Here is a 144,179-nt window from a genome sequence, read left to right as displayed (position 1 = left end):
GAACAGATCAACAAGATTATTCGCAATGTGGATTATTATTATTATTATTATTATTATTATTGTTATTATTATTATTATTATTATTATTACGGTACTATAACTTTACCATATTATTAATTTTGTGATAAATTATTGTATTTATAATTTTGTAATTTTATTTTCTAGTTTTAAAACTACAGTCCATTCACACTGAATATAAACTATTTGTAATTTGAACAGATCAACAAGATTATTCGCAATGTGGATTATTATTATTATCATTATTATTATTATTATTATTATTATTATTATTATTATTATTATTATTATTAACAACATATTAAATTTATCTTTAGTAATATATTAATATGCGTGGTAATCCTAATTATCCAAATCATTTCATAGTTTTCAGTAGGATATTAACAATATGAAATCAGATAATTTTAACATTATAAAAATTCATAAATCTGTAACAGTGTAAGCAACAATGTCAGTACTGGTTCGAGGGAAAATATCTTGAGTGAGCTTGGCTCAAACATAAAGTATTCTGTTTGTTATAGACAGTTGAAGGTGGAATAAGCTTCTTGTCACAGTGTGGTGCACCATTAGCCATACAACTAGTGTATCGGCTTCTTGTGCTGGCAACCTGGGTCTGAATCCCCATAAGTGGAATTAGTGGTGAATAAAGATGGTGCTTGGTGAGAGGCATTGTGGGGTAATACTGTCATGCATTTAACACTAGAATAATTTGTTACCTTTTTTTTGAGACCACCCTGTATGTTGTTTGAAGTTAAAATCGTGATGTAATTCTTTCTTCCAGAAGGGAAGATAAAAGTATGTGTTCACATGCTTATTTTTTCTCTTGGTGCAATAGCCCATGAAGGACCAAGGCTGACTGCTGGGCTCACGTTCACATGTCTCAGAAGAGGTGAACAATCATCCAACCAATTACGGGGGTAACTTGTTCAGACGATGATTCCCTCCATCCGTTATAGCCGATTTTGCTACCTATCGTAGTTTCCCAAATTTATCACAATACTGGGTGGGCTCCGGTCCCATATAGTGGTCGAAATTTCATGAGAAAAGTCCTTCACCATGAGGACTCGAACCAATGCGCATTCTGTAACGAACGCAGGCACGATGCCTTAGACCACAACACTATGGCACGAGTTGTTTGCATGCTTATTATTAATTTGATGAAACTTGGTGATATGAAGATTTGGGTTTGTGATTATAGCAGTGGTATTCAATCTGTGGTATGCGGGATTGTCTCAAAGGGTACGTAAAAATGCCAACATTTATTTCATTGTACTTGTTGGTAGTTATTGCAGTTTACATGTTTTCTTTTACAATATCAATTCTTGTTTTTCCTTGCTTCAATTACAATTGCATAATTCATTACTTGTTATTATTGTATCGATAACTGCTGTATAATAATAATAATAATAATAATTTATTTATTTTGCACACATCAATCATAGTCTTGTGTTATTTATTTTATAATTGCAATGCAGTTTAGAGATGCGAAGGTAAAAAAAAAATGTTATTTTGGAGGTTTGCTAGCAAAAAAGATTGAATACCACTGGTTTATAGTAGGGTCATTTGCAGAATTTGTATAACAAATGATGTCCATCAATTCTTACCCTTCCCATTATTGCATTTATAACGATAGAGTTATAAATTCCTAACAGTGAGTAGTTTCAATACTAATGTAGTAAACGTCACAAGGATTATTTCCTTCATGTGAGATATTTCACGAGAATAAAATGAAATGCCGTGTCCGTACTAGTTAAGATTTTAAAATGGAGCATGATTATGTCCAGATAAAGGTTTGTTTAATAATGTAATTGAGAAAAAAATCAAGGAAATATTTGATATTATCAAAACTTATTCATTTATGTCTGAGTTTATACTGTATTTCCTTAAATATTATTGCATAATTACTCTAGTCCAGTAAGTCAGGTCTGTTACACCATTCTGTTCCTATGGATACACAGTTGAAAAAGAAATCGCACAGATGTCAGACAAGCCAAGATGATGCACAAAGAGTCATTTTGATTGTACTGCTATGTTCACCCATTTTGATTTGGCGAGATTGTGTCATACTCTTGCTTTATGTTTTAGTCTAAGCATGCATTTTTACTCTGTTAGATCTGTTTGTGTTGTGTTTTCCACAAATAACAACATATAAAGTTAAGATCAAGAGGACATAATAGTGCACGTGTGCAGTAGTTAAGTTGATATTTTGAAGATTTTTAAGCAAAAACATTTTAGGTTATGTTTGTTTTGTCATGTCTGTTACCTGTCGGATCTGTTACTCCGTCATGTCTGTTACATCATTCAAAACAGTGCTGTAAAGCACGGTGAGTGTACAGTGGCTGATTACTGTGGCAGACACATTGCACTACATTAATACATGCAGAATGTGCACTAAATAGTACTTCAATTTTGACGTTCTCAATCGTCCATTTGTTATACAAATTTTGCAAATGACCCTTTATGAAGTGTCTTACTCCACACTTCTCAGAATAATTATAAAGAATACAATTAATAATATTTTGCCATGATGCTATGCTGCTTTAAAATGACTAAGATCAATGCTAGCTACATTAGAGCTCTGTTTTCCTTAACCTTACACTTCCTTTCACATTACAATAGTCCTTAACTCTTAATACTCATACCTCTTTTGCAACTACTCAATAAATGATAGTATGAACTGTTGTAGATACTTACTTTCATTCCATCTCTGTGTCGTTGGATATTACACGCACATAAAGGGGATGGGGCAACTTGCCCTGCAACCTGTTTGCGGATCCCCTCAGAGATCATGGGTATTTTTTTTAATATATGAAAGATTAAAAAAGTGTTGTATATAACTATATATAAATATATATTATTAATTAGCTATACATAATTTTTTGGAAGTTGCAAAAAAAAGTTTTGTGTGGCATATGTGATAGTAAGACAAAAGTGCAAAAAGGGAAAACGAATAATTGATTTTATCAATCAGATGTTTAAATTAAATGTGTAGGTTAATACCAAAAGCAAGTTGCACTTGTGTCAGATAAGATACAATAAACATGAAAATCAAATATTAATATATGTTGCTCATATTTTTCTCCTGTTTGTCCTCTACCAGTAGTTCTTAACTTCGTGCTCTTTGAATGATACACACTTGGGTCGAAATATGCAGTGATGAATTCAAAGAGGAAATTATAGTTCCGTCGCTCTAATTTCCGGCAGCCAATCGCGTTGAAGGTCAGCTACATTTAAACGTGTGCGTCTTGTGATTCGCTTATGAAGACTATATTCATTTCTTAAGGCTCGATAAATAGGCCTACTTAATATAATCGCCCGCCATTTTGGCTCTTTCGTTGGCGTTCGCAGAAAGCACACGAAGACGTTATTTGCCGCTCAATTATTTGCTGAATTACAGTGCATTTGATTTATTATCATAGCAGCTATGACATGATAATGTTTAACGTTGTGGCAAATAGATTCCTCGGGAACAAAAGAACAAAAATGGCGAACGATACTACCTACCTAGACTTTATAGAGCTTTCACTTCCTAAGACGTAAGCAAAGAGGTGGAGTCACACTGGAAATATTATAACATGCGAAGGTCATTTTTCAACACTTAGCAACCAATTAGCCTATTCTTGTGTCTTGTGTTTATTTCAGAACTGTCGCATATCACAGAACATCTCGAAAATGACAGTCATTCCCATTACAGGCCATGGAGGGGGAGACGGGAGGTGAAGGCTCCCACTTCTACATATAGTTGGCATCAATGGCAGTAAGGATGTCAGTCCTACGTGCCTGTCACCTTAACCCCCAAGGCAATAACCCTGGTACTTATTTTTATTAGAGCAGGAACGCCCAAAAATCGCTAATTATTTAATTTATAGTTTTCATTTTTTGCAAAAACAAGGGCGGGCCTCATAAAAAGCCATAGCAGGCCGTAGTTTGGGCAGCCCTATGTTAGAGGCCCAGTAAATGTCTAGGCCATTGTGCGGCCAGAAGAATTATATCAACGGAGAAAATCCATGACTACATTGAGAATGGAATCCACAACCTTCTGGTCTGTAGTATTATGTCTTAACTGCAAAGCTACTGTACACTCCTGAAAATGACAATGCTGGGATAAGAATGGAGGTACCTACAGTACAGTTCTTTATTCTCATTACTTTAACCAATTTTAATGCTTTTGGTGTTGCCGTTGCAGTTTAATAGAGTGAGTCTTTAAATTTTAACTGAATTTATTAAAGCCATATTTTAAATGCTTCAGTAGCAATGTTGGTTGTTATAAAGATTGTAAATAGTAGCTTACTGAATATCAATTGCAATGTAGATTGCAGAGCATACTTCTTAATAAATTTATTTCTAATTGAAAATAGTAAATTGTGCGCACACACATTCTTCTTAAGTTCAATTCTTTTTAAGTTCAATACATTATTTATTAATATACATATTTTACGTTATAACCTATAAATATTTTTCTCTGTAATCCCCCAGAAAGAGGAAAATATCTGGATTCAACACTGACATATATTTCATTAAAAAATCTAATACGTAATGTTGTTTCAAGATAATTTTTAATTTGTTATATTATGAATGTTTTAATACTCCTAGTTGAGAACTACTGAGAAATACTGCTCCATATTTCCTGACTTTTGACACAATTTTCTCTTGAAGATTTAAAGATCCGAGATTTTATGTTAAATTAAGAAATTCTCATCGAAAGACAGTGTCGTGTATACCAGTAACTAATTGTTGAGTCCAATGTGAGACAGAGATCACAAGCATTGAAACTAAAATTAAACTGGAAACTGGAACTGTTTTTTGGTGCAAAAAGTATCTACCAGTGGATGCAGATTACTTGTGAAGCTTTTCCTCATGCTAATAACTTAAGAAGTAAGATATTACTAGTATGCAGAACTACTTCGAACGCTTTGCTGAAATCGAAATATATTGAATCAAATTTGTCCTTACGTTTCAATTACTGGTACAATTTGATTTAGATAAGAGAACAGATTAGTTTTTTGCCTTGCTACTAATGGCTCCTCTAGACGTATTGACATCATAGCGTATTCCCAGACTACCAAGAAAGGATATTTAATTGATCCTACCATAAGGTGAAACGGGGAGTAGCCAGCCGGAGGATGTCAATCAAGAAAAGATCAACATTTATCTGCCAACAGTTGATTACTTCAAAGCAAAATACCAGCTTGAAGACACTGAGGTGATTGGTCTTCTTATTGGAGCTCGTGGTGTGATTCCCAAGTTCTTTGAAAGCTTCAGGAAGACTTTTGAACTACCACAAACACTTACTGCTGACATCATAACTTCAGTTTTGAAACGCTCTTGCCAAATTCTGAGTCATCATATTCACTCTGTTTAATTTTTTTTATTTATTCACTTTCTATTCATATATGTTTATTTTAATTTTCTTTCTACAAAATTTATGTAAACATTTAATATTGCAAAATTCATGTAGAAGAGTATACTGAGTCCTTCTGGGCTACCTCCAATGGGAGGCAGTTATTATTATTATTATTATTATTATTATTATTATTATTATTATTATTATTATTATTATTAGATTTAGATGTAGTAAATCATGTTGTATTGAATTTAGTTTGCTTTTTGCATAAAAATCCACTGCTGTGGAGTAACGATTAGGATGGCTGACCATGAAACAAGCAAACCCAGGTTCAAATCCTGGCTGAGACAAGTTACTTGGTTGGGGGTTTTTTCCAGGTTTTTTTCTCAACTCATTAACAGCAAATGCTGGCTAATTTCCAGTGCTGGACCTTGGATTCATTTCGCTTGCATTATCACCTTCATCTCAACCAGATGCTATATAACCATAGCAGTTGAAAAGGCATCGTAAAATAACCAATTTAAAAAAATCACGTAAAATGAAATGTGTTTAATTTTATAAACAGCTTTCCTAATGACGGGACTGCCTCATTGGACAAAGCATAATAAACATATTGAGTGAAAACAAAAAAAAAGACCATAAAAGAGAAAGGACAGGAACGAACAAAAGGGAAAAGTAAGTGCAGGAAAGATAATAGCATGCATAACAGGCCTAAACGTAGTAAACAAACAGATTAGATATTCGAGCAAAATTCTCCCTTTTTAAGAAACAAAGTACAGATGGTAAGTATTTTAAAATGGCAAGTGATCCTCTGATAGCGGCAAGGGAAACATCACGAATGAAGTCGTTGTTCAGCTGGAACTGCTTGCAGAAACTGGCAAAGAGGCGAGGTATTGTGCCCCTAGCGCCAACCATTCGATGGAGGTGAGGTGATATTTCTCCAAATAGAATGGAACTGTGGGCTCATAAATTCTGCATTTTTCTGCGTGGACGTCGTTCCTGTGCCTCGAACCTGACTGTCGGGTCGATAATGTAGGCGGATGTAGAGCCTGGTGGAATGGCAAGCATGTCAATTCGCCGACAGGATCCCTCTTGAGAGATGCCATGGACTTCTTCGTGCACAGTGAGACCTTTCTTCCTCAAGGCTTCGGCAATCATGGACCTGATTCTGTGATGTCTAGAGTTCCGCAGTGTCTCGCTGAAAGGACAGGCACCCAAAACGTGGCCAAGAGTTTCAATCTCACTGACGCAACGACGACAGTGGTTTCCGTCTCGGGACCTTCCTGGTATAGCATGCAGAAAGAAATTATTTACAATCGAGATAGGTTTATAATTTATAAAATAATTTCTTTTGCCAGTTTTAAATACAGGAATAACAGCTGCTTGTTTCTATAAATAAGAAAATTAATAATTTTTCAGATTCGAATTAAATATGTGATCTAACAAAAGAATAACGTTTTAGAGCATACGCTAATTATTATAAAATTTGCAATACCATCAGTGTCAATTGTTTTTGTTGGTTTTAATTTATTAATTGTCTTCCAAATCTCATCATGCGTTAAGTAGGGTATAGGTAGATAGTTTGTATTATTCGTAATATTGTTTCCATAATCAAGGTATGTTTTATCTGATCTGATCTGAAGTGATTAGCAAAAACCTTTACAGTTTCTTTTTAATTATGATCCGCCTGTGTACTGTGTGATGCAAATTAAGAGATGAGCATGGAACACATAAAAAGATGCACAACATTGCTACAAGAAAATGACGTCGTACGAAAATACCGGAGTGCAAGATAAATCTTTTAAATGGCTTGTCTTTTATTTTTAATACAAGAGTTCTGAAGATTATTCTACTGTCAAGATAGACTACAAGATATTTAGCTGAAGTCCTGAATGGTATGTATTGATTTTGGACATGAAGTAAGCTTATTAAGTGAGGGAAACTTTTGGTAAATGTTATTGCCTGTAATTTCTTTCTCATTTATTTTGAGTTTCTTTTTTGTAGACAACTGGGTAAGTGAATCCAGTGAATCTTGAAGTTGTTGAAAAAACAGATGTAATACTGTAACTTCTGGTGTATAGTAAGATAAAATCCATGACGCTACAGCCCATGAAGGGCCAAGACCGACCAGCTGGCTGCTGGCCTCACGTCCACATGCCGAAGCAGAGGTGGACGATCATCCAACTAGAATGGAGGTATCATGATTAGCACTATGACCCCCCAGCCGTTATAGCTGGTTTGAGAAACCGGATTTTCGCTACCTATCGTAGCTCTCCAAGTGCATCACAATGCTGGGTGGGCACCAGTCCCATACACTGGCCGAAATTTCATGAGAAAATTTCTTTCCCCATGAGGAGTCGAACCAGTGCGCATTCTGTAACGCAAGTCCTAGGTAGGATGCCTTAGACCATGGCGCGGGACGTATAGTAAGATATCATATGCATAAAATACTATATATACATCTTGAAAATGTTGGTAAGTTCCTGACGTATTGTATGAAGAAGTAGACTGAGAATATTTACACCCTGAGGAACTCCTGCCTTAATTCTTCGAAGTTTGGAAAAAAACAGACTTGAAATGTTGTACTTTGTAAGTAGTCTGCAAGGAAATGGACATATACAGATAAAATATTGTCTGATTAATTTGTGAAGAAATCCTAGATGTCATCTTATCAGACGCTCGTTTACTATCTAAAAATGTTGCTATTGTATGTTGAAAGCCTTCTTGGTTATTGGTTAGGCGCACTGACAGTGATAAGTACAGTTATGGTTTGTTGAGATACATTAGTGAAAATTAGATGCACTGTCAGTGAAAAGGTTAGGTGGGGTTTGTTGAGATACAATAATAATAATCTGTGGTGTTACAGCCCATGAAGGGCCCAGACCGAACAGCCAGATGCTGGTCTCACGCCCACATGCCGAAGCAGAGGTGGACGATCATCCAACCAGAAAAGCGGTATCGTGTGGTTAGCATAATGATCCCCCCAGCTGTTAAAGATGGCTTTTGCAACCAGATTTCGCTACCTATCGTAGTTCCCCAAGTGCATCACGATGCTGGGTGGGTACCGGTCCCATACACTGGCCGAAATTGCATGAGAAAATTTCTTCCCCCATGAGGACTCGAACCAGCGCACATTCCGTAATGCGAGTCCTAGGCAGAATGCCTTAGACCACTACCCCATGGTGCAAGACGTTGAGGAGATATATTAGCGTCAATTAGACGTTCTGTCAGTGATGAGGTTAGATGGGGTTTGTTGAGGAAATATATTAGTGTCAGTGATAAGGTAGGTGGAATTTGTTGAGGAGATATCGTTGGTTAACAAGCAAAACACATTAAGTAAAAAAACATTGCTTCTAAGAAAAAGACAATGTAATGTACACATTGTATGTGTATAAACTCAGAAATGAAAAATAAAATACACATAAAAATAAACAACTTACTAAAAACATAATATTTTGAGGATTCAGTTTTGTCAGGATCTTTTAAACACTTTTCTCAGAAGTAATATTTTTTACTTAATGTGTTTTGCTTGTAAACCGACGATATATTAATGTGAATTAGACGCACTGTCTTTTTCAACGATATTCCCTGAACCACATCATATTTCTCCTTTATTTTGCTGTGATGACGTGTTATATCATCTTCGAAAACATGTTTTTTTCTTTTAGTGCATTCAAAAAAACCGCCATTATATTCCATAAATCTTGCACTTGACTAGTTTAATGAATATAGTTGCGCATTTTACTAACATCATTTCGATTCTCTTTCGTTTTTTCACGGCTCGGTACGGCCCGGCCCGGCTGCGGTTATTAAGTCTATGCGCCCGGCCACTAGTGGCGAGAATAGTGGCGCTGGTCTACGGTCCGTATTGTTCATTAACTTGGGAGCACTGCTTCCGCGCGGGACCAGAGTATTGGGAGGATGTTACGTAGTGACAGGAGCCGGGATGTACGAGTGTTGCTTACGCGATAGGTACATTACTAATGTAAAGACGAAGCAACGGAAATTATATATCTACATTTTTCGCTTAATTTATCGTATTCTATAGATCTTTATATCACCATTGTAGCTTGGAGATGTACAACAAGTAAAAACTTACACAAAAATATAATCTATAAGAAGAATTAATCGTATGGACTACGTATATTTTATGCAGGTACATACTCCTAAATACGTAGTTTGTGCAGATAGCTTTACCGGTCATATTTGAAATTGACAATAGTATGTATCATTTGCAATATACGTACCTGTTATTAAATTTTTAGTGTTACAAATTGAAATTAAAAGCATGGCTTCAAGTAAACGAATTTTTTCCTAAGGTTGTCTCATTGGCCCACAGAGACGATATTGGGTATCGGGATCGGTAGGCCTATATTCCGATAGTAGCCTGATTAGGTAAACTATATTAAGATCTGCTTCAGGCTTCGTTAAAACTAAAATTTGAAGGTGCGCTTAGTTCCGGTAAAAGTATTGAGTCTGTGACTGTAGACAGTCCTGCTGTTTTTATACTTAATAGGCCTATTTAATTTTAAACAACACAGGCGTAAACCTACTCGCCAATATATTTGTCACTAACCACACAAATGTTACAGATTTGTAAAGTTAATATCCATGTTCTTGAATGAATTTTAATGTTAATCTCAATATGATATTCGTTGATTTTGGTAAGTATTTAGCTACTTCAGCTGTCAGGGCGTCTTTTCGATGAAATTTATTCAGAACTACTTGACTTGATTTGGGGAACATGTTCAAACTACTAAAATTGAGCGGAAAGCAATAATTTACATTTATCTAGTCTATTAGTACCGGTATTTACGACTTTGAGATATATAATATTGTGTAGACTTCGGTGTGCGGTATAGTTGACAAGGGGGTGACTGAAATTGATGTGTGATTTACCGTATTTGGCATAGCCTATATTATTGGTAATGTTTGATCGTAGGGATTCTGATGTACTGCCCTGCCGACGTATATTTCCGTAAATATTGCGGTTTGAAGGTTAGATTAGATTAGTTTAGGTTAGATGAGGGGGTAGTTAAGTGACATGAGGTCCTGACGTGATGCAGATGTATGTGATAAACTGACAAGGTTAAAGTTGGGGAATATGTTCAAACTACCTCAAGCACCTGCACTGACGAGACATAATAAAACCCCATTTGTTTCGGAAATGGCTGGTTTCCGGATCTACGTTTATTAGGATTTTTTGTTTTGTTTCATTGTTCTTCACTCACCCTTGCAGGCTGTACCTATAATTATTATAAAACATCCTGTATGTATATACGGTACCCTATATGCAGAGTGGATGGTAACCTCTGTGCCAAAATTTAAGAGGTGATTCTACATGTTGAATGTAACAACTTTTATTATACTTTTACTTCAGTAAAGCACCGTTAAGCAGGAAAAAAAATAGTCTTTGCCCAATGTTTGTAGGGCTCTATTGCGGTAATGGTCCAAGAGAAATGTCTGATTGCTATACAAGCAGACAGGTAAAAAAATAATCTGTACCGTTAATGTCCTGAATCTTTTTTTTTTTTAATTAAACCATTTAGTCCAGCTATAACGGCTGGGGGGATCATTGTGCTAACCACACGATACCCCCATTCTGGTTGGATGATCGTCCATTTCTGCTTTGGCATGTGGGCGTGAGGCCAGCAGTTGGCTGGTCAGTCTAGGTCCTTCACGGGCTGTAGTGCCACGGATTATTATTATTATTATTATTATTATAAACCATTTAGTCGTGAATTTAAATTGAATAATAGCGAAAATCGTTAAACTGAGTATAGCAGAGGGAGAGGGAAAGGTAAGGAGTGCAGCCGCGCTTGCTTAGAGTTATCACAGTAACCGTACTGTTTCCAAATGCTTCATAGAAACATACTTGTAACGATTTCTTCTAAAACGGTGAATGTTAGAGAAAAACTAATTTAGATTTTTCAAATCTCTCCACATGATCTATTACCAATTCCATTTTGATGCAGAGGTTACCATCCACCATGTATATATACATATATATATATATATATATATATATATATATATATATATATATATATAATATGAAGACCAGTGCCTGTTTAATTTTGTGTTTTAAGTGGGCAAAGGCTAATTTGGGTAAAAAAAAAAAGTGAATGAATGAAAGAAAGTGAGAATTCAGTGTTTAAGTGATTTGTGATATGCTGCAAGTTGCAGGTGTACACTGTGTTGCTTACATCTATTCAAATTTAATATTTTTCCGTATTAAATTGGGTTTATGATGCAACCGACATTACCTGCTCTTTTCCCTTCAGAATAATCTGATTCTCAAAATGGGGCTACAGATATCAGATCTGCACACTAATGTTAACATTAGTTTTCTGTTTACCTTCTGTGTTCACTGCTATGGAGTAACAGAATAACTGTGAAGCAAGCAGGCACAGTTCATATTCTGGGACAAGTTACCTGGTTGAGGTATTTCCCGAGATTTTTCCTCAACTCATTAAAAGAAAATGCTGGGTAACTTTCGTCGCTGGTCCCTGCACTCATTTTGCTGGCATTATCACCATCTCACTCAGATGCTAAAGTTGATAAAGCATTGTAAAATAAACGAATTGATTTATCTTCTGGATATACAGTCTGATTCGTTTGGGAAGACATAAAATAAAGTGATTATAAAATTTGTAATAGGATGCTGTAGAATTCATATCAGTTCCAATGTGATACTGAAGCATGGGAGTTTTGTATCATTGTTACCGCATAAAAAAACAAAAGTTACTTAGAAATGACCGAATAAACAAAATTCTTTTTGAATAGATAGGTATTTTCTGACGAAGCCATCTTCCATGTCGGTGGGCGAGTGAATACCCATAATACAATCATATGGGGACGTGAAAATCGCATGTCTCATATGAACTGAAACAGTCTAGTCCTAAAGTTAATGTTTGGTGCACGGTAAGTAGCTATAATTTGTATACGCCATTTATCTTCGCAGAGGAAACAATTCGATCAGGACCATATCTGGACATAATGAAAAAGTCTTTGAATCACAACTGCAACAGGAAAGCATGGGTATCGTGTTCGAACAGGATGGTGCACCACTTCATTGGGCAACAGACGTCCGTGATTATCCGGATGACACATTAGGTAACAATTGGTGTGGTCGAGGAGGCCAATTATGTGGCCTCCAAATTCCCCAGACCTGACACCACCCGATTTCTTTCTCTGAGGTTTCGTGAAGAATGATGTGTATGGATAGCGACCCAGGGATATTCATGATCTCGGAGCAAAGATTTTCTCAGCTTTTGAGAAAGTTACCCCTGAGATGTTAGACCACACATGAGAGGAATCAGCCTCAAGATGTGAACTGTGTCGTGTTCGCAATGGTGGGCATGTTGAGATCTAATTTGGACAAAACTTCCATTCTTCTAGAATGCATGTACAAATTATTTAACAATAAATAGCAACAGTTCTCATTTCATCACGTTTTTATTTTATACCTTCCAGAACATAGCATACAAATTCCAGGAAATCATTCCAAAAATGATCCTCCATACATTCTTAAGTTAGATTCTATGGAACTACTCTGCAGTACATATAAGGATCACCTTCAAATTTATACAGATGGATCTCTAAATCCTAATAATGGGACATCAGGAGCAGGGTATTATATTCCAAAATATCAAGAAAGTTATTTCATACCATGTTCATCCTCCTCCAGTCTTTACACTGAATTGCTAGCTATTGATGCTGCTCTTGAGTGTGTTACTCAAATTTCTGAAAAATCTATTTGCATACTTACCGACTCCAAGGGGGCTATATTTAATATAATTAAATATGTACCAAACCTATACGCACATAGAATTATTCCAATTCAGAAACAACTAAGTAAACTAAAAGAACTCCAAAAGGAAATAACATTTCAATGGATACCTAGTTATTGTGGTATACCTGGAAACGAGAAAGTCGATAATATTGCAAAACAGGCAACATATTTGCAACCAAGACCTATTCAAGTGATATCTCTATCCAGGGCTTTTGCTTCAGTAAAGTCTCATTTTATAAACCTATGGATCAACAATTGGCTCTCTGACAAAGGAAAAATTTTACAGTCCATACAAGAGAGACCAAATGTACAAAAACTTGCCCAGACATGTTCAAACATTTTTAACAAGAGCCAGAACAGGTTACATTGTCACACAGTTGTACCTACACCGATTTCACATTTCTGATAATCCTACTTGTCTGTGGTGTAATAATCATGGTGAAGATCTGGAACACATTCTTCTATACTGTCCATCCATAAACCACAAAAGAAGTAAATTAAAATCATCAGTACCAGTTGCAGAAGGCACAGCCCTGCAGTATATATTGACTACACCCCAACTCTGGCTACTAGCAGCAGGCATCTATAATGAACACCGATCAAAATACCCCTCATTTCTCGTGAAAAAAACTGAATAGACTATAGTGGACTTTATGTTGTCAGCAAACAGCTGGATACATTAAGAAGATTGATAAATTTTATGCCTTCCCAAACGGATGACCCTGTATTTTGAAACATTTGCCTGTTAATGAAATTAATGTTACGGTTATAGCTAGCTTAGCACTGGTGTTACGTAATTGAACGTTATTTATAATATTCTCTTGTCACTTTGCTTTTTAGTGCAGTGTACGCATCAAACAGCAGTGCCAGCAGCATCGTGAGGCTGGTCATTCCCTGCAGTCTCTTGGTCTTATAGGGCTCACAATGGGCCATTCGTGCCTATGTGCCTTAGAAGAAGTTGACATCCTTTCTGGGAAACAAAATGGCAGGAAACAGCAGTGCCATTGCATGGGTGAGTGTTAATCTCTGAAATTCAATGTGCATTTGTGTAAAACTGCTGTAACAGAATGTCTTGAAGTTTCATACAGGTTACTACCATAAAGAAAAAAGGCGAATGCTCAACTGGATGTAGGTAAAACCTAATTTGAGTATTCATTTTGTCCGGTTGTTAAAACACACTTGCTTGACATGGCTGTCCAAGATTTTTCACATCTCATAATCAAGACCGTAGATCAAATATGAACATTCTGTTTTAGACCTCCTTTATGATACTGAATTAATATTGGCAGCTAATAACGCTATTTCTTCGAATAATTCAATCAATCAACTCCTGTATCTCCTCATGAGGAGCATAGGGCATTCACAAAGTGCCTCCATCGGACCCTATTTGTAGCCAACTTCTTCACTTCGCTCCATGTTTTCCCCTCCCTAGGAATTTCCTCCAAAACTGTTCTCTTCCATGTATTTTCTGGCCTTCCTCTTGTTCTACTACCCTGGGGGTTCTAATCCGAAGCCATTCTTTCTACTGCTCCATCTTCTTTCCTGATTGTGTGCCCTATCCAATTCCACTTTCGTCTTTTGACTTCTATTATGATTTCTTTCTGATTTGTTATCTTCCATAGTTCTGAGTTTGTGATTATATCTGGCCATCTAATTTTTAAAATTCTTCGTAAACATCTATTAACAAATGTTTGCAGTTTATTTTGTATAATTTTACTTGTTTTCCATGTCTCACAGCCATATAATAAGACTGATTTCACATTACTGTTAAAGATTTTAATTTTTGTAGATCTAGATATAATATAAGATATCCATATTGGGTACAACTGGACAAATGCACTATTTGCATTTTTTATTTCGTTCTTTACATCCTCAAAAGCTCCACCATCCTTGTCAATTATACTACCCAAATATTTACATTCTTGAACAGTATCAATGTTATTATTATTTGTTATAACTTTATCTGTCTTTTTACTATTTAATCTCATTTCTTTAGTTTTCTTTACACTTATTTTCATATGAGCCCCTTTTATTATTTCTAATAAAATATTAACTTTATTCTGCATATCACCAAAACTATGGGAGAGCAAACAGATATCATCAGCGAAATCCAGATCTTCCAAGGTATCGTTTAATCCCCATCTTATACCTCTTCTAACATTGCCAACAGACCTTTCCATAATATCATTCATAACAATCAGAAATATGATCGGAGAGAGAATACAACCCTGTTTCACTCCGCATGTAGTTGTTATATTTTCTGACAGCATACCTTTATGTATGACATTACAAGTATAATTTTCATACATAAGTTTAATTAAGTTATATTTTGATGTACCGAAGTACATATGATATTTCCATGCAGATATTCTGCGTCATCACATGATGAAAGAGAGATGGAACGGAGAAAAATTCTCTCCGGCGCCAGGATTTGAACCCGGGTTTTCAGCTCTACGTGCTGATGCTTTATCCACTAAGCCACGCCGGATACAATCCCGACGCCGTTTAGAATCGTCTCAGATTAAGCTCCATCTCTTGGGTTCCCTCTAGTGGCCGCCCTCTGCACTAAGTCATAGATGTCTATGAATGCAGGACCGAAGTCCATACATGTGTTGAGGTGCACTCAGATGAGTGACTGATTGGCCGGGATCCGACGGTATGGGCGCCGTCTTAAATCACAAAGTGATTTATTACACATATCATATATATTTTGATGTACCGAAGTACATATGATATTTCCATGCAGATATTCTGCGTCATCACATGATGAAAGAGAGATGGAACGGAGTTAAGTTAGTCTACAAATGTTTTCTGGTATACCAAATTTTGTTATTGTTCTCCATATATTATAATCTCTATTAAGCGAGCCAAATGCTTTCTCAAAATCAATAAATAGTAAGTATAAGGTACTTTTCCATTCATTGCATTGTTCACAGATTATTCTTAAGGTATTAATTTGATCAACACATGATCTATTTGTGTGGAATCCTGCTTGTTCTTGCCTTATCAATTTATTTGCCCCTCGAATAATTAATGCTATAAAATGATATTTTGTATGTTTTTGCTATAAATATAAAAAATTAATGCTATAATTCCACATCCTCTACTCAAAATTCTTATAGTAGACGGTTATAGGTGGTAAGTTTGCTGGTAATTAAATTGACATCGTATAACTCTTACAAGAAATCAGTCTACCTTTACATGTAACCATAGGTGGAGAGAGAACCGTTTCCTTGGGGGGAGGGGGGGGCAAAGCAAAACCATAGAATCGCCATATAACTGGATTATGTGGGAAATCATTTACCTCCTCTCCCTGTTATAGCTTGACTCTGGTACAGTATGTTGGAATATGATCTTTTAATAAAGGTATTTTCGGGGGCATGTTTCTTACAGTGTTACATCTATATCCACGATGTTTCGGACCAAATTGTATAGGACTAGAACTGTAGATTTACTACAAATTATAATTAGGGCATAACTTAAAACAATCTCTTTTTCTCTCTCTCGTACAGACACACATATACATCAATAAAACTACGTAACAGTGCTAACAGAAACTTTTTCATATTAAGCCTTCCTGAAGATATCATATGAAATGTAAAATCTAATTATTTTATTTAATCTCGTCTTTAAGTTTATACATTATACTGGGATCACTTTTTTTTTTTTTTTTTTTTGCATTGTTGTGCAGTACGTTATTCATATTTATTACTAAAACAACTGTCTTTAGAGACAATTAATATTAGGTACCCTCCACAAAACTGGCTTTATTTATACACTGACGGATCCTTGATCTCCAGAGAACAAGGTGCCGGTGCAGGTGTTACGTGCTGTCTCTTCTCACTTTATAGATCTCTTGGATATGGAACAACAAGTTTTGATGGAGAAATCATTGCAATAAGTGAAAGTCTCAGGAATCTTCTATGCCACATCAATAAATTTAAGAATGCAGTTATATTGTCAGACTCCAAAGCAGCTATTCTATCAATAGTCTCTAAACACACACCTTCATCTCAAACAGCAGAAATAACTAAAATGCTCTCTCAATTAATAACACTCAATAAAAGAATTGTATTCCAGTGGATACCATCCCATTGTGGAATCCTGGGAAACGAGAATGCGGATGCTTTAGCAAAGAAGGGCAGCACTGCTACTTACAGACCTGTTACTAAATCTACATATTACTCTGTGAAAAGATTTATTAAATCTACATACTTAGACTTCAACAAACAAAATTTGATAACACAATCCCAAGGGAAAAAATGGAACTCTCTGCATCAAAATCCACAGTTAATTCCCGATTTACCACGAAAATCGTCTGTAGCTGCATTTAGATTGGCAACAGGCCATGATTGTTTGGCCAAACACCTGCATAGAATTGGAATATATCACTCCCCTAACTGCCCATTGTGCAACTCAAACCAAGAAATGGATTCGGAACACCTCAAAATCTGTGTTTCAGTGGTTGACCATGATAATATCTTTGAAAAGTATTGGAGTGCAAGAGGTCAAATGACTTTATTGTCAAACGCCTGGCATTAGAAAACAACAACATATTTCTTCTGAATTCAATATTTTCTAACGTTAATAAAAAAAAAAAACAAAAGAGTTCAGACAAGTTTGGGGTAGCAGTGCCCCCCCCCCCCCCCCATAGCTCTCCTATGCATGTAACACATTTGAATTTGGCATTTACAGTATTGACATATTTTTATTTCGAATTGTAAGTTTCAATTAATATTGACTTGTGACATATTTATGATCATATAGACACTGTTCTTCCAACATTATTATTTTTTATTCCAAGTAGTGTTTTGACTTCTAAATGCAGATTTATTAATAAATTTACACTGTGAGATATAATGTTGTGATGGAATTAATCAGAATCTCATTAGAATAATAAATAATACTAATACTAATACACTACTTACTTAGTAGGAACATTAAATTCAGACTTTTGAGATGGGCAGGGCATGTAGCACGTATGGGCAAATCCAGAAATGCTTTATAGTGTGTTAGTTGAGAGGCAGGAGGGAAAAATACCTTTGGGAAGACCGAGACATAGATGGGAGGATAATATTAAAATGGATTTGAAGGAGGTGGGATATGATGGTAGGGACTGGATTAATCTTGCTTGGGATAGGGACCAATGGCAGGCTTATGCGAGGGCGGTAATGAACCTCCAGGTTCTCTAAAAGCCATAAATAAGTAAGTAGAATATTATAATTCATTCAGGTTTGAAGAGGTTCTTTTTTCAAGGTTTAGAGATGTGTCAGCAATGTCTTCTGTCTATGGAAAATAAAGACTTCGTAAATTTGATCTGAAAGACACAGTTTATTTACAAAGTAGATTGATTACAGATACTAATAAACATAACTTTGTACAATAAATAGAAAATTAGCACATGCGATGATGAGCTTATGAACTCCACTAGAGTGTGAGCTAACCCACATGACCACTGTCTACAGTTTTCTTAAGATTATCACATCTGAAGGATGACAAATCATACTTACTTGTTATCCTCGGTAGCTAGTGGTTACCATGGTTGCCTCTAAATCAACTCCATGAGATTCCTGTGGGAACTATTGTACAACAGACCATGAACCTGCAAAAATCCCTGGAGTTGACATCAAAGCCAAGTGTTCAGTATGGCACTATACAAGCCAGCTGTCTCATCTTACTGACGCTTCTCACCTGTGGGTTAGCTCATTTTCTCAATTCTGTATGCTGCATCTACAACACAGGCCGAGACCATTTCAGACTGTTGCAACACATTCATTCGAATTGCTGTTATGATAGTTACATGTTGACTTGTGTTAGTAGGCCTAATAGTGCTGTGGTAGTTACTTTGTCATAAAAAAGGATACAATCTCATTTTTACTACTGGTGTAGTTCCTAAGATATAATCAGCACCATGCTCTGCAATATGAAAGAAGACAAATGGTAAGCTGTCAAGCTAGCTAGGAAGAGAACACAGTCGGTATAACTTAAAATGAGGGGGATTCAGTCTGGCATCGGGACTATAATCCGGTGTGGCTTAGTGGATAAAGCACCAGCTCATAAAGCTGGAAACCCGGGTTCGAGTCCCGGTGCCAGAAAGAATTTTTCTCTGTTCTGCCGATTTTTCACCATATGGAAACGCAGAATTACTGCACTGAAACTCCATATGTACTTGGGTAATCATAGTAATATCGCTGGAAAGAGATACAGTAGAACTTGGTTATAACGACATCCAAGGGACCTTAAAAATAATGAATTAAATACTATTATAGTCACAATCATACCATGGTATGAAAGAAAAATTTTCACAACCTCGAGAGGAAGTCGCAGGTTCGATTCCCGCTCGAGGTTGTGAAATTTTTCTTTCATACCATGGCATGATTGTGACTATAATAGTATTTAATTCATTAATATGTCACATCAACGGACGTGTATAAGTCATCCAAACATCGTAAGATGAAGATTACATTTATAAAGTTTCTTTCCACCCGTAAGCAGTGCTGACTAAGATCAGACGCTATGGACAGTACTCTATAACAGAGTCGCCAGTATGAAAGGATAATTCCAAGCCTTTGGCGTGAGACGAACTCGATAGCTCAGTGGTAGAGCGCCTGGCCGGAGAACAGGAAGTCGCAGGTTCGATTCCCGCTCGAGGTTGTGAAATTTTTCTTACATACCATGGCATGATTGTGACTATAATAGTATTTAATTCATTAATATGTCACATCAACGGACGTATATACGTCATCCAAACATCGTAAGATGAAGATTACATTTAAAAATTATGTTGTTATAAACGAGTGTCGTAGTAACCGAGATTCACATTATCAATCTAGTGAGATGGAAAATGAAAAATAACAAACTTAATTAGACTTCTTTTAGATTTATGTATTGGCTTTTAAGCCTACAATGAACATAATAAAATACACGTAGGTCTACAATTATAAATACAGTATTCTATATTAAAACAGTTTGTTCAATACTCAACAAACTACTTTACTTAGAAGTGAAGTAATCAGTCATTTTACTCTGTTGTCTTCTACTTGCCCAATACCCACTTTCTAGGGCTAAATTACGTTCTATGTTCATAATTTCAGTTGCAATTTCACTGCTCCCTTCCCTAGCTTCATAGAACATGTTCATAATTTTAATGACTTCTAAAGCATCACTCACTTCTTTTAGTGGCCATACTGCATTAAAATGCGTGCACTTAGTGAAAACTTCCTGTCGAAACTGATCTAATACCGCATGAATTCGGGCAGGTTACAATGGGGTGGGGAATCCGTCGGCATTCCAGAGGTCTATGATAGAAGGAGACTGTAAAGAATTTGTCAGGGTCAGATTTCAACAAAATATTTCTTAAAATACTTTGGTTCTTAGAAAATCTTATTCCAAACTGAGGTTGAAAATGACGTTATATGCGAGGTAGACGCATATGCGTTTGTCGTATTAAGCAAGGTAGGAAAGCATATGTCTTATGGGGAATTAGTTGGACCACAGAATATTTGACGTTATAGGCGAGGTGTCGCACAAAACGAGGTCGCTATAACCAAGTTCTACTGTATAAGGTGGGATAGCATTTGTCCTGGGAACATGAACAAACTCTGTTGCCTTAGAATGTAGGCTTTCATGGCCGGCATTGATAGGATGCGTATTTTCCGGCCGGAAAATACGCATCCTACCAAACTCTGTTGCATTTATCCTAATCAGTGTTGCCAGCCATTTTAAGCAAATTTCGAATTTCATATTTCTTTCACCTGCTGCATCAGCCTGGAACTTAATTATGAACAAAACAAATTCTTTAGCTTTATCTATACAGAATGACTCAGTAAAAGCGTGCAAAAATTAAACAGGAAATACGGGATACTCTATAGAACAAGTTGAGATAGGGGACCTGGGGTTTGTAAAGTCAGATTGAAAAGATGTGAGCTTAAACATGTCTATAGCATTGCTTACTGTTTTCCAAATTATCTACATTTATTACTTACATTTATTTACACTTATTATTTACATTTATTTACAATTATTATTTACATTTCAAAATTATTTTCTTATCAATTAGAAATATGAGCTAACAATGAATGGCATGAAAGGGTCTGTCATCGACTCCTATCATGTTTTGTAATGTGACAATGTAACTATGATAGACAGAACCACCTTGTGTACGATAGGTCAAAACATGATGGATTGCCTTCATGTATAATAAATGTAAATACTATAAATGTTGTCTGGTACAAAATGATACGTTGTTAACTCATATTTATAAATGATATAAAAATAATTTAATAATATAAATAATGTAGAAAACAATTAGTGATAACGAGAGTCATGTTTAAGTTCGTATCTCCTTAAGGTATACATCAACTCTAGAAATGTCAGATTTCTTCAAGATTTTTGTATATAATGGTTTTGCTTCTTTTGGAAGCTAATTTCTTCTAGTTTTCAAAAAAATGTACAACTTGTACCCATTATCTCAATAATTTCATAATTATTTGAACATTTATAATATAAGCGCACTATACTTTCTATACCTTACGCCATCTTCAGTGTCTGTTTTCTCCTATTTCACGTTTTCCGACATTTATTATCCTTCCGACAGACAAACAGTAGACTTTCAATTGGGCAAAAGACTTCATTGCGGTACCAAATTAAAGCTTAAACATGTGGCTATGTTGTAAACTAAAATTATTATTTTCGATCGATTATAATTATTTTATCCCAAAAATAAATTATATATCTATAATGTGGCATATCTTTTGAATGGTTCATCATCATCATCATCATCATCATCATCATCATCATCATCATCATTATCATCATCATCATCATCATCTTCCACAAGGATTAGGCCTTTCGACTTGTTCCGTCCTCTCAAAGAAATTGATCTCTCCATCTCTTCTTAGGTCTTCCTCTGTCTCTTGGTTTATACTCTAGAATCTTTTTAGGAATACGGTATTCTGGCATTCTTTGTACATGTTCATAGTATTTTTCTTGGTATTCTTTTATTTTATTGTTTAAGTTGAATATGTTCAGTTCGTCTCTTATCGTTTCATTATATTGTCTGTCTGTTCTTCTGTATCCAGCTACCGATCTCAAAAATCTCATTTCTGATACTTCTATTTTGTGTTTTTGGTTTTCTGTTGGAGTCCAGCATTTTGAGCCATACAGAAGAGATGGGACTGCCAAGACTTTATAAAACTTCAAGATGGTTTCTTTCCTTGTTTTGTTTAATAGGGTTATTTTAATTGTTTCACATATTTGATTAAAATTTTGTAATTTTTTTTGTTGATCTAGTTATCTTGTATTTCCAATTTCACAGCCCAGGTATTTAAAATCTCTTACTTCCTCTACTGTATTGTCATTAATTAAAATTTTACATCGTACCTGTCTTTTTCCTTGGAAAGCTATAATTTTTGTTTTTGTCGAAGATATTGTTAAATGTTATAGTTTGAGGCTGTGATTTGTAATTTATATATTAATTTCTGAAGACTATTTTCTGAAGCAGCTATTACTAATTGATCATCTGCAAATAAAAGAGTTGTTAAATCTGTTTCGTACAATTTCTTTGTAGATTATATTCAGTCTTGTGTGACTTGGTCAATATATAAATTAAACAGTGCGGGCAACAGTGGACACCCTTGTTTTACTCCTAAGTTTGTTAAAATGTTTTCTTTACTTCTTCTTGTGCCACTTATTTGTATTTTTGTTTCTGCGTAAAGGATCTGAATAGCTCTTACGAGATCTAGTGGAGAACCTTTGCCCTTTAGTATATCCCATAATAGGTTCCTTTGCATATTATCAAAGGCTTTTACATAATCTATAAATCCAATATACATTGGGAGATTATGTTCGTTTCTCTTTTCTATCAGCTGGGAAATTGTAAATACACAATCTATACACGAACGGGTATGGATGGTTCAGGATAAATAATTATAATAGACAACATTCTCCGTATGTAGGGGATCATTTTGGCAAAAGAAATTTTACACTAGGTCAATTTCTAATGGAGTTAGATCAGTCCAAAATTTTATGAATAAAAAAAATTCTTTGGGGCCCCCAATTCGATTTTCAAGTTTGAATTATATAAATTGCTGAGTTTGCTCCCAAGAATCATGTCACCGAAGTTTGAAAGACATTAAGAAAAAATGTAGATTTTTATTCTAAGAGTCGATGTATACCTTAATCTGGCTTCACAGATCCAAATTTCCCATCTCAAAATGTTTTGTAGAACATCTATTTTCTGTTTTAACATTTGCATGCTTTTACTAAATCACACTGTAGTGAATGTCACTAATTTATTAATTACAATGCAAGGCTAAACTCTGTATGTGTGGCATCTTTTTCGTTGGGAAGTTCGAAGGACATTTTTCATTGCAACGTGAAAAATAGATAGTGAAATCATATAACTATCCTGTGATGTGTGCGAAATATAAAATTTACCCACTCAAGGTTACTAGCATAATACTGAATATACTCAGATGAGTGGTTAATAAAAGTATAATACTAAACAACAATTATCTACAAGTTGGCAATAGAGAATGGAATTAAATATAAATTATATAAAAAAAAATGTCGTCCATTGATAATGAAAGCAGAAAAGTGTAGTTAAGGTAAGCGTTCACTACATCGTATCGCAATCCTAGTACGAATTGCATGCAACGGATATTTTAAGTGCAGTGCATTTCACTGTAACGGCTCCACCTCATCGCCTCATCGCATTCCTCTATCAGCTGTTAAAACATGACGTTGTACGATATTGACATTGCTGAAAGCAGAGGAGTTGAGGTTAGGTCTATTAATTATGACTGTTAGCGAATAAGAATTTGTAATTGCTTCATGTGTCTTAATTGAAGAGGAAGAAACGAAAGAAATATTGGTTACATAATATATATGTAAGAAATTACTTGATTACTGTAATGGGAACGCCTAAAATTATATAATTCTTCGCAATTTTCTTCAAGAGAAACAAGTTTTCCGTCTGCCATTTTGGCGCGACACTGAACATGGCACGATATAATAGTAACAGTTGACCAATTAAAATTGATTTATTAAAGAAGGCCATGATTGCACGCATCGGAAAAGTTGCTCATCCGAGAAACGTGGACGGATTTGCCGAGAGGCGATACGATGTGGTGAACGTGGTTACATAACAATTACAGCAAAGATAGTCTTTTTCCGATCCATGCGATTCGTCCGATACGATGTAGTGAACGCTTACCTTTAATGGTCAGACGAGTCGGTGAATAGCAATAATAATGTTTTACGTTTTGGGTGCAGTTTGATAGCGGTCATATGTTTTCTTTCATAGATGCAGGCACTGGTCTTCAAATATTACTAAATTTAAAACTCCATTACCACAGCACACACAATTAAATTTTAATACTTAATTATATTAAATTTTAATGCGAGCATATTATTGGCTGAATGACTAGTATATAGTTTGCATGCTGAAGCCCTGAGTTCAAATTCTAGTGAGTTGATCTGGAATTTGTAGTGGACAAAGTAATTAACATTGTGTGAGGGCCAGGGTGACCATATGGGTACATAATGTTGTCCTGGCCATCCCATCGTCTGAGCTGAAAATCTTTCTGTCCTGTTTTCCTTTGAAATATATTTCAAACTAGAATTTTTCTATGAAGATGACAATGCATTCTTAAATGGAGCGATTTACAAGCTTTTTACATGTTCAATTATATCTAGGTGGAATATTTGTGTAATGTTGCCAGGGCAACAAATATTTACAAAGTTATAGAGAAGCTCTAATTAGTATTACATCGAAATATATTGTACATATATATAGAACATGAATAAAACAAAATTAACTATACAAAATATGCAAGGAAGATACAAATAATTCTGAAAATACTGAAGCAAGAGACTTACAGAAACAAGAAAGTGAAATAAGGTATACCAAGTGTACAAAACCATGCTATGACATCCTAGTCAGCATGAATTATAATCTCTACATTTCCCAGGAACTAAATATTGATTAAGAGCTCATGAAACATTGTTATCTTATAATTTTCGTCTTTAATTCAAATCCTACATTCTTTGTTTTGCTCAACACACTTTTATATAATAATCCAAGTATTGACATCATATCTATAATGTATTACCACATTCTATCTCAAATCTGTCCTTAAAGTGAGATCAGAGGCCAAATTTTGAAAGGAAAAAATCTTTTGTCTCAAATATTTTGTCAGACTATTTTTTTTCTCGAAAAATTTCAAGGGAAAAATTGTTCTGGGGTCGGGCATCAAACTCAGGACTGTTGGCTATGCGCGCCAATGCTCTACCGACTGAACTACCCAGGAACTCTACCAGACCCTGGTTCCATTATTTCCTTTGGCTCAACTGCAGTATTTGTCCCGCTATGCTGCAACATCTGAAGGAGTGCCAACATATTTCTAGCGCTTTTTGCACTACCAACCTTAACTCATCTACCTCCACTGTAACGAAAATTGTTACTTATGCCAATCTTCCTCTCTATAAAAACCTAATGCAGGTCGAGCAGAGAGTACAAGACGAGCAAAGAGTGTAAAATACTGCTGTCTTATTACAAAGATTGTATTTGTAGTAGGAACGGTTCATCTATGGAACTGCCAACATAGGAACCTATTAAGGTCGAATTCGAGCCCCGAAAATATATAATTCATCATTATAGGTATTAAAAATTACAGGTAAAGTCCAAAAACATGTACACGCAATGCTCCAATTCTGCGAAATTACAGTCTGTAGTTTGGATTCAGTGACGGCATTATATCCTGGGTTGAGAAGATGTCAGAAACCCAACATTGAGTGCACACTTTCTATGTGACTTAAATTTGTGGTTTTCTGTTAACGAACAGTAACGTGTATTATACAAATCTGGCCTTCAGGTATAGCTCCCTGTAAAGCTGACTTGAACAATTTCAAGGGAAAAATTGTTCCGGGGCCAAGCATTAAACCTGGGACCTTTGACTGAATGAGCCAATTCCAGGCTCGATGTCTGGCCCCGGAACAATTTTTCCCATGAAATTATTCAAGTCAGCTTTACAGGGAACCAAATCTGAAAGCCAGATATGTATGGTACATTTTTTTCTTGTTTCGCAATATTGCATAAAAATAAATACCTCTGAAACTATCTGGTATAAAAGGTTAGCGTGTTTTGTAGCTGTTTGTTTCATATGTTGGCGATACTGTTTATGACTTTCATGGTAGACTTCGTTGTAAATTTTCAAATCATATTTAGTACCTATTTTGTGTTTTGGACTAAGTTTTTTTAATGTTTAACTTATTGCTCATTTTCTTGGAAGTTAAACATTCAGAAACGAAGACAGCTAGAAGCATGAAATTTCTGCAGCTTTCTACAATATTACATTGATTGCTGAACTCTAGTTTCAGGCCACTTAGATAAAAACTTCGTTGTGCATGAATATTAATGCAATTTTATTTTCTTAAAAAGTAGTCTGTTACAAAAAATTATAACTTTTTATTTTCTCAAAGTACACCTTCTAAACGAGAGTTGAGCACATTTAACACAATAGAGAAAAATCAGTAAAATTTTCATAGAGATATTTATAATACTTTCCGAGATAAAGGCACCATTAGTAATATAGGGCTCCTGATCTCACTTCAAAGCATGTTTTTTACTGATACTTTCTAAGAAAACAGTATCAAAATTTTGAAAAAAATTTAGTTTAGAGGAAAAAGTACGTCTCAAGAAACAACTCAGATTATAAAGTCAGAAACCAGAAGAACCATTAAAACTGCCACAACATTCATAAACTATGTCAACCCATTCAGAACCAAATGCTTAATACAAGGTGTATCTAAATTGGTGTCAAATATTTCGGGGACATGTTCCTAACACCAAAACATTACAAAAAGTTCATATGAACATTGGTCTCAAAATAGTTTATTTCAGAGTTACAAGACAAAATTTAATGTTACAAAAATTGCTCGGAATGGCTTCCTCCTGCTTCGATGTGTCCCCTAAACCTGCGTTACATGCTCTGGCGTACTCTGTTGAAAATTCCTAGAGTGTTTCATATTTCGTGAAATCCAGTTTGGATACACTCTCAGAATATCAACATTAAGTACAGGAATCGCATAAACCAGGGACTTTAAATGTCCCCAGACGAAGAAATCCATTGAATTCAAATCAGGCGATTGAGCAGGCCATGCAATGAATCCCTTTCGACCAATACATCTTTGGGGAAATCGAACATTAAAAAAATTACGAACTATCAGACTGAAATGAGCTGGAGCAGCATCATGTTAAAACACATTCGTTGGATGACGTCCAGAAGCACATCATCAATTAAATGATGCAAATCATTTCGTTCTGTTCACTTACAGAATACATTTTCTTCTGATTTCTTTGCTCTACAAAATACAAACAAACAAAAAACCATCAAACAATCAGCGGTCAATGAAGGGACAAATCCTTTAATAACTCCCTAACAAATGGTTTTCAGACCCATGTTCTTATTAACTTTTTTAATTGTTTTGATGTTAGGAACATGTCCCCGAAATATTTGACACCAATTTAGATACACCCTGTATAACCGTGTAAAACTCTTAATAGATAACAATTTCTTACATCCTGGTTGTCTTAAGTGGAACCGAAAATGCTCAAAACACTTGATACACATATAGGAGAGCACAGATCACAGGAGATACTTCGTTAAGTTAACCGACACTGGACTCACTGTTTTTCGAAATCTGAAAAATAGAATGCTAATTGCCAAAGTTAAGAAGAGACAATTACTTTCAGTTCACTGCTGTGTCCAGTCTCCAGAACTTTAGTTGAGGGCAGTAATCTTTTACAGTAATTAATGGAAACTTGTAGGGTAAGGTTACCAGATGTCCCTGTTTCCCAGGGACAGTCCCCGAATTTTTCCTTTTGTCCCAGGATCAAATTCGTCTCTGGATTTAGTAAATTTTACCCAGGTATCCCCGGATTTTCAGTGTTAATCATTAATATGGTTTAATGATCCTTGCATATTGCTGCGGATGGATTTTGCTACTTTTTCATAATACCATAATCAAAAGTGATGGTGAAGACGTAACTTCAGTTGAGTCTTCCATATTGTAATCCAGGTTAATAGCAAAACTGAATTCCAGGAAAAAAAGATAAATTTATTCTATTACCAGTATCAATTAAGCAACTTTCGTGATCTTTAGGAGAAGTGGTTCTTGATTGAAGAAATATGCGACTTCAGAGAAAATAACAAAGTGTAATGAAGAAAATGCTACTCTTTGCTCAAAATGGAGTGAAATTCGTTAATTTTACTCTGACTATTACACTTTTACTACGTCATATTACTTTTGACCAATAAAACAGTACGAAAGGACGTCTTTCAACCAATCATGGCTGCTTATAGCACAATTTTATCGCTTTCCTAGCATTTGTTTTTATCACTACCATAGCATTTGTTTCTTTGTTTGCCAACATTTTAAACTGAAAATTCTTTACGGAACTATTAAACATGCTTTGCAATCGTCATTTGTTTACAGCATAGACAGTCAACTGAAAATGGCGGCTCTGTTCAAATGTTTTCATGAAGCTAACATTAGTGAAATAGATTTTCAATACTTTATTGTATTAGAGTACTTTATTTCTTCTAATTTTTATATACTTTCTTCTAATCGTGTAACAGTCAAGTAAATTCCACTCGAGTTTTGATTTTCTCTAGATAAATTAAAATCTCTAGTGAGATTACTGTTAAAATTTTCCCATGTGCACAACTCCAGAAACTGAACTATCTCTTTGTCTTCCTGGAACACCATATCCATTCCAGTATACAGTGACATTCTTAACTTTTAGCGCCTAAATATCCGGTACGTTATTATAAATTCATGTATAGTAAAACTTCTTTTATACATTTCGCACTTAATGCATTTTACACACATTCATTTTTTTCTTAGATCCTGGCAAAATTTGTATAGTTTGTATGTTAATTTACTTGGAGTATATTGTATATTTTTCGTTTATTCGGTTTTTACACATACAATTGTATGGTTTTTACACATACAATTGTATTTTAAACCCATGTTTTTTTTTTTTTCGAAATCAGATGAACTGTGAAAATGGAAGAACCAGAAAATACAGAACGTGTTCATTAAGATGCAGACCCAGTGTTACAGATAGGTTGAAATGTGTTTAAAGTTTAAAAGAAAAGAAAAATGTAGACAAATTGCAAAGTTTCTCGAAGAAATATGAGCATGACTGATTAAAAACTGTTAGAGAACTGGATGAAGGCCTGTGAGCATGTGAAAGGTGTGAAAGGTTTTATTGGAAACTGTACATCTCAGACAGATTTGTGATATTCCTTGGAAGCAATGACGATAACAATACTAGTTTTTTCTCTTGCTTGTTAGAGTAGATTTCTGAAGCTCTGACGCTGATTAAATTTAATCATACCGACTGGTTATGTTTGATTAATCTGATAAAAAATTCGTTGATTAACTTTTCTGATTAATCAATTAAACAAACAGCCTTAAATCTTAAATATATCAGTCTGTTATTCATATTAAGTCTTTTATCGAATACAGCTTGGGATGGGTGCTGCATATATCACAATCTCTTTCTAAAAAAAATCGACTCAGAAATTAAGCATTTTACAATTAATTAGCGAGATACAAAGAATCGCTGTATAATTACAGATATTTAATAAAACTACACCTCATTTTTCCTGTGAAATAATAAAAATCTTGGCAAAACATATATTTGGTATAGTGATTGCTTGTAAACATTCCTTTGGCAAAACTTATTTTGACATTACGGTACTGTTTACAACAATTACATACTAAAATCACATGCAGTCTATTGAAGACGTATATGACAACTATAGATACTTTACAAACGCACTGAGGTGGCAACCCCACATTCAGTATTCCTAATCTGTACTGTAGTATTAACCGATTTCATCAGTTTAACATTTTTCTTTGTTCAGGCGCACTGCAATGCTAATATGGCTAGAGTATTAGTTTTTAATGGCAGACGCAGGTTCAAATCCCAGCACATGTAAGTGTAATGTATCGTGTTGTGACAGGCTTCCTTTGCCTTGTCTTTCATCCAGTATCATTCGTAAAAGTCATAAAGTCAGTATCGCGTGCTCTTTGATCTGATGATCAACGGCAGACACCATGTCTTGTATTATGAAAGAAGACATTTGATAGCTGTTAAACTAGTGAGTTAGAACTGTGAGTAAGGGTGGTAGTTGCTAAAACTAAACTGAATCCCATAGCATTACAGCCACACACAGGGTAAGGGCTGAGCTGAACACCTGTCATTAGTAGTCAACTGCGTAACTGCCAGACGGGATAGGAGTGCTATACAGGGTGTTTTTTTTAACTTTTTTTTTATTGGGTTATTTTACGACGCTGTATCAACATCTACGTTATTTAGCGTCTGAATGATATGACGGTGATAATGCCGGTGAAATGAGTCCGGGGTCCAGCACCGAAAGTTACCCAGCATTTGCTCGTATTGGGTTGAGGGAAAACCCCGGAAAAAACCTCAACCAGGTAACTTGACCCGACCGGGATTCGAACCCAGGCCACCTGGTTTCGCAGCCAGACGCGCTGACCATTACTCCACAGGTGTGGACTTTTTTTTTAACTTCCCAGCTGCTTATCTCGAAAACAACGCATCTGCGAGAAAGCAATTTTGAATAAACGTGAAATTTTAAAGGCATGTTGGGTCCGATAAGTATAATATAAGTATCAAATATGTGTAGGTTTATTACAGTCAAATTACTTATCAATAGTACACACGTTGAACCATTACAATATTACGTGAAATGGTATATAAAAGTTTTTAACAAACGTTTTCGCCATAACCATGGCATCTTCAGGTCATATTAAAAAAGAACACAATAACACATCATGAACACTTAAAAATATTCAGGTTAAAACAATCGTTGAAAGTTTGCCTTGGCATATGTTCTAACTGCCTACCACACCAGTTTTTAAACTTTTAACGATTGTTTTAACCTGAATATTTTTAAGTGTTCATCATGTGTTATTATGTTCTTTTTTAACATGACCTGAAGATACCATGGTTATGGCGAAAACGTTTGTCAAAAACTTTTATATACCATTTCATGTAATATTGTAATGGTTCAACGTGTGTACTGTTGATAAGTAATTTGACTGTAATAAACCTACACATATTTGATACTTAAACGTTTCTTGTTAAAAGGAGAAAAACAGTGGTAAAGTTATCATTGATTTAGTGGAGTTTATAAAGTTAATTTTAAGGTCTACTTGTATTTTTTAAATTTAAAATCCAAACTTCATTCATCAGATTATGATTTTACGCACTAAAAGCAAACAATTTCTGTCCGAAACAATTTGTGAATATCTGTACAAGGAATTCCTACGAAGATGAATTGGAAGCAATGGACCAATAACATGGCCAGCACTCTCTCCAGATATGACATCATTGGACTTCTTTTTATGGGAACACTTAAAATCAGAGATCTTCAATACACAGCTACAAAATGTAGAGAATCTGCAAAACAGGATTTTGGAGACATGCAGACATATTTGAATAATTGCGAGGGAAAAATTGTTCGGGGGCTTGGCATCAAACCCGGGACCTTTGGTTTAACGTATCAAATTCAAATCAACTTTACAGGGAGTTATACCTGAAAGCTTGATTTGCATAATACACGTCACTGTTCGTTAACAGGAAACCACAATTCAAGTCACACAGAGTTAGTGTGCACTCAACGTGGGTTGCTTGACGGTTGTCAGCCCACTTTGAGGTCTGTGGATATAGAGGGAAAAATTGGTGTCTGGTAGAGTCCCCAGGTAGCTCAGTTGGTAGAGCGTTGGTACGTTAAACCAAAGGTCCCGGGTTCGATGCCCGGCCCCGGAACAATTTTTCCCTCGAAATTATTCAAATCAACTTTACAGGGAGTTATACCTGAAAGCTTGATTTGCATGCAGACATATTTGTTCCCGAGTACTGTGTAATGTCACAAGAATGCACATGAAAAAGAATTTTGGAGGGTGTATTGCAGAAGAGGAGGAAGACTTTGAATATCTGTATTGAAATTTACCTTTTCAAAGAGTTTTTTTTTCTCGAAAAGCTAAAAATGTACACATGCTCTTTAAAATGTTTTTTGTTTTGTTAAAGACCTGAATGAAAAGCTATGATACTTCATGTTATATCGTCGCCTGTATGCAAGAACTAGGTAACTCGAAATTTGCGTTTTTTAGTTACCGCTTTTATAGCATAGCAAAAATCGCAGAAAATATAATCCAGGATCTAAGTAACTGATCGAACGATACCAGTGACATCTATTTTCCAAGATAACAAATAGGTAAAAGAAAACGAGACATATTCCTTGGTGTAAAAAATAAGTAAATAGGCGATGTCACAAAATATGAAAAATCAAGTTATCTAGTTCTTGCATTCAGGCGACGATATCTGAATCGGGATGAAGAGTGCAACAAATTTATAGCATGAAATATACGATTTCTCATTAAAGAAAAAACATAACTTTGTGTTACTATGAATTTCTGTAACTTTGTCAACTACTCCAATCCCATAATGTCAAAACAAAACTGTTTTTAGATACACTAAATACGCTAGTTATGGGAGTGACCCAAAGGTTGTGGTACATTCTATATATATACCGTTGTGGCTATGTGGAATGTGAATAGCATGTGAAGTTCCCAACCCAAAGCACCGTGGCTCGAATTGGGAAAATAGGACACTTTTTTCGTGTGATACAATTAGTTCAGCTAGTCTTACAATTCTAAAAATAGTTTCCTAATAAAGGGTAGCTCAGTTGGTAGAGCGTTGGTACGTTAAACCAAAGGTCCCGGGTTCCGTAAGAAACCCCAATTTCTACAGCTAACTTCTTGACCGCCACACCCTGTATTAATTTTAGAACCCATGTTTGTCTGCATGCTGAAGGGCAGAGGGGGTGTATTACGTCAACGCGACGAGGGCTCCTGATCTGAGAAAAATCATCAAAGAGCCAATTGGCTATTGCCGTTAAGATTAATCCCTAACAGTTAAAAATTCAGATGGTGTATAGTTTGCTTTGCAGTTGGCAATAAATCATTCCTTTTCGACCGCTGTACTTAGCAGTTTCTGTACTGAGTTTGTATAATTATGAAGGTTCTGTGTGGAAACATTTCTCCGTAACAGAATTTTGTTAATTGATTTCATTTAAAAAATACGTCCGTTTGTTTGCAAATATATATACACACACAGTTAAATGTCTGACAAAACCGGGTAAAAAATTTTAAACAAATACTGATTAAATTCCAGTAATACTTAGTTGTTCTATCTGAGCTACCACATAAAAATAATCCCGTACAATACACACTCACATGCACCTGCAGTTTCACAGCAGTCATATGTCTTCTTTATTAAATACAAGTTTTCTTACTAATCTATGAGTATTTTCATACACAGACATACATGAAATGAAGGTTTATTTAGGTTTTTAAATAAAACTGGATAAATTATTTCAGCATTTATGTATATCTCAGATTGGAAATCAACGCTGAATGTGGGGTAATACGCTATTTACATTAACCATCATCTTTGATCAGTTGGTGCCGAGTTTTCAGGAACTGATTAAGACTTTTAAGAGACAACTTTCTGAACATGCATGCTGTCTTAAGCTCTGTTTAAACAGGGCCTACTCTGGGAGGGAAATAAAGCTACATTTTCCCTGCATCACACTACGTTTTTGGCATATGAAAAGAACTTTACAACATACGTACGACTAATTAATATTGTAAGAAAAATTTTCTGACTGACCATTGTATCATCTACCTACAATTTCTATTTTAAGTTGCAGATAGCACTGCCAGTTAATCTCTGATAATATCTAAATGTACAAACAATATGAAAATTCCTAGTGGTACCTATTACAGATGTCTATAGTCTGTTCACTCTTGTTTTGGGTCCTTTATGCTCGACCGTGCTGAAATGTAGTAATTATACACCTGGTAGCAGTCCTTTAATGCATGTCATTAAAGTACACCTATTCATTAAAGTTCAGGTTTTCGATTATTCTCGGATATGCAATCGAAAGACAACGAGGGAAACGTCACGGAGGCTGGAAATCCAATACTGTCGCAGAAGGTTATGTTCTGTTACTATAATAATTAGCGTTAATTGTAAATAATAAAGGTAAAGGTATCCCCGTAACATGCCATGAAGGCACTTGGGGGGCATGGAGGTAGAGCCCCATGCTTTCCATGACCTCGGCACTGGAATGAGGTGGTGTGGTCGGCACCATGCTCTGACCGCCTTTTATCCCCGGGAAAAACCCAGTACTCAATTTTATAGGAGGCTGAGTGACCCTCAGGGCCGTTCTGAAAGTTTGGCAACGAGAAAAAATCCTGTCACCGCCTGGGATCGAACCCCAGACCTTCCAGTCCGTAGCCAGCTGCTCTACCAACTGAGCTACCCGGCCACCCAAAAAAGGGAGTTGACCAGAGGTTCGAACCTGTGATCCCTTACACCAAAGTCACTAATCTTACCACAACGCTACAGAGAGCTACAATTGTAAATAATATTCAAATAAATTCAATTTGTCATCTCGTTTTTCAATGTCGAATTCAATTTCAAGGTTATATCAAGATTAATTTTTATCTTACTCTCTAGATTATATCAAGGTCGCCAACATTCGTTTCCCGGAAAAAATCAATACTTTCGCGTCTGCGCACATCTCATAATTTATGAGGTAGGCTATTGCACTCACATAACAATAACATGAATACTTATGAATAATTTCAAGTTAGAAATATGGTCGAGCATAAAAAGTCGTATGAAACTTGCCTATAATGGTAATTAAGACGCTTGTATGAAAATTATGAAACTCTCGCTCGTTTCATAAACAATCATACTTGCGTCTTAATTACTACCATTATAGGCTCGTTGCATAATGTACTATCAAAAGATAGGCTTAACCATAATAATGTAACTGTGTATCTTTACTTATTTTTGGTCTGGTGTGTAGGCCTACAGGTCTGATATTTAACTGATGGATACAATTTTTGTTTGCATTCGGACCCACTCTAAGAGTGACGTTTTCGTGTAATCTGTTGATAATAACCAGACACACATACCCATATCAACAAGTAAGAAGGAACTATCCAAAGAGATAATAAATAGCCGGAAAATCTTGTTTAGACAGGACAGGGTTTTTTATGTGCCATAATACAAAGCCCCAATTTCAGTCCTCTTCTGCAGGAAGCCCAGTAAAGGATTTTTACAGTCATTAAAAATTCATAGTTTCTGGCCAAGTTCGAATTTATAAATCCCTGATCTAATGGAATGAGTGATGACCATATGGACACCAAACAAGCTAGCCCACAGACAAATGACTGTCTCCAATGGGAGGCGTTTGACTTAAATTATTTTCCTTCTTGCTTTTCATTACAAATGTATCTTTACTGTCTGGTCCTTTCGTAGTAACTATAAGTACTTAAATACATTTCAGTAAATGACTGAATTAGGATCTTTACATATTCCACCATTCCACTATGTTTAGCATGGCTATACAGGGTGATTCAGTAAAATCGTGCAGGAAATAGATGCTTTACAGAACATTTTGAGATAAGGAACTTGGAGTCTGCTAAGTCAGATTAAGGCAGTATGAGCTTAAATATGTCTATTGCTATTGTTTACTGTTTTCCATATTATCTATATATTTACTATTTGCATTTATCTACATGTATTATTTACATTTATTTACACTTATTATTTACATTTATTTGCACTTATTATTTACATTTTAAGATTACTTTCATATTTACAAAACTGAGTTAACGTACTGTACATTCTGTGTGATTAACTCTTGGAATGGTATGAAAGGGTCTGTCATTAACTCATATCATGTTTTATGATGTGATAATGTGAATATGATAGACAGAACCGCCTTGTCGACAATAAGGTCAACCAACAAAACTTGATGGATTGCCTATATACACGAATATTCTGCACCATCGAATAATCCGCGCATCCTGATTTTAGGAAAGAGAGAAAAACATTGGCTGTAGTTTGTGTTTTATTTACAAGAAATTAATTCTAAATAATGACTAGGGATCCAGTGTTTGAGGTGAAATGATACCAACCTTATTTCAAATAATGCACGTACCCCAGTTTTTCTTTGCATAGTATGTATGTATTTAATGCTCAACCAGATTGATTTAACATCATTTGGTTTCTGGCAGACCAGTACAAAGTCCCCATAGAGGATTTAAAATTTACAAGTTTTTTACAAACATTTAAATGTTCCCAATTCATAATAGAATTTTCCTCATTACAAATGACACACTGAGGTGATGGTAAAATACCCAGTTTATATAAATATTCCACCAGGCAGTCGTGTTCTGTGGCAATCCTTATGGCAGCTAAAGTCTCTTTACGGGGATCAGGAAGTATCTCTGCATAGTAAATGTAAATACTAAATGTTGGTGGCCATCATTTTGAGCACTTGTAATATATAAAATGGTACATTGTTAACTCAGATTTGTAAATGATACGAAAACAATTTTAAAATGTAAATAATAAGTGTAAATAAATGTATATGATATGAAAAACATTAAGTGATAGTGATAGACATATTTAAGCTCATATCTCCATAATCTGACTTTGCAGACCTCAAGTTCCCGATCTCAAAATGTTTTGTAGAGCCTCATCTATTTCCTCTTCAATTTATGTATGGTTTTATTGAATCATCGTGTATTTATTCATAGTTTGTTGCTGTTAATATTTTTTATTTCTTCTATGCATTTTCTATGTAACAACAACTCAAGTTGATACTATGTATAAATACTGTTTCATGTTTTAAATAAATGTTCTGTTTCTTTCTTCGCCAGTAAACCTGATATCTTGTTGCTCATAAATTCTAAATGAGATTCTACAATCTATTATAAGACCAGCCTCATGGTCTAGTGGTCAGAGCTTCTGGCTATAGTTCATGAGGTCCCGGGTTCGATTCCCGGTTAGAGCACAGGAATTTTTCCTTAAAGAGGATTATTCCTGTGTTCGTCCATGGTCTGGAATTTAGCTTAAGTTTAGATTTAAGACCTCTCCTGGCACCACATTATCATAATCATCCTATCACATCATCGGGGTAATGTAACTCCGCCTTCCAGGCGCCCCAACCTCAGAAGTGGGTTACAATTAAGCCACGGCCAGGAGAGAAGACCAGAAATGTCGAAAAGACAACCTGGTGGCATTGGATAAAAAAAAAACAATCTATTATAAGATGACCAGTACTTTTTAAATTTTTTTATAATGTTTCTTCACTAGAATTTGAAGAATCCTTTGGCTATTATTAGTTACGATTGCTTTGATTGCCGTACTGTTGCCTTAAAGTCAATCAGAATACGTATATTGTTAAAAGTACGAGGCCTAATAAACGTATCTTAATAATCATGGGAAGACGAAACCCATTTTCAGAAACCAGCATCCTTTTTGCAAAGTGCAGCATATGAAAACAGAATTAATCTTAAGAAAAACTCGGGCGCATGTTGAAAATTTTTTGGTGCTATGGCTTTTGTCTATCCTTGTTATTAGTACAGGTAATTCCCTCCCAGAGCACTCTGCCTGCAAATTCACCATCACTGCCACACTCATACAGTAGATAGCTTGACTATTAAGTGACAGTCCCTGCTGAGACAGGCTACGTATTGGACAGTACCAATATGTTGTGTCCTTGTCAGCTCAACTTCACTGAGGAGGGAGTGATGGGTTGCTTGCTTAGAACGACATACTTCTTCGCCCCTGTTAGGTTGGCACCAAACTTCTGCAGCAACACAATCTGGCCTGGCTGTAGCAATGCTGCCAACCTTTGTTCTAGCTCCAGGATCTTGGTGTTCTTTTCGTCAAGCTGAAACCAATGCATTTAGAGTAGAATGGTACGCCAAACCTCGTGAATGTGAATTGGATTAGCTCTGAACATTTCAGCATCAATGTGACCTTTGTGTCTATCTTTTTAAAAGTTGGATAAGGGTAATTTCTTGTGAGGCAGTCAAGAGAAAAACTGGATATTTATACAATTATTCATTTACATGCAAACATATTCAGAATAAAATTTAATTGAAGTAGGAGTGCATTTCAAAGTGTGTCATGGCTCGCTGTATGCCGTCATATGGCTAGTCGAGCCTAGAGAATTCAATCTTCCTACACTTCCGCAGAGGTGTATTACCTATGTGCCAGAGAAGTTGCCTAGAAAATACGGCATTCAATCTAAAGAGTACTTACCAATACGTACGGTAATCCTGGTATTGGCAGGAATGTAAACTGTTTGGAAACATGTACTGAGGTGAGTTTTTTTTTTCTTACTGTCGAGATATGGGGAGAGGGTTAAGACGATTACTTACGTATTTGTTGACACTAATTTCGACGGTCAACATGAACACGGAGCATTTGATTTGTATTGTGGAATGTTGCCGTACGCAACCGATGATAACAAATACCCTGCGTAGGACTTGCCCGCACAAAACACAGTTCCAAAGAGGTTATGGTATCACACAGACCGCCACCTGTTGCTACGACATTCAAGTTATACCGTACACGTTCTCAAGTTCAGATTGAACGCCTTGAATAATAGGCAACTTCTCTGACATAAAAGCTGAAACTTGCTTCAAATCGCTGACTCATCAACAGTGACATCATGACACACTTTGAAATGAACACCCAGGATATTCTTGGAGCAACAGTAAAAATATAAATGATACTCGGGAGGAAATTAAACACAGAATAAATGGGAAATGTCTGTTGTTATTCGGTTGAGAAGCTTTTATCATCAAGTCTGCTGTCCAAAAATCTGAAAGTTAGAATTTATAAAACAGTTATATTACCGGTTGTTCTTTATGGTTATGAAACTTGGACTCTCACTTTGAGAGAGGAACATAGGTTATAAGAGAATAAGGTGCTTAGGAAAATATTTGGGGCTAAGAGGGATGAAGTTCCTGGAGAATGGAGAAAGTTACACAACACAGAACTGCGCGTATTGTATTCTTCACCTGACATAATTAGGAACATTAAATCCAGACGTTTGAGATGGACAGGGCATGTAGCATGTATGGGCGAATCCAGAAATGCATATAGAGTGTTAGTTAGGAGGCCGGAGGGAAAAAGACCTTTGAGGAGGCCGAGACATAGATGTGAAGATAATATTAAAATGGATTTGAGGGAGGTGGGATATGATGATAGAGAATGAATTAATCTTGCTCAGGATAGGGACCAATGGTGGGTTTATGTGAGGGCGGCAATGAACCTCTGGGTTCCTTAAAAGCCAGTAAGTAAGTAAGGAGTGCACTATATTGTGCAACTGCCTATGTATACTCTGAAGTAACGCCTACCAGTAATGTATTTTAAAACATTTACATTCCCTGATTTACACATTTCTATAATAATAAAATATATATTTTGAAGTAAAATGTACAATGAAATTTCTTTTCTTCGTTTTTTTCTTGAGTCTCAGCAAAATTCCTATACTTTCCATGTTAATTTATTTGTTATATATTTTTTTCTCATACGTTTTCTACAATGGTAATGATAATGATGATAATCAGGGATAGACAAAACTCCAAACAATTTTTTTTTTTAAGCAGCCACCACACTTTACCCACACATTGAGAAAACCATTCGAACTAAGATAAAGATACATTTACTAAAATATATTAAACAATATGGCTGCAAAAGGGTATCTGTCGGATACAGGGGGGGAGAGCCATTAATCCTTCCCATTGAAGGCTTTAAGGAACCAACCTGGACAAATACCCAATGTCCCATCCCTACCTTCCCGTGGTGCAGCTGTTAGTGAGCATAATTTTACAAGCTGAACTAAAGGGAGGGGCTACTCATCCATTAGCACTGGTCAGCTTGATGAGTTAATGACTGAATTTGGTATAATTTTCCTCTATTCAATACCTAATTCCCTCTTTACCCTTTCCTATCCAGTCCTCTGACTGAACTCTACTTTCTTCGACCCCGACGGCATTAGAGCATTCGAGGCCTAGGGGTTCATTTCCCTTTCCTTCCTCCTCTTTCTACTTTTCTGTTCCTAGTGCTGACCTGCTATGGCACTAAAATCGTCCTCCAGTGGCTTAAGGAGGGAAAGCTGGTGATCAACAAGATCTCCCAGCTAGGTCCAATGGACCCGTCGACCAACAGCAGGTGTGGTCCTCCAGACATTCTGGGGGTTGTGTGTGAATGAAGTAGCCACCAAAACGCTAAAATATGGTGTTCACTTAAATCGGCTACAACTTGCCATTTACTGCCCATTGTGCAACAAAAACCAAGAAATGGATTCGGAACACCTCAAAATCTGTGCTTCAGTGGCTGGCCACGATAATATCTTTGAAAAATATTGGAGTGCAAGAGGTCAAATGACTTTATTGTCAAACGCCTGGCATTAGAAAACAACAACATATTAAACAATATTATAATTAATTAATAAAACACATTAGACACTCGAATTTCTTCCTATGACCACTTTTGTTAACATTATGTATTAGTCATAGTGACATAAAAGAAATCAATCTTAAAAATATTTTTAATTCAATAAAAAAACTCAGCCACCACATAAAAATTCTTAGGCACCATGTCTACCCATGATGATGATAAAAATATTTCTGGAATGTCTCTCCCTCTCTTAACCCTTAGGAGCTGTGCATCCATTATAGTTGTCAGCTAGTATTATTTAGTATTTATTTATTTAACCTGGTAGAGATAAGGCCATGAGGCCTTCTCTGCCCCTCTACCAGGGGATCACAACTATAATATGAAGAATAAAATTACAATTAATATTAAATTTACAATTACAATTACAATAAAAATTAAAGTACCTGATTAATGAAAGCTAGACAATTTATCATAGAAGTTAACAACAAAGAATATTTTTGTATTTACTGAATTACAAATGAAACCTAGAATAACAAAATTCTATAGTGATGAAATTACCATATATTGAGATATTTTGTGATAGTTTAAGAGAACGATTTACAAGAAACCATGTCTGAACGACTCTCAATTACTGACCAAGTGCCTAGTAAGTTTGCGTTTGAATTCAATTTTATTTCGACAGTCCCTGATGCTAGCAGGTAACGAATTCCAGAGTCTTGGCAGGGCTATTGACGTGATAGAATATGTTATAAATTGTATGTTATATATAAAATACGATGATATTCTTTAATTTTATATCTGCATTGCTTGGGAAAAGTGGCATAAGTCAGTTTCCACAAACATTTTTTTATTACTTTATTGACAACTTACGGAACATCTGCTCGCTTGGGAAAAGAGACATAAGTATTTCTCCCATTACAATAATTCATACAGAAGAAAATCAAATCGACATAAACCAGTGTGAAGACAGTTTTTTTCCTTCTCCTGTAAAATTAACAGTTTTGACTTGTGCCACTTTTCCCGAGCACTACAGATATAACATTAAGGATGTTGCACTTGATTAAAACAATAAAAGTTTTATATTTTTTCTTAAAAAAGGAGAAAAATCATTTCAACTCCAGTCAACTGAAACTCCGTCAGGTTCTATGCATACCATTACACCGATTGTTTTACATGGGCCCTCCCCATCCTTTACCACAGGCTCAATTGATTGCAGTGGCCGGGATGCGAACCTGCGATCTTAGGTACGATATGCTGGCCACACATATCTTGTGCGCCTCAAACCGCTCAGCTAATGAACCCAACTCGAATTTACCCGATTATGCAGGTATACGAACCCCTGGTTAAGAGTTAGACATTTGCGTGCAATAGTGGTATAAGTCTTCTGGCTTCTAAGGGTTAATAAGAACAGGCAGCTCAACTCACCTCTCTCGTTAGCTGACCGATTTCTGCCTTTAGCAGAGAAACCACGTCTGACTCCAAGTTGTCTGTCTGCACCCCAACCTCTGTGATCTGATTAATAATCGTTTTGTGGTTTTGAAAGTGCCTGTAAGCTGAATTTTTCATCGAACCTGTAAGGCAACAAGAAATTATTACTTTTGTTGTTAGATAACACAAATTAGTTTTAGGATACATCTGTGTTACTATGGCAACTTCAAGACTTTCCTAGTTCAGCATAGATGATGTTTTCTCCTAACTGTTCAGAATTCGGTAACCTGAGGTTAATTTCAATGGCCAAGTTCATGGCCATGATAATTTCAAAATTTCTCTGAATTTAGTACTTCACACATAATTTAAACTTCTTCTAAAATTAAGTGCAGGTTGAATATTACAAATATTTAGATTCTTGCACGTGCAGTCTTAAAGTGAATCATTAGGAATCTCTGTGTCAACTTTGTGAGCTTGTGTAATTATTTGTTGTGAAATTTTGGTTGAAAATGAGGAATACAACTAAAAAACCTACCAGTCGCAAAATTTGGTGTTATTTTATGGTATTACTGATCAAGATGGCTAACAATCCTTACTGTGCTTCTATCACTTACTCGCAAGTGACTTTCCCTCTGTCTTTATTCTCTTTGGTAACCTCTTCCTACTGGCAGCTTTCCTTGGACTAGATACTTTACGAACTGCAAGGGAATCATGTGACTTCCGTATGTGGATTTCAGACTCCTCCTTGGCTTCGAATACATCAGACTCCTCCACTTTGGCCTGCAACAGTCCTTCAGGTATTACGTTATTGTCTATGTAACACACAACACCGAAATTCGTTAACAGCCATTTTATTTTCTCAATAGGCACAGAGGAATTCATTAAATAACATTTAAAATGTAATTTCATTGCTTTATTTAACATTTTTCATTTGTTTCTTCCACAGTCATTTTTTTTATTTCTGTTGTATTTAACATCGAGTTTCATTATGCAATGAGCCTATAATGGTAGTAATTAAGACGGAGTATGTTTATGAAACGAGTGCAAGAGAGTTTCATAATTTTCATACGAGTGTCTTAATTACCATTATAGGCAAGTTTCATACGACTTTTTATGCTCGACCATATTTCTAACTTGAAATTATTCATAAGTATTCATGTTATTCTTATCTGACTGGGGAGCAGAACTGACCTTGTGCAATATTTCGTAAATTGTGAGATGTGCGCAGACGCGAAAGTATTGATTTTTTCCGAGAAACCAATGTCATTGACCTTGATATAATCTAGAGAGTAAAATAAACATGTCTTGATATAACCTCGAAATTGATTTAGACATTGAAAACGAGATGACAAATTGAATTTATTTGAATATTATTTACAATTAACGCTAATTATTATAGTAACAGAACATAACCTTCTGCGACAGTATTGGATTTCCAGCCTCCGTGACGTTTCGCTAGTTGTCTTTTGATTGCATATCCGAGAATAATCGATACTTGCGCTTTCATATTGCTACAGTGGTGTTTTCTGATTGGTGGAACACGTGAACTTTAATGAATAGGTGTACTTTAATGAGGTCCATTAAAGGGCTGCTTCCAGGTGTATAATTACTACATTTCGGCATGGTCGAGCATAAAATTCATTATGTGTTATTCCTATCCCACAGTTCTGTTGAAAGGACTGAACTTCGTTACCAGCTGTGAACCAAATAGACCTAGAAATACACAACTTCCCAAAATGAATACCGATACTTTTGTTCATACCTCGTGCATTAATTTCTTAATCTCTGCCTTTATCTGAGCTAGTTCATCTTCTCCATCTGTAGGCTGACCTTGTGACTTGGATTTTCTTCCTATGGGCTTTGCAGCTTTCTCTCGGGGCATCCGAACTCTTCCTTCCCTAATGCCAGGTCCTGTATTCAAACATCTAATTTAGCAATAACATTTGAGATGGAATAAACATGTAACATATTTATGTAACAGGCTATAGAAAACAACTGACAAATGTGTAACTTTACATCCAATCCAATATATATCCTATGTGTGGTTTATTTAGCTGTGTTTAAATCTGTTATTCAATATAGAATAGATTGGGGTGGAATTGCAAAGACTAGCCTGACTGCAATATCTTGTCTGCTCGCTTAGCCGACAACATTAATTCACTCTGAATTTCAAGAGCTAAAAAATTGATCAAATATACAGGGTGTCCTAAAATGATATTTAAACTTTGATGGCTAATAACTTGGAATTATGGACAAAGATTATATAATTCAGCACTGCAAAATTATTCAGGGCTAAATAATCTACATATTAAAAAGTTTAAAATAAAGTGAAATGATTATGTGAAGACGTTTTAATTTCTTACACATTAATTACCGTTAACACTATAGGATATGTTTATTGCCGTACTAATTAATATTATTACTGTTTGCTTTATCATAATAGGCATATATGAAGGTGTGAACTTTCTCTTGCTTATCATTTTTATATTTATTTAACCACTTTATTATTATTATTATTATTATTATTATTATTATTTTCTAATATTTGTTATTATCTAATTATTGTTTTATCTATAATATTGGCGCGAAAGTCTCAGGAATCTTCTATGCCATATCAATAAATTTAAGAATGCAGTTATATGTCAGACTCCAAAGCAGCTATTCTATCAATAGTCTCTAAACACACACCTTCATCTCAAACAGCAGCAATGCTCTCTCAATTAATATCACTCAATAAAAGAATTGTATTCCAATGGATACCATCCCATTGTGGAATCCTGGGAAACGAGAATGTGGATGCTTTAGCAAAGAAGAGCAGCACTACTACTTACAAACCTGTTACTAAATCTACGTATTACTCTGTGAAAAGATTTATTAAATCTACATAGGCTACTTAGACTTCAACAAACAAAATTTGATAACACAATCTCAAGGGAAAAAATGGAACTCTCTGCATCATAATCCAGAGTTAATTCCCGATTTACCACACAAATCGTCTGTAGCTGCATTTAGATTGGCAACAGGCCATGACTGTTTGGGCAAGCATCTGCATAGAATTGGAATATATCAGTCTCCTAACTGCCCATTGTGCAACTCAAACCAAGAAATGGATTCAGAACATCTCAAAATCTGTGCGTCAGTGGCTGGCCATGACAATATCTTTGAAAAATATTGGAGTGCAAGAGGTCAAATGACTTTATTGTCAAACGCCTGGCATTAGAAAACAACAACACTATAGGATATGTTTATTGCAATACTAATATCATTACTGTCTGCTTTATCATAATAGGCTTATCATTTTTATATCTATTTTAACCACTTTATTATTATTATGATTATTTTCTAATATTTGTTATTATCTAATTATTGATTTTGTCTGTATAATATTGGTGCACGTCCTGACTTTTACTCTATTGGACTGCATTTGAGTACGAGTATTTGCTCTTCAGGGTAACATAGTTTGCATCATAACATGTAAACTAAAAATTATGAACAAACTTTGAGAAAAAAATCATATGCAAACTGCTACAAGGGATAGTTAGTTGTATACATTACATACTCTCGGTCTTGGAGAATGTTAAAATCATAAATTCACTTAATTATATAATCTGTATACTATTTGAATTGGTCAAGGTTCTAGATGAAGCAAGTCATCTTTGAGAAGGGAACACAATCATATCTGGGTACACATAATTATTATTTTTTGCTTTCTCATTAGATGCAGTATCGATTTTGAGATAGAAATACAAGACTTTTGTACCCCTAACATCAAGAAAGCTGTCTGGGGCATGCCATGCCATTTATGTACAGCATTGGATGGTTTTTGTTCATACTCATTACTTAAGAGGCAATTTATCAGGGAATGTTGATCCTGAAATCTAACAAGTTTCAGTAAAACTTAAATTAATAGATCTTCATTTGAAACATGGGCACATAAAGATGTTCCAATCCAAAACATTTTTCTTCGTGAATATTTAATTACACAGAATAAACTGATGATAAAACAGGCTACTGTACTTTGTATATATAAGAAATGGCCAGCCTCATGGTCTAGTGGTCAGAGCTTCTGGCTATAGTTCATGAGGTTAGAGCACAGGAATTTTTCCTTAAAGGAGATTATTCCTGTGTTCGTCCATGGTCTGGAATTTAGGTTAAGTTTAGATTTAAGACCTCTCCTGGCACCACATTATCATAATCATCCTATCACTTCATCGGGGTAATGTATCTCCGCCTTCCAGGCGCCCCAACCTCAGAAGTGGGTTACAATTAAGCCACGGCCAGGAGAGAAGACCAGAAATGTCGAAAAGACAACCTGGTGGCATTGGATTAAAATATATATGAAATAGTGGTTGACTAAGGAAATTAATTATATAGAGAATTATCGTTGCAAAGTTATGGTAACACTAATGCAGTGGTACAAATAAAATCCATTCGGTTGTATGTCACCCATGTGCCGAATATGCAGACTACTCTACCTGGTGAATTTTTCTCGTTTACTTTTCTTCTCTTTGGTGGGTGTTGCTTTGGCGTTGTAGTACTTTTCACGGACTTTCTTCTACTTTGTTCCTCAGGTTCGTCAGGGTCATCAAAGTAAACCTGATGGCAGAACAAAAGTAACAATAGGAGAAGATTCATTAATCATACTGTCAGGAGGGAAATGTGGGGGGGGGGGGGGAGAGGGAAGTCAAACTTCTATTCTCTATACAGTATATAAAAATAGGGTTCGGGTGCCTAAAATAAGCAGTTGCTTCGCAATGAATACTCAAAGTTGTACAAAACAGGAAAGTTTTAAAATGTGTTAGGAAAATAGCGTGAATTAATATAGTTCCGTAACGATATATATATATATATTTTTTTTATTTTTCTCTTCACAGCCCTATGCACTTTTATGACAACCTTTTAAGAGTCGAAGAAATGTTTCAGTACATTCGTGTTTAAGGACTAAGAGTTCTTATTCTTTCACAGTACATTACAATAATTCCTCGTCACATACGAAACTCAGTCAGGATCCAATTCTTGAGTAAGGATTGCAGCTATTTTATAAAATTTTAGCACCAATTTGTAAAAGTTATTTTTATTGTACCACATATTGTTTGCAATAATCTCCTGGCTTAGTTGCCTCATGCCTTATTGGTGTCATGTATGAGGTTCAAACCTGTCTTCGGACAGATGACTAAAGAACAACGAAAAATGATTGAGGAGCTGGATACAATATGAGTGTTACCCTGTTAACGCTGTTATTGCATACAAAATATTATACATTATAAAATTCCCTAATTTCATTAATATATAACCCCTTAACATGTGATTAATTTTATTACGAAATGTAAAGATTTTATTCCTTACTTATTTACGGTTTTTAGAGAACTCAGAGGTTCATTGTTGCCCTCACATAAGCCGCCATTGGTCCCTATCCTGAGCAAGATTAATCCAGTCTCTATCATCATACCATCTCCCTCAAATCCATTTTAATATTATCCTCCTATCTACGTCTCGGCTTCCCCAAAGGTCTTTTTTTCCCTCTAGGCTCCCAACTAACACTCTATATGCATTTCTGGATTCGCCTATACGTGCAACATGCCCCGCTCATCTCAAATGTCTGGATTTAATATTCCTAATTATAGATTTTATTTCTAACAATTTTAAAATTCGTCTCATTTTTTGCAAAAGTGATTTTTTACATTAATGCTGTTCTTGCACCTGGCATCTTTTTCAAATGTGTTGCACATAAGTCATGCGCAAATTTTCGAAGTGATGTTTCCAAAACTTGCTGTTCCATCTTAAATTCCTAAGTACGCTACTGTACTATACCCAACACAATTTGGAATTGTTACGTTGTTGAATAGGTTTGTCATTAATAGCAATTTATGTATAGAAATGCAGCAGATAATTTCTAATGTTGGGTCAACAACACTGCCACAGTTTAAGGCTGGTTTTTGATTTTGCAGTTGCATATACATAATGGAGCAATTAGAAGAATATGATATAACTATAAATTTTAATTATAAGTACCTTCATGAATAGGAAGTTCTGACAGAGGCAGTGACTTTGTAGGATTCTGAAGTATAGATTGACAAATCGAACTGAAACCCTGACCGAGTTACTACATGAGCGCTGGCTGTCTTGGGGAGGAGCAAGTGAGAAAGCATGGGGGAAGGGAGAGAGCACTATGCACTATGCACTTGCAGGTCCACTCACAGTTTGTCAAACCTGCTAACAAAAGCATTAAAAGGTTGACTAGTTGCCTGCAATGCTAGCATAATGGAACCTTTCTAGCCGACAGTCGAGGCAAAAATGAAGAATCCGTTATTGTGGTAATACTGGAGAGTGGTTCTTCTATTGGTCGCGATGCCCAGACACACTCTCTCAGATATTTACGTGGTGATTGGTGACTGAATGACGAGGAGCGAGGGAGAGAGAAGAAAGAAAGAGAGAGATTCCAGAAGTTGGCGTGTTTTACGGGGTTTCACTTTAAGTTGTCAAACTATACCATTAAGTAACAGATAGGAGTTTTCTTTTTTATTCCTCAAAATTGCCCCTGCTTTAAGGATGCATCTTATACACAGGACAATACAATACAGTAAAATCCCTTGTAATCACACTCAAATAGCCGGCAAAACCAAAACAACAGCACTTTTGGCTGGGCAAAAAAAAAGTTTAAATCTGCCAGATTGCCACAGTCTGGGTCGTCAGTTTTGCCACATTAGGAAGTTCGCACAAACTTTCATTTTCAGTGAATATTCGAACCTAAAATTTGTGTATTACTTGTGTTGTATGATGTGTTTTAATGAAGTAAATTCACACAGATTTTATGTTTATTTAGTTATGTTCAGGCCGTCAGTGTTTATTTATTTATTTATTTTTTAAGTAGGTTATTTTACGATGCTTTATCAACATCTAAGGTCTGAATGAGATGAAGGTGATAATGCCGGTGAAATGAGCCTGGAGTCCAGCACCGAAAGTTACCCAGCATTTGCTCACATTGGGTTGAGGGAAAACCCTGGAAAAAACCTCAACCGGGTAACTTGCCCCGACTGGGAATCGAACCCGCCCGGGTTTTGCAGCCAGATGCGCTAGCCATTACTGCACAGGTGTGGACTCCATCAGTGTTGCCACATTAGGAAGTTCCCACGAACTTTCGTTTTCAGTGAATATTCTAACCTAAAATTAATGTATTGTGTTGTGTAATGTGTTTTAATGAGGAAAATCCACACAGTTTTTATGTTTATTCAGTTATGAGCAAGTGATAGAGATATAAACTTCATATGGCTGCAGTTCCAATATTTGGCACCATAAAATATGAATTTTTTTTATATACTGATATTCATTCAATTATCCGGCAAAATTTCGTATCCAGAACTAGCTTGGTCCCTTTTGTGCCGGTTAATAGTGATTCTACTGTAATTTTAAACCTGCTGTTTGATAGACATTCGTGCTGTGTACTGTAAATTGTTACCTCGTGACCCATTTTCCTAATCTCTTCCTCTATGAGAGTAAGTTCATCAATTTCCTCTATCCTGGTCTTCGTCCCTTTGCCCTCAGACTTGTAGTTCTTCTTAGGAACCACTGTTGTCTTGGCCACTTCCTCTTGTGTTACCACACTGATGTCTTTGAACTCAGCAGTGGTAGGTTTGTCTTCAGCTCCAGGATCTGCATTATATCACAATACATCATCACTAACTCCACCTTAACTGGAGAAGAGGGCGAAAATTATACAATAATCATTCCTGTTTTATGAGCACTTCACAAAATGAACGTTTGGAAACCAATCAGAAAGACTTTGAAATGCTTTCCTGCTTGTGCATAAACGTAATAGCAATGAGCAGCACTGAAACACAGCAGCCACCGTCTCCTACCTTGTAATGTCAATTCCTCAGAGTCCTTCCTTTTACGGAATCGCCTCTTGATATTATTCGGGAACTGGCTAGAAAATCCGAAGATAGTGGGAACTGCATTCCACTTAAGCAATTTCTTTCCATCTTGACGATTCTGTTCAAACTGGGAATCGTCAAAATGGGCCTGAAACAGATAGGGATGTTCCTATATTTACAGAACTTCCTGCCGGTATATAAAGTGTTTTTTTGCTATTTCTAATTTATATTATTTTAATGTACCGAAGTACATATGATATTTCCATGCAGATATTCTGCGTCATCATCTTTCATTGTATGATGACGCAGAATATGTGCATGGAAATATCATATGTACTTCGGTACATTAAAATAATTTATGCTCGACCATGCCGAAATGTAGTAATTATACACCTGGTAGCAGACCTTTAATGCATGTCATTAAAGTACACCTACTCATTAAAGGTCAGGTCTTTCAGCCAATGACGACTCAGGTTACAACTGTTCAGCCAATGACAGGTTAGCTTTCTACCGTTATAAAACCGCAAGTATCGATTATTCTCAGATATGCACTCGAAAGAGAATTAGCGAAAAGTCACGGAGGCTGGAAATCCAATACTGTCGCAGAAGGTTATGTACTGTTACTATAATAATTAGCGTTAATTGTAAATAATATTCAAATAAATTCAATTTGTCATCTCGTTTTTCAATGTCTAATTTAATTTCAATGTTACCTCTGTAGGTTCTTATGGCCTAGCAAGGTCAATGTGAACATATGTTCCTCGGAAAAAATCAATACTTTCGCGTCTGCGCACATCTCACAACATACGGGACATTGGCCAAGGTCAGATACAAAGAAAATTAATAATATCAAGTTAGAAATATGGTCGAGCATAAAAAGTCGTATGAAACTCGCTTACGCTCGTTTCATAAATATCCATACTCACTTCTTAATTACCTTCATTATAGGCTCGTTGCATAATGTACTAATATATTATATGCGTAAATCACTTCGTGATTTAAGACGGCGCTGATTCCGTCGGATCCCGGCCAACTAGTCACTCATAACGACTGCACGTCAGCACATGTGTGGACTTCAGTCCTGCGTTCATAGACATCTATGACGTAGCGCAGAGGGCGGCCACTAGAGGGAACCCAAGAGTTCGAACTTAAACTGAGACGATTCTGTCCAATGCCGGGGTCGGTATCCGGTGTGGCTTAGTGGATAAAGCATCAGCATGTAGAGCTGAAAACCCGGGTTCAAATCCTGGTGCCGGAGAGAATTTTTCTCTGTTCCATTATTCTTTCATCGTATTTCTAATTTAGCATTTTATGGAAGCTTTAATGATTGTTGAGTCTTCTGAAAGTACGTCACATACTTTGTACAAATTGTAATTTTAATCTAGCGCTGAGTTTGTTTCGATGATTTCAGAAGGAAAAATCAGCCATGACATTACCTTATTACTGGTAACATAAAATAAAAACAAAAAATCACCAGCCTTTGTTCAGCATATATGCAAGGCATAACAAAAGCTTGAACTAAATCAACCTAACCTAACCTGTCAAAGATTCGTGTATGCAAGGCATAGTGTGAAACTTTCATGTCACCAAAGTTACGTTGGTATTACAGAGGAGACAGCTGAAGATGTGGAAGCAAAATCATCGGAACAAACTCAGCGCTAGTTTAACCAGGCTTTCTTTTAAAATGCCTGTAGGCTATACAATGATGTCGTAACTAAACCAGCTGAATTATTATACCGTATCTTAAAAGGGGAACCAATGTCCAATTTCCGGCGATTCTGTGAGATTTGGTTTTCTCTGCCAATCCACTAGCTCTTATTATCGCCGCGGCCTCATGCTTAACATGTCGGCATCATACACTAACGTGCGGTGTGCTTTTAAAACATAATTTTGCCGACCGATTGTTGCTCTGTAGGTTTCACTCTAAGCGTCACGTTGTCACGTCTACTTCCTCGATAAGAATAAGCACTAGTTTGTTATATTGTTAAATGGCTGTTATTATTATTATTATTATTATTATTATTATTATTTCATATACGAGTACGTTGACATTCTTAACTCTTAATAATAACTCTTTAATAATAATTTTTAATCACATACCTTAATGTTCGTCCTCAGCACAAGACATTGCAACCTCGATTTTAGTCCACGTGGATTAGACAAGTAGGTGTCATTTAATAATGGAAGCAGCTTATTGGTTGCAATATTGAAATTGAGGCGAGTGATTGAAGCGGCGACATAAGAAATTGAAAACAATATTACAAGTAAATTTCAAAGACTTGCCTAATGTTATGCACGAGGCCGCTCAAAGACCTGCCGAATGTTAACCATGAGAGCGCGGCGATAATACCATCTAATAGTGATCAAGGTCTGTGAATATTAATAACTTTACTAACCTTTTTCATTTTCATTTTTGTTTTGTTAGCGATAAGCTGCTATAATTTAATGTGTAACACTTTTATTAAGCCGCCAATGCTTATCTACTACAATAATCATTTACATGAGTAAGATTTTTACATGGACGTTTTCGATACTATTGTCTCGCTATAAATGTCTCACACTCAATTACGAAAAGGAAGTTCTCAGAACACACACACCAATGGCTTGGTTTTCAGAGCTAATTTACAATTATAATGCATCTGAAGATGATACAAAAAAAAATAGTATCGAAAACGTTCATGTAAAAATCTTACTCATGTAAATGATTATTATAGTAGGTAAGCATTGGCGGCTTAATAAAAGTGTTACACATTAAATTTACTAACCTTACTTACTTATGGCTTTTAAGGAACCCAGAGGTTCATTGCCGCCCTCACATAAGCCCGTCATCAGTCCCTATCCTCAGGAAGATTAATCCAGTCTCTACCATCATATCACATCTCCCTCAAATCCATTTTAATATTATCCTCCCATCTACGTCTCGGCCTTACTAACATCACACAATACCGAATTATCAATAGGTTGCCATTTATCTTCCCTGCAATTCTGTACCCATTGTGCTCTTCTCTGCTTCTGTCTTGGAAAACGGAATACTCTAATCCCAATATTTATTCTTACAACTTTGTTCCACACAATATCTCATTTTTATTTAAAATACCAATATCTCACATTGGTTACGCACATATTATCAGAACGATGATGAGAATCAATAAGACAGCACAAAGGATTGGTATTATGACCCAGACCTGTTTGTAAGACCTTTAAATTATACCCTGCAACAACAATGTAGCCTATCAGATTAGTAGCTGACGTCTTGAGATTTTAATTTGTGATTCCATTTCTGTTTGTACGATAGGTCTAGAGTAGGCTAATTCTGTTAATAAAATCACTTTTCAATTGAAAGGTTGACGCGTTATAAATAATTAAGCTGCAAGCGCTGAATTTTACGGAACAAAACTGCGTCAAAAATAATTTGCGATACTAGCAAGAATGGTGTCAATAAAATTTAAAGGGTTTTAGAGGAAGTTGCTTCAGGCCCTACATTATATTTAAAAATATTTCTCCTTAGAGGCCTTTCACTGGATCTTTGAAACATGTTTAAATACTGCCGTGACTAGAAACGTGGATTGGTTTATATGTTAGTCGTAAAGATACTATTGTTTACATACGTAGTACTCGGAATACAATTTAAAATTGTGTCTTAGAATTACCGAGGTTTAACATTTCCAATTCTAACTTACGATTACCGGCATATTTCCCTCGTGAACTAAAATTATGCCTAGGCCAAAGCTCAAGAAACGTACTGTAATTATTTAAAAATAAATATAGCTTCAGAAATAAATCCCACAATATCTTATGTTCAACATATTACGTAGACCTTTCAACAGTATTCGTAGGATATTTGTAGTAATTATCTATAACAGAGTTGAAAAGCTGAAGTAATTACAATTAAATTGATGAATTATATCATTTTCATTGTTAATCTTAATGTGCCTCATAGTGCTGTAAATTCAAGTGACAAATATTGTCTTTGAAATACATTGTTGATGCCCTCTATTGCCTTTATGTATTGTATTCTCTGCAATATTCAATGCAACTAAGAAAACGCAAACAATATAAAATGCATTACAATAATGAATATTAATTTATAGCGCTACTGTCTTGCGCTTTCGTCGAATACCAACCTTGATATCTTGAATTTTTTTATTCTACATACTCCTCCTGCCGGTAGTGAAAAAAATTCAAGTGGCCATGTTGAATTATTTACTTGTACGTAATATTTTGTGGTCCGCATGGCTTGACGTTCCTGACATTTTTACACCAATCATTTATAAAATTACTTAAGTAATACGTAAATAACAATTACATTAATGTGTACCTCACATATCCTAGAGTAATCTGTAGGAAACCAGTCAGTTCTTCCACAATTAACCGCCCAACTTTTTCTTCTTTCTTCGTCTTTAGGAAACCGGAACAACCTTAGAGATCCATGACTATTATGCAGACAATTCATAACACAGCAACTCGGCATTGTTATGAAAGTTTTATTTATCTATCATTCATGTTACTGCCACATTGTTGACTATAGAGGTTATGTAAATAAAAGCACGTATACTTTATAATTATCGGTAGCTACTGTGTATTAACTATATAAAGCATATATTTGCACAACCATAACACAAACACTTAGCTGAACTTCTTCGCAATTAGTCACATTAGCCCACAGATTTAATAATTGTAAGATATTTCAGAAGAACTAAAAATAATGTAACAAAATGGCGAGCTTATGTTTATAATCGAAGGAAGAACAATCGACTCTACCGCCAATGTAGTGTCATCTGTCATAAATAACCTGAACTACTGAGCGTGACAATTTTAATGCATTCCCATATTGAACTGTTTACTTGAGCCTGCCACATCCGGAATGTTGGGTTAATCTGTATCAGGGGTGTACAAAGTTACGTTGTGTGGACGAGAAATATGTGTATTCCTTTCATTAAAGGACTGACCTCTTTAGCGTACCGTGAATTGATGACATGTATCTCCCAGCTTCTCTTTCCTTCTGAAGGAAACCATGCTTTGGATCTTTATGACTCTAAAAAAATCCATCGTGGAGACAGGTACCTTAGTCAACAGAGTAACTGGTAAACCTCTTTCCTCAGTTGCTCATATACTGCTTAATTGTCAGCTAGATTTTTCCTCACTGCATTTTCTTGAAAATAGAACGAGGAGAGAAGAGGGATAGACGGTCATGCCTTCCCCACACTGGGGAAATGACAAATCACATTTGGAATTTATTATTCATTTACCGGTATTCATAGTTTTCTGCCCAAGGACAGGTCTTTTACTGCAAATTCAGCATTCTCCAATTCTTTATATTTTCTGCCTTCCTCCTAGTTTCCTCATACGATCCATATACTGATATCTTAATGTCTATTATCAACAGGGTCTGGGTTTTGATGAACTAAAAATGTTTTTAAAATGACAGGAAAAACCCAGTAAAATGACCTGAAAATTAAAAAAAAAAAATGACACAAAAATCTGAAATACAGTATATTTACCGGTACTCATTTAAATAGTAAAAATGTATGTTGTTCAAGTAATCTCTAATATGTAATGAAGTGAAAACAATTGACATTTGCAGTTAATACAAACAAAACAATTGAATATCTGCATGCCATAATTATTAGAAGGTTATGCAATCCATAGATTGTATTCACTCTTGCATTAAAGTCATTGTTTAGGTTTCTATGAGTGACTAAACAAAACCCTCAGTCACACATTGGACAGTTTTTTGGGCTCATGTTTGGTGCCCATGGCACGATCCCACGAGAAACTTTAAATCAACTTAAACAATTTAAAATTTCTGATGCAACGATTGATGCCATAGGATCTCATGTGTTAAAATCATCCTTAGCTATAATTAGTAATCATTTGCACCCAACAAACTTTTATTGTAAATGATTTCCTATGTTTTCATATCATTTATCTTAATGTTTTCTTTTTCCTTTCAAATTGTCACACAATTGGTTTTCATGATTATTCATTATGAATTGATTAGTAGGCCGATCTATTTGAACCCTTATTTAGTGCGGTTTTTTAATTAAAAAATATTATTAGTGGAAAAAAGAATTTACCTATTATGGTGTATACCCAATTGTAGTGTTAATAAATAAATACATACATACATGTAGTCACACACACACTGTAGGATAGGAGAATGTGCATCTGTCGACATATATGATGTATAGACTTCACTTCTTACCTCATTCCACATTGACGACACTGACTATGCTCAGGTTTGCGATTGTCAGCCAGCACGTTCTTGTACATTGAAAAGCTCCTTTCACCACCTACAGATGCAATGGGAGCATTCTTGAGGTGCACCAAATCGATGGAAATGAATGTCATACAGACGAGGGCTTATATTCACACAGAGGACTTACAATCAGACGGATATGAATTTTAACTGTTCTTTTATACCTGCTCTAGAAGCTGCATCTTTCACACACAGAAAGTCTGCTGACTGAAAGTTATAAAGGCTACCTCTTCCACAGCATGCAACTCTTCTCAAATTATATACTCTATGTAAATACATGAAAATAACAAAATAATGACGTAAGATTGGAAAAAAAAAAAAAGATCTAAAATTAAAAAATATCCTTACTTACTTACAAATGGTTTTTAAGGAACCCTAAGGTTCATTGCCGCCCTCACATAAGCCCGCCATTGGTCCCTATCCTGTGCAAGATTAATCCAGTCTCTATCATCATACCCCACCTCCCTCAAATCCATTTTAATATTATCCTCCCATCTACGTCTCGGCCTCCCTAAAGGTCTTTTTCCCTCCGGTCTCCCAACTAACACTCTATATGCATTTCTGGATTCGCCCATACGTGCTACATGCCCTGCCCATCTCAAACGTCTGGATTTAAAGTTCCTAATTATGTTAGGTGAAGAATACAATGCGTGCAGTTCTGTGTTGTGTAACTTTCTCCATTCTCCTGTAACTTCATCCCACTTAGCCCCAAATATTTTCCTAAGCACCTTATTCTCAAACACCCTTAACCTATGTTCCTCTCTCAGAGTGAGAGTCCAAGTTTCACAACCATACAGAAGAACCAGTAATACAACTGTTTTATAAATTCTAACTTTCAGATTTTTGGACAGCAGACTGGATGATAAGAGCTTCTCAACCGAATAATAACACGCATTTCCCATATTTATTCTGCGTTTAATTTAAAAAAATATCCTAAAATGACAAAATGAACTAATAATATGCATTTATATCAGTATCTATGTTGCATCAATTAAAAGATATATCATCAAAATCCGGGCCCTGATCATCAGATTTCTTCTTCTGTTCCAAAGTTTTTCTTTCCCCATTCACCATTCCTTCCAGTGCATCCTTCAGTAGGCAGTTTCTTCTCAGCCAGTGACCCAATCAATTTCTTTTTATCTTTCTGATCAGTTTCAGCATTATTGTTTCTTCACCCACTCTTTCCAGCATAGCTTCATTTCTTATTTTGTCTATTTCACATGCTCCATTTTTCTCCATATTCACATTTCAAATGCTTCCAGTCATTTCTCTTTACTCCGTCGTAATGTCCATGTTTCTGCCCCCATACAATGCTGCACTCCACAAAAAGCACTTCACTAGTCTCTTCCTTAGTTCTTTCTCCAGAGGTCCGTAGAAGATGCTCCTTTTTCTATTAAAAGCTTCCTTTGCCATTGCTATCCTCCTTCTGACTTCCTGGCAGCAGCTCATGTTACTGCTTATAGCACACCCAAGTATTTGAAGCTGTCCATTTGCTCTACTGCCTCGTTTTGAATTCGCAAGTTTACCTTCTTTATTTTTCTTCCTATGACCATGGTCTTCGTCTTGTTTGAATTTATCTTCATCCCATATTGCTCACAGCTGTTATTTTGCTCCAGTGGCATATTCTTTAGTATCATCTCCTCTTCTGCTAACATCATCATATCATCAGAAAATCTTATAAATAATCCGTGGCGCTACAGCCCGTGAAGGGCCTAGACCGACCAGCCGGCTGCTGCCCTCACGCCCACATACCGAAGCAGAGGTGGACGATCATCCAACCAGAATGGAGGTATCGTGTGGTTAGCACGATGATCCCCCCAGCCATTATAGCTGGTATTCGCAACCGGATTTCGCTACCTATCGTAGCTCCCCAAGTGCATCACGATGCTGGGTGGGCACCGGTCCCATACACTGGCCGAAATTTCATGTGAAAATTTCTTCCCCCATGAGGACTCGAACCAGCGCGCATTCCATAACGCGAGTCCTGGGCAGGATGCCTTAGACCGCGATGCCACGGTGCGGGACCAGAAAATCTTATCCACTTTTTCTTCTTCCTACTGTCACAACTCCCTTGTTCTGAAAACAATTATTTACTAAATCGTCCAAGTAATGTTGAATAGGTTAGGTGATGAACATTCACAATATAAATTTGCATAATTTGACGGATGTGATTTCCTTTAAATTCTCCGTAGTTAAATGGTTATTTCTACCTTTCTTAAATTATTACAACTGCACAATATCTATTGCTACCAAAATTACTAAAAACGAAATACAGCAGTGAACAAAGAAGACCAACGATGACAGTACTGGACTTCAAAAAGAGAGATGAGAGTGGGCCAAAAACTCGGATAACAAAAATAGTTAAATCCACAGAAGAGCAGGGCTGTGGCCTATTAGCCCAGATCATGATCGCCCAATCCACAAAATTAGCAAACTGAGACAATCATATTAATTACTTTATTTCTTTATGTTCCTTCTATAGTCTGTGTAGAACTGTGATGATTTCATAAGTGTTTGATCTAAAAATTGACTCCTTTTGTTCAGACTGAAAATTTTCCTCAGTTCTATACTGTGTGGTTTTGTTCCTGCAGAATTTTGTGAAATTATTCTATAATTACACCAATATTCAATGACGTCAATAAATGAAGTTTCATTTAAATATCAAATAAGTTCAAAAATGAAGTTTTTAGGTATTTATTAGCATTAAACAGTGATATTAAATTTCAACCAGTAAATAACATTGACATTTTATATTATGCTTGATAAAATGGTATACAAATAGTTAACAGTCATGCAAATATAAAAAATACAATTCTGAGACTTGTTCATCAATGCCCCATAAAATATCAATAATAATAATTTGATGTATCTATGTAAACACAGAATTTTGAGGAAATGCTTTTCAACTTTTTTCTTTCTCTCTTCCCTTTTCACACTTTTTGTGATATCATTGCAAAAAAAAAAATGCATCTTCCACTGTTGCACAAACTATAATTATTCATGGATATTTTGAAATTAAATCAATATAAAAAATAAAATATTTCAGCATCTTCTCTCATTCCATTGATGGCATGTGACCAATTGTTGAAAAGCAATGTTCGACACCAATATCCAATGACATCAATAAATGAAGTTTCATTTACATATCAAATAAGTTCAAAAATGAAGTTTTTAGGTATTTATTAGCATTAAACAGTGATATTAAATTTCAAGCAGTAAATAACATTGACATTTTATATTATGCTTGATAAAATGATATACAAATAGTTAACAGTCATGCAAATATAAAAAATACAATTCTGAGACTTCACCAGTGCCCCATAAAATATCAATAATAATAATAATAATAATAATAATAATAATAATAATAATAATAATAATTTGGTGTATCTATGTAAACAGGGAAATGTTTTTCAACTTTTTTCTTTCTCTCTTTCCTTTTCACACTTTTTGTGATATTATTGCAAATAAAACAACTAAAATGCATCTTCCATTGTTACAAAAACTATAACTATTCATGGATAGAAAAAAAATTAATATAAAAAATAAAATATTTCAGCATCTTCTCCTCATTCCATTGATGGCACGTGACCAATTGTTGAAAAGCAATGTTCGACAATCATCATGTCTGTCATTTGTTTCAGGTACAGAGTATCATGTGTTTTTCTGGGTATACAACACATTGCCATAAGAAACTTATGTATAAAACAATGAAGAAATAACTTATCTCTGGGCTATGTTTAGATATTATTAGGTTTTGACAATTTGTAAAATAAGAGAACATCATTTGATGTTCTCTTGTTTCACAAATTGTCAAAGCCTAACAGTATCTAAATGTGGCCCACTTATTAAGTCATTCTTCATTGCTTTTGCACATAGGTTTCTTATGGCTATCTTAAACTTCCTATTTTCTATATCCAGAAAAACATAAGATAGGTCTTTTCTTCCGTGATTTAGTCAGTACTTGGGGTACAGATCTATGTATATACATTTGTTATATAGTTGGTTAAATTATTAGTATAATAGCTTGAGTCCGAATTTATATGTACTAAAAATTAATATTTTGACTCGGTATAGTTTGTAAAATATAAGCCATGCCCCTATTCCTTTTAGATGTCATTCTTGTTATTCAATGTTTAGCTTTGGTACCATCAAAAGTCTTAATTGTCACTTAACAAGTCATTACGCAGTTTACTTAATACATTCTCCTGTTCTTGAGATTTCGTTCTCTATTGTAAGATTTTGGAATCCTGTGAACCGAGCTTCAAAACACTCCAAATGGACTCTTGATCCACTCTACCACATCCAGTGCCATTCTAAACTTTAGTACATATAAATCTGGGCTCCAATAATTAAAGTTTAGTTACTTTAATATCACATCTGTGTGTTAAACTTCACATATTTTTTTGTTTATAAAATACGTGTTGTTTAGCTCATTTTACATTAATTTATTTCAACATAGTGTATGGAAATTTCCATGGTTACCAAGTTATGTACGGAAGAAGTTTGGAATTACAAAAATGCTCAATTGCACACAACCATGTTACGAACATTAGTAAATAAACAGACTTATAAACAAAATTAAATATTACACAGAACCATACAAATCAGTGATCATAAAAATCAATCTTATCTTCACAAAGATTACAAACACTGTACTCTCACTACAGCAATCGCCAACCAAATCATATGAAGTATACCCTCATCTGGTTTTTTTTTATTTATATAGTTCAGTGACAGATTTATTTAGATATGTTAGTCAAGTTTATTCATATTATTTTCTTCTGAGAATCCATACAAATGCAATTTTTCTGGAGTTCCGTACCTTCTTGAATGTTCAGATCACATTTATAGTAATATTACTAAAATATACCGTGTATATGCGAATACTCCGAGCCATCAAATAATCTGTGCACCCTAATTTTAAGAGAGAGAAAACAAAATTGGCCGTAATTTGTTTTATTTACAAGAAATTAAGCCTACGTAATGATGTAGGCTACTCCAAAACTGAATAAAATATCATTTTGTTTTAAGAAACGCGTCATAAATCTTCACATGCTATTGTAGAAGCATCCAGGACTCTACCTATTATGGCCAATTAGGAAACGTTATCTCGGATAATTTTGTAGACTAATGAAGGTCATGATGAATGGTTCCAGCCAATCAGAAGGAGACCATCCAATGTCTCACCTCTCATGCAAGAGATGTAGAATGTTTTTGTTCTACCCGTGGTTTGCAAAGGGAAGTGTCCTGTGCGTCATTCATTTACGATTCAAAAGAATAGTTGGAATCGCAGACTGGGAAGAATTGTGAATGAATCATTAGAATCGATTTGTGATGTATGATTGAATTCTTGGAATCTACTTCTAAAAATGAATCATGTTGCCCAATTCTACGCCACACAGACCGAGGCGTGAGGTCGGACAACACTATAGTATAATGGGATCCAGTGTTTGAGGCGAAGCAGTACCAACCTTATTTCAAATAATGTGCGCACCCCAGTTTTTCTTTGCTAAATTCCGGAAAAAAACTGCGTGGAATATTCGCGTATATACGGTAATTTATTGAAACTTACTAAATGCTTATGGCACTCAGAGGAACTACTAGTTGATAAATGAATAGTTGTTAATAATAGACATAAAGGAGTTCAACTTTCTTCAACAATAACAATCTTCAGTCTGCCATTAGCAACCAACCAACCAACCAACAAATCTTGTATTTCGAAACAATTCGTTAACTGAAAACAATTTCGATCCGGTATCAGTGTCACTGATTTGTTCAGTAATGAAAGGATAAGAATTTGAAGGTTCAAATGTGCCTCATTATTACAATATATGAGTCAGTAGAAGTACACTGAATGTAACTTGCTGCATTGAAGAAAGTTGAACTTGAGTATTAAAACAGTTGTACATATTTTTTCCTAAGTAAATACTAGTAAACGACAAAATGATCTTCATAATATCATAGTGTAAATGCACTTGAGTTTTATCTTCAGTCTTGCTTTTCCTGTAACAATTTATTCAATCTTGGTGTCCATTTTTACTTTTGAGTCTCTAATCTTGAGGAAAAATTTGGGTCCTAGTAGACGTGCCAAACTGAAAGTATAAAATTCAATACATTCAATTAATACACAACTCCAATTAATAACTCATATATACTTACAGCCTACAAAAATCCAAAGAGCCATTGCGTTAACCTATTGTGACAACTAACAATCAACTCTCAGCTGAGTTATCATATAAAAAATGAACAAATATAAAGGAACTACACTTATTGTTGTATTATAGGTCTTCGGTCCAGAACAGTATTATATTATTGTGTCTTACACATTCTATTAATTTTCGCCTATAGATCTGGAAAATATTAATCTTTACCATTTAGCCTACTTTATTACTATACCTTTTAAGGAGAGACTAGGTTAAATATAATGAAAAATCAATAAATTCTCAATTTTTTTTCTCTTTAGAGTACTATTTTCTTTAAGTTTATTTATATATGTTTTAACATCTATGGACATATAGCATACGAGGCCTGTCTAAAAAGTATCCGACCTTTAGCCAGAAAAAATATTTCAAATACCTGACGGGGTTGGGACCCTAATCCCCTTCAAAGTAGGCCCCTTGTGCTTGCACACACTTAGCCCACCGATCCTTCCACTGCCGGAAACATCTCTGGAAGTCTTCTTTTGGAATGGTGTTCAGCTCTGTCGTCGCGTTCCGCATTATCTCTTCTCTACTCTGAAAACGGGATCCTTTCAGTGGTGTCTTCAATTTTGGAAACAACCAGAAGTCGCAAGGAGCCGGGTCTGGAGAGTAGGGAGGTTGGCGAATAGTTGTAATTCCATGTTTGGCCAAGAAAGTGTGGATCAATTGGGATGAATGTGCGGGGGCGTTGTCGTGATGCAAGTGCCAGTTGTTCGCCGTCTACATGTCTGGTCTTTTGCGCCGAACTGCATCACGGAGTCGCCGGAGAACATCGTGATAGTACTCCTTTGTCACCGTTTGTCCTTCCAGTGCGTATTCGTGATGCACAATTCCACGGACATCAAAGAAAACAGTCAGCATCACCTTGATTTTGCTTCGCACCTGCCACGCTTTCTTCGGCCTTGGAGACTCGGGATGCTTCCATTGCGACAATTGTCTTTTTGTTTCTGGGTCGTACCCGTACACCCATGACTCATCTCCAGTTATCACGGTGTTCAGAAACTCAGATCAGTGTTGGCGGTGTCCAAGAGGTCCTGTGCAACGTCACGATGGAGGTCTTTTTGTTCCGGGGACAACAACTTGGGCACGAATTTCGCAGCCACTCGGTTCATGTTCAAATCATCACGCAAAATTGCAGGTGCAGAATCTTTACTCACTCCAACCTCTTCGGCAATCTCCCGCACGGTCAAACGACGATCTGCCATCACCAAATTTCGCACCCTCTCAACAACAGCTGCACTCCGAGCAGTTTGGGCCTGCCACAACGCTGCTCACTCTCCGCTGATGTGCAGCCATCTTTGAATCGGTTGAACCACTCCTTAATTTGTGTTACACCCATCGCATCTTCCCCAAACACCTGCTGAATCTTACGAATTGTTTGACTTTGAGAATCACCAAGCTTTTGACAAAATTTGATGCAGTATCTTTGCTCAATTCGTTCAGTCATCTTGCGAGAAAACTAAATCCGACAAACACTTAGAACAGCACCTTACTTGGCGACCACCAGCCAGTGACTGGCACAAGCGAATGCGGTGAAAAAATTCAAGCATGCGCATTACGGTTCCTCCTTCCACTGTGCACAGTGGCGCCGCCTTAGAATCACTACTTTGCGCGGGAAAATTTAAGGTCGGATACTTTTTAGACAGGCCTCGTATATAGGATCGTTGGATATATCAATAGGCTGTTACTATTGTTGAGTTTCTTTTTCTATTGTCGCGTGTTATACAGTGTTAATGTAACCGATTTAGGTTTTGTTTTAATGTTTATGATATTAGTGATTAAGGCGGTGATAAATCATGGTATATAAATTTTTAATCCAGCATTTATTTTTATGACTGATGGAAACAACGAAAAACTTCGGTCAGATTGGCTGATCGCTGGATTTGAACTCAGGACCTCCTGAATTGAGTCTCAAATGTTACGGCAAATAATCTTGATAAGTGCAAAATACATTACATAAAATTTAATGCTAATTTATGGCCTTATCGGCTGCTGTGAAGCCATTTTTTGAAGTTCTGGTGCACACAGTTTTTAGATTAATTTCCCATAAGTTCAATTTCTTTTTCTTTAAAATACTCTTTGATGTATGAAAAATACATAAACATTACATTCCCGATTTACCACGAAAATCGTCTGTAGCTGCATTTAGATTGGCAACAGGCCATGATTGTTTGGCCAAACACCTGCATAGAATTGGAATATATCAGTCCCCTAACTGCCCATTGTGCAACTCAAACCAAGAAATGGATTCGGAACACCTCAAAATCTGTGCTTCAGTGGCTGGTCATGATAATATCTTTGAAAAATATTGGAGTGCAAGAGGTCAAATGACTTTATTGTCAGACGCCTGGCATTAGAAAACAATAACAACATTAACATTACATAAAATTTAATGCGCATTTATGACCTTATCAACTGATGTTAAGCCACTTTAAAAGCTTTGGTGCACAGAGTTTTTAAACTATACACTAATCTTTGTGATCTGTCTTGGAAAATACAATTTTTGTAATATACAAATAATATTCACTGCTATTATGATTTCAAGTATCATGAAGATCTAAGATGGGTGATATTCTCCTATCCATAACTGAATACTCACAAAGATCCGATGTTTGGGTAGTACACAAACAGATAGAGGAGAGGGATGTATGGCAACAGGGACATCCAGGCCTCGTTCAGTTTGTTGGCAATGGCCACAGCACACAGATAGCCACAGCGCTCTCCTGACATGCGCTTGTCAGTTGCTTGCACAGGCTTGCCAAATTTCTGCAACAAAAGATGAGACACATTAATCACCTTAAGACGAAGACCATGGTTATCAGAAGAAAAATGAAGAAAGTAAAGTTACGAATTCTAAATGAGGCAGTAGAACAAGTGGACAGCTTCAAATACTTGGGGTGTACTATAAGCAGTAGCATGAGCTGCTGCCAGGAAGCCAAAAGGAGGATAGCAATGGCAAAGGAAGCTTTTAATAGAAAAACGGGCATCTTTTGCAGACCTCTGGAGAAAGAATTAAGGAAGAGAAACGACTAGAAATGTGAATATGGAGAAGAATGGAGTGTGTGGAATAGAAAGAATAAGAAATGAAGCTGTGCTAAAAGAGTGGGAGAAGAAAGAATAATGCTAAAACTGATCAGAAAGAGAAGAATAAATTGGCTGGATCACTGGCTGAGAAGAAACTGCATACTGAAGTATGCAATGGAAGGAAAAAGTTCAGGGTAGAAGGAGATACCAGATAATAGACGACATTAAGATATATGGATTGTATGCAGAGACTGGGAGACTGAGAAGGCATAAAATAGGAAGATTGGAGAATGCTGGGTTTCTGCTCCAAAACTATGAATTAATGAAAAAAAGACGAAATGCATGTAACAAAAATGACACTTCTTCTCTTAAGACTATTGCTAGGCATATGACATTCATACTAATTTACGTAAAAGATTGAAATTTTTACTGTAACGAATTTTCTTGACAATAGTTCAAATGTTGAAATATGTTTTTATTATTCTGCGTGATCGAATGGTTCCTGTGCTGGACAGTGAACCCCAAATATCTGGAATCCAAGGGTGATTAAGGGGAGTTAGGACTTAATTCTCAGATTTCTAGAATTGAAGAGTTCCCTGCAAAAACGAGATAGCTCCACTTTTATAAAGTTGTGGAAAACTACAAAACTACTACCTGTGGAGTAACAGTTAGCGCATCTGATCGCAAAACCAGGTGGCCCAGGAGTTACAAAGTATCTGTGAGACAAAACTTTTTTCTAAGACTGTACATGTAACATGAATAAACTTCCACTTATATGTTAATAAAAGTAAATCCATGGTGCTACAGCCGTGAAGGGCCAAGTCCGACCAGTCACCTGCTGGCCTCACGTCCACATGGCGAAGCAGAGGTGGACGATCATCCAACCAGAATGGAGGTATCGTAAGGTTAGCACGATGATCCCCCCCAGCCGTTATAGCTGGTTTGCTGAACTGGATTTTCGCTACCTATCATAGCTCCCCAAGTGCATCACGATGCTAGGTGGGCACCGGTCCCATACACTGGCCGAAATTTCATGAGAAAATTTCTTCCCCCATGAGGACTCGACCAGCGCGCATTCCGTAATGTGAGTCCTAGGCGGGATGCCTTAGACCATGACGCCACGGCGCGGGACCTTATATGTTAATATCACTTGACTTATCGGAACCTCAATGTCTCTTAAATTATTAAAAGTAATTTGATTAGGTAAATCCAAACCAAATTTAAATCTTTGTATTTATTACATTCTCTAAAATTGTCAACCGATTTGGCTAAGGATTGCTTTGCAAGGATCATTTTGTAGCAGCAAAATGAAAAATAAAGAACTGAGAAAACAGCAACTTTTAAAAGTAGTCTTAAATATTTGTGAACTTCCGAATACCTCGAAATTCAGATGTTGAGAGAATGTAAAAATGGAAATGAACACAAAAAAAAAAAACATCCCAAGACAAATCAAACAAGCCCAAGATTACCACTGCAGAGTATAAGAGACAGCAGAGAGAGCACAGTTGATAATTTCGTCCAGAACAGCTCTCATCGACAAACACAGTTCCAGTTTTAATTCACTAGTAAGCCACTGGTGTTTTGCCATGACTCACCTCTCCTGGCTTGTCTGTGAAGCTCTCAGCAAGGAAGTTGGTAAACACGGGTCCAGGGCACAGCAGAGTCACGCTGATGTTCCAGGGCAGTTTCTCAGAACGCAGAGCATTAAAATATCCCTGAAAGGAAGATTACAAAATTGGTACAAATGGGATGATCGCAGCATCATGATTTGCAATGGGAACACAGAAAAACAACGAAGTTATTGATTAGCAGGAATTGAGCTTAAGTTGAAAATCCATGTTTTGAGAAAAACAATATTAAAGGTTTAGAACAATGTAGAAATTTTATTAGTACATACACTCGTATCAATTGTTTTGCATAATATTTTAGACTGTATAAATCGCTGAAATCCAATTTATAATTTAAACATAACCCATTTTAAAATACTTGTAAATGAAGTATGGAAAACTTAAGTCATTATTGCATAGAAAGTCCGAGACTTCTTACATTAGAGTACCCAGGTATTATACTCGGTAGAAAAGTGTTATTTCAGTAACATACACGAATTTATTGAATGAATAATAATAAATAATAGTACATTAAGGCTTCAGCTTATCAAAATAATACAAAATAAGAATTTTTAGTTGATAAGCCCTTACATTTTTTTTCGATGAAAATATACCGTAGGAACAAAATAGTTTTGTTTTAAATTTCTAATAAGAAAAACAGAAGATGTATTAAGAAAATCAGTTCTGAAACTGTGCTATAGATGAAAACTCCTCTACTATAGTGTCAAATATTCTTATTCATGTTCACTGATTTCACTTTCAGGATGATTTTCATGCAATATTGGTTCAGAATCCAAAATATTTTGAAGAGAATATACATTTTCTGGTTTCAAGAATTCCAGTAATGAAATAATATCATTTTTCTTGATAATTTTAAGTCAAGACGAGGGGATTTTTTAGATTAAGCTCTTCCTTTGGTGGTATATTATGTCCTGAAAAACTAAATGGCTGAAAACGGTATTGTGAGTACACTATACTGCCAAAGACCCTGATGTATAAAACATGAGTGTAACACATTTTTTTTATTGCGAATTTTGAACTGTTAGCACAGCATTTCACATAATCAACTCCCCTGCCATTTAAGATCAACAAAATGAAATACAACTTTTATAGTTGATAGAGAAGATATGGAAGATTATGAAAATGCTATTGCCAGAATGACTTGTGTAGAGTCAAGCTGTTATTACACTCAGCGCCTCAATTGTGGAAGGGGAACCTGTCCTCCATTGTCAAGACGACCATTTAGCTCGTTCAGTCAGGTTACTATAGTCCCGTCGCTCTAATTTCCAGCAGCCAATCACGTTGCAGGTCAGCTACATTTAAACGTATGCGTCTTGTGATTCACTGATGAAGACGTTAAGCATTTCCTAATGCTCGATAAATATTTAATATAATCGCCCGCCATTTTGGCTCTTTCGTTTGCGTTCACAGAAAGGACACGAGGATGTTATTTGCCGCTCAATTATTTACTGAATTACAGTGCGTTTGATTTATTATCATAGGAGCTACGACATGCTAATATTTAACGGCGTGGCAAATAGATCCCTTGTCTGGTAGCTCAGCAACGAAAGAACAAAAATGGCGAATGATACTACCTACCTAGACTTTATAGAGCTTTAACTTCCTAAGACGTAAGCAAAGAGGAGGAGTCACGCCGGGAATAACAGCGTCGCGACTATATAATGAAACTTCTGGGTGACATTAAGGTACGGTCACACATCGCTACTTTTGCAGCGCAACTTTTGCAGCTGCAGCTGCAAAAGTTGCGTGTCATATTCACACGTAAGCCAGAAGTAGCGCGCTGCACGCTACTTTTCGTGCTGCGCAACCCGAGTGCTGCAAAAGTTGCAACTGGAGGTTGCGAGTCTGTTCACACACAAGGCGCTACTTTTGCAGTCGCAGTCATGCTGCAGGTTTCCATCTCCGTGTTGACTTCTCAATATACATTTTGTGGTTATGTTCGCATTATTAAGAAACTCATGCGAAAGCTTCCTTATCTATTAATTGGTTTTCTGTTGTATCTGGTATTCAGAAATTGACATTATTTTTACTACAAAGCTTTTAAAAACGCCTATATACTTAAATGATAACCAACAGTATATTCACGTAATCAATGTTGGCAACCCTCCTGTTTGGAACTACGCTACGGAAAATTTAAAAAATGAATTATATCATCAGCAATTATGCTCAGACTGCGTTGTGTATTTAATAACTGTTACAAATAATTTATTTTCATCACATTTAACATTAAAATATATCTAAACAATAAAAGTATCATTGGCACATTTGGGTGGCAACATTGGTTGCAACCGCAGCAAACGTTACAACAAAACAGATATCAAAAATGCTGCGACTGCAACCCTGAGAACCCTGTTCACACGTCGCTACTTTTAAGCTGCGCGCAGCATGGAAAAGTAGCGGGCAGCAGGTTCGGCAGCCGCTACTTTTCGGGTTGAACCGTTGTTCACACGTCGCAGTACGAAAGTTGCGCAGTTTTTTGTACTGCAGCGCTGCAAAAGTAGCGACGTGTGACCGTACCTTTATATTTCTTTAAACTTTATAATGCGTTGAAGACTGCAAAATATGTTGCCGTGGGTCGCCGGTTGGACAAGTCTGATGGAAAAAGATGAGAAGGATAAAAAAAATACGCTAGCCCTTTCACTGAAACTTACGTGGAGGGCATGTTTGGCCCCTGCATAGCTGGCAGAAAAAGGGAACATACTGGACTCCACGCCAGTCACACTGGATGTGACAACAATGTGTCCTTCCTTCTTGGACATGAAGTATCGCACAGCGATGCGAGAGAGAGACAGGACTGCAAATACGTTGAGGTCGAACATCGCCTTGTCAACATCGAGGCTGATGTCCTCCCAGTTTGCCCTCTGGGACCGCCCAGCATTGTTCACCAGAATATCAAGCTGCGACAAAAAATTGAGTCAATTACTTTACTTGTCAGCACTAATTATTAACAAAGGAATTATCAAGCTCACTTCCATCTAAATAAGAGTCTAGCACGACACAGCATCACAATCGCTGAAACAACACAGAACAATCATAAGAGAGGAGAGATACACTCAAGTGATATGAAATAAATTTCTTTACAAACCATGCTGGGAATCAAACCCAGGGCGCGTGTATCCTACCACTGATCCACCACAGCAGAAATTCATAGACTCACCTGTCCAAAATGGTCAATCACCATCTGAAAGTACTGTTCGTGTTTGTCCATTGCCATTACATCCATGGGCAAAACCAACACGTCTTTGTCTGAGAGATTCTTCCCAATTTCTGAAACAAAGGAAAGTGATGCTTGATATATTGATGGGTCAGCGAGGTAGTATAACAAGGTTACTTTTCAATATTTCAGAACCAGCACATTAAGAAATAAATACTACTACTACTACGATGGCATCACAGCCCAAAGTCGAGCCTTAGCCTCCTCAATTTTCTTCCTCCAACTGTCCCTGTCCTGTGCTAATCTCCTCCAGGCAGTTGTTCCGAGATAGTCCTGAGAATCGATCGTTGCCGCATCTATCCATCTATTTTTGGGTCTTCCAATTGGTCTTTTACCATGTATTTTCCCTTCTAAGATCTTCTTTGGTATTCTGTTCCCTTCCATCCGATAGACATGTCCGGCCCATTCAAGCCTCCTTAATTTGATGAAAGTAACAATATCCAAACTTCTATATAATTTATATAGCTCGTTATTATAACGCATTCTCCACTGCTTATTTTCTTGCACAAGTCCAAAAATTTTTCTGAGTATTTTGCGTTCAAATATACCTAGTTTAGCTTCTGTCTCCTTAGATAATGTCCAAGTTTCGCTTGCATAATAGAGAATACTTCTAATAATTGTTTTGTATATTTTAAGTTTTGTTTCCTTGTGCACACAGATTTCAATATTGTGCTTAATGCAAAATAGGCCTTATTGGCTTAAGAAATAAATAATGAATGTAAATTGCATGCACTTGCTGTTACATACAGTGTGTTCAAAAAGTCTCCACACTCGAAATCTCTAAATTTCTTGTGTTTATATTTTTAAACATACTAAATTAGTGGATACATACAGGTATTAGATGCAGTCAAATTAAAATGGGTCACCATGCATAGAACTGGAGGCGTGTAAAGATGGTAATAGCACTATTTACTATCAAGAAACAGATGGCAACAAATAATTTATCACAATAGCTATAAGGTCAGTACAAGATGCAGCAGGATGTAGTATCGTGACTTGCATATGAATGGCTGACAATGAAAACACTCTTTCTAATGACTGTAGAACTTGCAGGGGGACGAAGGGGCATGGACTCCATTGGAACTGAGTATTGTGCAACTGAATCATGATACTTACAGGAATGTAGTCTTACAGACTTAAAACAAAAAGAGGTAACCGATAAGCCTCAGGTTGCGGTGCAAGTCTTTGGGCCCACCTCCTTAATAAAAAAAATATTCTATATCCAATAGTATCAACTTCATATCTAGGTGATCTAGGCTTCTCGACACTAGCAATATCTATGAGAAAGTTTGTAGAGTCAGTGCAAAGAACTGCTAGTCAAGAGCCCTGTTATTGCAAAATATATATACAGGGTGTTTCAAAAATACGGGGCATAATTTCAGGTATGTATTTCCCACATGTAGACAATCAAAATAGTTCATTACAACATGTGTCCGGAAATGCTTCATTTCCGAGTTATGGCCTTCACAACATTGAAATTCACCGGAACGTTTTTCTTTCCGCAGGTCGTTGTCATTACAGAAGATGTTCAAAATGTCCACCTCCTGCTTGAATACATACCTCACATCGATGTCTCATTGACCTGCGAACACGATCCCAAACTCCAGGAGTATTGCGTATGTCCTCAGAACATGCCACAATTCGATTCCGAAGGGATTCCAAATCAGGCACCGGAGACGAATAAACCAATGATTTTAAATGGCCCCACAAGTAGAAATCGAGAGGGTTCAGATCAGGTGAGCGCGGAGGCCAACAATTGGGCCACCTCTACCTATCCATCGATCAGGAAACCTTCGATCCAAGTACCGGCGAGCCGTACGACAGAAGTGTGCAGGAGCGCCATCATGCAAGAAGATAATGTGTTGACGATTGATCAGTGGAGTGTCTTCTAAAACATGAGGTATGGTGTTTTCCAGGAAGTTTGTGTACGCCTGCCCCGTAAGTCTGTTTACAAGTACATGGGGTCCAACTAATCGATCACCAATGATACCGGCCCACATGTTGAGGGAGAACCGCACCTGGTGATGAGATGGAACAGTTGCACGTGGGTTTTCATACGCCCATACATGCTGATTGTGGAAATTTGTTATGCCATCTCGTTTGAACTGTGCTTTATCTGTAAATAATACTAAGGCAGGAAAGTTCGGATTTACACCACACTGCTGCAAGAACCACTAACTCGTGCAGGGTAATCTGCTGGTGACAGGGCCTGTACACGTTGCAAATGATAAGGATACAATTGATACTCTTTCAACAGTCTCCAGACAGTCGTATGAGGAACATTGACTTGCAACGCTACCCTTCGTGTGCTGATAGAAGGAGTCATGTTCACAGCCTCCAGAATCTCCTCCTGTACTTCTGGAGTTGTAGATCTTGGTCGTCCCCTTCCCAAACCAGGAGAGTTAAATTTTCCATACTCGCACAGACGTACAAATGTCTTCTGATCTGGACATTGTCGCTGTGGGTATCTCTCCTGGTACAAACGACGAGCCAGCGCAGCATTGCCGTCCGCCTTACCGTACATGAAGTGTATCTCTGCCAGCTCTTGATTTGAATACATGTCGCACAGTCTAACGCCTACACAACACCGAATGTAACCTTCGCATCGGAATGAACTGTCAGAGTGCCCTCTTAATGTCTCCTTTGACGGCAACGACCTGCGGAAAGAAAAACGTTCCGGTGAATTTCAATGTTGTGAAGGCCATAACTCGAAAATAAAGCATTTCCGGACACATGTTGTAATGAAGTATTTTGATTGTCTACATGTGGGAAATACATACCTGAAATTATGCCCCGTATTTTTGAAACACCCTGTGTGTGTATATATATATATATATATTTTGTGAAAAATTCACAATGATAGTAACAAATGTTGTTTGTATAGATATTTTCGAATTGACCACACCACATTGTTGGATTGAACTTGCTAATGCACCTGATATTGCCTATTGCCCTTGGCCTCTTAGATCACCAGACTTGACACCATGTAACTTCTTTCTTTGGGGGTATGTGAAAAATATAGTTTGTGCTACTTCTACCCCAAGATCTTGATATTATTATTATCATCATCATCATCATCATCATTCTTGTTGTTGTCATTATCATTACAGGAATGAAAACATAAGCAAAGCACGAGTAATAATTGAGAAAAGAAGGACTTACATTAGTTACTGTTATGCAATGGCACAGGAGTGATGACAACTGTACTTTCTGCCTTCTAGTACGTCAAGCCTTTCCTTTCTTGTATAGATGAATCATAAATTAGCAAACAGAATGGCTGTTGGATGTACTCACTCAGACAGTTTTTCTTCACTCTCTCCAGTTCATTCTCCCTGCGAGCTGACAGTACGAGTTTGACTCCTGCTGGAGCCAATGCAAGAGCCAAATTCTCTCCTATTCCACTTGAGGCCCCTGTTATCCATACCACCTTCCCTGCCAGAGAACCTGTAATGTGAGAGCTACAAGTGACAAAGATATCACTGTAACGGCAGATTGTTTAGAAGATACATTGTATGGTCTCTCATCCTTGTTGAGAGGAGAATTGGCAAAAACAACTGGAGTACAAATCTGACTACTCGCCAGTGGCGTAGCGTCAATGTAAGCTAAAAAGCTAAGCTTCCCCAGTTAATAATAATTTCATAACAAACCTGCAGTTTATGGAGAAAATTATTTATTAATTTTAATAGAATTTATATTTACGCGTTAAATATTGTGATGCGGCAGCTCAGGATGATTTGTGATGCAGCAGTAAACAAGAAGCCTGCACACACCAGCTTCCAAGCAGACTGGTTTCTTACACTCATTCTTCTGTGTAACGAACCCCGTAGATTTTCCATCCCTTTCTAACTAAACTACCCTGGTCGCAAGGCTCGCAAGAAGCTAGCTTTTATATTGAAAATAATTTAGTTTCCGAGTTATCCCTTTCGTGAGTTGTGTTCAGTTGAAGTGTTAGTGTGCATTGTGGCTGAAATAATAAATAATGAGTGAAATAACAGTTCCTGTTACCAATTTACTTGAATTTTTAGGACAATTCTATTATTCAGACTGACTTACCAACAAAAGTGTGATTTAAAAAACAAATGACCGTGTCTATTTGTTAGAGATATGTGTAAACCATGAAATCATATTTTACTACATACCATTTGAGGTCATGCCTTATTGGTGTTACGAGGTTCCAACCAATCTTCGGACTGCTGACTTGACATTGACTACTAGGCTATTTATTATAAGACTATATTTTTGTAATACGTTTTCTCATATGTACATCAAAAACAACTTGAGTTAGCTTCCCCTGCTCAAAATTTCATGCTACGCCACTGCTACTCACAGAACAAACAGCAGGTAGCTCTACCTCCCTATACATTGTATACCTCATGCATGTACACGCCAGCCTTTTTCAAGTACGAGTTCCAGTACTTCTGTCAACTTATCTGTTTAAAAATACTTCAGGTTAATTGGACCTAACATCATATTCATGTCCTGTATTCTGAACTTGTTTCATAACAAAACTGTTTGCCTCATGCTAGCCTGTTAGGCTTATAAGCCAGGGGCCCGGGTTCAGATCCCACTCCATTCTGAATTTACAACTTGTGTAGGATAAGCCCGTGGTACAGGGCAACACTGGGCACTGTTTTCCCCTGTGGCATCCATCCCAGCAATTCTCAGCTTTCACTATTGTTCATTACGGGTGCAGTCTGGATACTCTCTGACGAACTAAGTGATCTAGGCTTCTCAACACTAGCGATATCTATGAGAAAGTTAACTGTTTGCCTCATATTACCACAGTCTACTATATACAGTCACGAAGCTAGAGTTTTGAGGATGCTAGAAACAATAGGCTGTGCCGGTACTATTTCACATTGTCTGTAATGAGGTGATATTAGCGATCCTAGTGGTGAGCAACTATCTAATGTTTGCATATTTACTACGTATTGAGCTTCGTGACTGTATATACTAGACTGTGATATTATACCTTGTAACTATTTTAACATTCTCCATGAACCTCAACTGTACAATCTGCATCATATTTCTTTGATGAGTGAATTTGCTGTAGAAGTGTTGGTCTTTCCTTCATGAAACTATAGAAGTACACTAATTTTTGAAATGATATTTTGCGATTAATATGGCCTTTATGGTTTTAACTGAAAGCTGATTCCTTTCGTCAGACCAATTGAATTCTTTCTGATGTGCACTGGTGCCAGGAATTCCTAATATAAAACTTAGGTACAATCTGAATTATGTTTGTAAAACTAATGTATTTATCTTTCATAATAAAATAAAATTAAAATAAATGTGGTATTTTAACAATAATTTAGGAAAACGAGACGCCAATTGAAAAAAAAAAAAAAAAAGGACATTTGGCGTCCCGAGCATACTTTTCTTGGGACGAGGGCAAGAGGCTGAAAAAAAAAAAAGGGACAATCCCATTAAAATTGGGACGTCTGGTCACCCTACCTTAATGACTGATCCAGTTTTAATGAAAAATCGTTAATTCATGCATTTGACCATCAGCACTACGGATCTGATGAAGTAAGTGTAGTGTGGTGGATCCAGAAATATACTAATTTTGAGAAGATTTAATTCGAAAGTCTGATGAAGTATGGTAAACCAGACAGTGAAGGATATAGGCTGCTATTAAAAAAAGTAATATTTTTTAACTGGTTATTTTACGATGCTTTGTCAACTATATGGTTATCTAGCATCTGAGTGAGATGAAGGTGATAATGCTAGTGAAATGAGTCCGGGTCCAGCACCGAAAGTTACCCACCATTTGCTCTTAATGGGTTGAGGGAAAACTCCGGAAAAACCTCAACCATGCAACTTGTCCGAATCAGGATTTGAACCTGGGCCGGCTCGTTTGTCAGACGTGCTGACCATTACTACACAATGGTGGACTAGGCTATGTTGTTAATATTATTAACTCGGCAAACAATCATTCTTGCCAATCTTCGCTAACGTGATTAAATGATTATGGCTGCTTTGAAATATTTTTGGTCCAAGTAAAATAACTCTTCTTTTACGGAAATAATCGCAGCTGCCGTAATTATTTACCACTTTAGCAAAGTGCATTGTATCTTACACAGAAATTCACACATATCCTCATACGATATTAGAATGATTAAACAGATTTCCAAATTGACTGCTGTATAATTATTTATCAATATATTACAAATATGTAGAAGTTAAGTAATTTGTACGTCGAAAATGACAGAAAATGCCTAATTTTCAAATGATCGTTGTATCTTAATTTGATCAATTATCCATTAAACTAGTGATGCGAATCAAAACTGCAGTGAATTTACCAATGGGTTTTCCAAATTTTTCTGCCCATGCCAGAGCAAAATCACAATCCACGAACAAAAAGGCAGAAACATAGAGTATTATGAAGATAACTGCCACTACAACAATCAAGGCGAAGACATCCATATCTGAAAAGAAAAACAGATAACATTTGAACATGACGTGCTGTATTTAGTTTAGGTCAGAAGTCAATAAGATCACTATTTCACTCTTGACCTCGAACATGCGTAGCATGATCAAATTTAATACAAAACTACTCGAAGCTTTGCTACGGTTGAGCAGTTATTTATGAGTTGTTGGCTAGATAAAATGTTACATTTTGTAACATATCTTCGCTCAAGCGTCAGCTTTTAAGATATAGCTATTCATACGGCAAATTGTTGACTAGATAAAATATCACCGTAACATACCTTATTCAAGTGTCGTCCCTTAAAATGTAGTCTAGAGATAAATTATGAGTCAGTCCACGTTGTTTTGTTTGATTAATTATCTGTTATACCAATAGCAATATGTAACATATGACGCAGTACAAACAAACACATAAACATGCCTATTTATGACCGGTTTGACCGAAACTGGAAATCGCGCGGTAGTATATCGGAGATCATTTTTATATCTCGACTAAAAATCGATTGTTATGATTACGATAATTCATTGTCGATATACTCAGAGTTCCGCGGACATTTTAAATGTGGTCTACAAGTCTGCATTCATGTGATTATTATTTTAAATCTTATGAATATTCCAAGCACAAAATCCAATGGATTCGGTTTTGATTTCCAGCAGAGGAATTAAAACGTATCACTCTTCGTTACAGATTCTCTGTAGATTAAAAACTCAAAAAAAAAAAAAAAAAAAGTTTCATGTCCATGGTTCAAGAATTAAAACAGAAAATCAACATCCCGAATTTAAAAGAAAACTTACAAATTAAACCAAACCCTTTAATTCTATTAAATATAGAGTATTATCTAAATTTAACAGAAGAAATACTGAAATCAGAAGTAAACACTGAAATAATGAAACAATTGTCTTTAGAGACAATTAATATTAGATACCCTCCACAAAACTGGCTTCATTTATACACCGACAAATTCTTGATCTCCAGAGAACAAGGTGCAGGTGCAGATGTTACGTGCTGTCTCTTCTCACTTTATAGATCTCTTGGATATGGAACAACAAGTTTTGATGGAGAAATCATTGCAATAAGTGAAAGTCTCAGGAATCTCCTATGCCACATCAATAAATTTAAGAATGCAGTTATATTGTCAGACTCCATAGCAGCTATTCTATCAATAGTCTCGAGACACACACCTTCATCTCAAACAGCAGAAATAACTAAAATTTTCTCTCAATTAATTACACTCAATAGAAGAATTGTATTCCAATGCATACCATCCCATTGTGGAATCCTGGGAAATGAGAATGTGGATGCTTTAGCAAAGAAGGGCAGCACTGCTACTTACAGACCTGTTACTAAATCTACGTATTACTCTGTGAAAAGATTTATTAAATCTACATACTTAGACTTCAACAAACAAAATTTGATAACACAATCGCAAGGGAAAAAGTGAAACTCTCTGCATCATAATCCACAGTTAATTCCCGATTTACCACGCAAATCGTCTGTAGCTGCATTTAGATTGGCAACAGGCCATGACTATTTGGCCAAGCATCTGCATAGAATTGGAATATATCAGTCCCCTAACTGCCCATTGTGCAACTCAAACCAAGAAATGGATTCGGAACACCTCAAAATCTGTGCTTTAGTGGCTGACCATGACAATATCTTTGAAAAATATTGGAGATTGGAGTGCAAGAAGTCAAATGACTTTGTCAAACGCCTGGCATTAGAAAAGAGTTGCGGCTTCCAGTATTGTTGTTTACAACATACGAAAAAAATAATTCTTTTGTTCAATCCCCCTTTAAGCAATAACAGCAATGTAGAAATATTGTATTTTTTATTCATTTCAATATTATAAACACACATTCAATACAAAATTTACATGATTAAATCTGGAAGAATAATAATGCAATGAATTATAACTTGAGAAGAACAGCACAAATATAAGAAAAGTTAAGTTTAATGTATGGCTTTACATAAAATAAAATTAATTATACCTAGAACTACGTATATTAATTAAATCACAAATTATTCACTGTCCGTTCTAATAATCCATCATTTCATAGTTTTCTCTGGTGAGCATCATCTCACTACATCAAATGATTGTTTTGTAATAATAAGCTTAATTATAAAAAAGTCTCCTAACTTATATTAGCTCTTTTCACGACAATTAAGGGTAGAATCCACTTTTGGATAAATATGGAGGGGAGAGAATGAGATAATCCAAAGCCACACTTTTAACAAAAATAGTTTTTTGTCTGCATTCATTACTTACACATTATGGGGAAGTTGCTAGTAAAGTATTATAAAATTTACTGAATAAATAACATAAGTATAAGCTGCAGAAATTGTCATACTACACCTAATAGCATTGAACTCTAAACTTTTAATACTGGTAAACTCTCCTGTGAAATTTCGTCTTCGTGGCTTAGGATTGTATCATTCTCAACCTTCATATATTATAAAAGGTCGATGAATATTCGTCAGAATTTTATGTGATGAAGAGAAGAAAACTCCAGCAGTAGAAGATAGTTTCACATTTGAAAATAGGTCTAGGTATAACGGAAAAGTACATATGCAAGCAGAAGAATACCAAAACAGTGACAGATGATTTCATTCACATGAAAATATTTCTGCTTAAATTATGTTTTAAGGCCTTTAAAAATAAACAATACAATATTTATTGATTTAACAGGTTTACAATGTCTTTAAATTCTTGAAATGGGTACAGGAAAATGTCATAGCCACAGTATTACATTAAAAAATTAACTCTATTTGAATTTATAAAAGTAACGCTTCAGTTCAAAAGTTATTTTTTCTTATTACAACTTCATATGTAATGATGACACATGGCACTTAGCATTGATGAATCTTTGCTTGCTCCAATATTAAAGGTGTGACAACAACACTTGTTTTAATGATAAAAGGCAGAAATACCGTACATTGATGCAAGACTTTGCTGCTAAAAAGAAACAAGCTATCAGTCTGTTGTATATTGAAATTGAAAAAGTAATTTGCACGCATTAAGTTTTATATTATTATATATGAGTTGCAAGTGTTGTTATATCAATCTCTTGGTAAAAAAAAAAGCCACGTGATGAAAGTAATACAATGTATTATCTCAAAACTAAACAATGCTAATTTTCAAAATTGACGGTATAAATATGTAAATATCTTTTATACATTGACTAGGGTCTTATCATTGGTTTCATAGACATATATTTCACTGTCTTGCTGCTGAGGTTTTAATTTTTCTTGGTTAAATATTTTCAGATACAGGATGAGTCAAATAACATGGAACATTTTTTCAGAAATGAGTCGGGGAACCTATGCGAGTATTATGAGATCAGAAATGTAAATCCACCGACGTCTTTCGGTGGATGTACATGCTGTAGGACAGCAAAAGTATTTATGGCATCAGCACATTAGTTTAAATTCTACTAGGATGATCAACATGCATCATCTGGCATGTGATATTTAGATATTATAAATGAGTGTACTGCAAATTGATTGTACGTTGAAGCTTTAATTAGTACATAATTTAAATGTTCTAGGATAGGTAATTGTCCAGAATAGCTGTTCAAAATGCCGACCATTCACTTCAGAGCACGCACACGCCAAAAAATCCATAGGTGCGAAATCTGGAAAACGTGCCAGCTAGGGTGTCTTCCTCTACCAATCCAGCAACAAGGGTGTATTGCTTTAAGAAAATCTTTACTTCATGATTACAATGCACTGTAGCCTCATCACCCTGAAACCACAATTCCTGACGTACTCTCAGTGGAACATTTTCCAGAAGTGCAGGTAAATTCTGTCCTAAAAGCTGTCTGTAGATGTACCTGTCTGGCAGAATGTCATAAAACTTGGTAGCTGCATAAATACTTTTGCTGGCCTACAGCATAAACCATTGACATCAGTGAATATACATTCCTTAATTCAAAATATTTGCACATTGCACCCCCAGTAAAATAATGTCATGTCGAAAATCACATATTACCTTCGTAAATTTTTTCCAACCCTATTTTACTAGTTGGAGGTATGAAATTGTAATAATAAAATAGTTGATTGTCACAGGTTTTGGCACTTATTTATTAAAATATTTTATCCATAACTGGTATCTAAACTGCTGTGAATTAAAAACTTTTTCTATGACAACCAACACATTACTTACTTACTTACGGCTTTCAGAGAACCCAGAGATTCATTGCCACTCTCACATAAGCCTGCTATTAGTCCCTATCAACACATTAGCAACCACAAAATCCATACATTCATTCATTTATAACTTCTTCACAAACAACACATTACAAAGGAAAAACCTACAATTTAAAATTAAATTTAGATACCAGCAATGGATAAAATATTGTATAGTACACGAGAGTAAATAGATTTTATGCGCTCGTGGAAAGTAAACTTCCTGCTTGGGCATATAATCCAATTTTACTTTTTTACACTACAAATGATTATTACAGCACTATTTTAGTAGGAAATAGCATATCTTTACAAACCACGATTTTCGAATTATGACACTATTTTACTGGGAGTGCGACATGTTCCCTAACTCATCTCTTAAAATTTTTCGGTGTTATTCTGATTTGCTCTGTATGTTTGTACAGATACGGAATTAAAAAAATGGGCCGAGTCTTGGCAGTTGTCCTCCTGTATGTAGGCAACAAGCTTTGCAAGACTGTTCACAAGCAGCATACATTTAGACGCTCTTGTTTACTGCACATGCGCAATGTGTTGTATTTGGAACTTTGTAAAATTAGGTGGCCCAAATTTTGTTTGTATGTCTGTACTTAGTATACATATTTTGTAAATTTTATCTTTTAAATTTACTACGTTTATTTTATTTGTGTTCAAACTACATCAAATATCTTACAAAATTCTAACTAGTGTCATTGGTGCTTTGTAAATTTGTGTTGCAATTCTGGTAACTCTGACTGGTAACATATTTGACTTCAGGTACAATTAAATAAAAAAAAACACGGTTTTAACAGTCTTTGAATGTAAAATGTTCATCACTACTCATTATGTGCTAAAAATGACGAGACAATATTCAGAAGAGAGGTTCATCAGTACTACAACTAGTAAATCTTTGGCATTTGCTTTTGATTTCCAAATATAATTCTGTTAACAAGCCAGTTAAGCTCAAGGACAAAGACATCAACATATTGAAAATATAATGCATTTATATGAAATGCAAAAATATGCACTTATACAGTAATGTAACATACCATATGCTTAATGCACTTAAGAATCACTACTCGATATAGATAATATTTTATCAGCATATAGTAATAGTGCACTGGAAGGAATGGTGAACGGGAGAAGAGTTCGGGATAGAAGAAGATATCAGATCATAGACAACATTAAGATATGTGGCTCATATGAGGAAACGAAAAGGAAGGCAGAAAATAGGAAAGATTGGAGAAAGCTGGGTTTGCAGTGAAAGACCTGTCGCAGAACACTAAATGAAAAAAATGAATGAAATAGTAATAGTCCCTGAAAAGAAATGCAAATGTATGACCTTGCGAGTCATGTTTATCGCTGGCCTAGTCAAAATGATTCAATAGATAGAAAATTGATTTTTTTTTTTTGAAATATAAATAATTTACATATGTTCCGAAATTTTAATATTTGCTAATCCTCCCTGTCCAGTCTGCAGAAAGAAAGAATAAATGAAGTGCATGTCTACAAAGCTTCCCTGCAATGGGTTCCACAAGCATCTACAACAGCTACAGAGAAGCAAAAACAAAGCTCTCTTCTTAACCAAATTTGAACATTATTCAGTTAAGCAACTAGTTTATTATTACCGGTATAATAATAATAATAATAATAATAATAATAATAATAATAATAATAATAATAATAATAATAATAATAATAATCATCATCATCATCATGTTGTTGGTTATATACCTGAGAATTACACTGGTCAAATTTAATGCTGTAGAGAGACAAAAATAGCATTCAGATATCTACAGTTTACACCTGGCTGATTTGGATTGACTCTTAATTTATAAAAGGCTGAAGATCATTCATTCGTTTACATCTGTCTTCAGTGACAGATGTGTAAATTTCACTAAGGAAAATCTCAGAATGACTCATTACATATGCAACAACAGCAAGAAAGGTAAAATATTCATTGGCATTGATACCTATCATATTACAATTTATATCAATAGCAGGTGCATTATTTTGTTCATACTCTGACGAACTCTTCTACACATTGGTATGCATATTTCAGTATCTATCTAATAATATAACAAATTATTTTCTAGACATTCCCTTGTTACTAGGCTACAGTTAATTCCCATTTAGAATCTATTTAAGTCCCGGCAGATAAAACCCCTGATAATAAAAATGGTAATTATTTATTGTATGTTTTGCCATATGAATACAAATACAGATAATATAAATCAAGCTAATTTAGTGAACATAATTCACTTAGCATAAGATAAGCTATTCAGAGGCAAAACATACAATAAATAATTACCATTTATAAATGAGCTTATCGGAACCCATACAACATGCCTGTAAAAAAAAAAATCTGATAATAATATAAGCTTTACTACTTTTACAATATTTCAATTTTATCTTTGGTTCATGCTTTTTCTGTGCTTTTAGGCGTCAGTCTTGTTTGTAAGCAATAAATAGCATGGAATCCTTTTGTTAATTCGCTTATGAAGATTTTGTATCCATTTTGATTTTAGTGTCTCGTAACTTCAATAACATCTTCGGGCCCATCAAACGAATAAACCTGAAAGAAATGAAAAAGCAATCGGTAAAATTTTAAATTTTATTGTTTAGAGTACTAGTACAGCTTTTAATAACTCTACACACATCATCGCCTTAATGCAAGGTTGATATATATTGCAAATCATTCATCTTGAGAATTTTTTTTTTTTATAATAACGCGGGTACTTGACTTGCGTCACTTACCCATATGAAACCAGTTATGTAGAACAATTTACCGACAGAGTCATTGTCCAGAGTGCGCCATAGGAGGCTGGTCTGCACTACATTCGCGATGAAATGAGATGATGGAGATTTGTTGGGATGCCACAGGGTAACAAAAATAAAAAAATATATATATTTTATGCAGTAGCGGACGGTGGGTTTGAAAGTTGAGGAGGCCAAGACGTGAATGATGAGAATATAAAAATATAAGGCCTGTGACGTACCTCATTACCAAGCGCAGAATTTATAGATTTTAAGAAATTAAAATTAGGTTTTCCAATTTATGTTTTAGGATTTTAAATCTTATGTTTAGGAATTTATATGATTTTACGGGAAAAGAATAAAAATAAACAACATACTGTTAATATATTACAACGGCTTGGTAAAGATTGCCTCTCTTTAGGACACTCCAAGTCCTAACCTTCGAATTAGGTCTTTTTAGGTCATACTGAATATAAAAATGTTACTCTTTGCTACATAAAACGAATAAGAAAAGCAGTATTTCGAGAGTAATGAGATAGCAACAAAATTGATTCGAACCAAAGAATCTGGAGCTTGCTCATTACTATTGCATAGTCTAATTTTACAGCAAATTAACTCGATGATCCTCTTTCTTCGCAAACCGATCAAATAGGTCACAACATATTGAATAACTGCTACTAGAAGAAGCTAGAGACAAATCTGTATTTGTTTCTAAACTGTCGATATATTTAAAATAATGTATAAGTAAATACATCTCGTAACACAAAAGAATAAAATAACAAGAACACCCGCAAACAAGAGAAAATCTAACAACGTAAATGAAAACTTTTACGCAGGGAGAGAAAACTAACAACACGTGACTCAATTTTCTAAAACCAAGAAGAGAGAAAGAGAGAGAGCCGAAACCAGCCGTGACTATAAGCAGTACAGTTGTCAGCTGTGGGTAGGACGTCACCAAATCAGCTCCCCTCGCGCGTTCTAGTCAAGTTTAAACACTCTTCTAACCAGCTATCTTATTGGTTGAACTGCTGTTGTCATGGTTACAGGGGAGTAGCGTCATGTAGCCGACTCCTCTCTCCCGCTCTCGCATAGACACTGCAGGCTGCTAGATGTCGACTATACAGGTTACAGCGCTATCTGTTATTTTTCAGTACGAATTATTTGTACTGTCTACAGTATACTGAGCGGGCATCACCAACTGAATGTGGTCGACTTTACGTAACTTACATCTTAGTCATAGTGAATAATAAAATTAATATAAAAGAAAAAAGTTCGTCATTTGCTGTAACTTGTCTGTGATCTTAATTCAGCTGAAATTATTACTGCCATATTGTGTTCTGGTAAAATATTAGGGGCGGCTCGGCCTCCCTTGCCTCCCCTGAAAATCCGCCGCTGATTTTATGGACCTTTGCAAGGATAACATTTTCAACTATAAACTTGAAATTTGGTATGGAGATGTAATTTATTATGTTGTTTTATTTAATTTGATATTCAGTTTGCTAAATCATTAGTTAAATTGTTTTATGACAATTTTGTCAAATATCCCATTATTGCAATGAAGATATTAAAATGTAAATTGAGTTATCTTATGCATTTTGTAAGATAATCCAATACTGCACTGAACATTAGTTCATTGGCCTTTTAAGCCTTTCTATGGGTTAATGTGAATTTTTTTAAGAAACTGAAGTGTAATTTCATATTAAAAAAAAAACGATTTATTGACGAAAAATACCATTCCTGCATAACATATTTCAGCCACATCAAAAACTCTGATGATACATACTTTGACTTATAATTTGATTTTACAATAGATTCTTGTTTGCACAATAAATATTTTTATTTTATATTTAGTTAATCTTACTTCTGACACTTCAAATTTATACAGTTAATTTATTCTCGTAATATTCACACATAAGATGCTTCGAAAAATATATGGGGCTAAGAGGGATGAAGTTACAGGAGAATGGAGAAAGTTACACAACACAGAACTGCACGCATTGTATTCTTCACCTGACATAATTAGGAACATTAAATCCAGAAGTTTGAGATTGGCAGGGTATGTAGCATGAGGTGGGATATGATGTTAGGAACTGGATTAATCTTGCTCAGGATAGGGACCGATGGCGGGCTTATGTGAGGGCGGAAATGAACCTGCGGGTTCTCTAAAAGCCATTTTTAAGTAAGTAATATTCACACATAACAACCAGGACAGCTTAATAATGCTTCCTGCTTTGCCACTGATCTCAGCATTAAACAATGAAAGAACTGCAATCCTGAGATATATAACATAGCTATTTATTGCATTTACAGACATGTCATTTTTAGTATAAAACTGTTTACTTATTTATATTATTGGTATTTTAAATTCTGTGTATTGTTGTTATTATTATTATTATTATTATTATTATTATTATTATATTACGGTACACTTATTAATATTACAATTGTGGATAAAAAATACTCAAATCTTACTTACTTACAAATGGCTTTTAAGGAACCTGCAGGTTCATTGCCGCCCTCCCTATCCTGTGCAAGGTTAATCCAGTCTCTATCACCATATCCCACCTCCCTCAAATCCATTTTAATATTACCCTCCCATCTACGTCTCGGCCTCCCCAAAGGTCTTTTTCCCTCCGGTCTCCCAACTAACACTCTATATGCATTTCTGGATTCGCCCATACTTGCTACATGCCCTGCCCATCTCAAACGTCTGAATTTAATGCTCCTAATTATGTCAGGTGAAGAATACAATGCGTGCAGTTCCTTATTCCTTTGCTGTGGTCGTGCCAGAGAATCAGTCCTATTCCGAGGCTTATTGTAGGGATTCGTAAGAAGCTGTTTTTTACGGTGATGGGTTGTTAGCCCTTCGCCCAACCCCCAAGCTGGAGGACCACCCCTTATCGGCTGTCCACGACTGCTTATTCAATATATTCACAGCTACCCTCCATATCTGGAGGCCGTCTCCTCTATCCGCAACCTGAGGACGCGCCATGCCGTGGTGATAGGGACCCACAATACATGGACTCAAATCTAAACATGTTATTTTTTTGGGGGGGTCAAACCCGGTAACCCCCTCCTTGAGTACGCCCCTGACTGAAAGAAATTCTTAAATCAAAATATTAAGATAAAGTCTGGGTGGATCTGTTCAAAAGTGTTGAAGAGCTCGCCCCCCCCCCAAAAAAAAAAGAAAAAGAGGGGGAGAGAGGGAGGAGGGAGATAGATTTCATTGTGTGTATCTCTGGTAGCTTACAAATGCAAATGTTGAAACATTGTTCTCCTGCATGAACTCACAGTGGACTGATAAGAATACAAGTTGCATATAATGACAGTAAAATCGATGCTTATTGTGAAATCATTTTTCAGTGAAGATTGTGTTGCATATCATGTCTTATTGCTTCAGAACAAAGAATTATTACAAGAAATCCATTCTTCAGAAAAAGTATTGTAGGAGTGATTCTAATTTACAGCAGTGAATTCTCAGATGAACCTATTTTGTAAGGAATACATGATCTACTGGCTAGAGTGCTGGATTTACAATCCTATGGACCCAGGTCCTATCTCCGGCATACCCCCGATTTATAACTTGTGTTGGGCAAGCCTGTTGTCCAGTAGGGGTTCTCTCCATGAACTCCCGTTCCCCTGTGGCATTCCAACAAATCTCATCTCATGGCGGATGTAGCGTAGACCTGCCTCCTATGGCGCACCCTGGACAACGACTCTGGCGGTAAATTGGTCTACACAACTGACTTCATATGGGTGAATGACGAACAGAAAGGTACCTGCCATTAATATATAAAAAAAAAAGAAGAAACAAATTTTCAATTCATTTTTTTAAATGTATTCTTTAAGTATTTTATTTTCAATAACATACTAGTATTTAATTTGATTTAATTGTATTGTTTTAATCTATTCAAAGACAACATGTATAAGCACTATGGAAAATAAACATCAAAGCTAAATTTTTAAAATTTGTCCTAAGTGTCCCATATTTTTTTCTGATGCTTTTGGGAACTCTACCCATGCCTGAATGCAAGACCAGATCATAGGCAAACACGCCTACTGCTTGAGCTACGTCGTTGATAGACTTGCCAGATTTTCAGAATGTCCATAAGGGACACTTAACATTTTTACTTTTGGCGACCTTAGGAGTGAAAACTGAATAATATGGGTCTCTTGTTTTCCTCTTGAAGGCCAGAGAGGATTCTGTAAGCATTGGCTTAAAAATGACTGGAGTCTATATTCGAATTAATTCAAGAGATTTATTTATACTGTGAGTTAAAGTTCACTTATTTCTGAGGAAAGGCCTAGACTGTTTTTAATTTCAAGTGTGTGTAATACAAAAATTATCACCTTTTAATGTGAAATTTATTTCCTATTTTCTTTTCGTAATAGGAAATTACGTCAAATAGAATACGCGAAATAAAATCAGTCACCTGTGAATGGTATAGAACAAACATATTTACAATCTTTCTTAGCATTGGTAAAAAAAATTACAGCATCATTAATCTATACTAATAATAAATCTGTAGCCGAAATTTTTCTGGTAATTTTCGATTTTCCAAAAATAATTGGTCCTAACATATATAATTAACCACCCTGAAACAGAAAATCGCTTTTTTGAAATTTTTGTTAGTATGTCTGTCTGTCTGTATGTTTGTTACCTTTTCACACCATAATGGCTGAAGGGATTTCGATGAAAATTGGAATATAAATTAAGTTCGTTATAACTTAGATTTTAGGCTATATGGCATTCAAAATACATTATTTAAAAGGGGGGTTATAAGGGGGCCTGAATTAAATAAATCGAAATATCTCGCTTATTATTGATTTTTGTGAAAAATGTTACGTAACAAAAGTTTCTTTAAACATAATTTGCGATAACGTTTAATCCTTGAAAAATGTTGATAGGACTGATATTTAATGAGATAAATGAGTTTTAAAATTAAAATAACTACCATCTAAGGCCGTGTAATGAATTAAAAAACAAATGACTTCGTCTATAAGGGGCCTTGGACAGCAACAATCGAAAGCTATGAAAGATAACCTACAGAGAATGTTTCTGTGTTTGTATGAAGTAATATCGGAAGCTAAATTAACCGATTTGTTTAATTAATTATTATTTCATCATTGGAAAGTGTAGTTTCTCTAGATGGACATAATGCTGTAATGTTATTACAGTAATATGTAATGTAATATAATATATAATATAATATAATATAATATAATATAATATAATATAATATAATATAATATAATATAATATAATATAATATAATATAATTTAAGTTATTTGAAGGGTTCAGAACCATAGTGGCCCAAGCACCATTTACTGAATACGTAGAAAACAAGGGTTAAAATTAAGTTATTACCATAATTCAATGGAAACCTATAACAAGTAAAATAAAATATACACATAAAATCTAAATGATGTTAATCTTCATTAAACTGTGGTTGCATGTAATAAAAATTAAGAAACATGTTAAAGGAATTGTCATTGCACCAAATGAGTGTCTCTGGACCAAAATGATCGCATTTTAATTATTTGGATGCAATTTAAATTAAGTAACATATTAAACGATTTATCCTTCTATCAAACACGAATGTTCCCTGGATCAAATGTCGTATTTTAATTATGTAATTACTTTATATTTATTTCTAACGGGTGCAGTGGAGCGCACGGGTACGGCTAGTAAGGTCATAAAGACTCTGACAAGTCACAGTATAATTCAGTGTAATTTTAATTTCACTCTTTATCACGCACAAACACGTTTTACTTCTTTTATTGTTCCATTTTGTATTTAAAATTGAAAATGTTCTACATAGGCACTTGAGCTAGGAATGCTTAAAAAATCAGAAGAAGAAATACGGGATTTTTTAATATCCCATACGATCATCATAATAAACGCAATTTTTCCTCCTAAATACGGGAAATCCCGTATAATACTGGATGTCTGGCAAGTCTAATCGGTGGTCCCCTCCTTGTTAGTGAAGTAGTTACTCTTTTTCAATCATTCTCCTTACACAAAATTTGTGTTACTTACTTATACGCAACGTTGGGATAGAAAACAAAGGCACGAGCAAGGAGTATGAGTGGGGGAAGCGCCATCCAAGCCTCTTCCAGTTTGTTGGCAATGGCAACAGCACACAAGAACCCACATCGTTCACCTGCCATGCGACGATCAGTGCTTTCTACAGGCTTGCCAAACTCCTACAAACACGAAGACAGTAACATGAAACTGAAAAGTGAGCATGAATACTTCTTACAGATGCACTTTTCTTTAACAATTGATCAGTTTATTAATGCCAGCTGTGAAGAAGTCTGTGTGCAAACACATTAAGAAGAGGAAAAGTCTTAATATAATGATGGGCAAAATTTTATGGGAATGGGGCAGTTCTGATGAAGGCCAATAGCAGGCCGAAACATGTTAACAAGGTAACATAAAATTTAACACGTGAAAGATATATAATACGTTTTTCAAAGTGATATAATGTTAAAAGTTGTGTAATCAAGATGTTTAATGTACGGTAATTCAGTATTTTCTTACCTCATAATTTAATTTAATTTACAATAAATAATAGCATGAACTTGTATAATACTGAGCGATTCCCCTTAAGAGATGGATGGGGAAATCTGCAGTATGCAGAATATAGATACGAGTAAATTGGATAGTCATGAACCTAAACGAGAACTTTGAGAACAAGGTGCACAAATAAAAAAAAAATATAAACTTTGTCGAAGGTGAATATTGCCTCTTTAATCATTAGTATTGCAAATACAGTACTCTAAAAACAGGATATGCAGTCACCAATGTGTTTTTTTTTAATAGGAAAGGCACTATCGGATTTGAATTTAAAGTATCTTTTTTCTCTCGTTGCAGAAAGATCAAATGCAGTTTTGAATAGGATGATACAATATGATCGCAGTAGTATTATCACGATTATTCGTGTGTTTTGTAGGTTAAGGACGTGCAGTTTTCAATAGTATGTGGGATATTTTGAAAATTTGAAGTTAAAACATGGTTTTAATAAATTAGTCTACATTATTCACGAAATAGATTTTTAGAGTCAAGTAGGTTCCCCTACTTTCTTATTTTATACATATAGACTATATTACTTATAGCCTATATATTTTTTTAGTTATTCATTAAAGATATCAGCTCAAAGAATTTGAATAAACATGTACAATATAATGTGATTTGAAACATTAAAGAAAAAAGAAAGTTAATTGTTGAAGGAAATTACAAGGGGATTAATTGAAATAGAGATGATGATGTAATATTTGAAGACAATCCCTGATAATATTTATAAGAATAGATATTAAATAATCAAAAGGAATGTAAAGTTCCTTAAGATAATTCCATGTGAATTTTGTAATAGAACTACGGATCTTCCTGGATAAACAACATAGTTAGGTCTAATCGAGAGTTCATTGTGGGCCTAATATCATCCCATTGTAAAATGCAGGTGTAAACTGTGGAGACTCCTACAAGTATTGAATATAATCTATAAATTAACAAACTTCCTGTTGACAGTGAGAACATATCTGTGATTGATACTGATTTTTTTTGCAGTACTGCCATATTTTCTCTTAATACTTCGTACAGTGAGAAAGTAAATAGACAGAGAAGAAGATAAATATTTTCTGGTAAATTAGCATTTGACAACGTCCTAACAGTTACACCACAGTCTAGTTATATACAGTCACGAAGCTTGAGTTGATGAGGGTACTAGGAACAATAGACTGTGCCAGTACTGTATGTGATGAGGCGATAGTAGCGATGCTAGTGGTTAGTAACTATCTATGGATGCATATTTCCTACGTATTGAGTTTCGTGACTGTATATACTAGACTGTGGTTAAGGTCTGGCCTTACTTATTTGTGTAGCTGCTCACCTCTCCTGGCTTGCCTGTGAAGCTCTTAGCAAGGAACTCGGAGTGCACAGGGCCAGGGACCAGCAGAGTCACGCTGATGTTGCTCTGAATCTTCTCCAGCCGCAAACAGTTGAAGTATCCCTGCACAAGCAAGTAACTCTGAGTTGCTTTTCACGTTCAGCACTCGGATAATTTTTTCTGTCCGATGTGAGAACCCTTAACTTGCCGTTACTCTTTATTGACATATTGGTTCCATGAATGACAACAGTAAGCTTTATTTCAAAACTGTCTGTAACTTATCATACACAGTGGCAGCCGAAGGCCATTCTGTCAAGTGGGGCACAACCTTAATGATGAACCCTGAAAATTAAAAACATATAAAACCAATTTATGTGCACTAATCTTTGTAATTCTTGTAGATGAGCTCCATTTTTCGGTTCTTTCTGCGAGAAAAACCTCTATAACTCTATTGTTGAAGTTCGGAATAGAATGTACCATCTTTCTCTCAATTGAGAGCACTGCCACGCCCAGAGGAAAGTTAAATGGAATTCTAAGTGTAATTCACAGAAATGTGCTGTTTCTCACTCGTTCGTACTCACAGATCACGGAACTGCCTGCCTTCTTACTACCGCAGCACTAGACTTGGGGAAACTCAGTTGAAAACTGTAGTGTGCACTGAAGGCGGCAAAACGCCCGCCAAGATTCTCTTTTGTCAGTGACAAATCTTTTTGAGAACTGCCAACTTCATGTATTGTAATATAAACTTTGTTTTTTGGATACCATGGAAGCATAAAAGTTTACAGGGAGCATTAACAACATAACTGTGACAAATGAATACTGTATCTATATATACATACACACGTGATTTACACAATGAGTTGAGCTTCTAAATTAGTAAACTTACATTTAACGTTTTTCATGTGAAGTTCAGCTGTAATATGTCGTCTGCTATTCAGCAAGTATCAACACCCCTAAAAATAGCACGCAGCTAATTGGACTGTTCCTAAACTAAAGAGGCTTGGTGGGCACGGCAAATACAGTGCCCAAAGCACACGGTCTGAGGCAAAGAGCTCCGCCTTCTTACAACTCGCACCCCCATCCCTTCCTCGTCCATTGCTGGGCACGAGAAGAGAGAGCCCATTTTATTACCTGTTCAGAAAACTTGGGTTTCGTAGACTACTACAGATTCTGAAAACATTAGTAGCAATGAAAATGTGACACTCTTTAAGTTATTATTTCATAATGCAATTAAATTGTATTATAATATAGTCATAATACGATAATAAAAATCACTGGGAGGGCACGTGCCCATGTGCCCCTTAATAAAAGCCGCCCCTGATCATACATAAATTTATCTAATTACAAAAGATATTATATCATATAATAGTTAATGACAAAAGTTTTCGATTTAGTCATCTTTAAGTCAAACTAGGAGCATTTGAGAATACTCATAAGACAAACTATGGTATTATATAAATATTACATATTGTTATCAGATACTGAGAAGAATTTTCGGAGGTGTACAGATGGGCAATACATGGAGAATCAGATACAACAAGGAGCTGTACGATATGTTTAAATAACCAGATATTGAAGCCTTCATTAGAATATCTAGACTGAGATGGTTGGGACATGGACGTATGGAGAACCTTAGGAAGGCTAAGATCAATCTTCTTAATGTATCCAGCTGTTTGCTGACAACATAAAGTCCACTATAGTCCACTGTAGTCTATTCAGTTGTTGTTTTTCACGAGAAATGAGGGGTATTTTGATCGGTGTTCATTATAGATGCCTGTTGCTAGTAGCCAGAGTTGGAGTGTAGTCAATATATACTGCAGGGCTGTGTCTTCTGCAACCGGTACTGATGATTTTAATTTACTTCTTTTGTGGTTTATGGATGGATAGTATAGAAGAATGTGTTCCAGATCTTCATCATGATCATTACACCACAGACAAGTAGGATTATCAGAAATGTGAAATCGGTGTAGGTACAATTGAGTGACAATGTGACCTGTTCTGGCTCTTGTTAAAAATGTTTGAACATATCTGGGCAAGTTTTTGTACATTTCCAGGTCATTTGGTTCTTTTGTACAGACTGTAAAATTTTTCCTTTGTCAGAAGAGAGCCAATTGTTGATCCATAGGTTTATAAAATGAGACTTTACTGAAGCAAAAGGACTGGATAGAGATATCACTTGAAGAGGCCTTAGTTGCAAATGTGTTGCCTGTTAAGGAAGGCTAAGATGGTTACCACACAAAAAATAGAGGGAGCAAGGTTGAGAGAAAAACCACGATTGCGTTGGATGAATTGTGTGGAATGTGATTTGGCGAGGTTTGGATTCCGAAATTGGATGAAGCAGGCAGAGGATCGTGAAGGATGGAAAAAGATCATTAATGAAGTCTAGGCTCTCTTTGGCTGTAGTACTAAGAAGAAGAAGACATTATTATCAATGAAGACTTATTTGAGTAATATAAAAGTTCGGAATATAAAGCATATATATGTTTTCACTTGTTAATTAACTAGGTTACCTTGTTGACTAATTAATTAACACGTGAAAGCATGTATATACTTTATATTCCGATGTGATGTAGTGTTAAAAGTTGTTTAATCAAGATGTATAACTTAAAGCATATACCATGAACAAATTAATAAACACTATGTATGTAAGTGCACTGAGGAGCTTAATTAATCAGATTTGTTATATTATGCTGATATTAATTTAGTTGGAAAGTTTAAAATATACAATATGAACAAATGTGACATTAAATTGTTAAAAGTATAATTTGAAGTAAAATTAAAATCTATGTGCATTCTCTGAGTGAGTATGATAGAGGATTACATAGGTACCGGTATCTATGTCTTGTGCATATACGTTACGCAGAGATCATGGCTTAAACATACCAGTGACATGAGAATTCTACAAAATCTGAAAAAACAAGAGTTTTGTTTGAGAATTTATATAAAAGAAAAGTCTGAGTCTACTTACATATGTCGCAAACCGAAGATATGAAGGTACAATTAAAATATTAAAAAAATAATCATTTTGTTGTATTATGCTGATATTAATTTAGTTGGAAAGTTTAAAATATACAATATGAACATATGTGACATTAAATTGTTAAAAATATAATTTGAAGTAAAATTAAAATCTATGTGCATTCTCTGAGTGAGTATGATAGAGGATTACATAGGTACCGGTATCTATGTCTTGTGCATATATGTTACGCAGAGATCATGGCTTAAACGTACCAGTGACATGAGAATTCTACAAAATCTGAAAAAACAAGAGTTTTATTTGAGAATTTATATAAAAGAAAAGTCTGAGTCTACTTACATATGTCGCAAACCGAAGGATATGAAGGTAGAATTAAAATATTAAAAATTAATCATTTTGTTATATTATGCTGATATTAATTTAGTTGGCAAGTTTAAAATATACAATACTTACTTACTTACAAATGGCTTTTAAGGAACCCGAAGGTTCATTGCCGCCCTCACATAAGCACTCCATCGGTCCCTATCCTGTGCAAGATTAATCCAGTCTCTATCATCATACCCCACCTCCCTCAAATCCATTTTAATATTTTCCTCCCATCTACGTCTCGGCCTCCCTAAAGGTCTTTTTCCCTCCGGTCTCCCAACTAACACTCTATATGCATTTCTGGATTCGCCCATACGTGCTCCATGCCCTGCCCATCTCAAACGTCTGGATTTAATGTTCCTAATTATGTCAGGTGAAGAATACAATGCTTGCAGTTCTGTGTTGTGTAACTTTCTCCATTCTCCTGTAACTTCATCCCGCTTAGCCCCAAATATTTTCCTAAGCACCTTATTCTCAAACACCCTTAACCTATGTTCCTCTCTCAGAGTGAGAGTCCAAGTTTCACAACCATACATTAAAATATACAATATGAACATTAAATTGTTAAAAAAACAATTTGAAGTAAAATTAAAATCTATGTGCATTCTCTGAGTGAGTATGATACAGGAGTACATAGGTACCGGTATCTATGTCTTGTGCATATACATTACGCAGAGATCATGGCTTAAACGTACCAGTGACATGAGAATTCTGCAAAATCTGAAAAAACGAAAATTTTGTTTGAGAATTTATATAAAAGAAAAGTGTGAGTCTACTTACATATGTTGCAAACCGAAGGAAGTGGAAGGTAGAAGTAAAATATTAAAAATGAATCATTTTGTTATATTATGCTGATATTAATTTAGTTGGAAAGTTTAAAATGTACAATACGAATACCGGTACATGTGACATTAAATTGTTAAAATACAATTTGAAGTGGGCGGCCGGGTAGCTCAGTTGGTAGAGCAGCTGGCTATGGACTGGAAGGTCCAGGGTTCGATCCCAGGTGGTGACAGGATTTTTTCTCGTTGCCAAACTTTCAGAACAGCCCCGAGGTTCACTCAGCCTCCTATAAAATTGAGTACCGGGTCTTTCCCGGGGGTAAAAGGCGGTCAGAGCGTGGTGCCGACCACACCACCTCATTCTAGTGCCGAGGTCATGGAAAGCATGGGGCTCTACCTCCATGCCCCCCAAGTGCCTTCATGGCATGTTACGGGGATACCTTTACCTTTACCTTTTTTTACAATTTGAAGTAAAATTAAAATCTATGCTATGAAGGTCTATGCTGTACATGGAGTGATTTTTGGAAACTTAATGGATTTTCCTTAAATTAATAGTTCAGTACGGTACGCATTTAGACATAAATTCAGATATATATAACCAATTAACAAAAAAGTTTGTAATAACTATCGATAATAGGAACAACAGTCGATAGTACTATCGTGACTATTGACAGTCTCTATCTCATATAGTCACGAAGGATTTTGAAGTCTCGTAATTATGTTAAAAAGTAAGTTTATAGAAAAATAATAATAGCCTACAGTTATAAAAAACGGTGTTTATTTTCACAGAAACTTCTGTTTCAATTGCTTCACTATTGTTGGTATGACCAATGCATGCGCATAAAATATTGTACATAGCAACCACATTCTTTTATCTCCTAATTTACTGAATGGTCCAAGTTCGAAATTTGCTTTTTTGATCCTCACTCACTTGAATGGCGTGCTTGCTGCCCGTGTAACTGGCTGAGTACGGAGCAGGCATCACTCCTGCAAGACTCGACGTGACAACAACGTGGCCCTCCTTCCTGTCCCTGAAGTGCTGCATAGCGATGCGGGACAGGGATACCACGCTGAACACATTGAGTTCGAACATCTCTCTGTCCACAGCAATGTCGATGTCCTCCCAGTTGGCCCTTTGTGATCGACCAGCATTGTTCACCAGGATGTCCAGCTGCGGACAGAATTCAAAACACTAAATATAGACACACAGAGGTTTTTTAAGAAATTCTTATTACTGGACAAATCGGCACCGAAATTACTGAAATGACATTGATTGCTGCCGCTGCTATTGTTGTGGTTACAAATATTAGATGGCAAAAATCAAGCGTGTTACCAACAGTGGTCAGAATTGCCAACTTGGTGACTTATCTACAGGGAGTTTAATTTTTAAAGGCTGGTGATTCTGATTGAGTACTTCACTGGATATTCGGCCATGACGAGAAATGTCAAGAAGACAGCTCTCATGAGGATAATGCCACAACAACAAAGAATCAGTGGCAAAGGTTTGAGACTTTTGAAGCTTGGCCTACCCAAAAAAATTGAGTTATTATATCTAATAACAGTATAAGTTCGTAATAACAATGTATCGTAACACTTGGATTCACTCCAATCCTTCCATATACTAAATTCACTGTTGGCAGTCATTCCAGTATGAGGCTTGTGGCAGAAGCCTCGCAGAGATGAGTGATGCCTTAGTCATATGTAGCAGCACGTGTGTGTGTGTGTGTTTTTTTTTTTTACAATACAAGCCTGTATTATGCCGCTGTTTGTTTGGATTGCCTGAGTTTAGTAATGTTGTACTTTGTACAATTTGGATTTTACTTCTTAATAAATCCTATTCTACATCACATATTCATTTTGTATGAGGTCTCGCCCACCTCATTGAATACTACACGGCTATTATGAAATAGCCAATATGTATTATTACTATTTAATACGAGAAAAATTCGTACCGGCACCGGGAATCGAACCCAGGACCTCTCAGCTCTGCGCGCTGAGCGCTCTTTCCAACTGAGCTATGCCGAGACACAATATGGCCACAAAGTCATTTAAATATGTGCCCCTGCGTATATGACTCGTATCATCTTAAATGCAGGTAATAAGGCCGTAAAAGCATTACGAGAGGAGTTCGGCCAGCGCCGTGGATCGTGTCCCGGCATAGCTCAGTTGGAAAGAGCGCTCAGCGCGCAGAGCTGAGAGGTCCTGGGTTCGATTCCCGGTGCCGGTACGAATTTTTCTCGTATTAAATAGTAAAAATCCTATTCTGTCTTATCTAAATCTACGTTTATGTATTTACACTATGTACAGATATATGCTTATTACTACTCTGTGTTCTATTCTACTGTAATTGTTTATGAAGTCAATTGAATTCACAAATTTGCAAAAGTCATTTAAGAATCTTTTTGTTAGATCTCTATCTGGTGGCCAAATTCCTCCCCTGTTTATTATGTTTCTCCGCGTGCGCGGGTGTGTGTGTGTGTGTGTGTGTATGTGTGCGCGCGTGCGTGCGTGTGTCATTAGGCCTGCAAGATAGTCGCCAAGGAATGTCTTGGGCAGTTACTCATTATTACCACTACTTGTTACTACATTAAACATTAAATTATAGTTGTATTTGAAAGCATTCCAATTACTGTCCTTCGAAAGTGGATGGTGTCATTAACGACCTACAGAAGAACTCTTAAAGGGAGGGTTCCTTCATAATCTACTGGTAATTTATCGTCGATGTCAAAATTTATTTCTGCTAGCCATGATCCTCTTCTAACATTCTATCATCAGGATAAAGAATTCCACTTTATAGGCATACTCATTTCAAGAATGGAATTACCCACATTGACAGTCCAGAAAGTTCTTCCAGGATCCTAGCTACCAACCAGAAATGATGACGATGATGATGATGATGAAGTCACTGAGTTGTTTCTTCATTCGGTTTTACTACAAATTTGGTTCTAGGACATTTACTTCAGATTTCTCAAGCAATGGTTACACACGAGGATGGAAAAGGATCTTGCAGAGACTCACACGTCCAAAACAGTCGAGCACTCGCTGGAAGTGAGCCCTGTGTTTGTCTATTGCTGTCACGTCCATTGGTAACACCAGAACATCGCTTTCAGTGAGATTCTTCCCAAGTTCTGAAACATATTCATACGAATTTTATTACAGGCATGCAAGTTTTACAGCAAAATTATCATCAAAATTTGAATACAATTAAAACCCTGCAGTTCTTCGTATTTATTTCTCTTGATCTATAATCTTCACTAGCCTTTCCTTAATTTCTCACTATTTCTATTAATTCTAGCAATTTCCTATAACTTCGTGAAGACGTGTAGGATGTGTTGATATTTGTATGTAGTCTTAGAGAAAAGTTTTGTCGCACTGACACTGTATAAGTCCCAGAAAGGAGGCAGTGCGCATGATCAGACATACAACGAAACAAAACTAATTTTATTACCTCAACTAGTCGTTCTCTTGTGAACCAGGTTGCTCGTCCTCTGGTCATGCGCACTGCCTCCTTTCTGGGACTTACAGTATCTGTGCAACAAAACGTTTTTCTAGGACTGTACATAATATGTACTCATATGAATCGTACATATATGTACCGTATTTACTCGCGTAATTCACGCCATCGCATATTTCACGCACCCAAATTATTTACTATATAATTTAATAAATTAATTTTCTCGTGTATTTCACGCATTTAATATCCGTGAAATACTGTAACAAGTACATACTGAAACTTGAAGTAATGAGGTGTATTACAGAGGTGTGAAAATTATTAGAATAATCTTAATTTTAAAGGTTTTTTAATAGTTCCTTCACAAATATTAATTGAATTGATGAATATTGGTATAATTTACTATACTTACGTAGGATATATTTACTACTAACAATGCCAGAAAGCATTGTTGTACATTGGTATTTTTCTTATTTTACAATTGTTATGGGAATTCAGAAATTATTATATTATGTTGGCGGAATTGGAAACATAAAAAATTATATGCACAAAACAGATGTATACGTTCATTCGAACCTTCACAACAATGTAAACGCAAAGAACAATTTGTTTAAAGCATTTCTTAATTAATTTTTGATGTTTCCAATTCCGCCAACATAATATAATAATTTCTGAATTCCCATAACAATTGTAAAATAAGAAAGATACCAATGTACAACAATGCTTTCCGGCATTGTTAGTAGTAAATATATCCTACATCAGTATAGTAATATTATATACCAATATTCATCAATTAAGTGAATATTTGTGAAGGAACTATTAAAAAAACCTTTAAAATTAAGATTATTCTAATAATTTTCACACCTCTGTATGTCGAGGAGCCCTGAATGTACGGTATCTTAAATGCCGTAACGAGAGAGTGCATAGCGGTATTTGGGACCGGACAGCTACCTGTTACAGGCGCACCCTTCTCGTCTATGAAAGTCCTTTAAAAATACCGGTGTAGGGTATTGACCTCCCACTACCATTTGAATGGGGGTGGTTTGAAAGCTTTGTGTTGGATCGCATCAGTTGAGTTTGAGACTCGAAAAGGGAAACCTGTCAAAAGCCGTCTGTTAAAAGTTTTAACAATGAATGGTAAATCCCGATATTCGAGTCATACTGCGTCCTTCAAATTAAAAGTTATTGTGTATGCAGAAACACATGGCAACAGAGCAGCTGGGCGTGAATTCACAGTTCCAGAATTTAATATTCGCTACTGGAGGAAACAAAAACAAGCTCTTCAAGAAACAAATGCATCGAGGAAAGCATTTCGTGGGCCAAAAGGTGTAAAATTCCCTGATCTTGAAGACAAGTTACTAGGATATGTAAGGGAACTGCGTAGTTTTGTCATTTTTACCCTTAAAAATACCAGCTTGTGAAATTCCTCGCTTAATTCACGCACCCTTAATTTATAGATCGAAATTGCGGGAAAAAAGTGCGTGAAATATTCGAGTAAATACGGTACTTATTTTACTTATCTATTGAATCTTTTAGTTGGCTATTTAACGACGCTGTATAAACTAAGAGGTTATTTAGGATCGATGTGACGGTGAAATGTTATTTGGCGAGATGAGGCCGGGAAAAACCTCAGAAAACCCCAACCAGGCAATCAGCCCAAACTGGAATCGAAACCACGCTCGAGCGCAGCTTCAGACCAGCAGGCAAGACTTCTAATGACCGAGATATGCCAGTGGCTACTTAGCATGAGCTTTATGTAGGTAACGTAATGTAATTTGTTTTTTGTGTGTATTTTCAGCATTGCAGCTGTAGGAATAGTACAAAATTTTGCCCTAAATGTTAACTGTGTCACTCGATAAGTACCGGTACCATTCGTATGATTCTGATTTTTACTCTTATCATTAGAGAAACTGATGAGGAATGATTTATCCCTTTGCAGTTTCCCAATAAAATGGCCGGTTTTCTTGCAAATTAAATAAAAAGATTAACACGTATTGTTTTCTTCCTTTAGGAAGTTTGGCAACCTTACTGCAGTGACTAAAGGACAGAACTCTGCTGTTTAGACTGAGTGCGTGTGAAGTTTCATACTTGAGCCAGTGCACTGTTGCCAAATTATGCAGATTTTCAGCCTAATTTTCTAATTAACCATGCATTTAATTACAAAACGCGCATGTTTTATTTATTGCCTTCTTCAATCTACACAGATACACTGCTTCTATCCTGTACGTGTGTCCGTTTAATTTTGTGTATGTTTTTTTTAATTGGGTTATTTTACGACGCTGTATCAACATCTCAGGTTATTTAGCATCTGAATGAAATGAAGGTGATAATGCCGGTGAAATAAGTCCGGGGTCCAGCACCTAAAGTTACCCAGCATTTGCTCGTATTGGGTTGAGGGAAAACCCCGGAAAAAACCTCAACCAGGTAACTTGCCCTGACCAGGATTCGAATCCGGGCCACCTGGTTTCGTGGCCAGACGCGCTGACAGTTGCTCCACATGTGTGGACTTCTGTATGTTAAGTGTAAATCCTATTTTCGCTACAATAATAAGACAAATTCAGTAATAACCACTTTCAATGCAATTCAAATGTTATACAATCAAATTATTTTTATTTTTTTTTATTTTATTGGGTTATTTTACGACGCTTTATCAACAGCTTAGGTTATTTAGCGTCTGAATGATATGAAGGTGATAATGCCGGTGAAATGAGTCCGGGGTCCAACACCGAAAGTTACCCAGCATTTGCTCTTATTGGGTTGAGGAAAAACCTCGGAAAAAACCTCAACCAGATAACTTGCCCCGACTGGGATTCGAACCCGGGCCACCTGGTTTCGCGGCCAGATGCGCTGACCGTTACTCCACAGGTGTGGACCAATCAAATTATCAAGAACTTTATTAAATTATGAATATATTCAAAACAGGCATGTTATGGATGTACTCACTGAGACAGTCCTCCTTCACTCTCTCCAGCTCATTCTCCCTGCGAGCTGACAGCACGAGTTTGACTCCTGCTGGAGCCAATGCAAGAGCCAAGTGCTTTCCAATGCCACTAGAGGCCCCTGTGATCCATACCACTTTGCCAGCCAAAGAATCTACAGCAAATAAAGCACATATTAACTGTGACTAGAAACAGCTCTGCTTTAAGATAGGACGGATTATAGAGCCCAATAATGGTTATCCTGAAAATCAAGTTCTTCCATTTACATGTTGTCGGGAACATCATCATTAGCTACGCTGAAGGCAGTAGGAAACAAATCTAAAATCAGAAAACATATTGCCGAGAACAGTTTTAGTGCACTAACAACTGAAGCGTATTTTTCAGTGTTAGTAGCTTCACATTCTGATAAGTAGGGGAAGTGTGATGAAGTGCAGGGTGCGAATTAAGATTTCTGATGAGGTGGGGATAGAATACTAGATAGAGAATAATAATAATAATAATAATAATAATAATAATAATAATAATAATCCATGGCGCTACAGCCCGTGAAGGGCCTAGACCGACCAGCCGGCTGCTGGCCTCACGCCCACATGCCGAAGCAGAGGTGGACGATCATCCAACCAGAATGGAGGAATCGTGTGGTTAGCACGATGATGCTCCCAGCTGTTATAGCTGGTATACGCAACCGGATTTCACTACCTATCGTAGCTCCCCAAGTGCATCACGATGCTGGGTGAGCACCGGTCCCATACACTGGCCGAAAATTCATGAGAAAATTTCTTCCCCCATGAGGACTCGAACCAGCGTGCATTCCATAACGCGAGTCCTAGGCAGGCTGCCTTAGACCGCGACGCCACGGTGCGGGACAGATAGAGAATACCATACATAAAATTATTATTAGCCTCATTCGATATGGCTCAACGCTTGGTTGTACTGAGTTGCTTGTCTTGCATTTTGATTATAATAATACTTATATCCACGAGCAGGCTTATGATAAGATGTTACTAATTAAAGGGTACACGGGAATAACGATCAAGGTCCATTTTAGAAAGTTTCGAGAAAAACGAATTTTAAAATTTAAGCACTTAATACTTTGTTATGTGTGTATTTAATAGAAATTGATGTAGTGGAATGTCAAGAACGATGATTTCTTATTACTAGCTAGACCACACATGATAGTACTTCTTTTCCACTATAAGATAGCATTATTAACTCAATTTCGATTTTTTATGGACCTTGATCATTTTTCCCGTGTACCCTTCAATTGTTGTCAACTCGCCGGTGATGATAATATATCAATATTATTTTCTTTGCTTAGTTACAACCACAAGAAGTAGATCTGGAAAAGAAGAGACATTATGAACCCTGCTTTACTTATCTGGAAGAGAAATACCACATACCCATTTGTTGCTGGGAAGTAATTGGCTTGCTCTTTGGTGCAAGGGGCACTATCTCATGTTTTTGTATCAGTTTCTTTCCATATTGATCTTTTGGAACTTCAAGATATAGCCATTAATGTTTTAAGACATTCCTTGTTAATTGTAAATAACCATCTGTACAGTTCTATATATGAAAAATAAATTATTCCTGTCGAGGACAGCTGCCCCCCCCCCAATAAAATAAAATAAAAATAAAATTAAAACTAGAATATTGTTGATGTACAATAATCTAGGTGCTGTTACAGTTCGGTACCCCTTTTTCAAGGGCAGCTATCCTTTTCGGATTCTTCTCTCTTTATAAAGTATACTTGTATTAAAACAATTATATTTTATGAGGGGGGGGGGGATAGAAGTTATCCCGGGCAGGAATGTTAATATGAATTTATAAGAGCGGGATAACTTTTCAACCCCCGTTAATTCGCACCCTGATGAAGTGTCCCCCCCTCTGAAGCTAGAGTTCTCACAATGTAAGTTCTTTCCAAAGAGTTTTCTCTGACCAATATGATAAATGAACATGTAACATTAAACTACCTTAGCAGCCATCAAACATATTAATTAATTGATTAACTAGCGGACTTACTCGTGTTAATTATGTAAAATTTGTACGACGTACAGCTGTTTCAGTGCTTCATCACACCATCCTCAGAGCCTACTAGATCTCGGCGTCATCTCGAACTTCTCTGCCTGTTATGTGGGTGTGTTTGATTGTTGAAAGGTGTTGAAGAGTGGAGTCAAATAGTGTGTGTGTGTACTGAAATTGATCTGTGTGTTGAGAATTTGATCGGGGTGTGTTTTAGTGTGTTTGTATATTTCGTATTGTTCTAGTGTATTGAGTTTTTGGTTCTTGGGTTGTATGTGTAGGATTTCCGCATTTATGTTATTGTATGTATGGTTAACATTGGTTATGTGATCGGCGTATGTAGAAGTATTGTGTCCTCTGGTTATTGCTTTAATGTGTTCTTTGTAGCGTGTTTGGAATGATCTGCCTGTCTGTCCTATGTAGAACTTGTCGCAACTATTACATGTGAGTTTGTATACACCTGTGTGGTCGTATTTATTTGTTTGTGTTTTTTGTGTGTTGAGATGTCTTTGTAGTGTGTTTTCTGTTCTATATCTTACATAATTAACACGAGTAAGTCCGCTAGTTAATCAATTAATTATATTCAAGTGTTAAAAGTAGTGTATGCAAGATTCAAAATGGATTATCAAAACATATTAACTTTACATTTTTATTTAAAATCGAATGAAGCAGGCCAAACGAAATCCATCAACTGGCCGCAGGTTGAAGAGTCATGATTATAGAGGTTCCATGCGTCTACCTATGCCAGTGGTTCTCAAATTGTTTGAAGGTGCGACCCACTTTTGGGTGAGACATTTGTTTGCGACCCCCCACTACATGCCGGTACCTAACCACATTCGAAAAATAAAAATTCCTCTAAAATCGAAAAGAATGATAGTTTTACTCAATCTGTGGATACCACCCAACTTCTAATGTACCGGTACTTCTAAGGCAAGAAATTGGAATATGAAAACTTAATTTGCAATAAAATTCTCTTTGGCTTCATAGACTAGCCCACTTTGCTGATATATTTTTCCAACACTTAAAACACGTTGAAGAAGTAGCTTGCAAGGCAAGATGTTAACATAACAGCCAGCGACGGATTTATAAGGAAACTTGTTTTCTGATCGACATCACTTCACAAAAAGAATTTGATTAATTCCAGTGTACAATAAAAAAAATATGGAAAATGATAGATAAATAATGAGTTTGCAAATCTAGTCTTTCAGGTGAAGCTCCCTGTAAAGCAGATTTGAATAATTTCAAGGGAAAATTGTTCCGGGGCCGGGTATCGATCCCGGGACCTCTGGTTGAACGTACCAGCGCTCTACCCCTGAGCTACCCGGGAACTCCACCCGACACCGTCTCAACTTTTCCCTTTATATCCACACAACTCGCGTGGGCTGACGAAACGCCAGAAACCCACAACGAGTGCACACAATCTCTGTGTGACTTGGAATTGTGGTTTTCTGTTAACGTACACAGTAACGTATATATTATGCAAATCTAGTCTTTCAGGTGAAGCTCCCTGTAAAGCAGATTTGAATAATTTCAAGGGAAAATTGTTCCGGGGCCGGGTCACACAGAGATTATGTGCACTCGTTGTGGGTCTCTGGCATTTCGTCAGCCCACGCGAGTTGTGTGGATATAAAGGGAAAAGTTGAGACGGTGTCGGGTGGAGTTCCCGGGTAGCTCAGGGGTAGAGCGCTGGTACGTTCAACCAGAGGTCCCGGGATCGATACCCGGGCCCGGAACAATTTTCCCTTGAAATTATTCAATAATGAGTTTGTTTGTTCGTTTTTGTGGACATACAGATAAATTTGCACAGCTTTAAACAATTTTTTTAAATGTATTTTCTGGAAAAAACGCAAATAATTATGACAGTCACAGATAGATACTTAGTCCGGTTTATGACAGTTATGTTCAGCGGCTGTAATTCCAAAATGCATAGACCAGATTTAGATCAAAAGAATACAAGAATATCTCGAGCTTGCAAAAGAAGCTCTTGAATAGTATTTTCAAATTCGTATTCATGGAAAATAAGTTTCTGGTCTAGGAGTGCCATTGAAACAGAAACAAGAAATAGAAAATGATAACGGTATGTGAGTATAGAGATCACATTTGAGAAGCTATTTTCTCAAAAAATAAACAGCACATTTGCTTTATAATTATTTAAACTTTTTTTATTTTCATATTCAACGTTGTTTATGATTAAGTCGACCTGGTTGGCGAGTTGGTATAGCGCTGGCCTTCTATGCCCAAGGTTGCGGGTTCGATCCCGGGCCAGGTCGATGGCATTTAAGTGTGCTTAAATGCGACAGGCTCATGTCAGTAGATTTACTGGCATGTAAAAGAACTCCTGCGGGACAAAATTCCGGCACATCCGGCGACGCTGATATAACCTCTGCAGTTGCGAGCGTCGTTAAATAAAACATAACATACGTTTCTAAATGCAACATAAATTGATGGTTTTTTTTCCTCTCGCTGTTTTTTATACTAAATTGATGTTAATAATGTGTTTTTTTTTTAATCATGTCGCGATCTCCCTCAGTTCTTTACAGGGCCACCTTAAGCTTTTTACACGACTCCCCCCCCCCCCCCGAGGGGATTGCGATCCCCACTTTGGGAACCACTGACCTACGGCAAAGCTCTCCATTGGATACTGATTATTTCGCTGTAATATCAATGTCAATTACTCCCCTATATTTATTTTACCAGTGAGTCAGTACGTGGTGTATTTCTTATCAGTATGTCCTTCATTCTTTATTCTGTGTTACTGACACAACACTATAATTTTATGTAAATATATGCATCATAGATTAGCTTTCCCCAACAGTGAATTGTAAGCCAATGAATTAACGGCCTTTAGTAATAACGAGCGTGGGGAAAAATGTTTATGCTGCATTGACATTTGAATTTGTTCTTTACATGAGTAACTTAATTTCACACAAGCTGGTGCTTGACGAGTATTTTCTTTATGAACAGAAAATGTCAAGAGTAATGTGTGAAAAATACATACACTGTAACACAGCATACTATACAAAGAAATGTATGGGAAATCAATTACTAGCAGTGGCGCCAACTTATATGGGACTGAGTTCACCCAATAATTTGTTGTGCTATTATTATTATTATTATTATTATTATTATTATTATTATTATTATTATTTACGATAAAAGAACTTAAATGTGAAACTTTGGAAAACAGACGTGGGAAAACTAGAATAACATCATTGTATAGAGCACATCTAGGTCAGAAAGCATGGGTAGACATAACGGCTCGGTTAGAAAAGCCAACATACTATGGTAGGAACGATCATGATTTTAAAATGAAATGTAGGAAACAGAAAACGGATGTAGGTAAATTCTCATTTTTAAATAGAACTATAAATGATTGGAATGACCTACCTGCAGTGGTCTTTGAGGGCTGTCCTTCCTTAAGGAGATTCAAGAATAACTTAAAAAGTTGTGTATAAAGTGCAAACTTAAATTAAAGTGACATTTAACATTTAATATTTTAAGGTGACATGTATTTATTTAGCCTGACGAGTTACTCCCTTTGTTTGAATTGTAAATTATTTAAAAACAGCGTGCAATAGGGCCTTAGACTAGAAATGTTTAGCTTAAATGTAGTTCTGTTTATAAATATGCATAAGGATGTAATTATTTTGCTTATTTGAACTGTTGTATCAGTGAAGCGAGGTGATTCAGTGAAGTTATGGTTTTACAGTGCAGTGAATAGTTCCGATCAGTGATAATTTATAGCGTCAATGAAATGTGTTCTATAGTGTCAGTGAAATGTGTCATAGAGTGTCAGTGAAATGTCCTAAAGTGTCAGTGAAATGCGTCATAGTGCCACTACAGTGAGTGAGATGAGAGTAAAGTGAAAGACTATTGAAACTTATGTAGGGCCTATACATATGTAGGTTGTATTGTAAAATTAGGTTATTTTATGTTTTATTATTAATTGTAATTTTTGTGTTAAATTGTATTGTGTATTGTATAATTGTATTGTGTATTGAATTGTAATTTTATTGTGTATTGTTTATATTGTGTATACCACTGCCACTGGGTGCTTGCCCACTTGCAGTGTAAACAAATAAATAAATAAAATTATTATTATTATTATTATTATTATTATTATTATTATTATTATTATTATTATTATTATTATTATTATTATTTATGAGATTTATTTATTTTAACTTAAAACTAAAGTGTTTGATAATTTTGTCAATATATCTTAAACTGCAAATTAGCAAAATAATGTATACAAAAGTTACAAAACATGTCTTCCATTTATTATTGTAAAAACATATTCATTACAATGTTGATGGAAAAAAGTAAACATTATGAAAAAGAGAAAATTACTGAAAGATACAGATGGCTTAGAAATACATTGTAAAGAAACAGAGCAGGAAATTCTAGAGGAAAAAAGCTTATTCGAAATCAATGATATTTTGTAATACTAGAAAACAAAATAGACATACTTACTATATTGCTTTTCTTTAAATGCTGGTTTTATTATGTTTTCTTATTACTGCTGTAACAGCTTCTATTAATTATTAAATACTATAACATCTTTTAATATAATTGCATGACGGAGTAGGAGTTAACATTTTGTACTAGAAATTAACAGTGCTTACAAAATTTGGAGAGAAAAGAAGGAACTGTACATAATATGTTGTTTAAGGTAAATACCCTTGTCACAACCATTGAGTTGTTTCTACTTACCTATTGGCTTCCCAAATTTTTCTGCCCATGCCAGTTTGAGGTCACAATCGAAAAAGAGTGGAGCAATAAAGTCGATGAGAAGATAAACAAGCACAATCAGTGCTACACATGTCAGTAAGCACATTATGATCTGGAAGAGATGGAACAGCAGTAGAAAAAAGAACACAATAAAATGTGAGAAACAAAAACTAGGATTTTTTTTGTCTACAACAAAGGTTTTCGTTGTTTTTATATAAAAAATTATTTCCTTTTATTCGTTAGAGAACCCCAAGTCCACACCTGTGAGTAACGGTCAGCGCGTCTGGCCGCGAAACCAGGTGGCCCGGGTTCGAATCCTGGTCGGGGCAAGTTACCTGATTGAGGTTTTTTTCCGGGGTTTTCCCTCAACCCAATACGAGCAAATGCTGGGTAACTTTCGGTGCTGGATCCCGGACTCATTTCACCGGCATTATCACCTCCATTTCATTCAGACGCTAAATAACCTAAATGTTGATACAGCGTCGTAAAATAACCCAATAAAATAAAATAAATAAAAAAGAACCCCAATGAAATGTTGCAACACACCTAATAACGGTACCAATACCTGAGAAATTGTTAGGCTCATTAATTGTGATGGGGGGAGGGAATACTAAGTGAATGAAGTATTGTCAAAATAGAAGAGATAGACCTATACTGAGTTGATATACTGCTTTCGGAATTTTGTGGTACAAGAAACATAGTAATATATGAATAATTTCGAGGGAAAAATTGTTCCGGGGCCAGGTATCGAACCCGGGACCTTTGGTTAAACGTACCAACGCTCTCCCACTGAGCTACCCGGGAACTCTACCCGACACCGATCCAATTTTTTTTGGTACGTTTAACCAAAGGTCCCGGGTTCGATACCCGGCCCCGGAACAATTTTTCCCTCGAAATTATTCAAATTAAGTTTACAGGGAGTTATTCCTGAAAGCTTAATTTGCATAGTAATATATGTTTAATTTTTCGAAATTGTTCTTCAATTTCTTTAATATGTTTTCTGTAACCAACAAAGAAATAAATGTTGAAGTATATTTTTACGTCTTTTCATTGTATTTCTGACTAGATGATTGTAGATATTAAGGCATTAGTTATTTAAGCAATGAAGTTAAGGGAGGAATGTAATTGGATTTTGAGGGAAAACTTTTATTTAATTTTTATTTTTTCACTTGGTTTATTTGGTTTTCCCTCTTTAAAATTTTATATCACATAATATGATATGACTATACTAAAATTGTAACCCATTTTAATTTTATATATTTTCTGAGGAAAGGTGTAGAATTTAAATTTCAATCCTCTCAATTTACAAAGCCAAGGATGTCGCTCTCCCCCCCACCCTCTCTCCAATAAAATTGAGAGGCCTCGCTTCTCCAAATAATTCTAAGAGAAATTTCTCATATTAAAAAAAAAAAAATAATTAATTTGTTTGGAAGAGGAAGTAGGCCTTTAGTAATTAGGGCATGAGCCAGAAATGATTATTTCAAATCCATAGAGAGGATCAGCTGTCGTAATGACCATGTTAATGAAGCAACTCACAATCCCCTCTTCCTTTCTCTTCTCCTCCATTTGAGATTGGTGAATCCACTGCTTTCTCTAATTCAATTCACTTCAAATCTATCAACTATTGTGATCGAACAGTATGGGTCATAAATATTACCAATCAGAAATAATAATACAGAATTAACAGTTCAATTAAAATAGTACTTATATGGAATTAACAGTGTATTCGGCTGTATTTTTGCCATTAGGCAGTTTACAAATTATTATTAATGTTAAACATTTTTAATAAAATAAATTTGTTACGAAATTGAAAATACCCTTATCAACATTCAATTTTTAATCATCATACCCATACTCAACATACCCATGAGCCAACAACACTACAATGAAGAAGTGAACACAATGAAATACATAGCACAAGAAAATGGTTACAGCCCAAACATAATAGACAACATCATAAGGAAGACAAAACAAAAACTCAACAAACACAAAAAAACACAACATAAACACAAGAAATACATCATACTAACATACGAAAACAAAAACACACACAAGATCGCATCCTCATTCAGAAAACAGAAATACAACATAGCATACAGTACAGAAAACAGACTACAAAGACATCTCAACACACAAACAACACAAACAAATAAATACAACCACACAGGTGTATACAAACTCACATGCAATAGTTGCGACCGTTTCTACATTGGACAGACAGGCAGATCATTCCAAACTCGATACAAAGAGCACATTAAAGCAATAACCAGAGAACACAAAACATCTACATATGCCGAACACATAACTAATGCTAACCACACATACAATAACATAAATGCGGACATGGAAATCCTACACATACAACCCAAAAACCAAAAACTCAACACACTCGAACAATATGAAATATACAGACACACTAAAACACACCCTAATCAAATTCTCAACATACAGATCAATTTCAGAACACACACACTATTTGACACAACTCTTCATCATATGAACGCACCCACACAACAGGCAGCAAAGTTGAGATAGCGCCGAGATCTAATAGGCTGCTTACATAATTAACACGAGTAAGATCGCCATTTAATCAATTATTTTAATGATCGTTTCTTGTGATGATCGTCATCGAGGGTATGTGCTTGTTAAGTGATCACTGTCATCAGTTATTGCGATGTATTGTATTGTATTATATTTATTAACATTCCATGGTATTCATACATGCTTACAGCTAGAATATGGAACAAGTCAAAAAACTTAATACTATTATAAAATCTTAATTTATAGTCACAGTCTAGATGAAATATATACAGACGAGATTTACAATATAGTCTACTAGTACAACACATAGTTTTAGTATCAATTTCATGAAGTGTTATTGAATGTCATGAATTCACCTACAGAATAGAAGGCGTGAGAAATTAGGTACTTCTTTAATTTGGCCCTAAATAATTTTATGTTTTGAGTTTCATTTTTTATATCGATAGGGAGGCTATTAAAAATTTTTACTGCCATATAACGCACTCCTTTTTGATAGCACGATAGACTTGCCGATGGAGTATGAAAGTCATTTTTTTGACATGTATTTATGCTATGAACTGTTGAATTAGTTACAAAGTTTTCACGATTACATACGAGGAAGACTATTAATGAAAAGATATACTGACAAGCCATGGGCATTATTTGTAGTTTTTTAAAAATAGTCCTACATGACTCCCTAGATTTCGCACCTACTATTATTCTAATTACTCTTTTTTGTAATAGAAATATACTCCATTTTGAATCTTGCGTACACCACTTTTAACACTTGAATATAATTAATTGATGAACTAGTGGACTTACTCGTGTTACACTATTCGACTCCACACTTCAACACCTTCCAACAACAAAACACACCCTCCTAACAGGCAGAGAAGTTCGAGATGACGCCGCGATCTAGTAGGCTCTGATGATGGTGTGTGAAGCACTGAAACAGCTGTAAGCCGGACAAATATTACATATTTAACACGAGTAAGTCCACTAGTTCATCAATTAAGAAATATATTGTTACTATCTGTGGAATTTCCCCAGAATATTATTCCAAAACTCATTACCGAGTGGAAGTATGCAAAGTATATTGTTTTTAAGGTATTGATATTTACTATCTTTTGCAGCAAAACAAGCTGAATTTAGTTTGGGAGTAATTTCTTTAATATGATTTTTCCAATTTAACACATTATCGATTTTAACACATTAGCTATTGATAATGGATAAATTCTTAATAAAGAAAATTGCCCAAAATAAAACATAATGACCGGAAGCAGAATGACAGATTGGGTTGCAATTGTGGCAGTGACACTAGTACCACTTGTTCATCATCGCTGCAAGAATTAACAAAGGGTGAACAAGGGAGTAAAAAGAGAAGAGGTAATGCATAAACAGGCCTGAATTTATGTATGGGCGACATTGTCCACTGCTAGGGTTGCCAATCCTCCAGTATTTTCCGCGATCTGTATTTAGCCCTAATTTTTAACAATCTCCAGATTCCCATATTTTTCTTCTCTTCCAACATTTTTCTTCCTTAATCTATTTGAAACATTTAATTTTTTCATGATTTAAGGTGATTTATATGATGGATTCAGTTGTTCCAGAGATGCACTGAAATGTGCAATCTCTGTAGAGGTAATACGAGGGGGATCCAGGAAATAACGACCGTTTTGTTGTATTAATTAAAAAAAAAACATATTTATATGAAAAAACAAAGTCTGTTACATAACTGAAGCTTCCTTTACTTCTCTACATAATCACCACCTACATTTAAACATTTGTCGTATCTATTCACTAGCTTTAGAATTCCCGTGTTATACTCCTCTGCCGCCAGTTCATTAAGCCAGGTGTTCACTGTCTTCTTCAACTCTTCATCACTTCCAAAACGCGTACCACCCAGAAAGTCTTTCAGCTTAGTGAAAAGGTGAAAATCGCTAGGAGCAAGGTCTGGACTATAGGGCGGATGATCAAAGATTTCCCAACCGAATTGATCCAGCAATTCTCGAGTTGAAGCAGCAGTGTGCGGGCGGGCGTTGTCGTGAAGAAGCACAACTCCTCTCGAAAGCATTCCTCGCCTCTTGTTTTGGATGGCTCGCCGTAGTTTTCGTAAAGTCTCACAATAACGATTTGCATTGATCGTAGTGCCTTTTGGCATGAAATCCAGCAAAAGAACACCTTTGCGATCCCAAAAGACAGTAGCCATGACTTTTTGTGTTGAGAGAGTCTGTTTGAATTTTCTCGGTTTCTTGGGTGATGAGGGATGATGCCACTGACGTGATTAGCGCTCGGTCTCTGGGGTGTTGTGAGACACCCAGGTCTCATCACCAGTCACAATTTGATCAAGAAAGGCGTCTCCATCTGTGTGATATCGCATCAAGAATGTCAATGCTGAGGCCATTCTCTGAGTTTTGTGTTGGTCACTGAGTTGCCGTGGAACCCATCGTGCACAGATTTTGTGGTAGCCAAGATGTTGCGACACAATTTCACCAAGCAAAGAACGAGAAATGTCAGGAAAGGCAATATGCAATTCGTCGAGTGATGTGCGCCTGTCTTGCAAGATTCTGTCGTTCACTTTAGTCTTCAGGTCTTCTGTGATGAGTGATGGGCGTCCGGGTCGAGTTTCATCATGGACATTTGTTCGCCCATTGTTGAACATTTCGCACCATTTTCTCACATTTCTTTCATTCATTACAGTATCACCATACACTTCTTTCAATTGCCGGTAAATTTCTGCAGGTTTCAAATGTCGGGCATTCAAAAATCGAATCACACTCCTCACCTCACAGTCGGCGGGATTATCAATCACGTCGTTCATTTTGAAGTAACACAAAATGCACAATGGCGACTTGTTGCAACCAGTACTCACAACATTATGAGAATACATGTTAAGGAAGCCAGTTGACCTTCAAACAAGGAAGGGGAGTCAGCTGCGCGGCTGGTATGCGCGAACGGTCGTTATTTCCTGGATCCCCCTCGTACTTGCCAGAAATAGTTTCAGGGCTCACTAGTTTAAAATCAATGCTAGAGTAACAAATTAAAAAAAAAAACTAATTACTGACTTGTGTTGTAAGCATACAAGGCAGCAAACTCATGTAGAATGTTTTTCCTTATGAACAGTAAGTGAATGGATGTTTGAAACAGTAGGACAACACATCTAATCAAATCATAACTGCAAATCACAGTTAACTTAAACTATTCATGTATGGAATTTTTACAATTTGTTTGAAACTATTACACGAGGCAAAATCTCTCAAAATACTTTTAATTTAAGCCTAACTGTAAAATAGTTTTCTGTAGTACCACTAGTATTTTCTTAAAAAACAGTTGGCAACCCTATCCACTGCAGTGGAGTAACAGCACGTCTGACCGTGAAATAAGCGGGCCTGGGTTCAAATCCTGGTTAGGGCAAGTTATCTAGTTGGGGTTTTCACTCAACCAATTGAAGTAGAATTGCTGGGTAACTTCCAGCATTGGACCTCGGACTCATTTCGCCATCATTAATTCACATATCACCCATACCATAGCCTGGGTTAAGTTCACAGTGTGGTGTGCTGTACTTGTACAAGAGTGCTGCCGTTTGGCTACCCAATCATTCACAGAATAGGAATGGTAAGCACAATAAGCCTCAGGCTGCAGTGTATGCCTTCCGGTCCCTCCTCTGAACAAGGAAGAAAAAAAAGAGGCGACATAGACACTGGCCCAGAGCACCAAACTTTTGAGAAAAGAAAAAAATCGAGCTGAAAATAAACTTTCGACATTTTCCTACTTCCCAGATGCCTGCTTTAGATAGTAGCATATGTTAAATTATTGTTACATGCCACTTTCTTTATAGCTTAAGTGCTAAATGTTTAAGATTTGTATAAATTAGTTAGTGGGGGAAGCAAACTTTTTTATAGCTAATGGGTGTAGCACTACCAAAATATGAGGCTGTGCATAAGGGCTGTAGTTTTCAACCATCTTGGGTTAAGCAGTTACCATGAGTATCATATGAAAAATCATACAATGTCATTTTCTAAAAAAAAATATGTAAGAGAATTTTTGAGAAAAGCAATTAAAGTTTTCTCGCACTTTTGTATAGAATCCTACCCTCATCTCCAAATATTTCAAAGAAGTCGGTGCCTGACTCCAGACATACGGTTCCTATCTTTAGTCCACCGAGAACTAACGAGAGAAAAAATACGGACATTTCTGGCTGGACTCAGGATACACACTAAAAAGCAGGACATGTCCAACAAAATATGAAAATCTGGTAAATCTAACAATACAGAACTAAGTCACATGGACCCAAATGTTACCAAGTAGGCCAGCGTTGTCAGACACAGCCTAAACGGAGCAGAGCGCTCCACTATAACTCGTTGCGTGCTCCGGTGCTTCCACAGACATAAGCAAGTTCACGCTCCGACTGGACGTCTCTAGCACCACAACCGGTTTCGGAGCTTACAACTCTGACACTACTGAAGTAGGCTAAACAGCGCACTCAGGTGGATAATGCCACTATCAGTAACAAACAAAATATTGACAATATTTCATTTACTTTTGGTGCCTAAATATCTGATGCTGCCCAAGATATTCACAAGTTAGTGTTTGTGCTTTGGCTAATTTTAAAATTAATTACAGTTAACGTCCATAATTGACTATCTCCTTGAGACAATTTAATAATACATTCGATATTTGCTACAATTTTAAGAGTACCATACCAAATGGTATGCTGGTATTAGTATACATTGGATAAAAATAGTTTATTTCGATTTTATAAGATTACTTCTTGTAAAAAAAACACCACCTCATTCTAGTGCTGAGGTCATGGAAAGCATGGGGCTCTACCTCCATGCCACCCAAGTGCCTTCATGGCATGTTACGGGGATACCTTTACCTTTACCTTTTACCTTTACTTCTTGTAAAAAAAAATAGCCAATAAATTTCGAAGAAGGAAATCTCTCTGCTATGCATTATAAATTTCGCAAGTTCTGACAAGAATTGAACACATTCTAAAGTGACTCGAACACTAACGTCTAACAATCGCATTTGGGAGGTCCTGGGTTGAAATCCCGTGGTCAGCCAATCTGACTTTTTTTTTTTTCGTGGTTTCTCTCAGTTACAAAGGTAAATGCCGGATTGGAAATTCACATACCATGATTCATCATAGTCTTAATCATCAATATCATGAACATTAAAAAATAAAATCTAAATCAGTAAATTTACACGAACACAAACCATAATACACGAAAATACGTAAGGAACAGAAACTAAATGATCTACTCATATATTCAAAGACCCTACACACGCGATTTGACCATAGATGTATGTAAAAATAAATGAATAAAAAAGTATTTGAAAATATTTTATTTTATAATGATAACAACATCAAATAAAGATATTTACTATTTCTAAACTAAAGGTACAGGTATCGTATGAATGATGGTCAATGTTGGATATGTTCTCTGCTCTCATAATGAAAACAACAAATGACTAATCGAATTGGACCCTATGCCTACATCTCTAGCCTATGAGCTGCCAACTTTATTATTATAGTGAATTGCATTACAACCTAGTTAATCTGCCCTGCAGTTGTGAAATGTGAAGTGGTTGGCGTGATTGGTGTTTGGCTACATTTTGGAATTCTGTATAGTATTCAATATTGGTGGTTTTATGTTGTTTTATGGTTTGTAAAATGGGGAAACGGACAAAATATAGCCGAAAATAAAAAACTGGGAAAAAGAACAATGAGCGGTTGGTAAGTAGACATTCTTTAAAATGATAAAGGATACACATTTTGTAAAATGTGAATTCACGTTATACGGATACTTGTACGCGACATTGTTTAGTGTACGCTGGTTGACAGAAAACTAAAAATCTCGACAAGTGAACCATTCTGCAAAATGTGTGAAGTACCTCTGAGAAGTCATCGTATTTAAGCCTAAAAAAAGATTAGGTGTATCTTCAATCCCGCTACTTTAATAATTGAAAATAACCTAAAAATTATAGCACACCACCCTAAAGATGTTGTGATCATTGCGAAAGCTGTAAACCCACATAACCCGCTCCCTCCCCCCCAAAAAAATATACCGGTAATAGTTTCGACGGATTAATTTCTTAAATATTTTCACACGAAATAATCACGTACCGGTAACCCGTAGTACCACCAGTATGTTGCACAATCCTTTCTCGGTCCAGGGTAAATCTATTCATGTATCTTGTCTACCAAAATTGTACCGGTAAGCATACCAAAAGTAAAACAAACGAAACCTAATGTCACCGATACCGGTACAGTACTCGACCTTACGAAAACTCGTATAGACTACTTATTTTACCCTTCGAACATAAAATAGACTTACTTTAATGCTCGAAGGGTGTACCATTCCCAGTTTCACTTATTTTCATCGTAAAATAACGCAACACAAATCAGATGTCAGTCCCGTGTCTGGTGCGTAGCGAGGTCGAAGATTCAATAAAGAGGGTGAGATTTTTCAAAATTGTATCTCAGTTCTATATTTAGTGTTTTTTTATATTAAAATTTACTTAATGGTTTGGCGACTTTTGGACTATCATGCAATGCATGTTTTGCCGGCCAAATTGTAAACACTACATATTATCACGTAGTAATTTACAATTACGTAAGCAGTGAATTTAATACAGTAAGTTGCAATGTTACCGAATAATACACAAAGTATAAAAAATACATAGGTCTACTTACTGTAAACTGTTGTACACACCTGATATCGCCTGCTTACTCACAAATTCGTCTGTCGACTGGATTAACAAGTTACTTTAGATAAAACGTCAGTTGCTATATCCAACTGCACAAATCAGCAACCGGTATACTCCCACGCTAGGCACCAATTTTCATGTTGATAGTGAAATTATATTGAAGTACCGGTGTATTATGTATTGTAATCTTTTCCCACGTCTTTGGACGCAAAACACTGTGGCTAATTGAGGACAATATGCATGGACGATAAGATTATGAAGGTCTTTGTAGGAGGTTCTATTTATATAGCTGATCACGATTTTATTGCAACTTCTTATCGAAGAACGTGTATAACTATTGTACATTATTGGCATTGCTACCATACAAGACCACATAGAGAGCCACCGGCGTAGTTCAGTTGGAAGGCGTTTGCCTGCCGATCGGGAGTTACGTTCGAGCGCGGGTTCGATTCCACTTGAGCTGATTACCTGGTTGGGGGGTTTTTCCCAACCATAAGGCAAATGTCAGGTAATCTATTGCGAATCCTCGGCCTCATCTCGCTATCGCCAATCCCATCGACGCAAAATAACCCCGTAGTTGATGTAGCTTTGTTAAACAACCAAGTAAAAAAAATACCACATAGACCAATGTTGTGCGAAAAACAAAATAAGTTACTTATAAATAAATACCTACATAATTAAATAACTAGGTAAATAAATAAATTAAACTAATGTCACGAATAATTAATTTTCGACGTTTTAAAAGGCGTTTGAATTATTTTAAAATAAAATTACCTTTTTTTTTTTAAATTCATCATGCAATACTAGAAAAAATGGAAGATCAAGAAAACACTTGTCTTTAAAATTATTTTACAAATGAACAATAAACAACTGAAAAAAGATGGCAGGGGTTCATAGAATCCCTATAATTACGTGGAACATATGAGTGGCTGTCGTCAGATAAAGCTTTTCCGGATCAGGGATTGGGCCTAATCGTAGGGCATCGCTTGATGTGAATTAATTTAGCATAATCATAAAACAAATAATTTGAACTTTTAACGAATATCGTAAATTGTAACAGACATTTTTTTCCACTTAAACGATCCACGCTAAAATAAACTAGGTGTCTTTTTTCAACAAAATATATTTGCAATGCCCAGTTGGAAAGAACACTCAGCGCGTAGAGCTGAGAGGTCCCGGGTTCAATTCCCGGTGCCGGAACGAATTTTTCTCGATAAATGGTGATAATACACATTGGCTACTTCATAGTAGTCGTGTAACATTCAATGAGGTGGGCGAGACCTCATATATAATGAATATGTGATGTAAAATATATTGGTACAAATTTTAAAAATTGTAACATCAAAGAAACACTACTGTGAATGACTTCGAAAATCTACAAGCATTCGAACTAGCGACAATGATGAAGATATTAATTTCATTTATATATCGAATGTATGTTAAAAAAAAATACATTTCGTTTCGCAATATGTTGGAAGGAAGTTTTAATCAATAGTAACCTCTGAACGGACAAATGTTTCGAAGCGAAAAATACGGAATCTTACCAAAATATATAACACTTTTAAAAAGTTCATATAGGCCTATAACGTTATTCCAGTGAAAATCTTACCTTCTAAAAAAATTCACAAAAAGTGGAGAACGAAAAGTAATAATTGGCATTCGCCCTCAGGCTATAATACGAAATAAAACTGATAAAACATAATTACGGTAATGTTGGTAACACATTATCGTAAGTGACGAAGCGTGAGTAATCGATAAATAAGAGCGGGTGATTTGTATGGATTGTAAACATAACCTAAATAACAAACATGAAATTAATTTATGGATTAATTGGATTTGTTACAGATCTCACTATGTATGACTTACATTTTCATTATAACGGAAGTTTTTATAGCGTGTTAGTTTGCATTATAATGATAAACAATATTATTATTATTATTATTATTATTATTGTTATTATTATTATTATTATTATTATTATTATTATTATTATTATTATAGATTTGTAATGCAGTAGCATCATCTCTCTGTGCCCAAAATCTACACTAACCGATGTTTTTTTTCTCCAACCTGCTTTATCTTCCCAGGGACCTGAAGGCTTGCACTTCAACCTGAGGCTTATTGTGCTTACCACTCATATTTGTTACCCAAAGGCCGCGCTCTTGTACGAATACAGCACAGTGCACCTAACACGGGCTATGTTAATAGTGACAATGACATGTGAATTAATGGTGGCGAAATGAGTTCGAGACCCAGCACTCAGTTACCCAGCAATTCTGCTTCATTTGGTTGAGGGAAAACCTCAGAAAAAAACCCCAACCAGTAACTTATTTGAACACGGCCTGCTTGTTTCACAGCCTGACAAGCTGTTACTCCACATTCCGATCATTAGAAAAAAAAATTAACATTTTCGTAGCATATGAATTGGTAAGCCAAGTAGAGATGGAGTGATCAAATTATCTTGAAATAAATAGACTTATTCCATCCTTTCAATAATAATAATAATAATAATAATAATAATAATAATAATAATAATAATTACGTTATTATGTTCATAAAACAGTTATATTACCGGTTGTTCTGTATGGTTGTGAAACTTGGACTCTCACTTTGAGAGAGGAACAGAGATTAAGGGTGTTTGAGAATAAGTTTCTTAGGAAAATATTTGGGGCTAAGAGGGATGATGTTACAGGAGAATGGAGAAAGTTGCACAACGCAGAGCTGCATGCATTGTATTCTTCGCCTGACATAATTAGGAACATAAAATCCAGACGTTTGAGATGGACAGGGCATGTAGCACATATGGGCGAATCCAGAAATGCATATAGAGTGTTAGTTGGGAGGCCGGAGGGAAAAAGACCTTTAGGGAGGCCGAGACATAGATGGGAAGATAATATTAAAATGGATTTGAGGGAGGTGGATTATGATGGTAGAGACTGGATTAATCTTGCTCAGGATAGGGACCAATGGTGGGCTTATGTGAGGGCGGCAATGAACCTCTGGGTTCCTTAAAAGCCAGTAAGTAAGTACGTTATTATGTTTAACAGCCCAACCTTGGTCTCCCAAGTCTTCTCTGCCAATCCCAGTTCTTCACCATTTTCATCTGGCTACCAACACCAATCTTCCGTGCATCTCTAGCCATTCTGCCATGGTCTTAGCAATCTTCATCTCCCAGTACTTCCTCACTCTGACATAAGAATCTTTCTTTTTCTTTAGTCCTAACCAGAATGATCATAGGTGATCGGAGAGCTTATCAGATTGCTGCAGACCATAAGGATTGTATTGGTGCTCTGGCAGTTACTAGATAGAGCTAGGGAAATTAATGATAGACATGATAGTATGCCGTTGCTTTTTTCCTTGGTAAGACATTTTGAAACCTGTCAATTTTTTTTTTTTTTTTTTTTTTTTAATGTAAGTATTGTAGTATTAAAAAAAAATCGATTGCGAGATTTTCGTGGAAAGAATGTATTCAACATCCTAGATACCAGAATAAGTCGTTTTGGAAAAGTAATGTGTCTGAGGATAGCAATTTCTTCTGCAGTAGTGGATGGATTTTGTTCATATTCAGTATCTACTAGTCAATTAACCAGGAAATGATGCACATGATATACTATAATTTCGGTAATTCTCCAGAAAAGCTACACTGAAGGAATCAAGTATTTTTTTCGACTTCTGGCTTTTCTGAGGTGTATAAAGTTATAGTGATAAACACGTGGATTTAGTTAGCAGCCACAAATACTTTTGCAGGAAAGAAATGGGGATGCTCTATGAATACTTTGAACACTACATACAAAATGTTTATACAGCCAGTGCTGACATACTGCGGAGAAATTTTAATTACTTCACCTTTCATAAACGACATAGAATATGTTCAAAACCAAGCTCTCAGACTCATTACTGGTGGAATCAAAACAACGCCAACAGATTCTATGAGATTCCTCACTAATATTAACAGCATCAAAATGACAATAGAAGAAAAAGCACTGATTCAATATGAAAAACTTATCAGATTACCAGGAAACAATTGGCATTCATACAGTCCTCTCTGTAGATTGAAAACTCAAAAAAGTTTCATATCCAATGTTCAAGAATTAAAACAGAAAATCAATATCCCGAATTTAAAAGAAAACTTACAAATTAAACCAAACCCTTTAACGCTATTAAATATAGAATATAATCTAAATTTAACGGAAGACATACTGAAATCAGAAGTAAACACTGAACTACTGAAACAATTGTCTTTAGATACAATTAATATTAGGTACCCTCCACAAAACTGGCTTCATTTATACACCGACGGATCCTTGATCTCCAGAGAACAAGGTGCCGGTGCAGGTGTTACGTGCTGTCTCTTCTCACTTCATAGATCTCTTGGATATGGAACAACAAGTTTTGATGGAGAAATCATTGCAATAAGTGAATGTCTCAGGAATCTTCTATGCCACATCAATAAATTTAAGAATGCAGTTATATTGTCAGACTCCAAAGCAGCTATTCTATCAATCGTCTCTAAACACACACCTTCATCTCAAACAGCAGAAATAACTAAAATGATCTCTCAATTAATATCACTCAATAAAAGAATTGTATTCCAATGGATACCATCCCATTGTGGAATCCTGGGAAACGAGAATGCGGATGCTTTAGCAAAGAAGGGCAGCACTGCTACTTACAGACCTGTTACTAAATGTACGTATTACTCTGTGAAGAGATTTATTAAATCTACATACTTAGACTTCAACAAACAAAATTTGATAACACAATCCCAAGGGAAAAAATGGAACTCTCTGCATCAAAATCCACAATTAATTCCCGATTTATCACGAAAATCGTCTGTAGCTGCATTTAGATTGGCAACAGGCCATGATTGTTTGGCCAAACACCTGCATAGAATTGGAATATATCAGTCCCCTAACTGGCCATTGTGCAACTCAAACCAAGAAATGGATTCGGAACACCTCAAAATCTGTGCTTCAGTGGCTGGTCATGATAATATCTTTAAAAAATATTGGAGTGCAAGAGGTCAAATGACTTTATTGTCAAACGCCTGGCATTAGAAAACAACAACAAATACTTAGAACATAAAAATCGTCTGATACTTAACTTACCTGTATATTCTAATGCACTGTTGTAGCCATCTCACATTTTACGTTGGTAATTGATAGGTAGAGGAAGGAGATTCTGCAGAAGAATTACACTAAGGAGGCGCATTTCTCTTTGACAAAAGCTATGGACTAAATTAGTGACTCTGAATCTTTCAAGTGCCGCAGACCCCTTTAAAGTCCATACTTAACTTTGGTGGACTCCCTGAAGTGTTTTGCATAATTCTGGCTCATAAACATGTTCTACTCATTAAATATTTGGATAACGTAGTGAATTAAATATCCTTAACAAATTTGTTTTGGTCTGAAAATACATAAATACAAATAGCTATATTTTACGTTTCATTATGGTTTTCTAAGAAAAATGAAATTTTATTAGTTTTCTTTACACTTATCACAAGGTTGTTAATGGAATACCTGATATTGCCTTGGACAGTCAGTTTTCAGAAGACTGGTTCAATAAATACTCTACGTCGCAAGTTCGGCTCAACATTAAATTTACTTTTACTTCTTGTTCAAGAAGACCAAAGCAGAAAATGTACACTGGACATAAGTATGTTGATGTAAATTCGCATTTTTTCGCACTTTCAATTCTGCTAGAAAATCATGCTAAATCATCTTAGAGATGAAGAAAAATACTTCCTACCCCAAAATTAAAAAATTTGCGAATTTCGCAAGTGCGAAATTTTCAGGTTCCTATATATTAGCATGTTAAAGCATAGTTTAGGAAAAAAATACTTTGGTCTTATATCATTAATGCTGTTATATTATTAACCATCAGTTTATTTTTATAATATTACTAATATTCAGAAGACTCAGTAATGATATCTGGGATTCAAATTGGGAAGATGTAATTCAAAAGTTTGTGTTCATACAAATATAATGTTCTGTTTGTTTCACGCAGACATAACTCATTTTGTTTCGAAACATTTTTCGCGTCTTCACATATACTGCACGCAATCCAACAACAATTCTGCAGTGCTCGGGAAAAGTGACAAGTCAGTTTCCACAAACCTTTTTTGATAATTTATTGACAACTTACGGAACATCTGCTCGCTTGGAAAAAAATACATAAGTATTCCTCCCATCACAATAATTCATACAGAAAAAAATCAAATCGACATAAACCAGTGTAAGTTGTCAATACATTATCAAAAAAGGTTTGTGGAAACTGACTTATGTCACTTTTCCCGAGCACTGCAGAATTGATGTACCAATAATCATACACAGCTATTACTTGGAATAAAATTACTTTTAACTGAAACAAACACTGCTAGAGGTTTAAATATATTTGGTTCATTATGTTTCTACTAAAGATACTGATGGTAAAAAAAAAAAAAAAGCATTGTTTCTTATCATAATTCTACAATGTGATATCCGCACAACTAGTAAGGAAAAAGAATATTTAAGAAAACATTGACCATCTGTGACAGAATGTTCTTAAATATAGGATTTTTTGTGCACAAGTTTTTCAGGTCTCAAACACAGGACATGTTGTACAATATAGAAAACTTGGCAATCGTAATTTCGAATCACTCACGGACTCCCAGGTTGGATACAGCAGGACTTGGCTCAATCAAGGAGGATAGGATTTGTAACTGACTTGTAACAATCATTTTACACTATTTTATACTCTTTCACTTTTTTTTGTTACACTTTTGAGTCACCTCATTCTGAAGTCTCTTTCTCCTTCTTCAATTTGTACTCCTTGCCTCTCCTGATGGCCTCTTTGAACAACTTGCAATACAGTTCAATGGCACACGGTGTGTCATCATTTCCTGGCACGGGATACGTCACCAGGTTGGGGTTACAGTTTGTGTCGACGATGCCAACAGTGGGAATGCACATCTTGGCAGAGTCCCGCACTGCGACATGCTGCGTCAGGACAGTGTTGAGCGTGGTGAGGAATATGCACAGATCTGGGAGCCTTGTCACAGCTCCAAACTGCTTGTCTGCATTGGTGAACACGCCTCCGCACCAGTAACGGGTGTGTGCGAACTCCTGACACTCATGAGCGGTTCGCTCAACCAGATGAGCATTCTGGGCATTTCGAGCAAGGAAGAGTATGATGCCGTCCCTGGCAGCGATGTGGGCTGTGAAGTTGAGAGCCTCCCGCAGGTGATACGCTGTGATGTCCAGGTCGAATATCAGGTGTCCCAGTCTTGAACCAAAGATGAAAGGCTTCATCTTTTCGTCCAGTGAACCTTCTCGGTGACCCAGGTGCACTCGCGCATTGAACAGGTCGCGCACTGTGAAGAGTTCATGGACCCTGAAGAAGTCTGGGTGCTGCAGGGGATCCAGTTCTGGTGTCACAGTGCCTAATGACACAAAGAAATGAGCAAAATACATCTGAAGACATTATTACAAAAACAACCCTTGTCAAAATTGCTACTTTTCAGGAGAACAATGAAAATAAATAGAACAACACATGTCAGCTGTTTCCGTACAACTGGTGTTTATCCTTATGGCTATTGCACCAGACATGTGTTATTTTTGGAGTCTATGAACATTTGAAATAGTAGCAAATATGTTCTTAACTCAGTTTCATTAAAAGTGACTAGGGCTGTTTTTGTAATAATGTCTTCATTCTTTAAATTCAGCTAAAACAGGTCACCACACTATAGGGATATCCTGAACTAGCACCAACAGATAGCGCACGTGTACTTTGAGGGATGCGCTTTGCGTGTGCATTTGTTTTTCGGTATATAAACATTGAGGTATATAAACCACAGCAGGTGTGGTCCTCCAGACACTCTGGGGGTTGTGTGTAAATGAAATAGCCACCAAAACGTTAAAATATGGTGTTCGCTTAAATCGGCTACAACTTGCCATTTAACCACTCCAATATGAAATGAGTACCATTAAGGTAAAATTATCCAGAGGTAAAATAGTCCCCGAATAGGATCTCTGGGCGGCAACTACTTTAATGGTACAGAATCAACTGCCCGTTGTGAAACTCAAACCAAGAAATGGATTTGGAACACCTCAAAATCTGTGCTTCAGTGGCTGACCATGATAATATCTTTGAAAAATATTGGAGTGCAAGAGGTCAAATGACTTTATTGTCAAACGCCTGGCATTAGAAAACAACAACAACATTGAGGATATACGTAGTGTATTAGTATATTAAACACTCTTAAAAACAACTCAAAATGCCACATTTTTGTTATATTCCTACATATAAAAAGCAGGGAAAGCTTTTTGTCTTCATTCAGGTCCCGAAATATTTTGAATATATGCTTTAAACCTTAAAAAATAACCAATTAAATTGCGCCTCGAAAGTGCTAGCTATTAAACAAAAGTAACTACTTCAAGTAATGAATTGCTGGCTATAGTTTCGTTTTGGAGAAGGGAAAAGAAAAATCAATAAAAACATATGCAACCTCGACAGCGAGCTATATTAGCTTAGATTATATGCAGTAGTTGTAGGAGTCTCCGAAGTTTACGCCTGCAGTAAACTCTCTATAATCTGGGATTTCATTGTCCAGGACGATCTGTACTGAAATCCATTTTGTGAATAATGTTTTTAATGTACTGTAGACTAATTATTAAAACCATGTTTAACTTCAAATTTTCAAAATCATTCTACATTGTGATTTAAGACGGCGCCTATACTGTCGGATCCCGGCCAACCAGTCACTCATTCGAGTGCACCTCAACACGTGTATGGACTTCGGTCCTGCATTCATAGACATCTATGACATAGTGCAGAGGGCGGCCACTAGAGGGAACCCAAGAGATGGAGCTTAATCTGAGACGATTCTAACCGGCATCGGGGTTGTATCCGGCATGGCTTAGTGGATAAAGCATCAGCACGTAGAGCTGAAAACCGGGTTCAAATCCCGGCGCCGGAGAGAATTTTTCTCCGTTCCATCACTCTTTCATCATATGATGACGCAGAGTATCTGCATGGAAGTATCATATGTACTTCGGTACATCAACATATATGATATGCGTAATAAATCACTTTGTGATTTAAGACGGCGCCTATACCGTCGGATCCCGGCCAACCAGTCACTCATTCGAGTGCACCTCAACACATGTATGGACTTCGGACCTGCGTTCATAGACATCTATGACGTAGTGCAGAGGCGGCCACTAGAGGGAACCCAAGAGATGGAGCTTAATCTGAGACGATTCTAACCAGCATCGGGGTTGTATCCGGCGTGGCTTAGTGGATAAAGCATCAGCACGTAGAGCTGAAAACCCGGGTTCAAATCCCGGCGCCGGAGAGAATTTTTCTCCGTTCCATCACTCTTTCATCATATGATGACGCAGAGTATCTGCATGGAAGTATCATATGTACTTCGGTACATCAACATATATGATATGCGTAATAAATCACTTTGTGATTTAAGACGGCACCTATACCGTCGGATCCCAGCCAACCAGTCACTGATTCGAGTGCACCTCAACACATGTATGGACTTCGGACCTGCGTTCATAGACATCTATGACGTAGTGCAGAGGGCGGCCACTAGAGGGAACCCAAGAGATGGAGCTTAATCTGAGACGATTCTAACCGGCGACGGGGTTGTATCCGGCGTGGCTTAGTGGATAAAGCATCAGCATGTAGAGCTGAAAACCCGGGTTCAAATCCCGGCGCCGGAGAGAATTTTTCTCCGTTCCATCACTCTTTCATTCTACATTGTATTCAAAACTGCACGTTAACCTACAAAATACACGAATAATCATGATACTACTGTGATCATATCACATCAACCTATCGAACATTGTACTTCACCTTACTGCAACATAGAAAAAAATACGAGGAATTCAATCTCGATAGTCCCTTCCCTATAAAAAAAAAAACATTGGTGGCTGCATACCTTGTTTTTAGAGTACCTAAGGTACTTAAATACCAATGATTAAAGAGGGCAATATTCACCTACGATATAGTTTATATTTTTTTTATTCGTACATCTCGTTCTCAAAGTTCTCGTTTAGGTTCACAAACATTCAGTTTACTCGTATCTATATTCTGCATACTGCAGATTTCCCCACCCATCTCGGGGAATCGCTCAATATTATACAGGTTTAGGCCTATGCTATTATTTATTGTAAATGAAATTAAATTATGAGGTAAGAAAATACTGAATTATGTTAAATTATACTAGGTTATACAAAATAATTGTAAATATAATTTTGACACGCCCAGGAAACCAACAAGTGGGAAACGTAATCAATTACAGCATATGACATAATATAGCCCTACAACATGTTGCGCTGCATGGAACGCTTCTGCCATCTAGCAGTAAAACTTAGCATAATATATCCCATCTGACAATAAATGGATATTTGTCTTTCTTTTTTGTAGTCTGAGGAGAGTTATTGATCTTGTGTCATGCTAACATTATAAGCAAGCATTCTTGCTATTTGTGAATATCTGTTGGTTCAAAAAGTTCATAATAATAAAGATGGATCAGAAAAAAAAAGACTCTATCATCGAAGGGAATAATTACCTATTATACATGGATTTGGACCACTGGTTGATCTGTTCCAGTCTCTATTGTTTAATAGCTAATAGCAGTTTTAGAGATCTTCCTTGTTGTCTTGTCTAAGTTGATAATATTTCATTATTTTTTGGAGATATTCTCGTGACATCCACAGGACATGTGAATGGGTTATTTATGAAAGAGCCTAAGTCATTATTTTGTGAAAATGAGTTTGTAATATAATAACTGCACTTTTGGTGTAGATACATCGATTTAGATATGAAGAGATCAAGTTTCACACTCTAAATGCTTTGTAGAATTTATGATACAATTTTTATTTCAGCCTTAATTTCAAAATTTCCGCTTACAAGCTAACAATTTAGTATTCAAGACTTAGGCACTTTCATAAATAACCCATTCATGTGTAAACCAATTTAGTATTTTTTTGTATTCCTGAATTTAACTAAAACTGGCGTAACTTTTAATTGACCTAGAATTTCGTCATATTTCTTACAATGTGGCCAATTATATTGTCCAGTTTTTTTTCTTCATATATTTCATTTTAGATGCTCTAATTCTCTCTATGCTACAAACTGCTCATTTTCAATACTTGCAAGGGTTAAAAATTATTTATGTTCATCTCAAACCCAAAAACGTTTAGTACATTCTTCTGTACTTGCAACTCAACTGAAAGTGATGGAACTGCAAAGTTAAACTATGAAGATGTTAGAGACAAATTTGCTATTAAAAAAAAAAAAAAAAACAAAAACAAATTATGTAAACCACCAACCCGGTGATTTCACTGTAGAACAATGGTTTGCTTCTGGAAGCAATAGGACACCTTAAACATAGCAACAACTGAACACTAAAATATTTTTTTTAGGTTGGTATACAATATTAAAAAAAATGTTATGTTTTATTTAACGACACTCGCAACTGCAGAGGTTATATCAGCGTCGCCGGATGTGCCGGAATTTTGTCCCGCAGGAGTTCTTTTACATGCCAGTAAATCTACTGACATGAGGCTGTCGCATTTAAGCACACTTAAATGCCATCGACCTGGCTCGGGATCGAACCCGCAAGCTTGGGCATAGAAGGCCAGCGCTATACCAACGTGCCAACCAGGTCGACTACAATATTAACAATATAGGCTTAGGTTCAGGGTAAAAGGGACCGCTAAATTCCTTGGGTCCATATGTGCTATGGTATTAAAACAGGCTTGCCTATCCCTGTGATGATTGAAGAAAATAGTGATAATTGATTCACTCTATAAGAACAATCAGCATGTGTCAATTTTGGGGAAAAACTCAATATCTGCTGCTTCTGTGTTATTTTATGTGTCTAATGCATATTACTGGTGAATGACTATAAGGGGACCTGATATCATAGTCATTCTTTTAGTAACAGATGTGACATATGCACAGTTTTAGAAGTTAATTTTTGAAATAGATTTTTTTTTGGATGTTTTATTGTCACTTTGCGGTCTTTCTTACTCGTACGTGAATTTTCATCATTATTGCTTTGAAGATTTTAATTTTATTGCAGTTTTTGCGCTGTAACGGATGTGACAAAAATGATAGGCCTATCCACACCAACACTTAATTTTATATCAGCTTAAAATTATGTTAATCCCTTTGAATAATCGCACCTTAAAGTTGATAAGTTCCATGATTATTTTAAATAATGATATTTTTTGTAACGAATGTGACAAATAACACGTAAAACATGTTTTTACTTTATTTTACTAGGAAAATTAAGACTTCACAAAGATTCTGCGAACACATTAAGCTATAAAATATTCAGAAATATTACTAAATTGCTTACATATCTTCACAGCATCGTCTACATAATTCTTCTTTTAAAGTATGAGGTGTATGTAAAAGAATGGCTGAGCACCAACAGATATTAAGTTTTGGCGTCAATTATTAACAGCGGTATTACAGACTAATGCAAACCTTGACAATACTGTGTTTTAGGTTGTGTTCATATTGCTTCAGAAAATTACAATGACAGTAAACACACATGGTCCATTTTAACCTCAAAATGAATACTGAAACTACAGAAGTATGATGAAAATGACTATTTTCCAACGTAACGGATTTTAAATTATCACCATAATTTCTTTACATGAAATTATCATACCTTCCGGTGAAGACTGTGCCTTTTCTGTGTCAACTTTCGGCTGAAGTTGTGTTGAAAATCTTAAAACCTTGGGTACGATTGAATGTCTCCGCAAAAGCGACTGCATTGTTGCAGCTGTAAATAAAACACCAATTAGATAACAAAATAATTAACAATTAAGTGTAAAGTTCAGACCTGTCTTCGCACAGTTGACTATTTCTAGTACCGGTACCAAAAACCACAATAATATATATAAACTTAACCTTACCACATGCTAACGCCGCCATATTGGCAATTTCTGAAATGCAGGGTTGCCAGCACAACAAGAAGTGTAGAAAGTGCTGACCAAACCATTAAACTCTAAATTTGTAGAAACATTATTATTGCATAACAAAATATTCACTTTGCAGCCAGTATACGAATTTCGAGACAACGAGTTTGGTACAGCTGTAATTTTCTGACACAAATAAAATTCGCGTTATATTAAATACGGGACTTTAGTAAAAGCAGTGAACAAATAAAATTAATATAATACGAGCTCTATTCACATTACAAGTTTAAATAAGAACGTTTTGTGTTGATTCTTTGATTATAGCGTTTAAATTAGAATGAAATCCAGTTTTAGTGTCAGAATGTTTTATCACAAGGCTTTAAAAATAGAAAAGCCCAGATATTAAAATTTTATTTGGTGTTAATGTCGTCTATCATCTGATATCTTCTGCCCTGAACTCTTCTCCCGTTCACCATTCTTTCCAGTGTATTTTTCAGTAGACAGTTTCTTCTCACCCAAGAAATCATATTCTTGTACAATAGCAACCTCAGCAGTCTGCAATTGAACGGGTAGACCTACATTATACTCAGACAAATGCAGTGCCGTATTGTTATAGGGAAAGGCTGACATTAAAACTGCGATTTTTTTTTGTTAAAAACTTCTTTACGGTATATATTTTTTTCTATTAATAGATATTTACAGTATGGCTACTTACAATTAATGATTATTCAATGAGGACGGCGAGGCCTCATATATGAATATATGTATATATATTTTTTGTTACTACCGTGATCTGATAGCGCCTAGGTTGTATCCCGTTAGGTCTTATTATTTCCTGTACCTTTTGGAACCACAATAATAAAATAATAGTAGGCCGAGACGTAGATGGGAAGATAATATTAAAATGGATTTGAAGGAGGTGGGATATGATGATAGAGACTGGATTAATCTTGCTCAGGATAGGGACCAATGGCGGGCTTATGTGAGGGCGGCAATGAACCTCCGGGTTCCTTAAAAGCCAGTAAGTAAGTATCTTTCTAACAACGATAGGGAGGAACTTCGTGGTGGGCAGATATTAGTTCCTGAAACTGACGTGAGAGGACAGGAAAGATTTGTTGTATACTGCTGCCCTCTATCGGCTGTTTTCATTTGCCGAAACAATGTAGAGTAGAATATTTTGTGCGAAATTAAAAATGTGAACTTGAACTTCCAAACTTTCTTCACAATTTATATATTATTACACATATACATTCGCCCCATTCTCGGTAAGTTGTAGCATAATAATTTTAGTGGTGTTTGTAGTAGACAAATAGTTTTATTAAATCATTATAGATCTAATTAAATGTTTTTGAAACATATTCCGATGTTCACAATTGATTATATTGTTGAAGACTCCCATAAGAAGGAGGTAGCAGTGATTTTATGGTGTGATCAATTTAAATGTGCTTCAATATTTCAGTAAAGAAATGCTGATTTTGTTGCGATTTGAACTTTTTATGAGATTGAAAGGCACAATATTGCAATCTTTCAAAAATGATTTTTTTTCTTTCATCTAGTTTTGTTTTTGTACGGTCATGCATTTTAATGACTTCAAGATTAGCAATAAAGGGTGACAATAATAATAATAATAATGATAATAATAATGATAATGATGATAATGATAATAATTGATAATAATAAAAGTGGTAAAATAATAATCGTAAAATAATATGGTAATTAGTAGCATGTGATGCCAACACGTAGTCAAGACTGCCTTCAATTTTAGAATATCGCATTTTTCATATTTGAAGGGCACAGAGAAAGAGCGAGCTATGTCCTTCCCCCCCCCCCAAAATGAGTAGATTGGGTATACAAGGAAAGACAGACTTCAGACTGCTTTCCTGAACAATGTGCTAAAGTGGACAAAGCTCGTTCTTTCCCTGTATCCTTCATTTCGTACATCTAGACTTTATTACTTTGAAAATTGTCTGTACAGTGCAAAGTTAGTGAGAAACATATTTTTAGATAACCAATATTATGAACTGACCTTCAATTTAGTACTGTAGTTATTATGAGTAATCTTTAAGGAGAATATCTTTTAATGAAAGGAAAACCAGTATGTGCATTTATCTACCTTTGATGATTTCACTGTCTGGTATCTCCAAGAATTTCTTTGTTTATAATTTGACTTTCGAGTCATTCCGTGTGAACTCAATCAATTTGAAAAAAAAAAAGTGTTGCACGACTGTCATCAAAATTAACTTTTTTTTTTTTTTTCCGTGAATTGATTATAACATGCATATTTCTGAAAGGAAAATCGTGAAATGTAAATAGTTTGCGTGGCAGGGCTGTCCAAAATTTTGAAAATTAGCATTGTGATACAAAAACGTGATATTGAATAATGATAATTATTTTACTCATATATAATTTGAAGTAGCTTTTTCTACAGTACAAATTAGGCAAATAGGTATGTTCCCAAACTTCAATGGTTGTCCATAGGAGTGTCACATAAGATAACGAAAAAGTGCTGAAATTTGGTAATTTATAACATTTTTTTCAATAGGATAGATACAGGCCTAAGATAGAAACTTGTTCTTTTCAGGACAGTTACCTCTCATATACTTCTATCCACGGCATATATCAGTTTGCAAAATTGGTCAAAATTGTTTTTTTGTTTTGCTTTTTCAAGTTTTCAGGACTATATTTGGCGATGTCTGGTTGAGATTTGAGATTTCGTATTTTTTCCTCATATTCAGCACTGTTTTAGTAGTTTGTGTCCTAAATTTCGTTTTCCATTTCTGAGTGGTTCGTTTTTTATAAAGTTTTTAAGAATTACATTTTTTTTTTCAATTTAAAAAAATCCTAATACCAAAGAGCAGCATAATAACTGTATAACTTTAGTAAATACAAGTAATTACTATATAATAATGATTCCAAAGTTCAAAATCATAGTAACATTAGCCAGAGTAGTACTCGAGGATATTTCTCATGGTAATAGCAGTACATTGTATTATCATTCCTGATATAAAACATTTCTAGCAGTAATCTGGAAGTTGATATTACCACAATTCAAATCTTTGCATAGTGCAAAACAACTTCAAATGATGATGTGATGACAAATCTGAAGACTGTATGATGGGGGTTATGTCATTTAAGTTGTGAAGGTGATATTAGAAAATTTTGGAGAAATATGAGTTAGATCAGATAGTGTACAAATTATGGGTCAACACATATAGATTTATATTTGTGACATGTATGGACATGTGTGACGAGTTTATTGAAAAATTAATTGACAAACTATGCCACCTCTGTAACCACCATTACATTGCCAAACAATAATCCAGTTTTTAGGCGATTTTATTTCTTGCCCAACATGCTGTTCAAGATTTTCCTTGGGTTAATGCTCACTCGACATTGCACCCTTTCGTGGCTCACATTGAATACAGTCATCCCATATGTATCAGTAGCAATATGGAACATAGTACTGTAACTGTCCATTACTTCCAACAAGTTGTAGGCCTAACAGTATCTTATTGGAAAGTATTCTTAATTACAAAAGATACTTTATTTTTCTGATGGTGCTGCTAGAACAAAAACGATAAAAATTTCACAAATATAAAAAGAAACTTCCTTAGTATAGAGGCTAAATGGCATTTCTTTGCACCAAGTTCATGGCGTGGGTGCATGTAATGGACTTGGTGGAACAGTCAAAGACTTGTATCTAATGCCAGTTCACAACGTCCAGTTGAACATTTTTTAATTTGCATATGAACACATAGCAGGCTTTCAGTTTTTTTATGTTCCATCAGAAGATACTGTAAGTCGTAATATCTCACAGATTCAAAGGATCATTTGCAATTCCTGGGACAATGGGATACTGTATATATATATAAAATCAGATTCCGAGTGGTATCAACATCCCTAAAATTCAAGGAAGTTTATAATCGTATTTTCGACAATATAGGCTACATTCAGCCTGTTCTAATGTCACATTTGAGGATATAAAGGAGAAAACATAAAATAGCATATGTCTGTGACACCAGATGGTGTTTTGGTATGGTGCTTGAAAAGTCGAAAAGTTGCACAACACTCAGGTTCAGTACTGTATTACATTGCTCCATGCAAAAGTTTCAGCTGCTTCTTTCTTTTGGCCCACTGGTGTACAGTAGATACATACTGGATTCAACATAAATATATCCTCTATACAGTTACAGAACCAAATGGTGGTAACTGGCAGAAAGAATGATGAAGGATATTCTAATGTTATTTGCGAGCCAACATCTCTATTAAATGTCACCAGGAAACCTAACTTAGGGACATTTTTATCAATTATAAATTGTAGAGAGATAATCCAGGAAGGGATAGCTGCCCTATAATAAGGGGTATCTTGTGGTTATAACCACATAACTAATTTGTTTATGTACAAAACATTATTTCTGTGTAGTTAAGTTTTTTTCTTTGCTTTTTAGTAGCCATTCCTTTACTTACTTACAGATGGCTTTTAAGAAACCCGTAGGTTCATTGCTGCCCTCGCATAAGACTGCCATTGGTCCCTATCCTGAGCAAGATTAATCCATTCTCTATCATCATATCCCATCTCCCTCAAATCCATTTTAATATTATCCTTCCATCTACGTCTCGGCCTCCCCAAAGATCTTTTACCTCCGGCCTCCCAACTAACACTTTACATGCATTTCTGGATTCGCCCATATGTGCTACATGCCCTGCCCAACTCAAACGTCTGGATTTAATGTTCCTAATTATGTCAGGTAAAGAATACAATGCGTGCAGTTCTGCGTTGTGTAAATTTCTCCATTCTCCTATAACTTCATCCCTCTTAGCCCCAAATATTTTCCTAAGAACCTTATTCTCAAACACCCTTAATCTCTGTTCCTTTCTCAAAGTGAGAATCTAAGTTTCACAACCATAAAGAACAACTGGTAATATAGCTGTTTATGTAAATTCTAACTTTCAGATTTTTTGACAGCAGACTAGATGACAAAAGCTTCTCAGCCAAATAATAACAGGTATTTCCCATATTTATTCTACGTTTAATTTCCTCCCGAGTGCCATTTATGTCACTGTTGCTCCAAGTCATTCCTTTAACTGAATTATATATTTATTCATTTGTAAAACTGTATAAATGGTGATTTACAATATTAATAAAGAGGAATTTTAAATTTGTGTAGATAGATCCTGAAGAATTTGTGTATCGATATGAAATCTATGGAAAAAATTTACACAAAATTTTGAAATAGTTCCACATGCTCCAAATAATAACCCGAATCACCTCCCAACGATTTTCAGGTATGTTGTACTTTTCTTCCAGGTATTTGAACCAAGGTTCATAGTGTCTCTTCTTTTCACATCTACTTCTTTGCTCTGTGCATCAATTGGTTCAATAACAAAGCCAATGTTCATCTTCCTGTCTATTGCAATGATGTCAGTGCATTTGTTGGAACCGTCAGTTGATATACATGGCACTTCTTCATAGATTTCGAAGTTCTCAAATTTTTTAAGGCATTTGGCAGTGCTGCTTCTTACCATGTGGTATCTGTTATTTATTAATAGTTCCCATTTGGGACAAAAAGAAACCAAGAACATGAGGGAGAGTTTCGTTCTCGTTGCAGTGACAGTAATGGAGATCTTGGCTCCTACCTGGGACGCTGCAGACAGGGATAGATGAAAGGCTTTTTTTGGTGGAAATCCAGGAATTCGATTTTGACCATTCGGAAAATTGTAACACCTCTCTACCACGATGTGGCAAGTTTTTCCATATCTCAAACTGCTGTCTGTACGTCCCGTTTTTTTTTTTATTTTCAAAATCTGGTCACACTGAGAACAACTATATCGATGCCTAAGAAGTGATACCTCGTATCTGTAAATTTGCAGGTGAATCAAATTAATGTTTTAAAAATTAATTTTTCTCAAAATAGACAAAGTTTTTATATAACATGTTTCTGCTTTGCAAGATCTTCTATTCGAGGACAAAATATTAGTTAACTGTTCAATCTTGTAAACATAATAATAATAATAATAATAATAATAATAATAATAATATTAATAATAATATTAATAATAATAATAATAATGTAATTAATTCAAATAGTAGTGTAACTTGAAATTTATCCTTCGCAAAGGTGGGAAAGTTCAAATATTTTGGAGCAACAGTAACAGATATAAATGATACTCGGGAGGAAATTAAACGCAGAATAAATATGGGAAATGCCTGTTATTATTCGTTTGAGAAGCTTTTGTCATCCACTCTGCTTAAAAAAAGCTGAATTTATAAAACAGTTATAATATTACCGGTTGTTCTGTATGGTCGTGAAACTTGTACTTTGAGAGAGGAACAGAGGTTAAGGATGTTCGAGAATGAGGTGCTTAGGAAAATATTTGGAGCTAAGAGGGATGAAGTTACAGGAGAATGGAGAAAATTACACAACACAGAACTGCACGCATTGTATTCGTCACCTGACATAATTAGGAACATTAAATCCAGACGTTTGAGATGGACAGGGCATGTAGCACTTATGGGCGAATCCAAAAATGCATATAGAGTGTTAGTTGGGAGGACGGAGTAAAAAAGACCTTTGGGGAGGCCAGGACGTAGATGGGAGGATAATATAAAAATGGATTTGAGGGAGGTGGGATATGATGTTAGGAACTGGATTAATCTTGTTCAGGATAGGAACCAATGGCGGGCTTATGTGATGGCGGCAATGAACCTGCGGGTTCCTTAAAAGCCATTTGTAAGTAAGTAAATAATAGTGCAATGAAACTAAAAGATCATTTTTGCAGATGCGAGGTGTCACTTCTTAGCCATCGATATGTATGTGTGTATATGATATTGTGACCCAATGTACGAGTCACCCTATGCTAAATCAATTATTATTCACACGTATTGCAAAGGGACTCGCTAAGCATTAAGTCTCAAGTATTTCGGAATTGACATATTGGTAGACAATTATTCAGATCGGACCGTATCGGGACAGTTTTGAAGAGGGGGGGGGGTTGACTCATCGTCCATCCCTCCCGCAGACCCACGTGACAAGCCACGCACGTGGCCCACCAGATGGCACGCATGACGCAACAATACGCCAGCAACAATCGGGCTGAATCATTGACACATACACGTCATCGGTTCGTCTTTTGTTTTCGCCATCAATAGATGACTAACAGCATGCGAACCCTACCGAAATCTGAGGGACAGGGTGTTTCGCAGGCTGGTGAGCAGGGCGTTAATAACTGATTCATGAGGGCGGAATTTAAAGTGCCTGACTCACTTTTAATAATGTTGTGTTAACATGCTTCATACCACTCCTTGGAACGGGTCCCAGCTGTTGAGAATAGACAAGTTTCGGAACTAAGAATTTGGGATTATTAATTTTGAATTTATGATAATTGAATCGGTTATTTGAGAAACCACACAATTCCATTTAGCCTATAGCCAAAACGAATGTATAGCGTTTTTTACACGAATACCTGTATTTGCAATTTGTAGGAGAACATAATATACATGTCCATCTTACTTTAAGGGGTTAGGTACAGCTTACAGCAGTAAAATTTTGAAAACATTCAACATTTTTTTCCTCAGTTACTGTATCTTGTGCAATAATAAAAATTAGTATGTGTAAAACGTTATCCTGCTATATGATAAAATATTTTTACCATTAAAAAAACTATATTTTTATTTTATTTAGTAGGTTATTTTACGACGCTTTATCAACATCTTAGGTTATTTAGCGTCTGAATGAGATGAAGGTGATAATGCCGGTGGAATGAGTCCGGGATCCAACACCGAAAGTTACCCAGCATTTGGTCTATTGAGTTGAGGGAAAACCCCAGAAAAATCTCAACCAAGTAACTTGTCCCGACCGGGAATCGAATCCGGGCCACCTGGTTTCGCGGCCAGACGCACTAACCGTTACTCCACAGGTGTGGACAAAAAAATTATATATATATATATTTTTCTTAATTAAAAATGGTGGCAGTTCACTGTGCAGTGATGAAGCGTTTCCCTCATAACTCAAAACATCTAAATTCTGTGATGAAATTTTTTGTGTGTATTTATGCATGTCATATTTACAATATGATGCAAAATCACTTTTCTACCTTTGACAGATTGATAAAAAATAAATTAATTAAAAAAATGGTCAAATATTAGTATTTTCTTCTAACACAAAATAAAAATAATATATATTATTTATTAAGGAATGTAGTTGAAAGAAGTTGAAAGAGCATGAATAAACATATATTTAGCATGTCTGATAATACAACATTTTTAAACCGATGCATTTTAATGACTGGAAATTTATAAACAGATCTGCAGAAATTATTTTGTAACAAACAGCGAAAACATTATTTAAGCACAATGGATAGTATCAATGTACAAAAATTGTCAAATAAATGAAAAAAAACGAAAACAAACCAACTTCAATTGTTTCCATGGTAACGGTAATAGCTGAAAAACAAAAATTAAAGACGGCCATGAACAATAATAACGATTTTCACACCTCATTACTCATTTATAAATCACAGGGTTTATTTCCACAACTAATGCAAAACGCGTCTCATTAATTTAAACTAAATCAAGTTAATGTGCAATTTCATGATTTAAGTAAGTCCTGGAGTATTGCATCGCTTCATGCAGACCATTTCTATCACGGACAGTTTTAGTCTAGTGGAGAGAGCGTCTGCTTCCCATGCAGTCGGTGGCATGTTCGATTTTGCTGTCATGTATTTCTTTGGAATTTTTTTCTTCCTTTTTTTTTTCTTCTTTTGTTTTGTTTCATTTAAATTCTTTGTCGCACTACTTATTTCAGCTAAATTCTTTTCCCTGGCACTTGTTCTAGTTACTTAAGGACGAGAAATAACGAAACAACGAATGTTAATACCTCAATAGTAGTGGTTCGCTTGTGAACCTGGTCGTTCGTCCTCTGATCATGCGCAGTGCCTCCTTTCTGGGACTTAGAAAATATCTGTGCACCATTAATTGTTTCTAAGACTGTACATTATTTTACGTTACAGTCATTTGTCTATTTAGTTAATGAATAGCCCACATACACTATTATTTGCAATAAAGATGCATTATATTTTGTTTAAACCATACATATTTCTTCCTTAATATAGCGACCGTAATGTAACCAATCTCAAAATAAAAAAAATCTATAACTTATTTTCTCAAGTTTTTAAGGGTCGAATTCATAGTCGTCACTTATAAAATGAGGAAACACTTAAGCAATGAGCATTTCCTTAGCACTTATTTCAGATCGTATTGCAGAGACGCTGTTCATTCATATGCCCTGAGCATTCCCTTGACATCGAAAGAAATATGGCAACCCTGGCTAGACGTGAGCGCTTTCCTACATTCAATTGTTTTCCAGCGCCTTCAAATTGTTAAATCGGCAGGAAGCATTTTACAGAAAAGAAAGAAGTGAGCTAAGATAACTGGTTATGAAATATGGAGATATCGTCGAAAAAAATTATAATTGTTCTCTCCAAAAGAAGAAATTGACATGGAACAAAATTGCAGTTGAGTTTAATGCAAACTCCGGAAATATTCCTGTAAGTAAATCATTTTAATTTATTTTTCAGTTGTTTTTATGCTAAACAAAGTGGAAATGATATAATTACGCAAATTTTAACAGCTTATTCTTTGGGTAGAATACAAACAAAAATGCAAATAACACTTTGTTGGGACGTGAATACTTTTCGAAAAAAAAATGCCACTTAAATCTACCTGAAATGCTGCTGTATCATAAAATCTCAAAGCAACCAGTACTTTCAGCATTGGCGAAATCGGTAAGCCTCATGGTTGTATTGTGAATTGAAATGAGAGACACCAGAATATCCACAACAGTGTTCTTGTCGAAACGGTAAATTGTTGATCATTATACATCTCTAAAGTGTTTTCCATATCTCTGATATATCTTTTGCTTGCCGAAACTCATTTTCATTTTTATTACAGAACTCAATAAATTAAATTAAATCAAATCATAATCATCACTATTGTATACCGAATCAGCTGATTACAATGCATATGAGGAAAGACTTGAGTAAACAGACAAGCTACCTTATTTGAATAAGTGTTCACTTGAGTGGGATTTATGAATTGGAAATTATTATAAGCAACTGCTTAAGTGTTTCCTTACGATAAGTGTTGACTATGAATTCGGCCCTAAGAGAGGAGAAGTCGGAAAAATAAGTTACATAGAACAGAAACAACGTACATACATATTTGTTTAGTATAATGTTGAGAAATATCTGAAGAAAAAGGATTAGGAAAAACTTTAACAAATTTACGGGAAAAACCTTGAGAGTTAAACATTGAGTTTTTATGTCTCTGCTACATTTAGGCTTGTTCTCCGTTGTGAATGAAGTCTAACGAATGTATGAGCTCACACAGCAATTAAAACAATTGGTGTAACCATAGTAACAACGGGCAATTGAACATGAATGAAACAGTGCTCGGAATGGGGTAATCCCCCAGTTTACTGCCGGCATTGACATTGGCGCCACGTCACTGTTGATTCATCTTGTTGCTCAAGAGGCTCTCTTTCCAAACTAGCGTTTCCGACATCAAGACTTTTATGCCATTTAGGAGCCACTAGGAGTTACTATTCGGTTGAGAAGCTTTTATCATCCAGTCTGCTGTCAAAAAATCTGAAAATTAGAATTTATAAAACAGTTATATTACTGGTTGTTCTGTATGGTTGTGAAACTTGGACTCTCACTTTGAGAGAGGAACATAGGTTAAGGGTGTTTGAGAATAAGGTGCTTAGGAAAATATTTGGAGCTAAGAGGGATGAAGTTACAGGAAAATGGAGAAAGTTACACAACGCAGAACTGCACGCATTGTATCCTTCACCTGACATAATTAGGAACATTAAATCCAGACGTTTGAGATGGGCAGGGCATGTAGCACGTATGGGCGAATCCAGAAATGCATATAGAGTGTTAGTTGGGAGACCGGAGGGAAAAAGACCTTCGGGGAGGCCAAGACGTAGATGGAAGGATAATATAAAAATGTATTTGAGGGAGGTGGGATATGATGATAGAGACTGGATTAATCTTGCTGAGGATAGGGACCAATGGCGGGCTTATGTGAGGGTGACAATGAACCTCCGGGTTCCTTAAAAGCCAGTAAGCAAGTAAGGAGCCAGATATAATAATTATTTTATGGTTTCTCCGGTCTGCTACAATGGACTGCCGTTTTTATTTTGTACAGATTCTTTGGCTCCTATTTGAGGGTGAAAGGAGTTGGTTTAATCATAATCGGAAAGATGCTGATGAAATGGAGAAATATTAACGGAATGACTTCGGTGCCTATGTTAGGAAAACGGGAGAATTTCGAGAAAATCCCCAACTGTGAAATCTCTGGGGTCACAGTGCTTATGATTGAAGCCGGAATCCGCCGATCGCATTGAATGCTTGGATCAATCGATTAATAAGACAAATTCGTCGGCATAGCGGAGTGAAATCACTGACACACACCATCCCCACCCCTGACACGCCCTGTTCTCACCCCTCATCTTTTGTGTTTACACATTAACTAATAAGTCCTGATACCCCTCATGAGTCAGAACCCAGTGAGTCAATCACTGGATATCAACTCTATAAGAGTTATGGTCTTTCGTGTAACAACGACGCATCTACCTCTTTCTCATGCAGTTGATTTAGTACGGTAACGCTCGTGCATGAATTTGTTTATTGATTTGAAAATAATGATGGCGAAGCATATAAGTTATGACGTATGTAAGATATAATGTAATGTAAACTGTATATAACAAAATGCAATATAATATAATATATAATATAATGTAATATAATATAATATAATATAATATAATATAATATAATATAATATAATATAATATAATATAATATAATATAATATAATATAATATAATATAACATAACATATATAATATAATATAATATAATATAATATAATATAATATAATATAATATAATATAATATAATATAATATAATATAATATAATATAATATAATATAATATAATATAATATCTGTGGTGTTTGGGTAAAGGGACATAAGTCATAAAAATGATTTCGGAGATAAATGAAAATTAAACTTGGAACCCTTATTACAAATAATTTTCTACACAAATAAAACACATCAACTGCTTGTATTCTTTGATTTTTGCACACCTACGTGTATAATTTAACTTGTGTATTCATCTGGGGAACAAAATTCCACCTGGACAAAAAATGACTTATACCCCTGTACCCGAACACCACAGATATAATACAGTGTTACTATAAATGATCTTTCCGATTAAAAACTTGAATGACTATCGTTAGGAGACATTTAGAAACATGATATTGGTATCAATGGAAAGAGAAACTCAAATAGTTTTTTTTATCCATTCGGGTAAATCACATGTCAAATCAGCAAACATTAGGAAACATGAAATTAGTATCAACAGAAACAGAAACTCCAACAATTTTTAAATGTTTTCACTGGAAAACATGTAACAGAAAGATAAACATTTGGCTCACAACCGTCAGTAAGTCACATGTGCTCAATGTGAGCTCCTTGTGTCACACGACACAAATCAAGTCTGTAGTCAATTTCCTGCCATACACGTTGTAGCATTGGACCATCCACCAGTACAATGGACTCTGTGATACGGACACGAAGATCCTCAATGGTAGGTGGTAATGGTGGCTGATACGCTTGTTGTTTTATAAAACCCCACAGAAAAAAATCACAAGGAGTGAGGTCGGGGGAACGTGGAGGCCAATGCAAACATTCTAAATCTTCACGGCCAGCACGTCCAATCCATCTCCTTGGAAGTCGTGTATTCAGTTCGTTTCTGACATCTAATGGTAATGGGGTGGTGCCCCATCCTGATGAAAAATGAGACCTTCGATGTCCTGTTCCAGTTGTGGAAGAAGCCATAACTGTAACATGTCTAGGTACGAATTACCTGTGACTGTCACCTCGACCAAGAAGAAAGGGCCATACACCTTTTCACGGCTTATAGCACAAAACACGTTCTAGCACACAAAATGCTCTCCCGTCTTCATTTGCAGCCATTTTTCTGCTATATCATCTCCTAGCAACGAAATTAATAAATATGCGACAAGTTCACCAACATAACAAAAAGTATTTGAGTTTCTCTTTCCATTGATACCAATGTCATGTTTGTAAGTGTCTCCTAACGATAGTTATTCAAGTGTGTAATCGGAAAGATCATTAATAGTAACACTGTATAATGTAATGTAATGCAATATATAATATAATATAATATAATATAATATAATATAATATAATATAATATAATATAATATAATATAATATAATATAATATAATATAATAT

At 35.8% G+C, this 144,179-nt stretch overlaps 4 protein-coding genes and 2 non-coding genes across 9 annotated transcripts; 2 read left to right on the top strand and 4 right to left on the bottom strand.

Moving 5' to 3' along the window:
• Nucleotides 1–19,180: 19,180 nt before the first annotated feature.
• On the top strand, nt 19,181–19,252 carry TRNAY-AUA (transfer RNA tyrosine (anticodon AUA)). Its single transcript has one exon. It is a non-coding gene; the product is annotated as a tRNA-Tyr (tRNA).
• Nucleotides 19,253–33,641: 14,389 nt separating this feature from the next.
• LOC138698576 (uncharacterized) lies at nt 33,642–54,549 on the bottom strand. Its single transcript, XM_069824600.1, has 8 exons — nt 54,157–54,549; nt 49,824–49,986; nt 49,424–49,617; nt 46,443–46,563; nt 43,730–43,878; nt 42,582–42,747; nt 41,965–42,110; nt 33,642–38,017 (listed from the first exon to the last, which is right to left on the bottom strand). Exons 1-8 carry the CDS (start codon nt 54,307–54,309, stop codon nt 37,847–37,849), a joined length of 1,263 nt encoding a protein of 420 aa, XP_069680701.1. The 5' UTR covers nt 54,310–54,549; the 3' UTR covers nt 33,642–37,846.
• Nucleotides 54,550–58,775: 4,226 nt separating this feature from the next.
• LOC138698575 (dehydrogenase/reductase SDR family member 7-like) lies at nt 58,776–77,076 on the bottom strand. The gene is made up of 8 exons (XM_069824599.1): nt 76,877–77,076; nt 76,469–76,594; nt 73,461–73,610; nt 70,110–70,219; nt 69,604–69,849; nt 66,920–67,039; nt 64,900–65,066; nt 58,776–62,192 (listed from the first exon to the last, which is right to left on the bottom strand). Exons 2-8 carry the CDS (start codon nt 76,590–76,592, stop codon nt 62,114–62,116), a joined length of 996 nt encoding a protein of 331 aa, XP_069680700.1. The 5' UTR covers nt 76,593–76,594; nt 76,877–77,076; the 3' UTR covers nt 58,776–62,113.
• Nucleotides 77,077–78,415: 1,339 nt separating this feature from the next.
• LOC138698574 (dehydrogenase/reductase SDR family member 7-like) lies at nt 78,416–119,627 on the bottom strand. 4 transcript variants are annotated; one of them, XM_069824594.1, is made up of 8 exons: nt 119,531–119,627; nt 108,670–108,799; nt 101,942–102,091; nt 98,566–98,675; nt 96,479–96,718; nt 91,426–91,545; nt 89,574–89,740; nt 78,416–83,350 (listed from the first exon to the last, which is right to left on the bottom strand). In XM_069824594.1, exons 2-8 carry the CDS (start codon nt 108,791–108,793, stop codon nt 83,272–83,274), a joined length of 990 nt encoding a protein of 329 aa, XP_069680695.1. In that variant the 5' UTR covers nt 108,794–108,799; nt 119,531–119,627; the 3' UTR covers nt 78,416–83,271. The 4 variants fall into 4 exon arrangements, with proteins under 4 accessions (XP_069680695.1, XP_069680698.1, XP_069680697.1 ...); XM_069824597.1 differs by lacking the exon at nt 119,531–119,627 and adding an exon at nt 117,927–118,143; XM_069824596.1 differs by lacking the exon at nt 119,531–119,627 and adding an exon at nt 117,908–118,142.
• Nucleotides 119,628–123,857: 4,230 nt separating this feature from the next.
• mRpS2 (mitochondrial ribosomal protein S2) lies at nt 123,858–130,994 on the bottom strand. Its single transcript, XM_069824593.1, has 3 exons — nt 130,848–130,994; nt 130,601–130,714; nt 123,858–125,341 (listed from the first exon to the last, which is right to left on the bottom strand). The coding sequence occupies exons 1-3, from the start codon at nt 130,864–130,866 to the stop codon at nt 124,692–124,694; spliced, it is 783 nt and encodes a 260-aa protein (XP_069680694.1). The 5' UTR covers nt 130,867–130,994; the 3' UTR covers nt 123,858–124,691.
• On the top strand, nt 127,563–127,634 carry TRNAY-GUA (transfer RNA tyrosine (anticodon GUA)). Its single transcript has one exon. It is a non-coding gene; the product is annotated as a tRNA-Tyr (tRNA).
• Nucleotides 130,995–144,179: the final 13,185 nt, after the last annotated feature.

Source organism: Periplaneta americana, chromosome 4 (genome assembly GCF_040183065.1).
Source record: "Periplaneta americana isolate PAMFEO1 chromosome 4, P.americana_PAMFEO1_priV1, whole genome shotgun sequence".
Classification (NCBI taxonomy): domain Eukaryota; kingdom Metazoa; phylum Arthropoda; class Insecta; order Blattodea; family Blattidae; genus Periplaneta; species Periplaneta americana.
This window is presented reverse-complemented; position numbering and strand designations above follow the sequence as displayed.

Coding starts and splice junctions, on each gene's coding strand:
- mRpS2 (XM_069824593.1), bottom strand. Junction 125,342..130,600: donor GGCACAGTCTTCACCGGAAG/GTATGATAATTT, acceptor TTGTGTCATTAG/GCACTGTGACACCAGAACTG.
- LOC138698576 (XM_069824600.1), bottom strand. CDS start 54,309: ATGCCGAGTTGCTGTGTTATGAATTGTCTGCATAATAGTCATGGATCT. Junction 42,748..43,729: donor TTAAGAAATTAATGCACGAG/GTATGAACAAAA, acceptor GGACTGTTGCAG/GCCAAAGTGGAGGAGTCTGA. Junction 38,018..41,964: donor TCGGTCAGCTAACGAGAGAG/GTGAGTTGAGCT, acceptor CATTGGTTTCAG/CTTGACGAAAAGAACACCAA.
- LOC138698575 (XM_069824599.1), bottom strand. CDS start 76,592: ATGGATGTCTTCGCCTTGATTGTTGTAGTGGCAGTTATCTTCATAATA. Junction 69,850..70,109: donor TGATTGACCATTTTGGACAG/GTGAGTCTATGA, acceptor TTTTTGTCGCAG/CTTGATATTCTGGTGAACAA. Junction 65,067..66,919: donor TCACAGACAAGCCAGGAGAG/GTGAGTCATGGC, acceptor CTTTTGTTGCAG/AAATTTGGCAAGCCTGTGCA.
- LOC138698574 (XM_069824594.1), bottom strand. CDS start 108,793: ATGTGCTTACTGACATGTGTAGCACTGATTGTGCTTGTTTATCTTCTC. Junction 98,676..101,941: donor AGTGAAGGAGGACTGTCTCA/GTGAGTACATCC, acceptor AATATGTTTCAG/AACTTGGGAAGAATCTCACT. Junction 83,351..89,573: donor TATCCCAACGTTGCGTATAA/GTAAGTAACACA, acceptor CATTTCTTTCAG/GTTTATTCGTTTGATGGGCC.